At 39.4% G+C, this 144179-nt stretch overlaps 4 protein-coding genes, 1 long non-coding RNA gene and 1 other non-coding gene across 11 annotated transcripts; 4 read left to right on the forward strand and 2 right to left on the reverse strand.

Moving 5' to 3' along the window:
* Positions 1 to 4330: 4330 nt before the first annotated feature.
* Positions 4331 to 37372, reverse strand: Lpxn (leupaxin). 5 transcript variants are annotated; one of them, XM_052712427.1, is made up of 11 exons: positions 37250 to 37336; positions 36076 to 36176; positions 29597 to 29754; positions 27912 to 28004; positions 23564 to 23610; positions 15950 to 16049; positions 13026 to 13193; positions 11945 to 12118; positions 11746 to 11827; positions 5403 to 5551; positions 4331 to 5062 (listed from the first exon to the last, which is right to left on the reverse strand). In XM_052712427.1, the coding sequence occupies exons 4-11, from the start codon at positions 27969 to 27971 to the stop codon at positions 4793 to 4795; spliced, it is 1050 nt and encodes a 349-aa protein (XP_052568387.1). In that variant the 5' UTR covers positions 27972 to 28004; positions 29597 to 29754; positions 36076 to 36176; positions 37250 to 37336; the 3' UTR covers positions 4331 to 4792. The 5 variants fall into 5 exon arrangements, with proteins under 5 accessions (XP_052568387.1, XP_052568386.1, XP_052568388.1 ...); XM_052712426.1 differs by lacking the exon at positions 36076 to 36176 and having other exon boundaries at positions 37250 to 37372; XM_052712428.1 differs by lacking the exons at positions 36076 to 36176; positions 37250 to 37336 and adding an exon at positions 37128 to 37242.
* LOC128095845 (small nucleolar RNA SNORA40) lies at positions 31554 to 31676 on the forward strand. Its single transcript, XR_008213443.1, has one exon. It is a non-coding gene; the product is annotated as a small nucleolar RNA SNORA40 (small nucleolar RNA).
* A 919-nt stretch (positions 37373 to 38291) lies between the features above and the next one.
* Positions 38292 to 74414, forward strand: Zfp91 (ZFP91 zinc finger protein, atypical E3 ubiquitin ligase). 2 transcript variants are annotated; one of them, XM_052761005.1, is made up of 11 exons: positions 38292 to 38743; positions 43342 to 43370; positions 57884 to 58090; positions 58339 to 58375; positions 58928 to 59029; positions 59944 to 60078; positions 60895 to 60945; positions 61325 to 61403; positions 62566 to 62680; positions 70826 to 70925; positions 71418 to 74414. In XM_052761005.1, the coding sequence occupies exons 1-11, from the start codon at positions 38388 to 38390 to the stop codon at positions 71926 to 71928; spliced, it is 1722 nt and encodes a 573-aa protein (XP_052616965.1). In that variant the 5' UTR covers positions 38292 to 38387; the 3' UTR covers positions 71929 to 74414. The 2 variants fall into 2 exon arrangements, with proteins under 2 accessions (XP_052616965.1, XP_052616964.1); XM_052761004.1 differs by having other exon boundaries at positions 38295 to 38743; positions 58925 to 59029.
* Positions 43377 to 49149, forward strand: LOC128124570 (uncharacterized). Its single transcript, XR_008222902.1, has 2 exons — positions 43377 to 45553; positions 48805 to 49149. It is a non-coding gene; the product is annotated as an uncharacterized LOC128124570 (long non-coding RNA).
* Positions 74415 to 74536: 122 nt separating the features above from the next.
* Cntf (ciliary neurotrophic factor) lies at positions 74537 to 80112 on the forward strand. The gene is made up of 2 exons (XM_052761007.1): positions 74537 to 76858; positions 77969 to 80112. Exons 1-2 carry the CDS (start codon positions 76745 to 76747, stop codon positions 78455 to 78457), a joined length of 603 nt encoding a protein of 200 aa, XP_052616967.1. The 5' UTR covers positions 74537 to 76744; the 3' UTR covers positions 78458 to 80112.
* Positions 80113 to 127924: 47812 nt separating this feature from the next.
* LOC128095490 (glycine N-acyltransferase-like protein Keg1) lies at positions 127925 to 138576 on the reverse strand. The gene is made up of 5 exons (XM_052714490.1): positions 138499 to 138576; positions 137410 to 137517; positions 132996 to 133122; positions 131520 to 131691; positions 127925 to 128327 (listed from the first exon to the last, which is right to left on the reverse strand). Exons 1-5 carry the CDS (start codon positions 138574 to 138576, stop codon positions 127925 to 127927), a joined length of 888 nt encoding a protein of 295 aa, XP_052570450.1.
* Positions 138577 to 144179: the final 5603 nt, after the last annotated feature.

A 144179-nucleotide genomic window follows, 5' to 3' on the forward strand; every position in this document is an offset into this window, starting at 1 on the left:
CAAAATTGGAAGAAATCAATAAATCCCTTTTTAAAAAAAAGCAAAGAAAACCAAGAAAAAGCAATTAAACAGGTAAAGGAAACAGTTCAAGATCTGAAAATTGAAATAAAAACAATGAAAAAGACACAAACTGAGGGAATGCTGGAAATAGAAAGTCTGAGTAAACGAACAAGAACTACAGATACAAGCATAACTAACAGAATACACGAGATGGGAGAGAGAATCTCTGGCATGGAGGATACAACAGAGAAAATAGTTTCATCAGTTAAAGAAAACACTAAAGCCAAATAAGTCATAATACAAAATGTCCAGGAAATCTGGGACACCATGAAAAGACCAAATCTAAGAATAATAGGGATAGAAGTAGAAGAATACCAACTCAAAGGCACAGAAAATATACAAACAAAATCATAGAAGAAAACTTTCCCAACTTAAAGAAGGAAATGCCTATGAAGATACAAGAAGCTTACAGAACACCAAAAAGACTAGACACCCCCAAAAAGTCCCCTTGCCACAAAATAATCAAACCACTAAACATACAGGATAAAGAAAGAATATTAAGAGCAGCAAAGGAAAAGGGCCAAGTAACTTATAAAGGCAGACCCATCAGAATAACACCCGATTCCTCAATGGAGACTGTGAAAGCCAGAAGGTCCTGGACAGATGTAATACAGACACAAAGAGACCATGGATGCCAGCCCAGACTACTATACCCAGGAAAACTTTCAATCACCATAGACAGAGTGAACAAGATATTCCAAGACAAAAACAGATTTAAACAATACCTATCCACAAATCCAGTCCTACAGAAAGCACTAGAAGAAAAAAAAATCCAACCTAAAGAAGTTAGATGCACCCACGAAAACATAGGCAATAGATAACCCCACAGCAGCAAATCCCAAAGAACAGAAATACACACACACTACCATCAAAAGATAACAGGAATTAACAATTACTGGTCATTAATATCCCTTAATATCAATGGACTCAATTCGCCTATAAAAAGACAAGCTAACAGAATGGATATGAAAACAGGATCCATCCTTCTGATGGATACAAGAAACACACCTCAATTTCAAAGACAGACACTACCTTGGAGTAAAAGGCTGGGAAAAGACTTTCCAATCAAATGGACTTAAGAAACAAGCTGGTGTAGCTATCCTAATATCTAACAAAATAGACTTCAAATTAAAATCAATCAAAAGAGATCCAGAAAGACATTACATATTCATCAAGGAAAAAATCTACCAAGATGAAGTCTCTATTCTGAACATTTATGCCCCAAACACAAGGGCACTAACATATGTAAAAGAAACATTACTAAAGCTTAAATCACACATTAAACCCCACAAACTAGTAGTAGGAGACTTCAACAGGGTGCTAGAGAAGTTCCCAGGAATCCACAAGGATGACCCCAGCAATAGTAGAGAGGGTACCTGAACTGGCTTACCCCAGTAATCAGATCAGTGAATACCCTAACTGTCATCATAGAGCCTTCAGCCAGGAACTAATGGAAAAAGATGCAGAGATCCATAGCCAAGCACCAGGCTGAGCTCCAGGAGTCCAGTCTGAGAGAGATGAGGGATTCTATGAGCAAGGGGCATCAAGATCATGATGGGAAAACCTACAGAGACAACCAAACTAGTGAGAACTCATAAACCTTAGACCAACAACTGTGAAGCCTCCATGGGACTAGACTAGGCCCTCTGTATAAGCAAGACAGTTGTGTATTTTGATTTGCTTAAGGGGCCCCTGGCAGTAGCATCAGGATCCATCCCTGCTGCATGAGCTGGCTTTCTGGAGCCCACTACCTATAGTGGGACACCTTGCCCAGCCTTGATGCAGGGGGAGGGGCTTGGACCTACCTCAACTGAATGTACCAGGCTCTGCCTACTCCCCATAGGAGGCCTTACTTTGTGTGAGGAGGGAACGGGGGGGGGGGGTTGTGGGGGGGAAGGCTGGGGGTGGGAGGAGGGAAGAGAGTGGGATCTGTGGTTGGTATGTAAAATGAATAAAAAATTTCTTAATTAAAAAAATAAGTGTACATCAGCACACCTGGCTTTTTATATGGTTTCTGGGGATGGAAATCAGGTCCTTGTGCTTGAAGCAGCAAGCAATGGACTGTCTTCCCAGCTTATGATGCTTCTTAATTCTGTGTTCATAAAAGCAATCAGTACCTCTGCTCTGTATGTTTCATGACACCATAATGCCTGGCTTCCCTCTGCTTTTGAACTCTGAAGTTTCAGATATGTTCCGTTAAGGAACAAGCAACACCTACTTACTTGCTTTGGAAATTCTATGAAAGTAAGAAGATCTTTAAAATGTTCACTTTGAGCATATGAGTTTGAGGTTAACCAATTAACACCCACGTTTTTTAAGTGTTCCCATAACCTTCATAGAACCTGTGTGGTTTTAGAACTCTTAATCCATCTGGCCTCTATTCTGTGAATGATTCCAGCTTATCTCATGTCAAACTGCACAATCCATTCCCCCAGCAATATATTCATATTCACTAATAGGAACGTGACTTATGATAATCTAATTAGGATGACTCACGGAGTTTTGTTTATAAGAGCTAGAAAATAAAAAGTACTTTCCCTCCCCCATATAAGTAATAAACACAGGAACACACATCTGACAGTCAACACATACCATGAGAGGATCACATGACCAAACTTGTAAGGAAAAGCAACTGTGTCTATCAAAGCATCATCCTGGAGAACTCAATATCTCACAATAGTGGGTCAGGTGGGAACTCTTCCTCAACAGCAGAGCTCTGAATCTATGATAAATTTATTTCTGTACACATATAGCCAGGGATGGAAATGCCCTGCCTGGGAGTTAGGGTTTTATGTTTTGTACACTCAGGAGTTAGTTAGAACCAAAAAAAGGAGTTAGGTAATCAGTTTAAATAATGTACTTCTGGTATGGGAGGGATGCTTCTTAAGGAGAATATTTACCCAAGGGTTGTTTTCCTGTTAAAAGGTTGGGTCTCAAGGCAGCATCTCTTCTGGAGCAAACATATAACCACATCTACTATGAGAGGAGAATGTTGTCATTCTTAATTGAATGCTTTTGAGTTCTGACATTTCTCTGATATCTTTAAATATTTGGATTGTAAAGGATCTCAAAACAGCCAGTTCTTCAAACAAAAACAAAAGCACTCAGCACCTGAACATTTTTCCTTTTGCACTAAAACCTCAAGTTTACTTTGTCAACCTGCCAAAGTGACTGTGAACACTGCCTTATTCACACCTGCCATGATGTCATCAGTGGAGACAGTGGAAAAGACAGTAAGAAGCTGAAAGTGCATTGCTCATCTGCTATGTTCAGCCAGCCAAACAGGACAGAAGGCCAGATGGATCCATATCTCTGTGGCCTCTGACATATACTCCTAATTTCATAGAATTAACTGTCACTACTGCTTTTTAACTCTCAAAGCTCTCTTTTTATCCATCCTAGCAAAGGAAACATGTAACAAATCTCGGCAAGAATCACTTAGTTCATTTTAATTCTCTAGGAAGTACTATTTTCATACCAACTTTAAAATAACACATTTAGTCCTAATTTTTTTGGGGGGGTGGGGAACTTCCAGAGAAAAGGATTTTGCCTGTAATCTCAGAATCCAGGATTCTAAAAACACTTATGCTTTTTGCTATAATAAAAATAATAATTACTATTTTTGAGATTGTGGTAAGAAAATAAAGCACACCATCCCCAGAGTGCCTCACTTACAGAAGCACGGCTCCATGTGCAGCCTACTTTAGAAACAAACCAATAGGATCTAAGAAAGTCAGATTCTTCAATAACTTGTAAAGTTTTCTATAAATTAGCCTAAAGTATTTTGAAAGAACAATTGCTAATTGTTTGTGGCTTGGCTTTCCTGTCCAAACTAAAGGACCATCGCTTAATCTTTTGTAACATCTTTCCTCGGAGAAGCTATGTACAGACATTTGTCATTTGTCTCCATGAGGCAGTTTTGAGTTTGAAGGAGACACATTCTTCATTTTTCACTTTTGAAATGCATTTGTAAGGTATTTAATGGACAATCAGATCTTTTTAGATAAAGTGAAAACAAATTCTAAAAGCCTTGTTACCTTGTAATGATTCAAAGATTTACGTCTGAAAAATAAAATGGCTAAAGGCCCAAACTGAAGAGATGTGTTATAAACAATAGGTCTCCTCTTTTAGTTTCTTCCGATTAAAAAGGGGTATATCTGCTGTATGTAAGGAAAGAAGAGAAGGGATACAAATTTAGGCACAAATAGTATCTGGTATTCTATAATACGGGAAGCAAAAAGTTTATCTATCACATGAATGTAACAGTGAGTCACCAAAACCACAAGCTGCTTTATTCATCACAGATGTCAGTTAAAATATACTTCCTCTTAAACTAGCAAAATGCATTGAGGAAAGGCACTAAGGGCTTAAGAGTAGTGTCATGACTCCTAAGAGAAAGGAAGAGTCAGACTCTGGGGCCCACAGCTAAAGATCTAAATGGGGCATCAGCAGAGGTAAAATGTGAGAAATAGAAAACCAGTGGTGGAATGAATTGTGCACATGAGAAATATGCCTTCAGAGGGTCCTGGTAGCATGATCTAAATCTAAATGCAAATACATAATTAAAAAATAAGAAGTAGCTTCAAAAATAAGTTTGTAAGTCTAGTAACATCGAGAAATTCCCTTATTTGTTCATTGCTTGTACTCTATTAGCCCCACCGAGTGAAGGTCAGGGAAAGAAAGTGTGCTCTTCCCTGCCCTTTTCTCAGAAGTAGATGTGGATCAAAGGGGACTACAGTGAAAAGAGCTTATTGAAGCAGAGTTGACAGTAGGTCTTGTTGTTCTGCTCTCTGAAGATGCCTTTCGACAGCTGTGTCAGACAGAAAGCACACACAAAGTGCTCAGGATGAAACTTGTGCCCCATGGCACTGATGCAGCGGCCAGTGATGGGCTGCCCACAGCCATGGCAGAGGGTCCCTCGGCGGTGATGGTAATGGAGTTCACAAAACGGACGGCCATCCAGTTCAAAGAAGGAGCCAGAAGAAAAACTGCAGAAGCAGTCCTAAGGATGGAGTGAAGACAGACAAAAGAAATGCAGGTCAAGAAATAATGCCACCAAGTAAACTTTTCATCTTCAAAACTCCTGCCAGTTACCTGCCAGTTGTAAGACTTATCTCAGGTCCTTGACAAACAAAGGCTATATTTACACATTTGCAAAACAGACCAGCAAACACCCACAATGGGTGCTGTGTGCTACTCTTCTTTTAAAAAAAAAAAAAGTAATAAAACTAACATGGATTCCTCATCTTGGGCTAGAAACTATCTCACTAAGTAGCAACTAGTCCTCTCAGAGAAGAATACTCTAATTTTCCCTAAAATCGAAGGTAATTGAGCATACAAACCCCACACACAAAGCACTCTGGGTGCCACACAGTGTTCATGGCTGAAAAGTAGTTTTCCAACACAGGGCGGTTGCAGCCACCACACTTAGGTGAGAACATGGCTAGGAAATCTTTCCGGCAATATGGCTTCTTGTCCTTCTCATGAAAGCCTGAAAAGATAAAATCAAAGATTCATAGTTGTAGTCTTTGAGTCCTTTAAAGCTACATTAGAAGCAGACCATGAGTTCATTATTGTAAACTGCCCCCCAACTTTAGTATCCCCATGCTCAAAAAGGAGATAATGCAGGTGTCTTTCAGCATTGAATCTGGATCACAGTCTAAGTATTAAGGGCTATTTCTCCTTAACACCTTGATACAAAGTGTTCCCTTGATCTGAAGTTCTGCTCCTGACATTGATACAACTGTGAGTCAGCTCAAATGGTCATCTTCTCAGAGGCATCAAGCCAGTCCTTCTTTGTCAATTTACCTGTCTTCATTGTCCTTATAGCACTTACTTCATCTTAAGTCTGATAGCACTTAAGTCATCTTATAGTCTACCTTCCCTCACTGAACATTAGCTCTGAAAGAAACTAGATACCATTGGTCTTGCTACCATTATCCCCCCAATATTTAAAATATTTTAAAATAAAATAACATTAAATAGTAATAATCTTTGATAAGTTATCCATAGCAAACAGTCAGGAGAAGAGATAAAATTCACATTCCACCCCTAACTTAAATGCATCCTAAATTTGACCTCTCCATGGGAACTGGTAGATCAACTAAGTGCGAATCTCCTAATCAAAACTGTGTAAACACGAAAACCCACCCTGTGCCTCAACAGCCTGGTGATATGCAACAAAATGTACTTAGTGGATTGTTCAAGCTGCCTGTTCAAGAAACATTCTAGAAATCACAGTAGCCAGATCACAAAACTGTAATAGGATGTCAGGGCTATGACCCAAATCACACAACTGCTCTTCTTGCCTTTAGTTCTTGCCACTGTTGGATATAGCTTGCTTCACTCAATTACGCCTTCTCTTAAAAAATGGGTTAGTTTGCAAAATTATAAAGCCTATGGGTCTGAGAATCCAAAGTATGCCTGCCCTGTGTTTTTCCTCTCAACCCCACAGACTCAAAAAGCTTGCTTTACTTTTCTCTCTTTTTCTTTTCTGACCCATTCAAAAGATGTCTAGTGTCTGTTTAAGAGAAAGTGAATGTCAAACCCCTACTACTTAAGGAAAAAAAAAACCCACCTATGGGCATCTGTCTTGCTTTTGTGTAAAACAGTATTCTTTTTAATTTCAGCATGCTTCACTCACCTGAGAATTTGTTAAAATGTAGATTGCTAGGTCCTCCCTGCCCGCCTCCTCCACCCCCACACCAGGGTTTTCATTCACTGTTTCTAGAATGGTACTGAAGATTTTGCATTTTTAACATGCCCCCAAGTGATGTAAGTTGGTATTTCTTAAGAAAGCTGCAAGACACACCACCTAACCTAGGTATGAACCCCATTTAGGAATCTGCAGAGCAGTTGGTCTCCAGAGTGAGACAGTAGGGGAGTAACAGCCTCCATTTCAACTTGGGTGAGTCTCGGGAGGGGAATCAAAGCAATCTACCAAACTTGCTATAATGTTCCCATACTTAGTAACCCAATAAATTGGGAAAGTTTCAGCATTACTGTCCCAAAGGCTCTCTCCGGGGCCAATTACCTCAAGAGAATGAATGAGAGACACTGACAATTAAAAGTTACCACAGAGAGAGGAAGAGTGTTCTCACTCCAGTGTGACTCTTAGCCACAGGGGAAATTAAAGAGGACCTGCATGGCTAGGATAATGAACACTTAAAAAGAAAGATGGGTAACACTGAGGACATAGTCCCCTAGGAGAAATGGTAAGGACCAATGCATTTAGAAACTTGAGCCTTAAAGAGGGATTCTCTGAATTGAAGAAGAATGCAGATGAATTTAATTTCCCAGGAGGTTTCATGGCTTAGCTGTTATTGTTGAAACTCTGTATGTGTATGTAGCCTGGAATAAAAGTCAGTATGCTATCTAATTAATGGACTGACCATATGGCAGGAGACCCATTTACAAAAAAGCCAGGAAAAAGAATGGAACTACAACCCAAAAGGAGCTTCTAACTAATAAATGGCTTCATTGCCATGTGCCTCTATTAATACATGTTTTCAGTGTGATTTCATGCTTATTTCAAATCGTAATAAACCAATGAACCCTGTAAGGTTAGGAGGAGCCCAACAATGAAACTAGATGTTTTCCAGCCATCCTAAGGGTTGGGCATTTTTCTTTTGTACATAACTATGGCTGTTCTTCAAATATGCCCTTACCTGTTTCCAGGCAATTTCTACATCATAATTCTCAACGGACAGTGCTGTCCACCCTCTCCTTATAGGTCATCAATGATAAACCAAAGTACAATTCCACGAAAGTTCAACTTAGGGGATCATTGAGTTCACTGGGTTTATAGAGTGTGGGTAACCCCGAAGCAGCCACACCACCAGAAAGTCTCCCTGAGCATGGACAACAACTTCCTTATAGCTGCATAGATAGAGGTTTCTCTTCCACTAACCTTACACACACTGTATGTTCTAGCACCTCTCGAGAACATAAGACCATGGACCACTAGAGCAGAATCACATTCAGCTGGCCAGGAAATGAACTTCCTTAGCCCCTTTTTCTATGAAGGAGTACCTACAGTCAACAAGCCCAATTAGGGTCTCCTGCAAGTAGCCACCCCTGCTCAGATGAAGGGTATGATTGTTATGCTTGGGAGGAAAGCATTCTGCAACAGACAGTATTCATTTAATGACTATTTATTAATTTATTCTAATTAATTCTCATACTTCTATTGCTACTGATAAAGGCAAATATGAAACACTTTAGTGTGATTTAGACTTACTCAATAAAAAGTGTTGCTTAACTAAAGTGCAATGTAGACATGAAAGACCCAATGATTTATTAAGTGCATTGAACAAGCTCCAATGCACAGGCAAATCACTACAAAGAACTTTGTTAGTACATTATGTCAATGCTATTGTATCTGTGTCTATTGCCCAGTAAAGTACAAATTAGTACTGAGAAAGTAAGATCTAGCAACAGGAGAATTGAGTCTCGGTCAAAAAGCAGTTAGAATATGTTAGCAAAGGTGTGGTGTGGAACTTACAGAAATGAGACCAAATGAGTTCAAATTCCATCCCTTCAACCTTCTAGTTCTACTTTAGGGCAGATGTCTCAGTCAATAAGGTGCTTGCCTTGTAAACACAAGACAAGGAATTGAGTTACATCCCCAGAAAGAACCCACCAAATAGGCTAGCAAGCAAGCAAGCAAACAAACAAACAAGTAAACCAGGCATAGTGACACACATTTGTAATCCAGAACTGGGGAGACAGACAGTTGGTATCTTGGGGCTCACTAGACAGACAGCCAATTGTACTTGGCAAGCTTCAGGCCCTCTCTCTCTCTCTCTCTCTCTCTCTCTCTCTCTCTCTCTCTCTCTCTCTCTCTCTCTCTCTTTCACATACACACATACAAATTATGGCAGCTGAGGAATAAAACCTAAGGTTTCCCTCCAGCATCCATATGCATGTGTGCACCTGGGAGGTGATGTAGGAAGTCATCATCACCTACATAGTAAACCTGAAGCTAGCTGGAGCAACAAGACACTCTGCTGATCCAAAAACAAAATGAACAATAAAAAGCGGGTGAGATGCCAGGACAATTCAGAAAAATAAATCCTTGCAAACTATTAAAATGGGTCACATAGAAAAGAGAAAACAGGGATGATAGATAGTTCTGTGTGTAAAGGAACTTGCGGCCACACCTGAAGACCTATGTTCAATCACTGGGACCCACATGGCAGAAGGGGAGAACTGACTTGCACTTGATGTCTTCTGACCGCCACATGTATGTGGTGATATTGTGTCCCCAATATATTGTGCACCCTAATAAACTTATCTGGGGTCAGAGGACAGAACAGCCACTAGAGAGACGTAGAGGCCAGAAAATGGTGGCACACACACCTTTAATCCTATCACTTGGGAGGAAGAGATCTATCCCGATCTCTGTGAGTTCAAGGCCATACTGGAAATAGCCAGGCATGGTGATACATGTCTTTAATCCCAGGAAGTGATGGCAGAAAGCAGAAAGGTATAAGGTGTGAGGACCAGGAACTAGAGGCTTTTAGTAGCAGGTCAGCTGAGATCCATTTGGATGAGGACTCAGAGGCTTCCAGTTTGAGGAAACAAGATCAGCTGAGGAGTTGGAGAGGTGAGGTTGGCTGTGGTTTGTTCTGTCTCTGATCTTTCAGAATTCCACCCCAATACCTGGCTCCTGAGTTTTTTATTTAATAAGACCTTTTAAGATTCTTGTTACACATGTACATCATGGTAGTCTCACATTTACAGACAAAATAAAAATGCAATAAAAATTTGGGTAGTATAAAACATGAAAATAGAATCTCAATGAAAACCTCTCAGTTATAGAAGCTGAATGCAGTTTTAAGAATTATGAGTGCACGGGTGGTGGTGGCACACGCCTTTAATCCCAGCACTCGGGAGGCAGAGCCAGGTGGATCTTTGTGAGTTCGAGGCCAGCCTGGTCTACAGAGCGAGATCCAGGAAAGGCACCAAAACTACAGAGAAACCCTGTCTCAAAAAACCAAAAAAAAAAAAAAAAAAAAAAGAATTATGAGTGCAAACAGTTCCCACTATATATTAATATAATTCCTATAGAATTCTATATTGAGGCAACTCAAGGGCAGAATAAAAACATGTAAGAAATTATCTAAATTATAGAAGAATCACAAAGAAAAGGAGAAAAGGGAAGGAGATGCCACTATGCAGTATCAGTAAGGGTTTTTGATGGTTGTTTTTGTTTGTTTGTTCTGTTTCATTTTTATAATGTAAATTACAGGAGTGGCCTCTAACTTGACAGAACTAAGGCTGAAAGGGATAGCCACTTTCACTGTTGGAGTCTTTAGCATGAGATCTCCCAGCAACTGAATGCAAAGTACCCCTCAACTTTAGACAGGACTGGCTCAAAGTTTGAAAAGCCACTGGAAGATCTGATGCCCCACCCTCTCACAAAACACAGGGACTATTTGAAAGTATTTAGTAGAGTGGGTGCTCTAGCATACCTAAGAAATAAATCAAGTTCCCCACTGGGAGCGAGGCGGGGGAAGGTGAATTAAGAAAAACTGGCAAGTTAACAGCTTCTCTGTCATCAAAGCTTTCCCACCTGGTTAAGCTCAGTGGGCCTCAACAATCAAACAAACAAACAAAAATATCATCAACAACAAAAAGTCATCAGTGTGGAAAGGGTACTACACGTCAGGAGGAGGGAGGAGGTAAAATGAGGTAGATAGGACATTAAAGAAAATTATAGCAATCAGGATGCACATTAAACATGTACGAAGTTATCAAAACACAATCAAAGGAAGAAGAAATGGGGTCCAGGAAGCAGAGGATCTGAAGAGAAAGGTAGTAACAGCAGACTCTAACTTAGGGAGAAGAACCAGAATGACTGCTACTTAGCAGGAAGAAAGCATTTCAGGTTGGAGCAGGAGGGTTGGCCTCTCTTGCCAGATCACCAATAAAATAAAATGGAGCAGACTTCTTACCAGATGCAGCTAACTGTTCTGATAAGAATTTCATGGCTCTATCAGGTAAATTAGTGGCAATTATAGTGAAAACTAAGCTAGAGGAAAGCAACTCAAATTTTAATTCCAAGGGAAAAAAAAAAAACGGTTCATACCTTTAAGTAATAGGGACACACTGTGTGTGTTTGGGGGGAGGGGGTAATTGTGCGTTTGCATGTTTGTGTGAGTACAAGCAGAGAGCATATGCCATGATTCATGTATAGAAGTCATGAGCAACTCTGATGGCAGTCCTTTCTTTCCATGTTGGAGACAGTCTCTTTTGTTTGCACTGTGTACATTAGGCTAGCTGGCCTGCGAGCTTCTAAGATTCTCCTGTCTCCACCTCACATCTCTGGTGGGAACACTACTGTCACAGACTTGCACTACCAGGCCTAGCTTTTAAGCAGATTCTAGGGATTCACTCAGGTCTTTTTAATTTCGTGCAGCAAGGGCTTCACCTACCAACCATCTCCTGAGGGCACAATCTGTTTTTAAATGATGAATTTTTACTTCTTTAATTCAAAAAAAAATCAGTTTAAACTAAAAGTGGTAATGTTAGGGAAAGGTGGAGAGATGACTTCCAGGCATGAAATTGGCTTGTAAGTGGCAGTGCTGAGAAGAGAAACTCAGCAGACAGCAGTCCTCAAGGAACAGTGCTGCAGGCCTTCCCATCTCTCACCCTGGGGTTAGCTGTAGCCTCTCCTCTTACCTTCTGCACCAAACACCTCTCCACAGTGAGAGCAGAAGAAGTGCTCTGGGTGCCACGTCTGGTTCATTGCTGTCAGCACTTTCTGCAAATGGACACATGCAGAGGTATTAGAAGGCTACAGAGTTGTAAAACATGTCCAGTGTTCCTAATGAGTGATCAGACACTACATGGAAGCTGGCAGGGGTAGGGAGTTACTCACATCCATGATGGGAGAAGCACAGTAGGCACAGCGTGGAGAAAACAGATGGTGGTAGTCCTTGGAACAGTAGGCCAAGCCACTCCGCTCAAAGAAGGGACTGGAGCCAATCTCCTCCTTGCAGTGAGTGCAGACAAAGTGCTCTGGGTGCCAGGATTGCCCCATAGCATGGATCACCTGCGGATATCACAGAGCCTGACATGGCAGTGCAGCACTCTGTATGCTGCATTCCATGTAGACAACACCTCCTGAGTTAGACACAACCTCGGCCCAGATCTAGGTTACACTAAGGTCATCTGTGACCATTTCTTAAAGGATAGTAAAAGGGATGTGCCATATTGACTAATAAAGAAGCCAAGCAGATTTTACTCCTCAGCTCTGAGCACCTTGCTTCTCAACCTTTCAGAGTCAAATTGGAAAGCCCTGTACTATGTGGATTTGGTGATAATGATTCAGAGCAAGTCTCAGTATCTCTTTTTAAGGTTACATTTAGCTGACATTGTAGTGAATAAATTTAAGTCCAGAAATGTCTGAAGAGAGCGAGCAGTGAGAGAGGTCATCTCAGTAATGGCAGTGAATAAAAATGATTAGGAATTCAAACTCAGAAGCTAGACCATCCTGGACTCAAATGTTCCCTTTGCTTCTTTCTTACTAGACCTAGGTCTTGCCAGCCAATGTCTCTGAGCTCTTGACTTCCTTGTTTTTGCAAAAGACATGAAAATAAAACCTCCTTAAAAAGTTAATTAAGCTGGGCAGTGGTGGAACATGCCTTTAATCCCAGCACTGGGGAGACAGAGCCAGGCGGATCTCTGTGAGTTTGAGGCCAGCCTGGTCTACAGAGTGAAATCCAGGACAGGCACCAAAACTACACAGAAAAACCCTATCTCGGGAAGAAAAAAAAAAAAGTTGATTCAACTATTAAATGCAGAAATACTTACAGAGCACTAAGCTCAGGGTCCAGAATAATATAAGCAGTTGGTGGTTTTTAACAATTACTAAAATATCTTAGAATACAAAGAAAAAGAGCTATTCTTGGATACCCACAGACACAGACCGATTGGACCAACATCCTGGATCACCCCACCTTCCCAGCAATTGGCTTCTGGCAGGAAGCACAGTGGCCCTTAGGAACGGTGGCAATCCCAAGATCTTGCAGTTCCTGTTCCAAACCCCCAAGCATTGAGTCCAATGATGCCTTGTGGTCCTGCTTGTCTGGTAAGTGTTTCTTGCTGGCATCTGCTGTCACTGAAACCTTGGACAAAAAAAGAACCATAAATAGGAATCAGCCTGTGTGCACCTTTATTCTTTTTGACATTTGCCATACAACTTATCCCTTTACCTCTGATGGCTGATCTTGTTGTCTTCCCCTAACCTTCCTTCAAGGAACTGGAGACACCAATAAAAACACTTTTATTTCCACTTCATTTTAAAATCTTTGAGCAAAATGAAATCTGATCATTTGTCATTTATTAGTAAACCTTCTGTTTGCCAAAAAAGAAAAAAATCAAGTGGATGAAGATTATACTCTTTGTAGCTCTTACAGTGAGCCTAGGTGAAAATTAGTCATCTCTCCTTTCCATTCATTTATTAATTGCCAAGCACCTAATTTGTCACAGTCAGTATTCCAGGAACTTGTTATGAGGCAGAATATAAGCATACCAAGTTTCTAGCCTCTTAGAATTTTCATTCTGTGACTGGCAGGTAATCAACATACGCTGCATGTCAGATAAGGAAAAGTTGTACGTTATATAAGAGATAGTTGTGATGGAGGATGGTATGGTGAATATGAACTGATTTAGGAGAAAGTGCCTCTGAGGAAGTGATACTTGAGTATATGTACATAAAGACCCAGATATACTGATATTAGTGAGATGATCATTCCTAAGAGAAAGAAGGCCCAAGGGATGAAACCATTTGGCACACTGGAAAAAAAGTTACAAGATCAGCAGGGTCAGAACAAAAGTACCAAGACTGGACATACAGAAGTGTGGGGAGAAAAGCAAAAGGTCACCTAGGTCCTTTATGGCAAAAGTTGGATTTGTATCCTAAAGTGATAAGTGAGACTGAAGGGAGGCAAATCTGAGAATGATGGAGCAGATGTACAATACTTTGTAATGATTTGTGTAATGTTTAAAGCCAGTGTTAGGAGAAAAGGTAGTGTGGTTGCATTTATTCAAAGACAGATCCAAAGTTATTATAAATTACTCAAGTCAGTTTTACACACACACACACACACACACACAAAGCCTACTTTTTTTTCCTTCATCATTTCATGTCCTTTTCTTCATGGGCAGTTGCTACCATCTACCTACATAATGTTTATCTCATCATACAGATATAGTGGCTCTCCACTGCCTACCCCTTAATTTTTTTATCACCAAATGAATATTCACAGTTTCACATCCACTATCCTCACTTTGTCTTCCCAATCTCATTTTCTATTTCACAATTAAAAAGCCTTCTTGTTGAAGCAGGCTGGCTCCCAACGTTCTCCTGAATGGTTCTGCTAATATTTGCCTTCAGGCCTCTGGTTATCCAGTCTTCACTGCCTATAATAACCTCACACTATTTTACTATTCATTATGCTCATTTCCCTTCAAAAAATTGATCCTCAAACAGATTTCTTTCCTCCCCTCTATATAATGGAAGTTAGTATTCGAGAGGTATCTATCCAAAGGATTAACATCCAGAGGTACCAAAGTTGTTATTAATTTTATATTTGAAAAATAACTAAGTAAAAAAATAACAATATATTCTCTACATCTACATCTCTTTGCTTGCATATTCCAAAACACTTCTGGACATATATGTCAAATGCAGTATATTCTGATGACCTGCAGGGGGCAAAATGGGACAGTCCAAGACAAACGACATGGAAATGATTTACTATAAACATATTTGTACTTTTGATTTTGTGCAATGTATATGTATTGTTTAGTTTTAAAACACACACTTTAAGTTAAAATTTAAATATTCCAAGACATACTTTAACAAGAAAACACAACATAAATTTCCTAATATGACTGTTTTTCTAGCATCATCAAGTATGCAGCACAAGTTAATTCACTCAACTTTAGTGTTGATGTTAGCTCTTTATAGAGTGTTAGTGATCAGAGAACCTTGTCTGCGACATTTCTTCATCTGTCCCTCCAACAACTACGTGTTTACTTACTCACTGTGTGATAGGTACTATGTGGGATATTGGGAATCTCATGCTGATATGGCCCCTGCCCTCCTCTATCATACAAATTTTAACAGTCTGCCTTAAACATTCATGCTGATTTCATGATTATGCATCTTAACTTCCAACCAGATTTTAAAAGGTTGAATTCTCTGTATAAGAAATTCTAAGTCTATGTCCTTGATAAATGCTTAAGACTCCTGATCTGGATTTTGCTCTCTGCCAGGAACCAAGAGTTTGCTATTTTCACTCTACAAAAAAAAAAAAAAAAAAAAAAAGCAAAATTTATCATGGTTTCAGAACTCATCCTTCCTACTTTGGCCTCCCTTGCTCTGTGTCTCAGCTTGCCTACTGGCCTCTTTATCCTGCTCAGGTATGTGTTTTTAATAGACCTTCTACATCGTCATGCCTTTAGTGCAGTCTTTACCATCAAGGCTGTCTCCAACTCTTATCATTATGTGTCCATACCTCTCCTACTCTTCAGTGTCCATCCTAAATCCCATCACAACTTCTCTGATAAAATCTGCTTAACCTGTCGAAATCCGTGGGGTTTGCTCCACTCATTTTGGAAAATCACCATCCTTTTATTCTAAAAACATTGCAGAGTTTTATCACTGGCTGTCCCAAGAACACCCAATCTCCTCCAGATCAAGGCCTATACCATGTTATCTTTCATGTCCAAATGAGTTTCTCCACTGAATTAAATGTAATCTAGGAAAATGAATACTACCTTAGAATTCCCAAGCAGGGATGAAGAACTGACTACTATCATGCTAACTTGGTGCCTCTCTGGAACCCAGAGACTTTATCATCCATACTGCACCCACCTTGGCCTGCATTTCACTCAGGTGGGCCATGAGCTCATCCAGCTGAGCAGCTGCTGAGGTTTTAGGAGGTGGTACTGATTCCTTTGGCTCTTGGACCTCACTGTAGACAGAAGGAAAAAAAGTTATACTAACACATGAAAACTCAAATAAATATTAAGTCACACATAAAGTATTAGAGGATACAGTTTTACCTATTCACCTATTTGATATGAATCTAAAAACCAGAGACAGGGAGTAATTTAAAAACAGCTGCTATTCTAAATAAATAAATAAATAAATAAATAAATAACCTATTTGTTCCCGAGTATATGAAGAAAAGTGCTGGACATGTCTCAATTACTAGAGTCCAAGCAACATTAGAACAGAGCTTTAAAGCCATTGCTTGCATTTTAATAGAAATTTTTTAAATTATTTTTAAAGTCATACACAATAAAAAGTTTCAAAGGTAACCAAGGGACCTGAGTAAGCATTCCTCTAAAAATGACTAACAGCCATCAGGTATACAAAAAGGTGCTCACCCTCATTAATTACCAGAAAAATGCAAACCAATATTACGAAGAAATACCACTTTATACCCATCATAGCATGAGGCAAGGTCTGGCAAAAGTGTAGAGAAATGAAAGCATTGTAAACTGCCAGTGCTCTGCAGGTCGGTGTAGTCACCATGAGAAACACTGTGAAGACTTCTAAAAAAAAATGAAAAGTAGAACTACTATATGACCCACCAGTCCCTCTTCTGTGAAGGAAATGAAACCAACACACTGTAAAGAAGTCTGTGATCCTATGTTCCTTATAGTGTCATTTACATAGCTAAGATATGAAAATAATCAAAGCGTCTGTGGATTGATGAATGAATGAATTGGGAAGTTAAACTGTGATAGATGGCATTGACACTGGAATATAATTCAATCTTAGAGAAGAAAGAGATCTTGATATTTGATTCAACATAGATAAGCCTAAAAAGCATTGTACAAAATGAAATAAAGTAAAAAGTAAAATATTGCATCATTGTACTTACATGTAGAATGTAAAAAGATTAAATATATAGAAATATAAAACAATGGTTCCTAGGAGTGAGAAAGTAGACAAGAAATGAAAACAGGCCAGAGGACCCTATATGTCTAGAGATCTAATGTACAAGTTGGGGTTTATAGGTAACAAAAATGTGCATATTTGAGATTACTACTAAATTTAAAAATTTGTTCATTTGCTTCATTACATCAGCTTAAGCACATTAATAATAACCTCAGAGTCACCAATAACTCATCAGTGTTGCATTAAGAGCGAAAATCAATAAAACACGTCTCACTGGTGTCATTTGACCAAGAGTAAGCCTACATTTGAATTCTCTACTTTGCTCTCCTTGTGTCTTCCATCATTTCTAATGAAGTGCTTTTGCTGTGTATTTCTTGAATGGGACAGAAAGTGTTGCATGAGTAAAGAATGAGAGATACTTTACAAAATCTCTAACAGAGTTTTATAAGGGATAAAGACACTAATTCAAACTGACACCAACTGACCCAAATAATAAACAAACCAATGCTATCAAGCAATATCCATGCTTCATTCAACGTTTATGGTGGATATTCGTTTTATAAGGCTGTTATTGGCCTTTGTTCTGTTTTCAGCAAATGATTATCATAACACACACACTACTCAAGTCAGGAGTACATAATTTAAGATTACAGTTATGAATTGGCATGGTTATCAAAGTTGATTACATGGGAAATTCAAGGTAGGTAAGTTTGGTTGTTACATTGTTCTCTTAAAAGTATGTTAAACAAACAGGCTGAGTATACAGCAGGATAGCAGTCTTAAGTCTTAAGTGACCTTAAGGTGTACTATTAACTCTGGCTGTAAAGTCCAGGAAAAGTTCCGATCTCTTAGAATATAACAGATATTTTTATCATAATGGCATTGCCACACTTGACTAAAGTAAACATTCACTATTTATATGTATCCTATATATTATGTTGCAAACATTGAATATGTACAATAAATCAAAGAGAAGACCTACATAAATGGAGATGTATACTATGTGTCACTTTCCCACATCAAATTCAATAAAATTTCATAAAAATCCCAGAAGAATTATTTGAGCTATCAATAAGATTACATTAAAATGTATGTGCTAGAACACCCATGAAAAAACTTGTAAGGTTTAAAAGGCTGGACATGGTGACACACATCTCTAATCCTTGCAACTGTGAGGCACAGGCAGGCAGATCTGTGTGAGTTCCAATCCAGCCAAAGATACATAGACACTATCTCAAAAATAACAACAACAAAAAAAAAAACAAATTTCAGAACAAACAGTTTGTCCCAATAAAGGTAACATTTCATAAAATAAAAGTAATTGGGAGCAAGCAGTTATCACGCAACACTGCAAATGACAATAATTAAATGTGTGCAACGGTAACAGAACGAACTGATCAAAGGAGTAGACTATAAAACACAGAAGCAGGCCCCTGCACCTGTAAAGTTCCAGTACGTTGCATGAGGCATTTCAAAGAATCAGCAATATATTTAATGAGTCAATGAATCAAAATCTGTGTAGAACAAAATAAACTTATAGCCCTCAACACATCAAACATGAACAAGTGAGTGGAACTGAATATAAAAAAAAATTTTAAACATTAAAATACTAGAAGGAAATGGATGATTTTAAAACTTAGAGCCTATAAGGCATTTTAACCAAGGGAATAAAATTAAAATGATGGCAACTAGAGAGATAGCTCAGAGGTCAAGGGCACACACTATTCTTGCAGAGGACCTGAGTTTGCTTCCCAGAACTCACATGGCAGCTTACAACTCCCTTAACTCCAGTTTCAAGGGCTCAAACACCCTCTTCCGATCTCCATGTACATCAGGAATATAAATGCTACAAATACATAACTGCATCAAAATATCCATATACATAAACAATTAATTTAAAAATAAAGAAAAGGTTTCTTTAAAATCCTCTGGAATAAAACAAAAAAGGAAATATATTAATAAAGTCTATTTTGCAAAAGTATTATAGTTAAATCATATACAAAATGTTTGTAAAACTTCTATAAATTAAAAAAGCAAACCAGTGAAACATGAGCTTAAAATCAGGTTTAAGAATGATAAACATACATGTTTATTATTATAGACATGAACGGAAGTTCCAAAAGGTAATTGTGACTTCAACTAAATCTGCAAGGCTGGTTAATTGACTTGAACTTCAATGACTGTAGAGAAGTTGGAATGTTGCAGGTCCAGAGCCTAATTGAAATTTGTTTAGGGCTATATTTAGGCCCATAAATAGTCATTTCTTGCTCATATAATATCCTGTGACTAACAGATAAAATCTTGTGGAATGCTTTAACTTAACAAAATCTTAGTTTCCACCAATCATTAAGAGTAAGAATACCATCAGATTAGTACTGAGGCCTATAACAGAGGTTTCAACCCACCTCCGTAATGTTTCTGCTAATGTGTTTGAGCATTTCTTGATTAATGACTTTCCTGGTTTTGGTACTATGAAAACTTGATCTAAGTTTTACCGTGTTGTAACATGAACAAATGTGTGCTCACAGGCCATGGTCACTTATATTTGGCTTCAGAGTAAACTATCTCAGATCGCCTTTGAAGTGAGAGTTATGTTTCACATTGACATACAAAAATATGCTTGATCCCATCAATCTTTAAGCAAACAATTTAAGGGAGAAATGAATTTTTACCTATTAATCACAACTTTAAAAACTTGGCAATATGCATTGTTAATCAAGATTATACACATTTATTTATACACACACACACACACACACACACACACACACACACACACGCCATAGGTAATTTACAGATTCCTAAAACCCTCTTCAAGACAGAATCTATCAACATTTCAAATGTAAGTACCCTTTAGTTCAGCAACTTCACTTTTAAATCTACATCCTACAGAAAAACTGAACACAAACATGAAAATATAAACTAGGACTATTTGGGGAGAGGAAATGAAATAGCCAGAGAGGAGACAGGAACACTTGAAAGGGCAATGAGAGAGGAACAAATCAGAACAAAGTATAATGCCAGGTATGATAATGCCATAAGAACACCCACTAACTTTGTATGCTGGGACGGTTCCCCATTTGAATTGGGTCCCCACTTGGTGATGCTGTTGGAAGAGACTTTGGGAGGTTCAGCCTAGCTGAAGAAAGCACAACACTAGGAGAAGGCTTTGAGAGTTTATAGCCCTGCTCTCCCGTTTGCTCTCTCTGCTTTGTGTTTGTGGTGGAGTTGTGACCTCCTCGCTTCCTCCTCTTGCCACCATGCTTGTTGCTAACTGTCATGCCTCACTGCCATGATAGACCTTCATCCCTTCCAGAACCGTAAGCCCAAATGAATTCTTTCTTCCACAAGTTGCCTTGTATTTTATCACAGCAGCAGAAAGGAACAAATACATATGCTAACTTAAAATTAATTCAAAGACAAAAAGAAAAATTAGGGATATACATGTACATATATACATACATAGCAGGAGAGAGGTATAACAAAGGAAGTTCAATACAATACAGGGTTCGTGAGCAAATAAAAAGTAAACTAAATAGTGTTTTAGCCAAATAAATTATGGTTCATCCATTTTACAGAACATCATGTAATTGCTAAAAAATGTACATATAGACTTAGATAAATTGAGAAGTAATTCTACCATATGTTGTTAAATTTAAGAAGCAAGGCCTAGAACAATATGAAAAATCCCCCTCCACAGCTTCCAGGGTTCAAGCTCTAGTCTTGTGCTTGCACAGCAGGCACTTTACCAGCTAAGGTATCTCCCCAGCTCCAAATGTAGTTTTTTATATGGGCCTCCTTATTCATAGAGCCTCCTCACCTTACAGATGGAGAAAATTTGTTCATGTTCAAAAACATGCCCATACTCTTTTCAACTAGAATCAATGCATAGCATATAAATAGAAGGGACCATTGTCAAGAGTCTCTAACATCAGCTGACTCAGCAAAATACTAATCTACACAGGAAATGCAAACTTGAAGAGCTGAGAGTCACAATTAGAAGCCCATTATAGGAAATATTCTTGAAAAGAGAGAAACTTTACATTAGAGACATCTGATCTGTCCCTGGCCTTTTAAACATAGGAAAAATGTTTTGCTATGTCATGAGCTACAAGCTGCTTTGTGATTTGAAGATTTTAATAATACAGATCACAACACAAACATATTTGAAAGAATGTACAGAATGTACACTTCCCAACAAAGGAGCTTCATTGTGCTGAGTTTTCCTTTGTTTAATTGTTATATTTTGTGAACTGTTCCTCCCTACTATTAGAACTGCTACTTTTGCTCATGAAATAGATGTACTTAGAAACTACTGCCATATTGCTATTGATGCACAGTGGTTAGAAATATCCCAGTGCTGCAGTCAGAGTTGCTACAAAGCACACTTTCAAGGATTACTGGGAGCAATGTGCAGCTCATTTATGTAAACAAGAGTATATGATGGAAACCAATGTGGGAATCTAGTTTCTGAGTTTAGCATTCTGTGTTGGCATGCTACTGTTCATGCCACCTTGGAAATTTATAAAAGTCCCACATAGTTATGGATGGGTTTTATATCATCCTCCCACACACATATGCACTGTAGGTATGACTTGGTAATGGATAGTATATCAGTCAAAGTATTCCAGTCCAGAAAATATAAGCAGGTTTGAGTAAACAAATGGAATTAATGTAGAAAATCAATTATACAGATGGGGAGAGAGCTAATAAGCAAAACAGAAGACATATGGGGATTACCAAAAACCTACAGCAGCAGCAAGTCTTCACCACCCCTAAGCTAAAAGGACAAAATGCATGACATCATCCTCATCAGAGCCCAGGGTCTCTGTTCAGTGCACTAGCTTACAGAGATGCAGCTGCTGATAGAAACATTGCAAAGTCAAGGGCCAGGACCAGGGCAAGTGCCCTGCACTTTCCTACTCTGCAACTGCTAGTATCTCCAGCACTTCTTATTGGTCAGAGCCCATGACAGCCAACTGTCCTGGAGCCTGAAAAATCCAACCACCAGGGTTAGATCCCTAAAGCATGAAAAGTTAGGAGTTGGGGCTCAAGAGGGTTCCCAAGATAGCCTGCTTTTTGGATATGAGATTTATTAAAGGAAGTATTAATGCCATAGATAGACAGACAGAAGGCAGCGTGGTGGGGGCTCTGAGGGAAGTTCAGGTCCAAATGGCAGAGTGAGAGTCCCTTATACACTTCAGGGAAAGGGGGAGATTCTATACCACCTAACTGATGACAGTCCATGATTTATGCTTGCAGTCAGGCTATCTCTGATATCTGGCTGGTGTGTGTATGTGCTGAGGGGTGGTCTGTTAATGTGGACCTATATATATATATATAGAATCAGCTATAAGCCTGGGGAGAGTAAGAATCTAGAAAAACAAGTAAATGAAAGACCTTTACAAAAATGGCCTGGCCCTAACTAACAGAGCACAGGACAAAGAAAGGAAAGGAAGCCAGAGACCCAATGCTGTAGGGGGGGAGCTGTCCATAAGATAGTGTCGCGATCAAATAATTGATCACAATGCCAGACATACCAGAAAATGGCTGGTGCTTGGACTGGTTTTCATACTACAATTTGAGTATTCACATGTATTTCTATTGACATCTTAAGAAAACACACATTTGCTGAGGGCCTCTTGAATACAGGCACTGTTTTCTTTTTGTTTGTTTTTTTAACTACAACAGGAGGGTGAAGACAATGAAGAAGTATTCACCCACCACTTCCTGGAGCTGGAATAAATAGGTAATGTGTATTAATAAACTAGCTTCACTCCCACCTCAGTAGAAAGTGACCTCACCTGGGAAGTTTTTAAATGACTTCATGTACCGCAAGTCCTTTCCCTGTTTTAGCCTCCCATGTGTGCTCTATGTACCGTGATTCTGAGACCAGATAGAGCAGTGGAGCACTCCATGCCAAGCACGAATCCTTAAAAAAGAGCCTAATTTTTTTTTTTTTTTTTTTTTACTGAAAGCTATGATTAAAGAGAAAGACATGAAAGAGGTGGCCTTTCTGTTTCTTGTCTGTTTTAGACTACTGGTTCTGCTTTGACCAGGAGAAATGATTTAGCAAGTGAATCTATTCCATGTGTAACTTTTACTAAAGGGATATTCTTCCACCACATAAACTCCGAGCAGACCTAGAAAGTACAAGTATGCACTCATTCGTCTGTGATGGACCCTTGTTGTCTTCTTGTAGCCCTGATCCTGGCATTGACACTGCTGGACCCTTGCTTAAGTTTATTCAGGTGTGTTTTCTCTTCTGAGCACTGTTGCATGATACCTGGAACTGAAATGCCAAAACATCTGTGCTAACTCTGGAACTTTTTGTCCTTTTCAGGTGGTAAGGAAAATACATAAACCCACTGCCCCAAGCCTGGACAGCTGTCTGGAGGAAAGATACCTTGGGAGGTTGCCAAGTCAGCATAGAAGGGTTCTGCCTGTGTTCAAAGGCTCTGGGAAGAGATATGGAGGAAGTCCAATAATAATTTTTACAAACCAAATTACTGCAATTATTAACAACAATTACCTAATAACTTTTAATTTTGAAATTATTTATCAGAAACCAAAGCATACCTGTAGACATTGGGCTCCTGGATATTGGTCGTATACACGAGCTGCACCTAAGACATAAGTGACAGAAAAGAGCAAAGAATGACATCTGTATCGGAACACTGGTGCTTATCAACATAGAGAGTGAGAGAAGTTTGTAGCTTCCAAAGGGGATAACTAGAATAGCATGATGGTGCACACTTGTAATCCAAGCTACTTGGGAGGCTGAGGAAAAAGAAGCATGAGTATCAGATTAGTCTGGGCACAACGTTAAGAACTTGTCTCAAAGCAAATAATAATAACAATAACAATAATAATAATAAATATAACAATAATAAGCAACAAAAGCAATAAGTAGTGTATTGCTTAAATGTTTCCAAAGGCAGAGTTACCTTCCATCATGCAGAAAAAAAAAAAATTCTAAACATAGAAGTTGGTACCTGAACAAGTACTACCCTCCTTGCCTTAAAAACAAAGATATAAAGATATATATCATCCTCAGATAGGAAGCATAAAACAATATGGTGGCTCAGGGGAAGGCCCTTTAAGCACAATGGTGCCTAGGGAAGGCTAGAACACAAACTTGCCTTATGAAAAGTAATAATGTGTCAACCAAAGATGTGGCTGGACAGCAATTCATCTATTTATTCACTGAACAGATACTTACTGAGTAACCAATACATTCCTGGGCTTAGGATGTTATATCCAAACCGCAAAATAAAGCAACAACACTAAAGCCAAATATTCTGGTGAATGAAGATGTAGCCTCAGTTGGAGGAGTGTTTGCCTAGCATCCATGAGGCTCTGGGTTCTAATCCTAGCACTGTATAAACCTGGCATGGTGGTGTAATCCTGTTACGCCAACAGTTGGGAGCTGGAGGCAGGATCAAGAATTCAAACTTATCCTTCCCTACACAGTGAGCTCAAAGTCAGTCCAGCTTACTTGAGACCCAGCTTAAGAAAAAAAAAAACTGAGTACTTCAGAGCTTATATTTTATTAGCAAGAAGTAGATATAAAAGTTAATCAAGGAGTAGAAATTAAGAAATGTGGCAATAGAAACAGTTATAAATGCATTGATGGGGAAAAACTCACTTGAGTAGATGACACTTGAGCAATGACTTACATGAAGTAAGGAAAGCAATCAGGTATCAGGGTAATGTTGATCATGTGCAAGGAATGAATGGGAATGACTGTTGAGCAACAAGGAGGCCTATGTGGCCTGTGCAGGGAAGCAGGCAGAGGGGCTAGATCTGCAAGTAGTAAACATACATTTATTCAGCTCAAATGGAGATGCTTACAAGGGAAAGAGGGGTCTTTAGAAATAATACATTTAAATTTTTAGAGGGGGGACAGAGAAGAGAGAAAGACACACACAGAGAGAGAGAGAGAGAGAGAGAGAGAGAGAGAGAGAGAGAGAGAGAGAGAGAGGGAGAGAAAGAGAGAGAGAGAGAGAGAGAGAGAGAGAGAGAGAGAGTAATCTAGTCCAGAACTCAAGCTCCTGCCTCATCTTCATCAGTATTGATATTACAAATATATGTATCACAGTTCCCTAATAAAGTACATATTCCAGCCAAACAACTTCATTGTATTGTATTGGTAGACCTATAAAATAATTCTAATGAAGGTAAGGATGTGGTGGTTCATGCCTTCATGCCTTTAACCACAGCACTTGAAAAACTGAGGCAAGATGGCAAGCTTGTGGACAGCCTGAGTTACATGGTAACTGTCTCAAAATAATCACAATAGAAATAACAATAATTTTGCTCAAAACCTCTTTTTCTTATTTTTTTTTTTGAGACAGAGCCTCATGTAGGCCAGGCCAGCATCAGACTTTCTATGTAGTTGAAGCTAGCCTTGAAGTTCTCGTTCTCCTCGATGTGCCAGGATAACAAATGCAAGCCACCATACCTGAAGAAATTTATTTTCTACACAGATTTCTCCAGAATAATTAAAAACAACACATAGCTATACACATGATGGGAAACTTCTTTAGTGTTCTTTTTATTACTTACACATTTAAAACAGCATAAGAAAACAACTCTCAACATATAGTCACATACTTTAATTGGTAATGTGGTTATTATTTGCTCTAACATTTTGATTTAGGAATTTTCCTTTGAAATGCTGACTTTTTTAAATATATAGTGCTGTCATTTTTTGAATTTGTAATGTTCTCCAAAGCTACATTTTGTGGTTATTAGATTTGAGATTGCTGTTATCTTTAACTTGGGCTTTTCTCTAGGGCATAGTGCTTTTAGTAGAGATGTGATCTTAATGCTGATGAACCTGAACGTTCAGGATACATTCTGCTCTGTGGAACATATTCTCAATTCTTTTTCTCTACTAAAACGTATAAATACATTCAGGAAAATATCTTCTTTTAATTAATTTTCTTAGTGCACAAAATAATGGACTTCATTGGGGATTTTCATACACGTATATTAATGCACTGTGCTTGTATTTACCTCCCACCACCTCCTTGTGTCCCCTTCACTCATGGTTAATTCCACTCCACAAGTCTCTCTTTTGTCTTTATATCATACATAGAATACATCAAAGATATATATGACATAAAATGCAGTATTTGTTTTCTTTCCTTCCCACTACCTCTCTTTATTCTTACCCACTCCCAGGCTTTCTCTCTTCTCCTTTGTCCAAGACAATATTCCCATGTGTCTTCTCTTAGCCACCTCCATTCACAGCATCTTTCTCCATTAATATTCTAATAAGCCCAAATTTTGAAGATGTCTCTATTTGTTATTCTTTTTGACATATTTTTGTAAGGGATGAGTAAGAGCAAACTCATTGACTTCTATAATTTTATTACATTTTGGTTTATAAATTTATCCAATAAAATAAAGTCAAAAATCCATCAAAGTCAAGAAATTTTAGAAGCACGTTTTAAATTAAGCAATTAAGCTACATGAGCTCTCATCTCTTGTTTTTTTCTGGGAAAAAAATTGGAGCTGCTTCCTTTTGTTAAACTCAATTGTATATGATTGCAGATTGTTAAGAAGCACTTTTTCATTCAATATTGATTGAATAATTTGATTACAGCTCTCTAGCTGATTTTGCACACAGTGCAATCTAAGCTTTATGAAATGAGGATAGGACATTTCCAAAACCCAGAGAACAAGAGCCAACACATAAAGAAAATTAACATGCCATGCTTAGATGTTGCTTTGTTTTTCATGTCACTCCTAGAAAAAAAATGACTAGCATGACATTTGCCAGTCTTGAAAATTTTAGTTTCTTTTTTTTTGTTTTTGTTTTTGTTTGTTTGTTTGTTTTTTCGAGACAGGGTTTCTCTGTGTAGCTTTGCGCCTTTCCTGGAACTCACTTGGTAGCCCAGGCTGGCCTCGAACTCACAGAGATCTGCCTGGCTCTGCCTCCCGAGTGCTGGGATTAAAGGCGTGCGCCACCACCGCCCGGCGAAAATTTTAGTTTTGATGGGCAGAATGTTGCTGTTTGTTTTGATGAAGTCAAGAATTCTGTGTACTTCACAATCAACTCCAAATTCATTTCTGCTCTGTTAGATTTAAGTTGGTAAGAACATATTATTACCATGATGCTATCTGTGTTCCACTAACAGTCTGTTTTCTTATTCTTACCAGAAGATTTTGCTATCTTCAATACTTTTTCAACTCACTGTACTGACTAATGTTGTTTGTTTTCTCTTTAACAGGAAAATTAACTTCCAGGAGTTTTATTTTGATGCTATATATTGGATGAAAAATAAAGAGGTTGGAATACTCTAATTTTCTGACACCTCTGATGACAGTGATTTAAGACTGACATTATTTGATGGTTTTCAAAGCTACTCCTTCCACTTTACTTATATGCAGATGAAAATGTGAAATTGAAAATCAGCAAAAAAAATGTTTACAAGGGTGGTTTGCTAGAAGTGGAAATGTGTATTTCACAGTGATCTGCAAATATATTTCCTACAGCTATGTATGAACTGTCATCTTCAGGAACATGCTTCTTAGATTAGTATTAAATCTAAAGTACATGCTAATTCTTCACCTCTTTGATGTCTCCTGATTCTTAAAGGGACAGTAATATCTCTCCTCATTCCCTCTGGTGACTGGAAAACATTAAAAGATGTTTTGTGCAAATTACCAGTCCTCATAACTGCCTTGAAAAAATCAAACCTGAAGATTTTGTTTCTGTTTTGCTTTAAGCCAACTGACAAAAGATTAATATTAAGATTTCTTTAGTGCTAACAAAATAAAACAATTAGAAATTTACAAATACAAATACAAAATGCTTTAATAACATTCATAATATAGTATTTGTGATGACAAGAATACTAAATTCTATTTCCTGAACATCATTTATGTCATTAATCATGATTTCCTTATTACTTACTGATCCCAGATGTTCCATGTATGCATCACATGGACCATAGCAGGGTGTGACTGGCAGCATACCAAGTGGCCAGCAGATTTCTTCTGCTCCCACCTAAGACCAGAGGAGTTAGCTCACATTTCCACTCTTAGACTTCTTAGTCATCTCCCTCAATACTGTCATGAAAGGGTGATATTACTGGGATTTTGTCTGAACAAGATCAGGAAGAGTCATTATTAGTCACCTTTTGGAGTTACTCATAATCATATTAATATATTAATTCAAATACTAATAATAAAACTTCAAAAACAAATTGAAAATATTACATGAAAGGAAATCAATGAGATGTCAGGAAAATAAGCAAAAGCTCAGGTCTCTTGCAGGTAAGCAAGGATGTGGTCATCCACAAAGCTCAGTGCAACATTGTGGCTTCTACTGCAGATGAGATGGGAAACACCACCAGAGTGAGGGTAGAAGAATGTCATGGTCTGTCTTATGTCAAGGCTCTATGAGGCTGCTATGTAATAAATAAAGTACAGATATCTATGCAGGAGAACATTAGGATGCTATGGCTGTAGTTTAAGAATTTCAACAACTACTCTCTAGTAGAGAGTCAGATAAGCAATCTGAGAAGTTAGAAACTACCTATTCCTGCATTCAAATTCAAAGTCTGGAATACTAATTCCTTATGAGTACCCAAGAATGAATCAGAACATCACAGTTCACAAATACCAGATATGAAGAACATCCACCCAGTGTCTCTTGTACTAACTGCATCCTCATTAAGCAAGCATTAATTATAATAAAGGTTTATGCATACTGATCCAAAAGAAGAAAATACACATGTCAGCAAATATATACTTGATAGCTTTAACACTTAACCATAAATTAACACATCAGATTTCTGGGCTTTAAAATAGTCACCTCTGGTGGATTTAGTTTCTTCATGGTGGCTGCTAAGAGCTTTACAATCTCTAGCTAGATGAAAACAATTTCTGAATTTATTCAGCAGTAAGACCAATGAAGTAACAGCTGTACAGTCACCCCCAAAAGACTTGTCTAAACTACCAGGTGATCCCTGATTTTAGTGGGTATGACTCTAGTCACACTGTAACATGCCACCTCTGGTAGTCTGGGAGCAACATAACAGTAGCCAGCATGGATGAGGTATAGGCGGGACAAGGAGGAGAATAAAGCTGGGAAGTGAAAGGCTGAGTGGGAGAGACACTGCCAGCCGCCATGATGAGAAACAGTATGTGAAGATGCCGGTAAGCCACGAGCCATGTGGCAAGGTATAGAAATGGATTAATTTAAGCTGTAAGAACAGTTAGCAAGAAGCCTGCCATGGCCATACAGTTTGTAACCAATATAAGTCTCTGTGTTTACTTGGTCGGGTCTGAGTGGCTGTGGGACTGGCAAGTGAAAGAGATTTGTCCTGACTGTAGGCCAGGCAGGAAAACTCTAGCTACAATGAGGCAATAGCCTTCACTAGAAGAAAATCATTTCAAAGGCATACTCTACAGTAATTTTCTCAATTTTCTCCTCTTTCCAAAAGCAACTATTTTTAAATTAATATTGAAATGATACTTTTTTCTGTTCTCAATATATGCTTCTCCTTTAATATAATTTTATATGGGATACAATTAATTTTCAGAAGTGCAGTCAAATATTGATTGTCTACAATACTACAATAGATGAAATGTTACCTTCAAGGGACTTGTGTGACTCTGAGATGACAAGGTCTTTGGAGTTTGGGGAAGTAGGCTCCCCTGTTTGGATTGCTGATCGAGGTGACAAGAAATTGGGTTTGAATATTCATCACTGTCCTGGAGGGTGGAGCGTTCCAATTCCTCCAATAAGGCATCTACATCACAGGAAACAAAGGGGGAATAATGTAGAATTTGTGAGTCTCCAGAATTATTTTCTTCTTAAATATTCTCTTCTTGTTTGGGATGACAACAATTTGCAAATACCTCCCTCCCTCAACACCTCACTTCAGGAGTGTGACATGTCCTAGGAGATGTCTGAGGAAATTACATTATGGTCCATTTGATATTTCCTATGTTTGCATTCAATTTCATATGCTCTCTACAATTTAGTGTTTTACAATTTGGCTTCTAGGTATTGGTTTTTAACCAGATCATACACACAAACACACAAAAAAAAAATTATTTATTTCATATTAGAAAAAAAATAAGGTTTTTCAAAATATACCAAGAGGCAAACATTCTTTTTTTATTCTCTCATACTATATATCTCAACCACAGTGGGGAGGCAAAACATTAATCTTGATTTTTTTTTTAGTCTAAGATCTCAAGGATTAGCCCAAGAATATAACAACAACAACAACAAAACTTATGTATTAGTGGTTTTTTGTTGGTAGTGTTTGTTTGGATGTGGAAAGGAAAAAGGTTGGTTTAAAAAAAAAGAAAGAAAGAAAGAAAGAAACTAAAATATTGCCCAATCAAGTAAGAGGTAGCAATCCAAATAATCGTGACTTCTTTTGCAGTTTTCTTGGGAAAACTCCAATAGGCTTCACAAGCATTTTGCTAGTACTTTCCTGTTGTAATGTCATTAATCACAATGATTAATGAAAATTAGCCCATGCCCATCACAGTGTATGAAGATGTTATCCTAGCACTTTGAGGTAGAGGACATTACTGTCCTCGTTTCATACACAGGAGAGAGAGAGTGTAGCTCTCACAGGCTCTTGAGCACAGAATCTGAACTCCAAGGAGAGCTCTCTGAGCCCCACCTCCAATGTAAGCATTGCAAACTTGTAAGTTAGAGTTGCCATCATGACCAGATTGTCTGAGTCATCTGAAGCACAGCATGTTCTCTGAAGGTCTTTCTTCATCTACGTGATGAAGCAATTGGATTGAACAATTATTTTTCAAATTGCAAGTCAAGATACTTTAGTGTCTTTTTTTGAACTTCAGTGGATTTTTTAAATATGTTAGTTTTTATAAGCTTACAAAGCATTATTAGATTGTGTGATTTCTAAGGACCTGCCTACCTCTGAAATTCTCAAATAAAGAAAATGAACTTAACATGCTATTAAAAAACAAACATGTATTTCATATTTGAGAGAATGAGGGTTTTGATCTGTCTAGTCTTTAAGAGAGATTGCCATAGAGCAACTTGGCCTGATTTACCAACCAGACCAGGAGGGCCTAAAACTCATGATCTTCCTGCTTCCACTTCCGGAGTGCTGGGATTACATGGGTGTGCCAGCAGCAGCAGCTCAAAAACTGTCTTACCCCCGCTGTCTTCCCTCTTCACAATGCTGAACTCAGGAACTTACATATACTACATAAAAGTATGTTAATGTGCCACCAAACCACATCCCCAGATTAAGGATGTGTATTTCTCAATATTATAAGGAAGATCTATCTAATCGTTTTGTTTTCACAAAAGAAATCTTCTGTAGAACTTTCTCAATCATCCATATCACAAAATTTTGACCTTCATACACCATTTCAGAAATAACCAAACTGGACTAATCTCTTTAGGCCAGACTGTCCTTCAATAAATAAACTGACAAGAAAAAAAAAGACAGAAGGGGCACATATATAATTAAAAGAGTCCTAAGAGACATATAGCTAATTTCAATTTAGATCAGAATTATAATTTTAAAAAAATGAAGCAATCAAGAATACTGAGAGTATTTGTGTGAGACTTTGCTGAACTTGTGATCAAAAACTTAAAGGCAAGTACAAAAAAAATCCTCTTTGGCAATTCTGAATTCAGTGTTCAGCATGAGTTTTATTTGCATAAGAAGACAGTTGATAACAAAAATTAAATTTTTAAATTTTTAAAAAGAATATTTAATGCTGTATAGTCAATAATATTAAATATAGTATTTTAGGAATTTGAAAATATTGACATTAAAGTGACTTCAGTTAATTTTAGGTATGATAATGTTATTTCATTATTAGCTATTGTGTGTGTGACACTGTTAATATGGTTGTTTTTGTAAATTACACATATTTGTGTAATAGATTAAGGCTGAAATATTTATAGATAAATTTCATATCTGAAATTTTTTGAAAACAATATGAAATAAGATTGTCAAGAGCTGATGATTGTTGACACTGATCAAAAGGCTTAGATTTTGTTAAAATGTTTTCTCTACTTCTGTGTATTTTTTTAACTCTCTACAATGAAATGGGTTTTCTTTGGAGTAAAGAAAACAGAACAATAAAGCAAAAGTTTTATCTCAGAATTTTATTGGCCAGACTCAACTCTGAATTTCAGAATTCCAACATTTTATTCTACATCTATTAAATAGAGTCATTCTCTTTTCTATTTTCTAAGCTTTGATCCAATCAGAAGTCAGAGGCCTTCCTGGATCACTAGAATCCGTTTATATTAAAGATTATGAGATAGGAGTATCATTCAGCAAAGGTATGCAGTAATCCTCAGAAGCATCAGCTCACCAAATCTATTAAACTCTGCTTTCTGCTCCTGAGTTAACAGGACTTTCACTTCCTGTTTCCAATGAGTGCACATTTCACCAGTACCCTGTGGCTACTCTTTTTGCTTCATGCAGATTCTATAATTTAAATTAGATGACTACTTTTGGTGTGACAAATATAAGATTACTGGGGTGAGTGAAACTTGACTGAAGACTGCAGTTCTTCCTAGTCCTTGATCTGTGGAAACTGAGTATCAACCTTCACCCCCAAGTCAAGTTGCTTGTGGGTCTCTACAGGTTATAATGATCTCATGCCTAAATTGCAAAGATTTAGGTGAAACCTTCTAGGTGAATGCATGCTACTAACATCCAAAGCAGCACAGCAGAGAGGGAGGATGTGCCCACCTGAGCCAACCTGTCCTTGATACAATTTCTACAGAAGTAGAAAGAAAACTCCACCCCAAGTTGGCTCATTGCTGTTTAAGGCAAGGTCTTACTCTAACCCAAGCAAACCTGCAACTAGCACAGCCCAGGCTGGCCTCAAACTCTGGGCAGTTGTCCAACCTAGCCTCCCTAGTGCTGGGATGACAGTAGTTAAACTATTGTTCCTGGCAGATACTCCCTGCCTTTTGTTTCATTTTGTTTTTTGAGACAGTGTCTCACTACATAGCCCTAGCAGGCCCAGAACGTACTATGTAGACCGTCTGGCTCAAATTCACAGAGATCTAACTGCTTCTGCCTCCATGTCTGTCTTTTTTGAGATAGACTCTTATAGGCTTTTATGTAGTCTAGGTTGGCCTCAAATTTTCTAATAGCCCAAAATAACCTTAAGTTTCGGAACCTCCTGTTTCCACCTCTAGAGTACTGGGATTTCAGACAGGCAACACCACCCTCCATGCAATGGTGACAATTTGAAGAGACTGTGAAATGCAAGCATCAGCAGTCCACTGCCCTGAAGTTCCCTGGATAATCTACACCATTAGCTTTCAAAGGTGCATACTTTGTACATCTCTGAGCAAGATTTCCCTGACAAGTATCCTACTCAGAAAATAGAAAAGCATACATTTTTTAAAAAACATTATTACTCCATTAGCCACCAGAACAAACATACTTCTAACATAGGAGAACAACTTGTAACATTGTCATTTAATTGCTCTTAGTGTCAGAAGCTCCTGAGAGTGAACAAGAAGTTTTGCTTTTCTTTATTTAAAGAAAAAAAAAACGTACTACCTATTTCATAGGGCTGCTGCAAACATTAAACTGATTAACACATTTTAAGGTTTCCCTGTATTAGTTGTCTTTTAACTTTTTGAACTAAATTTGAATAAAAGTTTAATATCCATAAAATAAAGCAAAATAAGATCCTCTCAGAAAAAAAAAATGGGTAAAACTCCATGGAGAAAAGGAAATTCCCTCAATACCCACACAGGATATGCATGCATCAAATTCTCAAAGAATAAATAACTAATATTATATAGAAAAATAATCTGAGCCGGGCGGTGGTGGCGCACGCCTTTAATCCCAGCACTCGGGAGGCAGAGCCAGGCGGATCTCTGTGAGTTCGAGGCCAGCCTGGGCTACCAAGTGAGTCCCAGGAAAGGCGCAAAGCTGCACAGAGAAACCCTGTCTCGAAAAACCAAAAAAAAAAAAAATAAATAATAATAATAATAATAATAATAATAATAATAATCTGTATTCTACACCAAAGTTCAACACACAGCTTTTACCACAGTCTCCAAATACATTTTCTTGCCAAAATAATTCAGCATTTATTAAACACCCCCTTTCTCCATAATTCATTTTGCTCCCCTTCTTTCTTCCTGTTTCTTCAGCCCTCAAAACACAACCCCAAGAATTCTTTTTAAAGACAATGTACAAGCTATGCATTTTGTTATTGCTGGCAGTTTTTGCATAGCTACAAACACACAGACAATGTGGAATTAATCCAGCTTGAAAACAGGGTGAAAGTTAGCAACTTGATGTTAAAGATGCTATACGTAAACAAACAAATAAGTAAAAGCTGCCAAGGTGTGTGTGAAATGAGTCCCAAGGAGGCAGACTTCACAGCTCCCGAGCTTTGAAATCTGTGGTTTCTCTGGGCAGAGTGGCTGGTGACATGTCTACTGTTGCTCTCCTGACCTCAGCGTGGAAGGAAGGACTGGATTTCTGGCCAAGGAATCTGCTCCTTCAAGATTTCTCTAAAGATAAACAAGAACCACTAGAGCGATGCTACCTCTGTAGTTTATTAGTATCCTACCGGCCTCTGCAACCTCTACAGACCCTTTACTCTGCACTGTGATTTCATTGTCTCCCCACACTCTCCCTATTTTCCTTTTTTTCCTTTTCCCTTTCCTGTCTTCCTTCCTTGCCTTCATTTTATTTCCTCTCCTTTTTCCAACCTTGGGTTTTTTTTTTTCTTCCAAAATCATATTACCACAATCACCTAGCTGTGGAGCCACCCTATGATCTCCAGTAGCTGCCAAGGGGGAAAGCACATTCAATTACATTTTCTTCTAAAAGTGCTTCTCTGGGTGTCTGTTCCGTGATTAGCTCTCAACTATCTGCCTACTGTGCCTCTGCAAACAGACCCTATAGTTCCCCCAACAATCATAGTTCCTCCTGCCTCACTCTTGTTTGAACTGAGGACAAAAGCGAAAACAGAATCTCTCAGCACTATCCTCAGTTTGGCTAGAAGACACCTCATCACACATGGGGATGGATGGTAACCAAGTCCACACTTCCTCAGAGCGTCTACAAAAGCCCCTCACTCACCCAGCTCTTCCATGGTCTTACACCCACGATGCTCTAGTCCTGAAGATTGTGAAGAACTGTTTTGGCATGTGGTGAAGAAGGGGACCACAACGGAACTGAATGAGACAGTGCAAAGCAGCCTCTATGACCTTTTTCAGTTCCTGTATTTGCTTAGCACTTCCTCACTTTTGATTTGTTGAATTTTTTATTTTCTTTTCTAGTAGCTCAGTTTTGTTTTAAATAGTGCTGACAGAGAATGGCAGACGTGCAAGATCGAGATTTTGATGCTACATTGGGCAGGGTGGTTATAAAGACTGAACGTTGATTTTCTCCAAAATTTAAACACCCACCACATACAAGGGTTTAATTTTTCCAAGTTTAAGTATCCCGCTGCCCACTTCTGGCTTCCTTTTTTTTTCCACTGTAAAATTAGAGGACCATGGAAGCATAGGCTCCTTCCTTAAAATTTTTGATTAAACAGCACTAATTTCATTTCACTATCTCTATTTTCTTACTCAGCAGTCATGCTGACCCGATTTCCCTGACAAACTGTAATTTAAAAAAAAAAGTTTTTAAAATTACATTTGTGTGTGTGTGTGTGTGTGTGTGTGTGTGTGTGTGTGGACACTCGTGAGTTGTGGGAGTCAAGTCTCTCCTTCTACCACCTGGGGCCCATAGATGATGCTCATCAGACTTGTCAGCAAAGTGCCTTTATCTGCTGAGCAATCTACCGACCCAGATTATAAATTCTTTAAAGTTGAATAGAAGTAGGTTCACTTTTGAATTCTCTAGTACTGGTTTATACAGTTATCCAAAATGCAAACATCTACAGGCTAAGGAAGAGTCAATCCAGCAAATTTAAGATACTAGGTACTAAAATCTGAATTACTCACAATCCCGACTCAGTTCACATTGCCTTGTAACAATTTCTTCAAACAATAAGCAAGGTCAATTTTTTATCTTATCACTGAGCCTTAGTTCATCTCAAAAGGAAGAAAGCATTTATAACAGACCCACCTTGAGAAGTCAGTATGTTAGAACTGTAATTATGGCCCTGTGAAGTGGGTTTTGTCCCGGTGTTTACCAGTAGAGAAACAGGCCCAAGGAATAGTAACTGGCTAAAAGAACAGAATAAAGAGATAGCCTTACTAACTTACTATATAATCCAGTTTTACTTCAGTATGTTATCTTTTTCCTATAGTACAGTGATTGTTTCTTAAAAGGAATAAGTCATTCATTTTACTAAGATCTCTTTTTAAGGGGCTCGCTTTTGTATTACTTTAAGCAGCCATTGGATGTCAGTGCTGTTCCAAACGTGCTCATTGTAAATACAACTTGAAAATTCGTTCCTAGGGACACTGTCGGTTTTTACAACTGAAAACACTAGTCCTTTGAAAGAACCAAAGATTCAATACAGATTAAAAATCATTTGCCTTATCTGTGGGGCAAGTGAGCCAAATGCTGGAAAGAAAAATAAATTTCACTGCATGTTTACAGTAAAATTCAGAATTAGATCCCCAAACCTTGTATCTCCATCCTCTTGTGTAGACCTTAACTGGAGATGTTTCCATCTTCAAGGGATAAAGAATCTCCTTGCAAGTTGTTCCCTGATTACAATGTATAAAAAGGAAACTAAGGACTGCAAACAATGTATAATAGGGAAAGAAAGAAAGAAATACCTACAATGTACAAGAGGGAAAGGAACACAAGAGGCCGCAGAATCACCAGCTGTGGCTTAAACAAATGGAAACCCCCCACCCCCCTTTACCCATCAGGAAACTACTTAGTTGCATACGCTTAGTCAAAAGCTGCTATTCTGACTGTGCTTCCTGTGCTGCAGAAACATCTACAGACCGCAAAGGCATGCAGCACTGGGGCGGAGAGCATGAGCGACCGCTAGCTTCCCCACATAAATCACTGGGAGTCACGCTAACCCTCTCTCCAGCTCCAGCTCAAGGACCACAACCAAAGCCAGCTCAATGCCCAATTCCTACCAGGAAACAACTTTACAATTCGTCCCTACGTAGTTTATTAAAATTGAAATGGCAGAAGCATAACGAGTCCCTGACCTCCAGGGCCTCACGGGTGAGGGGGTCAACACAAGATGGAGGAATGACAGCAGGTCGCAGAGGAGACGTCAAGTGACCAAACCAAACTAGGGACTGTGACGAGGGCACTTCGGAGAACTTACACAAACGCCAAGCTTAACAGTAAAAAGAAGCAGTTTAGTCTCAGGCACCAGTAATTGGCTCAGTATCTGTGCCAGTTGTACGCAGGCGTCGCGACCTAACCCGGAAGCAGTGCCTCTCTGGGCCGTAAACTCGGAATGTGGATAGAAAACTACATTTCCCGTGGTGAATCAATCAAAAACTCCCAGACTTCTCTCGGCCTCTAGTTTCCCATCTTTTCCCAGGAAGCACAGACTAAGTAAGACTTCGTTTCCCAGAATGCCGTGGGCTAAATTAGCCCTGCGCATGCGCCTCAAGACTATCCCGCGCTATTCCCTTAACCCCGCCTCTATCCTATCGCCGCCATTTTTTCGGAGACTTTCATCCGGCAACGGACGGGGCCTTTTTTTTTCTTAAAGGAGAAGCGGCAACTCAAATAATTTACCCCTTCTCCCCTCAAGAGCTGGCGGCGCTGGGGACAGAAAGGCCAGAGCAGGAAGGTGGGGGTCCGGGTGGAGGCGGGATAACGTCCAGGCTCCTTGTTAGGCTAGTAAGAGCCCTTGAGGGAACAGTGGCGCCTCAGGGAGGCAGGTGCGCGCGCAGCCGGCTGGGGGGGGGGGAGATGCGCGCGAAGCTGGTAAAGGTGCGTTTTGTCCTCTCCACCGCCCTCGCCAGCCCTGCCCCTCCCACCGCCCCTAGCTTGAGCTGAACTCCTGAGGGGGGAAAAAAAGGTCACTTTGGGATTGTCGCGAGACGCAGCCGTTTAACGGTGAGAACGGGTGCGCGGGGAAGGAAACCTCGCGCTCTCCCTCGGAGCCGTTTCCTGATTGGCTGAAAGAAGGGGTGGGGGAGGGCACCGAATACGCTACTGCGTGTGAGCCCGCGAGGGGCGGGGCAGGGAGGCCGATCCTCCTTCCCGATTGGTCCACTGCTAGTCTGTGCGGGTGCGCGCGTGCGCGCCGCCGGCGGTCGCGGGCTTGAGTGGCAGGGGGCGGGGGGGGGGCGCCCTCGGAGCGGGCGGAGGGGCGGGGGGGGGGGAGAGCGGTGCTCCGGAGTGAGGGAGCCGGACTCTCCGGGAGCCTAGGGGGCGGGGGGAGCTGCGCCGCGGGCGCCGCCGCCTCCGCCGCCTGGGACGCAGGGGTGGGGGACGGACGAGCCCCGATGCCGGGGGAGACGGAGGAGCCGCGATCCCCGGAGCAGCAGGACCAGGAAGGGGGCCAGGCAGCGGCGGCCGACGCGGCTTCGGACGAGCCCCGGCCCGGCGCGGCGGCGGCGGCGGCGGCAGCGGCGGCTGCGCCTGCAGGCACCGCGAGCAGCCGCGTGCTGAGGGGAGGTCGGGACCGCGGCCGGGCCGCTGCGGCCGCCGCCGCCGCCGCTGTGTCCCGCCGGAGGAAGGCCGAGTATCCCCGCCGGCGGAGGAGCAGCCCCAGCCACAGGCCTCCCGACGCCCCCGGGCAGCAGCTCGCGGCCGCGAAGCCCCCGTCTCCTGCTCAGGGCAAGAAGAGTCCGCGACTCCAGTGAGTACCACAGTCTTTGAGGCTTTGGGGAAGACCCCCCTCTGATCCGCACTACCTTCCCGGCTCCCGTAGCACCCGCTCCACGTGACACCCCGCTCGCTCTGCCCCCTGCCGGTTCGGCACGCCAGATGTCACGCCGCTAGCGGCCGGGCTCCTGCTGCTCCGCAGCCTGTGGCCGCCAGCCCACGCCCGAAGTCACCCTGTGCAGGCTGCATACCCTCTGCTTCCCGCCTGCTCAGTCCTCTGGCTTCTGCGCCCCCTTTGTCAGCCTATCGCATCCAGTTTTACATCACATTCCCGTGAGGAAATCAGCAGCGCGGTACTAGCCTTGAAGAATGTTTTTGCCCGACCCTATTAAGTAGCTTGCGAGCCACTTAAAAGTAGCCTTTCTCGCCCTCCTAAATCGTCAGGTTCATTTTTACCGTCAGGATGAAAACGTGGCTGTGGCAATTTGTTTTATATAACCAAACTAGATGTGTAGTTCTTTTACCAAGCAGTATATGTACTTTTTCTTCATGCGTATATTTTGACGTAGATACTTCATTCTTAAAATTAGATTGATCTGAATTGCTACTTTGAACTAATAGAGGCCCTTAACAGATAGCCAGGAGCGTAAATATTTTAAATTGCTTATTAAAGTAATACCTCAGAATAATTAAGTACATGAGCTTAGAAAGTTACACGTTTTAATCAAATTAGCTTATTCATTGTTGAGAATTTTATGTCATTTGATTTACAAGTGGGAAAGGGGGCAGAGAAAATCGAAGGGCAGGGATTTCAGTTTCAGATAACCTGCAACTTTCCAGTAGCAGTACAAAGACTTTCTTACCTTAGACCTAGGACATTTTTTTTTTCCCCCGAAGACAGGGTTTCTCTGTGTACCTTTGCGCCTTTCCTGGATCTCGCTCTGTAGACCAGGCTGGCCTCGAACTGACAAAGATCCGCCTGCCTCTGCCTCCCGAGTGCTGGGATTAAAGGCGTGCGCCACCACCGCCCGGCTGACCTAGGACATTTTTAAAGCTTAAAAACAAGCTTGTTTCAAAATTAGTGATTACAAATTCTTAAGCTGAATTGAGAGTTGTCACTGCTGTATGTACATGCTTCAGAAATCTTAAACTCATAAATATTTAACTCACAAACTTGAAAATATGTATATCATTAATCTTAATTGAGCATAAATTCCGTAGGCAAATTCTTTAACCTATGTGTACCTCGGTTTCTTCATCTGTGCACAGTTGGGGGCGGGGCTTACCTCTTTGACTTGAGTTTGTGCGTATTAAATACGTTGTGGAACCATTTCAGACTGTCTCACACAGTAAAATACTAAATTCAACTTGCTATTTTGAGTAGTGGTGGCATAGCAGCGACAGGAATACTTTGTAGTGATCTTTTTGTGTCAATTTTTTTAAGTTGCATGGTTTTGTATTACCTTACATAAACAAGTATTTTAAAATTTCTTACCTGCCACTTGAGAGTTAAGTACATCTGAATTAAGTAAAATTATATATAGAATAATAGTATTTTACTTTTCCCCACATGATAGGAAGTACTACTGATGGACATTTTGAATCCCACAATATAATTGTGGAAACAGTTGATCTTGGATGAATATGATTGCTTGCTTGCCTGTTTTTTGATCACAATATTTGTTATGGAGGGGAAGAAGCAATCTTAATGTTCCTTCTCATCTAGTACTATAAATAGTTACAGTGATCTTTACCTTCTTTGGCCTTCAGACTTATCCCTTGGTCATATATTTAAGATCAAATTTTATCATTCTTAAAATGAATTTTCATTTTTATTGCACATTTTACTTATTCAGTGGCCTACAAACCAGAGGAATCTTGAAAAGTTACCTGAAAAGTAACTGGGACTAGTACTGTTAATCCTTGAGACAATAGAATGTTAACTTAGGCCTGGCCTTGTATTTAAGGACCGTGCTGAGAAAGGGAATGTTGATTAGCACTCATTAAACTTGTGTACAAGGTTTACAGATGTGACAAGTTTTTAAACTCACTTTTCTATATGATCCTTTAAGACATGCAGTTTTGAGTGTCAGTGTCCTGAACTCTGACCTTGATTATTCTCTTCCAAATAAAATGACATTTAAAAAGGAGATGAGAAACTTAATTTCTATACTAATTATTTGTTCTTTTCAGATCTTTCCCTCTCTAGTTACTTTTTCATCCATTTTCCCTATCCCTGCTTTTTTACCTACAAAATCCTACGCAATTAGCTATTAACCTATATTTGTTTCTCTCAATTAAAGAAATAGCAGTATGTACAAAGTTGTTTAAAATATTGAAAACATAGATTTGGATCAACTGAAACCTGTGTTACTAAATTATATAGTGGAAAAAGCTTCAATTTGATATTCAGGCTGAAAAATTTGATGTCTCAGCTTTTACTGCTCTCTGGCTAAGTGACCTTGAGCAAGTCACCATCTTCTTGAGAGCTATTTCCTCTGTTGTGGATATTTTGAGTTTGTGACAGGAGCTTTACAGCTGAATAACAGGTTATACTTTCGTAAGCGTGACTGTATAACAACTTAATTCACATTGAAGTTTTTGAGAATTAAAATAATACAAAATATGAATACAAGAAAGTAAATTTCAGTGACTGTATTCAGGAGGAAGGCATAAAGTTAAATGCTAAGACTCATTATACACAACCTAAATAGCTTGTAGTTAGGAATTTAGATTCAATTTGTACAAATTTGTGTTCATGTTATTCAAGAAGTAAGCTCATTGTTTTCTGTATTTTAAGATTCTCATTTCAAATGTGGGTGTACTTCAAGAAGCATGTGGTATAATTTGAAAGTTAAGGATATAATTTTTTTCTTTGGCTTATTGTTTCTTAGGTGTTTTGCTTTGTTTTTCTTTTTTGGTGTGTTTGGTTGCTTTTAGGGTTTTCTGGTTATTTCTTTCTTTCTTTGAAGACAGGGTCTCACTATGTAGCCTTTACCTGAAACTTTGTATGTATGTACACCATACTGTGTCTCCAACTGACAGATATGTCTGTTGTCTTCTGCCTCCCAAGTGCTTTGATTAAAGGCGTGCACCACCCTGCCTGGCTTTTCTGCTTTTAATAAAGTATCCATGTGCAAACAGTGAAATCAAATTCAGACAAGGGTAGGAGGCAAAATACGTTTATTCTATAGTATAAAATTGGATATCTGTATATTCCAGATTTTAAAACTCTTTAACAAATAAGTCTTGAAACTTAAAATATAGCTCTTGCATAACCTTCTTAAACTAAGCCTTGAATGTTTTTGGAAGTCATCTTTAGGTTAAGATGAGTGACACATGAAGAAGAGTGTTGTTTTACTCTCTAGTATATGGAGTTCAGAGTTCTTTGTGGAGTTTTTTTGTCAAAAGTAAAATAGTAATAAACCTGCATTTTTGCTGTGTTCGCTTGAAGGGTTGTGGATAGTAAGAAGGATGGGTGAGGTGAATATTCTGAATAGACAAACACAAGCTTTTTGTTTCTAGAAAGCTTCAGTTCCACAGCATTGGAATCTTGAGTGTTAGGATCCTAGGGGCAATAAGGATGGTGGTAGAAGCAGCATTGAACTATTTCAAAAACATCTCAGACAGCCAATAGGTATGTTTTTAGTGCTCCATTTACTAAAGTAAAGGTGGTTCACAATTGTTAATTGTGAAGGTTGTGGCAGAGCTAGTAGTACTAAGCTTTTAAAAATTAGGCACAGTGACAGCTGTTCTTTCACAAAACATCTTTTAATTACATTGAGTTTATTTGCAATCTTTATGCTGCTAGATACTATGTGGTACCTTTATAATAAATAGGAAGCCAATTTACTTCTGAGTTTGGAGAAGGGATATGAAATTCACAATACTGTCTTTCCAGTTACATTTGCTATCCCAAATTAAAATCATAGGGATCACTTTGTAATTTAAGTCAGTAGGCTTATAACTATTTGACCCTTTTACTTGCATTTAATTTATAAAGTATAAGTAGTATTTATCTGAGTTGTGCATATATTGCCTTTCTAGAAATTTTTATTGGATTTAGTGATCAATTTTAGGGACTCTTAAAGTTCATTAAATTTTGTTAATAAGGTTGTTCGATAAATACAAAGTAGAGGAAGAAATGTAACAAAACATCCATATTTATCAGTGAGATGAGTTACTGACATCTTTTACCATCCTTGCTACACCTGCTTCCCTACCTCCTTTTTTAGACAGAGGTGTTTTAGAGCACATCTTAGATGTTGTCATTTCAGTCTTATTTACTGTATGTATATAAAATAAAGGACATTCATTTTCTTGCATAACCATTTTTAATAAAATTAGCAACATTTTCTTTGGGGTTTTTTGTGATTAAAAGCTACTGTTTCTGTGCTGTTGACTATGGTAGCCACTCTTTACATTAATCAATATTTTAAAAACTTGTTTACAGTTGCTATAGTATATTATAGGTAGGGTATTTCTACCACTGCTGAAAATTAGATTTTGCTTTGAACATCTTGTAGATGCTTTCTGTATTATTGTAGAGATGAATCTAAAATAAATACTTTTGTGTTTTAAGGAAATGCACAAAAAGTACTCATTTAACATCTGACTCTTAATTTCTTTTAGGTGCATAGAAAAAATAGCAGCTGATAAAGGTAAGGTTCCTTCTTCCTCTTCACATATAGGAAGCTCTGTCTTGTAGTCTAATAGAAAAGGCACTACACTTCAGCCTGATTATTCAGTGCTTTCCATTCAAAGGTGACTTTTTGCAGTAGGCCTACTGGAAGAGTTAGAATCTATTTCGATGACACAGAAAGCAGATTTGAAAAATACAGTGTCTTTGAATTTAGAAACTCAATAATGGGTTATAATATAAAAGCCACTCCAATTTTTAAAGCTAGCCATTTTTTAAGAAGTAACAAAAATTATGTGTAACAGTAGTAAAGTGTAGGCAAATCTTGATAGCTGGTGGACTCATAGTTTGAAGAATGTGAAAAGTTTGCTAAGATTTTACCTTGGTGAATAAGTCATTTCTATTTACAGTTTATCAAATAAAATAACATGTTGATGTTGAGTGTAGTTTTCTGCTTATCTGGATTATAAAAGGAAGCTTGTGTTCACTTTTAAATATGAGACTTCATTCTGGCTTTGCAAATTGAGTTATTTAAAATACCTCCATCATGTTAGGCCAATTTTATTCTCCTTTTTCTAGTCCTTAGTTGTGATCTTTGAAATTAAATTCTAAACTGGGCCAAATAACACTCCTTAATTGTATTTCATTTCTTGTTTGTACTCTTGGTCTCATCTAACATGGACAGTTTTCAATTCCTGGAGTTAACTTAATTGTAGAATTAACTAGTAAGCTTTTAAGGTTCAATTATGCATTGCTATTTTATCTTTAATTTTGGTGGAGACACAACCCCAATGTGTTGCCCAAGATAACTCAGAATCTTCCTGCTTTAGCTTACTAGTAGCATGCGCGCGCATTGTGTGTGTGTGTGTGTGTGTGTGTGTGTGTGTGTGATGTATGTTCCTGTAAATATATATAAATGACATTTTATATATCTGTAACTTCTTTGGTGAAAAGTTTTCTGTTCTTTATAAAGTACGCTTTGCAGATGTTTAAGTCACATTTAAAAATTGGATTTTTATGCAATTTGAAAGAATGGCAGTGTGATTAGTAACTTGAATTGGTGATTTCTTTGTCCTCGAATTTCTTTTTCTAATTCTTGGACTGTAAAGCTAATATCTCAAATACAGGAAGAAGACATGATTGTTTTTGTCTAGCAAGGTTCTTGTTGGAAAGTGTTATATCTGCCAGATGTGGAAGGTCTGTGTTCCTTATTCAGAAATCACTTTGGAGCTCTTACTATATGGGGAAGTATTGATAGGTAATGAGTACTAGAGGACTTATTAAAATAAATTTTTAAAGGCAATTGCTTTCATCAGAGCAGAAAATAGATTTTTCTTGAGGAAAATTTTTGAACTACTCTGGAAATGATTTTTGCTTGAGTATTTTAATCTGGAAGTACTAGCATGATGGGTAGCTGTGCAGCTGGGGAAAGATGAAAACTTGATTCTGGATCTGAATATTTTCAAACTCCCATCTCCTTCATGTCTTCATTAGTCTAACGTTAGTGCAGTTTGAAAGAGGAAACTCTTGTCTTCAGCTCACCTGCTGGCTTCATTAATCATAAACTCTCAGCTTATCCCTAGCTGTTTATTTGTTGATTCTGTTTATAACTTTGCTTCTGTTACACTTTCTTTTTTTTTTTCTATAACACTTTCTAAGCCTTGTTTTCTTCATTGTGTTATCTTTTGGTTTCAAGTAGTAACAGTAACCTTGCTAGACAAAAATAGTATGTCTTGAATATAGTACTTCTAACTGGTATTTGCAATATTAGCTTTCTGTTCTAAGAATCAGAAAGACAACTTGACAAAAGTTCATTCCCCCAAATTTGGTGAATTAGAGTGCAACAATTTATTTTTTCTTGGTTGAACTGTTTTTTGTTTTTAGTTTTTTGAGGAACCTCCTTACCATTTTTTCAGATTAGCTTGCTAATTTATATCCATCAATAGTGTGGTGTTCTTTTTCTAGTTATCACTAACACTTAACAATTCCTTTTGATACTAGTTATACGTTTGAGTTGATAATTTCATTATGAGTTTATCAGTATTTATAACTGTGGGGTTTTTATTGTTTAGTGTTTATAGATGGGCATATGGCTCATACTTGTAAATCCCAGCCCTCAGATGGCTTAGAAGGATTGCAACAAATTCCAGGCCAGCCTGAGCTCCAAAGTAAAGCCTTCTCTCCAGCAAACAAGAACAACAAAAAGTAAATGTATATTACATAACTTAATATCCTTTAGCAAAAAAGAAACTGTCATTTACAGATGGAAGTAGAGAACATTACATGAAATTAGCCAGATAGAGAAACAAATGATGCTGTATTACTTTAATGTTATGTGAGTTGTAAATTGTTATACAAGTAGCAGAGTGGTTACTAAAGGCTAAGAGGTTGGGGGAAGGAGGTCTGTTGATGATAGGGCACAAGTTTTGCTTAGACTCCAGGAGTACATTTCAGTGCTTTATTGTATTGCACTTTAGCACAGTAAGTAATAATGTAATAGACATTTCAAGATTGTTAAAGTCATTTTTAGTGCTCATACAAAAATGGTAAATTACTTAACTGGCAATTATGTTAATTAGCTTAATTGAAGCTTTATAATATAAACACCAAACATTTTGTGCATGCTCTGACTGTAACTTCCAGATTTCTCCAGCTTAGCTGGCGATCACCAAAGGCTGGAACAAAAGAGCAGCAACCAAGGATCCACCTGCATGTGTTTCTTGCAGAGTGCATTTGCTTTTTCCTATGTCTTACTACATAAAAGCACACTTTGGGGGAGTTTTTAGTACTCACAGACCCTGGAGAGTAGTGGCATAGGCACAGGCCCCACACAAGGGTAGCATAGTAAGGAAGATAGGAGAGACAACAACAACAGGAGCTGTTCAGGGCTGGGGGCAGGGGTGACCTGGAAGTTCATGGGGACTGCAGGCCTTCAGAGACATCTCTGGAGGTTTTATTCATGGCTACACTCTTAAGGCATTTTGGATGTGGTATTAAAAATTGGAAATTGGCTAGGCAGTAAAGGTGCACTCCTTTAATCCCAGCACTTGTGAGTCAGAGACAGGTGGATCTCCAAGTTTGAGGCCAGTTTTGTCTACGTAATGAGTTCCAGGACAGCCAGGGTCACAGAGAAACCCTGTCTCTTAAAAACAAACACAGAAAAATCAAGATTGATGGTTAAATGAGCCTTGCCTGGTTATTATAATGCTAAGTATACAGTTGAAGTATGTGCTGAGACAAGGCTAAATTAGAATCATTTACTGTACCACTAAATATAATTACTTGTCAGTTAAAAATGAATTTTGAGAAGCTGAGCATCAGCCAACAAGAAATTGAGTTAGTTGTTGGTTTTTTGTTTTGTTTTCTTTTGTTTTAATCTAAATTCTAGGCTGGAAATTTGGGGTTTCTGATACAGTCTTGAGATTGAATTTTGAATTTTTTCCGAAAACGTAAGTCTTAAAGTCTTTCAACTGATCTAGATCAGTGTTCAGGCCAACAGCTAGATACTACAGCACAAGCATATTAATACTAAGAATTAACTAACCATGAAACTTCTGTTCTTAGCTGGATGTTTTGGTAAAGGTCTGTAATCTCAGGACTTGGGAAGCTGTGACAGGACATTTATGAGTTTGAAGTCAGCAAGTGTCTCAATCCCCAAAGTATGCACACACACAAATGAAAAAAAAAGCCTCATTATTGGATTGACTTTTAAAATACCTATGCCTTTTTAAGCTCTCAGTTGTTTCCCTCTTTTAATTTTGCCTTGTGATCCCCCTGTACATGATGCAGGACTGGCGTCTTTATTTTTTTTTTTATTTTTTTTTTTTTTGGTTTTTCGAGACAGGGTTTCTCTGTGTAGCTTTGCGCCTTTCCTGGTACTCGCTTTGGAGACCAGGCTGGCCTCGAACTCACAGAGATCCGCCTGGCTCTGCCTCCCGAGTGCTGGGATTAAAGGCCTGCGCCACCACCGCCCGGCTAGGACTGGCGTCTTTATATAGACTTGCCTGTCTCTAGAATTGTGTGAATAGAGGTTTTTGTTTTGTTGGGGAGGGGGGTTATTTTGTTGTTGTTTGGGGTTTTTTTTTGTAAATTGTTTAGTTTTCTTCTTAATTTTCCTCAAATTTCTGGTTCTGACAATGTAGGACTAACAAACTGTTTATCTTAAATTCTCAAAGGTCACATAACACCTGTTTGTGTAGAGATTTGTTCTTTTTGCATGCCAAGCGGCCGGTCTTTTCTGTATAAGATAATATCTGGCTTTCCTCTAGTTTAGTGGTTCTCAACCTTCCTAATGTTTCAACCCTTTAATACAGTTCCACATGTGGTGACTCCCAACGATAAAATTATTTTCATTGTTACTTCGTAACTGTGATTTTTGCTACTATTATGAAGGAGACTCACAGGTTGAGAACCGCTGCTCTAGTTGAATTCATTTTGATACCCAGTTCCAGTACTGCCTACCTGGGGATAGCATCCCATCTCACAGGTTGTGCCCACAGATTTGTTCACCACTTCCAATGCCAGTCTCAGGTCCCTGGGTTTTTTTCCTAGTCCTTCCCACCAACACTAAAATATTTCTACATTCTCTTCATTGGGCCAACTAATTTGCTAGAGTTACTCGTGGAACTTGGAGAAACAATTAGGATATAAAGGAAATTACAAAGGATATAGATGCATAGGACAAGCCTGTCTTGATGGACCACACTCCAGGAACCTGTGTTCCCTCAAGCAGTTTTTGGAGTGGGTGGGGTTTCTGGAAGCTTCACTGAGTAGTATGATTGATTTAATCGCTGGCTGTTAGTGGGTAACTAACTTAAGTCCTGACTCCCTGCAGGTGAGGCAGAAAAGTGCCAAATGTTCATTGTGCATTAATCTTAGTAATGTTTGACGTCCTAAAGCTACCCAGAAACTACTAGGCAACAGTCTGTTCATTAGCGTACAAAGACACTTACTATATATATACTCTCAAAGATTTCTTGAGTTGTATGCAAAAGACAGGGTTCTCACATTGCTGTTCCTTTTATTTTTTAGTAAAGTATGGAAATGCAGAATAGAAGTATGTGATGAATTGGTCTTTATTTTCTTTCATTAATGTGAGACAAGAAGCTTTTAAAAGTAGGAGTTTGATGCCGACCTAGTGGCATATAGTAATCCTAGCAGACAAGGGAATCTTAGTTTGAAGCCAGCATGCACTGCATAGTTTTAGGCTGTCTTAATATAAAAATGAATAGTATGGATATGGCTTTTCCATTGATCAGTTCATTGTCTTTAAAGAGAAATTCTTGTGTATCTTGCTAACTGGGGTTGGAGGGTGATCTTTTGTTTTATTTCTTCTAAATAGTAAAAACACGTGGTAGCATGGGATCTCTGTGAACAAAACATTTTTGGGGATAGAATCTCTTCGTTTTTGCTGAGGCAGACCTAAAAGTAAAACTAAATTCTCTCTTTTCTTTCAGGCTCCCAGGTGCTAGGGATATAGGCATGTGCTTACCCAGACCAATGTCAAACTACTTTGGAAAACTTACTCTTTGTATTCTTCCCCTACACCCTCACTTTGAAAAATGACATTGTAATTCCAATTATTGAACCTTTCTGGAATGGTTTAAATGCATACTGTGTTTCTTATTTGCCTCACTGCTTCATTTGACCTTCAGAGTCTCTTATCACTGTCTGGAGTCAGTCTCATAAAACGTTGAAATGTGGTTGCACTGGCTCTTTGTGTGTTCTTTTGACTTTATGATTAAGTCAATTTTATCCCTTCACAGTCAGTTTAGTGGTTTTAAAAGCAAGCTGAAACAAAATATATGTGTATTCTGTTGAACAAGAAGTCTCCTGAGCACTCTAAAACCTTGATTAATTCTGATACCTTTTTAATTCCATCTAACCTCTTGGAATTTGAAGAGTATATCAATGAGCTAGATATGATTTTAGAGCTTATTTCTCCTAACCTTTCATTTAAAAATGAAGGCACTGAGACATAAGGAAATTTAAAATTGGTTTATTGAATTAGATGAGAAACCACACTAAATTTAGTGTCTTAAAAATAATGTGTTATTTTTCTGAAATGGGTGAGTAATTGTTATTCTTTGGGACTCATTGGGCATTTGTGAAATCAGATAACTTCAGAAAGGGCCATCTGGCATGTATGGCAGCTGTTGCCTAGTTATAGGTTCTCTTGCATATGGCTACTTTCTTTTAGATGACTAGACATTATTACCTGGCAACCTTTAGGTAGCTTTTAAAGGGAAAGTACAACCATAAAAGTGATAATGTCTCTCTCAGTTATGTCACGTTTGCAGTATAATACATCACTAAACTTGTATACCATCATAGGCACCTTCATAGAATTTTTACATCTCCAGTGTTAATGCCCTTTCTTTCACAAGCTGTTCTTTATAGCCTATTTCGTTGCTAGTCACCTGATTCTGTTATTTTTTTTAATAATTACCCTTATTGAGAATTTCATAAAATACATAAGGAAATAAGATCATATCTGTTCCCTATTTTCCTTTCTATCCCCCTACACTGTCCCCAAACCTAGGTCACTTTCATCTTTTTTGAGCCAAGGTCTTCCTGTGTAGCCTAGGCTGACCTCAAATTTGTGGAATCATTTTGCCTTACCCTCCTAAGTGTTAGAATTACAAGAGTTGCCATCAAGCCCTGCTTCTGTGTAAACACTGATCTGAAGCCATGTGTGGTAGCACATTTGTAATCCAGCATTTGAGAGACAGAAGCAGGAAGATCAGGAGTTCAGATCCACCATAGCTATGTAGAGAGTTCAAGCCAGCTGGACTACATGGTACCCTGTTTCAAAAGAAAAAAAGAAAAAGAGATCTTTCAGCTTTCACCCCAATATCTGGCTCCAGATTTTTTTTAATAAGACCATTTAGCAGTTCGTGTTACACTGTCATCTAGCTATTACTTATTTATCCTTTGGAGTGCAGGGATATCTATTAAACATTGAGCTAATTGTCAGGTAAAGAGGCCATTAAGTTAATGAACACAAATTAAGAGCTACATTTAAAGAGAAAGCAAAACCAGTCTTTTGGTGCTTTTTTAAGAAACGGAACTAATGTACCTAATGTACTATGAAAGTCAAAGGCACTATGATAATTGGGTTATTTTGTCCTACACTTTTAATATCACATAAAATGTGTATGTTTATTAAGTTTATACTTTGTTTCTGTACTGAATAGTAGTAAACAGATAACTAGAAGATCTAATTTAAGTGTTAACATATATACACAAATAGAGTCTAGTTAACTCAAAATAAGAGAACCATCAAGCTGAGAATGCAGCTCAGATGGTAGCTTGTCTTGCATACTAGAAGCCTTTCCAGAGTTCAGTTCCCAGCTCCCTATATTAATGGTGTTGCTCACCTAAATCTCAGCACTCAGGATCACATACGGTCATCTTCAACTACAAATACTCAATTTGAGACTGGCCTGTCTTTACCTACAGAAAACAAACAGAAAAAAAAGGAAAAGAATAAGTGAACCTGAACAACATTGTGGGTCATGTAATTTCTTGTGGTTTGAAAATCCATCACCTTTTCTCCTGGTTTGTGTTCACAAAAAAGAATTCTTCCCATTTTGTTTCAAAACAAATATCATGTACATCTTTCTTATGGGTCTTTTTAAGTCACTGTATTTTATAGATTGGATCTTGGCCCTTGTCTAGTTGTAAATTATCAAATCCGAAGGAAGTTTACATTGACCCCTCATGTTCATTCCTCTTTTCTGTGGTTAGGTACCTATAGTGGGAAGGATGTAGACTTTGGACTTTTCTGTACTCTTCAATTGTGAGCTCCATAACTTAATGTATGAGTGAGCATGAGGAAGTTTGTTACTTGCTTTCCTCTCCTTGGTCTGTAAAGATGAAAAATAATTATTTGGTAGGGTTTATGAACTCTATTTAGAGAAATGGGAAAAAATAATTGCTGGCACTAGGTGGGTATTTGAGGTTTGCTAATTCTCCATAAGACACAATTAAGATCTAAAAAGACTTTTACACCAGTTTCTAACTCAACTTAACACATCCTATTTCAGCAAAGAACCAGATATTAGCTGTATTTAGCTTTGCTAAGCCTGAGATAAATGAGTAACCTGAAAGTCAGAGGACTAAATATTGGGATGCCCCATCTAATATATTTCACCATGGCCAAATGGCTGCAATTCCTGGAATTCTATTTAGCTTTGTCTTGCTGCTTAGGAGAATTAGAAAAAAACATTCCTGTTGCTAGTGTCAATATCTTGGCTCAGTTCATAAAACTAACCACTCTTGTCCAAATGTCTTCTTTAACCTTAGCTATTCTGGCTCCCACCTACCCCAACCCCCCATCCACCTATAGCCTTGTTGGAGTAGGTGTGACTTTGTTGAAGGAAGTGTGTCACTGGTGGTGGGCTTTGGGGTTTCAGAAGCCAGGCCCAGTGACACTCTTCCTACTGCCTGCTGATCCTCATGTAGAACTCTCAGCTACCTCTCCAGCACCATGTCTGTCTACATGCCTCCATGGTTCCCACCATAACAATAATGGACTAAATAAGCCTCAGAATGTAAGCAAGCCCAATCAAATTCTTTCTTTTAAAAGAGTTGCCTTGGTTGTGGCATCTCTTCTCAGCAATTGAACACTAAGACAATATATTTACAGTATTGTACAACCATGGACTCCTGTCTAAACTCCAGATGTTTCCATTACCACCAAAGAGGTACACTATACTATTTAAGAGTAATATTCCTCCTCTCCCCAATCCTGACTCCATCCCCTACCTCAAATAGTAATTTCTACTATCTGTCTCTAGATTGTCCTTTTCTGAATATTTCACATAAATGGAGTCATATAATGTGTGACTTTTGTGTCTGGTGTTTATTGCATAGCACACTTTTTTAAGGATCATGTTTTCCTGCTTCTCACACTATCTTGAAGGCTCAGGGGATAAGGCCTGGCTAATATAATTAGGTTACTGGAAGCAAGCCTCAAAAAGTTAAACTTGTCCCTGGTTCTAGCTGCAATTTATGTTTCTTCAATCCGTGCTATGATGTCAGAATCTGCTGCATCTTCCTGCCATAATGAGCTGAAATTGAGCAAAGGTAAATTTTCCTCCCTTATGTTGGCCCTTTTTTTGATAGGTAGACACAAAAGTAACTCATAGTTTAGATACACAACCTTATGTTGATTAGGTTATTTATACATTTGGGCCATTATGAATTGTGATAATATACAATTTCTATGTAAGCATTTGTTTGATTAAATCCCTGTTTTCACATTTTGACATGTGACTTGTCTTTACTAGGATAAAGAAAATAATTTACAAATAGGAAAGATTTATTTTGGCTCCTTGTTTCAAAGATTTGCATCCATTATCATTTGGCCTATGTTTCTGGGCCTGTAGTGAGTCATAATTATTTTTCCCCTTTTATTAAAAATAGATTTTTTTTTCTCATACAATATATCCTGAATACAGTTTCCTTTCCCTCTGCTCCTCACTGTTACTCCCTACCCCCTCTCCTATCTGTATCCATTCCCTTTCGGACTCTCGTTAGAACAGAACAGGCTTCTAAGAGATAACAAACCAAATTCAATAAAATAAAACAAAAACCATCTTGTTGAAGTTGTACAAGGCAAACCAACAGAAAGAAAAGAGCCCATGAGAAGTCACTAGAATCAGAGACCCACTCATTCACACATTCGGGAGTCCCATAAAAATACTAAACTGAAAGCTTTAATAATATATATGCAGGGGACCTGGTGCATTTCCATGTCCAGCCTGTGCTTGCTGCTTCAGTCACTGAGTTCATATGACCTTTGTTTGGTTGATTTAAAGGGGCCTTATTCTGGTATCTTCCATCCACTCTGGCTCTTAAACTCTTTCTGCCTCTTCTTCTATGGGGTTCCCTAAGCTCTGAGGGAAGGGATTTGATGGAGATATCCCATTTAGAGCTGTGTTCTAAGATCTGTCTCTCTGTGTAATGTCTGGCTGTGGGTCTCTGTATTTGTTCCCATATGCTGTAGAAGGAGACTGCTCTGATGATGACTGAGTAAGGCACTGATCAGTGAGTGTAGCAGAATATCATTAGGAGTTATTGTTACCTTTCTTTTTTTTTAGACCAATAGTGTTTGGTCTTACCCCTTGGGCTATCTAGTCTCTGGTTCTTGGTCACCCAAGCAGTATTGGGTATGGGTTCTCTCTCACAGAGTGGACCTTAAGTCCAAACAGACATTGGTTGATAATTCTCACAGATTTGTGCCACCATTGCCCTAGTGTAATTTTCCAGGCAGGCCACCATTGTAGATCAAAGGTTTTATGTCTAGGTTGGTGTTTACATTTCTCTTTTGGTAGCCTGCAGAGTACTTTCCCATACCACATACACTAGAACATAGGGATGAAGGTTCTATGTAGGTACCAGCTCATCCTCTCCATGTTCAATGAGTTATGTGGAAGTTGTCATCAATAATGGGGCCTTGCTATCAATTTAAGAAGAGCAAACCATTGTCAACAGACTGGGTTGTTTGGGGATTTCCATGGGACCCCTTTCATCCACAATGCAATTGGATGTAATCTCGTCCCAGTAGTAGAAGCTTCATTTGGTGATAAGAAATAGCTAGTTGGGATTCTGTTTCCCTTATTATTTAGATACTTCATTAGGATTGCCATCATATATTTTAGGAAGTTTCCACTGCTCTAGGTTTCCATACCACCTCTCAGATGCCCCTCAAATCTAGCTGTCTCTGTGAATTCCTTTCCTCAATCCATCTGCACCTCCTCCCCACCTGACCCCCCCACTCCCACCGCCAATCCATCCATAAATCTATTTCCTTCTCCCAGGGAGATCCATGTGTTTCCCCCTAGACCTAACTTCTCTGGATCTATGGATTGTAGCTTGGTTATCATTTATTTAATGGGTAATATCCACATATAAATGAATACATACAACATTTATCTTTCTGAATCTGTGTTACCTCAGGATGATTTTTCTAGTTCCATCCATTTGCCTGCAAATTTCATGATGTCATACTTTTTAACACTGAGTAATATGTGTAAATGTACATTTTCTTTATCCATTCTTGAGGAATATCTAAGTTGTTTCAGGGTTCTGGCTATTATGAATAGAGCAGCAATGAACATAGTTGAGCAAGTGTCCTATGGTAGGATGCAGTGTCCATTGGGTATATGCCGAAGAGGGGTATAGCTGGATCTTAAGGTAGATTGATTCTCAGTTTTCTGAGAAATCACCATATTGATTTCCATAGTGACTGTACAAGTTTACACTTCCACCAGCAATATATGAGTGTTCCTCTTACTCTACATCCTTGCCATATGAGCTGTCACTTGCATTATTGATCTTAACCATTTTCATGGTGTAAAATGTAACCTCAAAGTAGTTTTGATTTACCTTTCCCTGATGACTAAGGATGTTGAACATTTCTTTGTTCCTCAGCCATTTGAGTTTCCTCTATGAAGAATTCTGTGTGTAGATCAGTAACCAATTTTTTTATTAGATCATTTGGTTTTTTTAGATCAAGTTTCTTGAGTTCTTTATATATTTTGGGTATTAGTCCTCTATCAGATGTGGAGTTGGTAAAAAATCTTTTCCCATTGTATAGGCTGCCACTTTATTACAGTGAAGGAAAAATGCTTTATAGCAGCCAGGAGGAAGGCCCACTTCCTAACAGTCTACTAAGGCAGGAATTCATCTGTGGATTAATTCACTGAAGTTAGAGCTGTCATGATTCTATTGCTTGTCAAGGCTCAGCATTGAAGCTGTTGAAACTAAAAGACTTAGTTTTGAGTACCTGAGTCTTGGGGGAGGAGGACCATTATATCCAAATCATAACATGAACTAGGAACTGTTAGATCATATGTAATTTGGTGTTGACATTTTGAGAATCTTCTGTTTTCCTGCCCAGTCTTACATATCTTTGCATTGTACAAGGGTTCCAGTTTCTCTCCAACACTGTTCTTTTTTATAACCATCCTAGTCAGTATTAAATTATGGTCTCATCAGGCTTTTGATTTGCTTTTCACTAATGACTGATTTTGAGTGTCTTTGCATGTGATTTTGGTTTTTGTTTTTTGGGGTTTTTTTTTTTAGCTTGTTTATCTTTAATGAAATGTTTGTTCATATCTTTTGCTTACGTTTCTAGTTATATGCCTTTTTTAAATTGAAAGATGCATTTTATGTATTTAAAGTATTGTAGCAGACATAATTTGCAAATATTTTCTCCCATTCTGTAATTTTTTTTTTCTGAGGTGTCATTTTTCTATTAGGCTATTATTAAATAGACTTTGCTCCTGTTTAACTTTTGCTATATTTTATAATTATGCAGTCAGATGTTGCCTCAAATTTTACATTATTTTTAGAAAGGTTTTTACATTGTAAAATTATTAAAAGGTTATCTACTGTCCATGTGGGTTAGCTTCTAAATATAAAAACTACCTTTATTTACTAGCTGTACATATTCTGGATACTTAAGCTAGTGCTAAAGTCTTCAATGCTGTGTAAAAGAGGATAACCCATCTCATTCACCCTAAAAATGTGAGAAAATATAAGATAATATAAAATGGTTTGTGCACCTGTATACAGTGTCTTTACAGAGCCTGAAATAGAATAATACTGAAATTAAACTTTACCATGAGGTTATTGTACAGATGAATTTAAATTCGTGGTGTGATTCTAAGTAAAATTTAGCATCAAAAAAAGGCATTCCTGTTAGGAAAATCCTTTTAAGTAATTCTTTGCAACATTACATTACTGAAATATCCAGAACTATCGTTCTTTTTGTGTCCCCGAGTTCTGGTTCTCTTTCTGAGACTACTTTCTTAATTTAACTTAGAGCTAATGGTGAGAATTCCATGAATTAATTGCTTGGGTCTATTTTACATGCATTTTTAGTAAATAAAGTACTGTTTGGCAATGAAAAGTATTTTACATAGAGTAGCAACATTAGGATAAGTGCTGCTTTAGTATTTGGGTGTGTGTGTGTGTGTGTGTGTGTGTGTGTGTGTGTGTGTGTGTACACATAGATGCATACCACTACATTTAATTAGGGTTGCTTGCATGAGCATTGGTACAAGGGCAACTTGTAGAGTGGCCATGTCCCAGGGCAGTATTACTGCCCCTACCCCAGCAAGCATTAACTGCCTCCTTAGAGACAAGTGAGACCTTATGTTGAAAATCCCAGTCTTAGGCAGATAACAACAGCCACTGTGCTTTTTTTTATGAGTGCAGTAGCCATGTCAGATTCAGGACATAGCATTTTACAACACAGTCTCCCATATTCTGATTCTTATATTCTTCCCTCCCTTCCCTAAGCCTTGAAGTGGATAATATAGATGTCCTGGACAGTGGCTGAGCCCTCAGCAATCACTTATTCTGAGCACTTTAACCAGTTAAGCGTCTCTGTATTAACCTACTGCTCACTGCAAAAAGAAACTTGTCTAATCAAGGCTGAGAAAGCACTAATCACTAGATGTAAACATAAACGAAAGCAATGTGACATGTCTGGTTAGGAAAACAACTAATAGGTTTCCCTACCGACAACATATCCCACCTCCCAACCAGCTGTGGGACTTTGACCAGGTTGTCCCTAATAAGCATGGATTCCCTCTGATGGAATGAGCCTCAAATCCAGTTCAGAAAGCAATTGATCACCCCAAAACAGTTATGCCACTATTATACAAATGGGTATATCATGTCTGGCAGTATTGTAGATCAGTATTGTAGAATGCTGATTCTACATTCTACAATAGAATGTAGGGTCCACAACTGAATGAGACTTGATGACTTTCTCAGTAGTGTGCATAGCACCTTTCAGACCTATAAAGTTGAGTCAGCAGAAGGCAAAGCATCCAATTCAGTTCCACCTTGATTTTTGTCTTGTAACCAAAGTATGTGGTGTCTTCAGCAGAGGGTTCTGACCATTCAGTTCTAGTGGGCAGTTGCCTTTGGGTTGGTTTGTTTGTTTGTTTGTTTATAATCCCAATGGCCTTAAGTCATGATCCTTCTACTATCTGAGCCTAAGTGGTAGATTGTAGGAATACTACCTATACCACTCTTGTGTGATGAAACACCATGACCATGGCAACTCTCATAAAGGAAAGCATTTACTTGGAGCTTGGTTACAGGTTCAGAGGTTTAGTCCATTGTTGTCATCGCAGGAAAGGTGGTGGCATGCAGACAGACATGGTCTTAGAGAAGTGCCTGAGAGCTCTACATCCAGATCCACAGGCAGAGAGAGATACTGGGCCTGGCTTGAGCATTTGAAACCCCAAAGCCAACCCACCAGTGACATACTTCTCCTACAAGGCCACACCAACCCCAACAAGGACACACTAATAGTACCACTCCATGATAATGAAGCATTCAAATATATGAGCCTATGTGGGTCATTCCAATTCAAACGACCACAAGGCTCAAATAAAGACCCATGTTATTTTAGTGTCTTCTTGTTTTGTTTTTTATTAATAAACCTGTGGGGGGGGGAGTATTTTGCTGGTTAACTGAAAACTTGAAAAGAATTATGTTTTCATCTAGATCCCAAGGAAGAGAAAGAAGATGATTCTGTCCTCCCTCAGGAAGTTTCCATTTCTGCAACTAGATCTAGCCGGGGCTGGCGCAGTAGTAGCAGGACATCTATCTCTCGCCTTCGAGACACTGAGAATACTCGCAGCTCTAGGTCCAAGACTGGTTCGTTGCAACTTGTCTGCAAGTCAGAACCAATTACAGATCAGCTTGATTATGGTACGGTGCAAATACAGTATTATTACTCCAATGCCTAATTGGTTCTTTAATCTTAAATGTAATGCTGAGCATTTACCTAAATGTCTTAAATTTCTGGGGACAAGTGATAATGTAGGTAGGATTTGTTTTAGATACATTGTAGATAGTCTCCATTTACAGAACTGCTTCAGTGATTTCACTTAATCTTTGGCTATGAAAAGAAAATGTCTTGTATGTGTTTCTCAATAAATTTTGGTTTTATTTTCTAGACGTTCCAGAAGAACACCAGTCTCCCGGTGGCGTTAGGTACAAAGTTTATTCCATACTTAAATCTTTGAATATTCAGTTGCATTAAATGATTGAGACTTTTATTTGATAGAATTTTGAGCTGTTAAATTAACTTCATTTTTAATATATCACACTTAATATTCCACATTTAATTTTAAATGGACTATAAAACACAAAACTTGATTTCCTAGTTCCAAAAACATGTATTGAGTATATTCTCTGGGTGAAATTATTCTGTCAGCAATGTCTTTCATGGTAATTTAATATTGATTAAATCTTTTTGTCTTTTTTATCAGACATAGAATTACAAACTCAGTTGTCTAAGTCTTCGTGCCATTGGACAATTATTTCTTGTTTTTACTTAAAAATGTTATAGTATATCTTATTTGTGGAGTCTAAGTTCTAAGTCTAAGTTCTTTTAAAAAAAAGGAGCTTAGAATGTAGTCCAATCAGATCATAAGGATAAAAATTTTAGGTAATGTGATTGGCTGTGTCTTAAGTATTCTAATTCAGTCCTATCAGATAATCCTTGGAGCCAGAATTTATCATTTGTTTGCTTATTTTTAGTAGTGATGAGGAAGAGGAGGAGGAAGAAGAGATGTTAGTCAGTGAAGAAGAAATACCATTCAAAGATGATCCAAGAGATGAGACCTACAAGCCTCACCTTGAAAGGCATGTTTGAAATTTTACTGTGTATGCTAGTGAAAAATAAGTAGGAATACACAGTTGAATATGTTTGTTTTATTTTTGTTGCAAGATTAAATAAACATAAAAATAATTTTAAATGAGTGATTGCTTTGCAACTATAACAACTTACTCCCACATAACCCTTTCTTTGGTCTATTGAACTTTAATATTAACTGTACTATTTAATAGATGTGTGCATGTTTTAATAAGGTTTTTTGGAATGTTTAGAATTGTTTTGCTCATTATCTTATTTCTCTTTGCAACTATAGTAAGATTTGATTTTTATGTTTTTGACCTGCCTGAATTTGGATTACTATTGCTATGAAGACCAGTGATGACCAAAAGCAGGTTGGGGAGGAAAGGGTTTATTTGACTTATACTCTTCCACACCTGTTGACCATTACTGAAGGTAGTCAGGGCAGGAACTCAAGCAGAGTGAAAACCCAGAGATAGGTGCTGAGGCAGAGGCCGTGGAGGGACACTGCTTCCTTCCTACCTTACTCCTCATGGCTTCCTCAGCCTACCCTCTTACAGAATCCAGTACCACCAGCCCAGGGTTGGTCACATCCACAGTGGACTTGGTTTTCCCCCTTAAGGAGACATTTTCCCAGTTGAGGGTCCCTACTTTGAGATGACTCCAGCTTGTGTCAGGTTGACATAAAATTAGCCAGTATAAAGCAGTATTCACCCATGGACATTTTATATTTTTAGATATATATATATATCCTTGCTGTGGGGTCGAGGTGTGCACAATTGATAAGTTGTAGTTTGTAAGCTGAGAATCACAGCTTCAGAATAATGAGATAATGATAAATACTAAACTTTAACCTGGTATCATACACTACCTTTAATGAAGTCTTTGTTAGAATTTTTGTATTGAAATGTTTTTCTGTTTGCAGGGAAACCCCAAAGCCACGGAGAAAATCAGGGAAGGTGAAAGAAGAGAAAGAAAAGAAAGAAATTAAAGTGGAAGTAGAAGTAGAGGTGAAAGAAGAAGAGAATGAAATTAGGGAAGATGAGGAGCCTCCTAGGAAGTGAGTAGGCAGTTTCTACAAAAAGTGGAAACCTTCCTTTTAAAACTACTAGTAGACAGACTTCAAGGTACATGAGAGTGTGTGTGCACGTGCATGTACACACACATTCGAGCATAGAGCCACATACATTTAATCCCAGCACCTGGGAGGCCAACCTAATAGCTAATTACAGCCCACCCAGGGCTACATAATGAGACCCTCTCAAATAAAATACCTAAGTACACAAAAGGTGTGTGTAAACTGCTCATGTTAAGCAACTTGAGTTTCTTTGGGGCAACTTCTCAGAAGTTTGAAAGTTTGTTTTGGTGTTGGTTTTGTTTCATTGCAAAGTAATATATAAAAGACAGTCTATGGGGAGACAGAGGGAATAGAGAAAGCGAGGGGAAAAACAAAATCTCAAAAACTAATAGGTTAAATGATGCAGAAGCCTTAATTCTGTAAAAACTTTCCATATGGTGTACACTTTGTGCAGAAATAAGATTAAGTGTTATATTATCTTCTTGATTGTCTTTTTTGATTAATTGCATTTAGATGGTGAACTCTTTACTATAACTAGCCTTCAAGTAATAACATTGAAATTTAGTCAGATATTCCATAGTAATGCCTAGTTTACTCCAAGATAAAGAATAATTTATGAGTGGAATTACCTCAGAGTAAATCTGGCTTGATGGCCAGATGCCTTTGTTTTTTTTGTGTTGTTGGTTATGCTCTGTGTCTGCCACCTGTTCTTTGGCCCCTGGATTGTGCTTCAGCCGTCCTTATCTCCATAAGCTTCCATCTAGAATATTTAGTAAACTGCTCTTTCTTAAATTATAGGAGAGGGAGAAGGAGAAAAGATGACAAAAGTCCACGGTTACCCAAGAGGAGGTGAGGCATTTCTGCTCCTTTTTTATACTTTAAGTCTTCGATAAGTGTTTGAGTACTTTAGCTTTCATAAGCAGAGGAGGTGTGGCTTACTGAAAATTTCACAAATGTGGTTTCCTTAGTGGCCATGATGCACAGATGGTGTGTTTTCATTTTCGTTGAAGGATGCTGAGTCGTCTGAAATCCTCAGTACTTTATAGCTTGCTAGCTTATTCATGCTATTTTAAACTCTCAAGCATTTGGCAGTTTGATTACTTGAGTACAAATTTTCTGAAACCTATGTATTACTGTAGATATTTTAATTTATATGAGACCTCTATTATCACATTATATATAGAATACCAGTTCTCTTGCTAACTTTTTTCTAACATTTTGGTAATAGAAAAAAACCTCCAATCCAATATGTCCGTTGTGAGATGGAAGGATGTGGGACTGTTCTTGCTCACCCTCGCTATTTGCAGGTCAGTGAAGTTGTTACACAAGACAGTCTTTGATACAGTGTCCCTTACTTATCTCCTAAGATGTCAATTTGTGTGGCATTTATAAACACTGATACAAAATGTGAAGAAAAATATTCCTAAATATAAAATTGCATAAATCGTCTTTACTCCACTTGTACTTCTTTAGCAGAATACCTGGACTAGTAATTTAAAGAACAAATGTATTGGCTTTTGGTTCTGACTCCCTTAGAAGTCTTAAGAATGTGGTACCAGCATCTGGAAAGTGGTCTTCTTACTTCATCACAGAGTAGTGTAAGGCTGAAGGACAAGAAGGAAGCATGAGGAGAAAACGGGGATCTGAGTTCACTTTGTTAACAACTTTAATCCATTTGTGAGGACAGAATATATCTCAGCGTTTATTACATTGAAGATTTAAATTTTCAGCACAGGAACCCTGGGGGATACACTTACACCTTAGCACATTCTATTAAAGAAATACTAATGAAGAACTGAAAAACCTGAGCCCAAGTACAGGACTTCTTGGATTTTTACAGTGTTACATTATGTTCCGAAATGGTTTGAAGAAGTCTTCTATAACAGATTATTGAAACAATACACAAAGACACAGAATAGTAGATTTTAACTTTAATATATATTAGGACAAAATGAATATAGCATTCAAACTAGTGACTTCTTTGAGATAGTACAAAATGATTTTTTTTTTAATTTTTGGTCTTTTTAAGTTTTCCCTTAAGTGAATAGATATTTAATTGGCTGGGTTTTGGGGTATGTACAAGTCTGGCAGGAAACAGGGAATTGAAATAGTGAAATGCTACTTGGGAAATTCCTGTTAGTCTTTAGCAGCAAATATGAGAAACTAATAACTTACTTTTGGAGTATAGTTTTGTTACAGTAATAGCTACTGGGTTTTGGTTTTGGTGTGTGCCATTTGGTATACCCATTATTGTGTTTTTATTTTGCAAATGAAAACTAGAACTTGAAATGTTTAAGTACATCTAAGATCACATTGCTAGTGAGTGACAAGTGCAGATCCAGGTCTGTTTCATACCTTGTGTTCTTTACCATTTTACTCTGCTAGTTTTCCTTTAGAACCTTTTTGATTTAGCAAAAAGAAAAAAGAAATGTTGAGATTTTCCTTTTCACTTTCCTTTTGCTATTTTAGCACCACATTAAATACCAGCATTTGCTGAAAAAAAAATATGTATGTCCCCATCCCTCCTGTGGACGACTCTTCAGGCTCCAGAAACAACTTCTGCGACATGCCAAACATCATACAGGTACATTTCTAAGTAAATGGTTTATCATGTAGCCAAGTGAACTGCAGTTTGGGCATATAGTCTGGTAATGTAGCAAGATTTTTCTAATACAAGTCTTCTTAAAAGGTCCTAGCAGAGAAGCGTGGGAGAAAGTTAGGAAAATAAACGTTAATAAAATATAAACATATAAAAATTTAAATATGCCATTTTTTAGTTGAGCTTGGGCTCACACACCTATAATCCCCAGCACTGGGAAAACTAAAGCCGGAGTTTGAGTTGTAGGCCAGACTGGATTGCATAGACAGAACCTGTTTTAAGAGCTGGAGATAGAGGAGATATAAGATCTCATTAAGAAGCCATGGCTGTACTAGAACTCACTGTGGAGACCAGGCTGGCCTCAAACTTCAACCCATCCTACTATAGTTTCCCATGTATTGGGATTGACGTTCATTGGTTTCTAGTCTTAAAATAACCTTGATGTTGGGATAAAGTGCTTGCCCTGCAATCATGAGGACCAGAGATCAGATACTCTAGGACCCATATAAAAGCCAAGTAGATGGCTTCCTATAATCCTAGCACTTGGGAAATAGCATCTCTAGGGCAATCTGGCTAACTAGCAGGAATCAGTGCTCTCTGGGTTCTGTGAGCAATCCTGCCTCAAAGAATAAAGTGGAGAGCAATCCCAAAAGATAACTGACTGTAACTTCAGTTATACGAAACCAGAAGTTTAAAAGAATTAAAAAATTTGCCAGTGATTACCTAATTAAACAAACAGAATCTTTCAACTCTGCTTCAGGTAGATACTTATCAACAAAGATAGAAACTTGGTAGTAGCTATTAGGAATAAAAGTAGAATGAACATTAATGAGAAATCCTAAACAGTAGGGGTTTGCTTTCCTGTATGTTTTTCTATTAAATAGCTAGAGATGATTGTATGTGTAGAGATCATAAAAGGTAGTTACTGAATTTGTTTGCTAGTTCCTATAGAAACAACTCAAAAACAGGAGCTGACTAATGTGTATTATGGAATAGGCTCAAATTCTGTTCATTTAGAGCCACTGACAATCTGAATGAAATTCTGCTTTAAACATAGAGTTGCCTATTAATAGTATATAGTAGTAAATGGATGCATCTCACACTTGATAATTGCATGTGTTCCGTCCTCAGTCTTGGACCGTAAGAATAAAAATTCCCCCTTGAAAAAATATGTCTCTCCCCTAGCTGATAATGATGTATATACTCTCACTTAGGCCAATTACTTTTCACATTTCCTTAAGTATAAATTACAGGTACCAATATGACAGACTGATTGTAATAAAGATGAAATGAGATAACATGTGTTTCTATTTATTATATAGAACTTGCAACATAGTAGACATTTGCAAAATACCAGGATATGAACTTTTGGACATTAATTTCCCCAAAGTCTACAGTCATTTCTTCATACTATATTAGTTGAGGGGTCAGTGCAGAGGAGGACTGCTGTTTTGCTCCCTGAATACATGCTATAATTTTTTTTTTGTTCTCTCTCTGTACCGTTTTTGTCCCACTGAAAGTCTTCCTGACAGCCAGCTTAGACTATTTTAGCTAAGTACCCCAAATCCACTGTGAGAAACTTTTAAAATGCATTCTGGTTCAAATATTTATATTTGGTTAATATAATTTCAGAATGTTATCTTTCCCTTTGGAAATTAGTATATGCAGGCCCCATTTGTGAATGTAACTTATCAAGTGGGTACCCCGTACTTGCTGTGCTCCATGGAAACTAGAATGTTCTAAGCTGATTGTCAGGAAGACGAAGTGGGACATATGAGTGATGCTGTTGTTTCTGTGTTAGAATTGTATTTTCAGACCTTGTATAGTGTGCAACACAGAATAGCCAGCATTGGCAGCATTTGGGTTTTTTTGCTAGCCCTCTCTCATATGTGATGAATCAGCATATTCATTAGTATCTCTAAGGTGATAGCTGTGTATGTTCAAATTTGAGGAAAAACATAGCTCACTCCTCAGCCTCCTGAGTGAGCCACTTATCATCTGACTGGTACACATGTTAAAGCTGTTTGGGAAGGAGTATTGGATTAAAGTAGATATTGTTGACAACTTAACTTACACATGATTTACTGTGATTGCATCAAGTAGTTTTAAATGGGATAGAAAATGTAGTGGTTATTAAAAACAAATTATTCAACGTATCTTTGTCCTTTGGCTCCCTAACCAAAGTAGTAGAAGCATAGTACAGTGATCCTTTATGTTATTGATTCCACATTATGCTAGATTCGTTTAAGTTCTATGAAACCTGAGGTGAGGAAGGGAATTACAATGAAATGAGGAAATACTTTAGTGCAGAAGATGCAGGGTGACAAATAAGATAAAGAAATACAAGTGGCATTTGCATTTATTTGAAATATTATCTGGGTATTATTAGCATTTAAGTATTACCTGGCCTGTCCCTTGAGGACCTGGCCAGTAAGCAGGCAGTACTTTGGCCTACTCAGGGTCCTAAAAGTGTCATCTATATAGGTCCCCTTTAAGAGCAACCCCCCACCTTCCCACGAGGCCTTCTGTCTTCCCTCTTTCCTGTCTCTTCTTCTCTTTCTCTCTTCTTCCTCTTCTCTCCTCAGCTCTTGTGTCTCCTGTCCCGTCCTCGTCCCGCCCCCCCCCATAAACTTTCCATGTGAGTGCTGTTGCAGGGTGTGAATGACTTTCCGCCGTGCCCCTTGACTCAACCCACTAAGGCTGCCTGCTACCTGTCTATTTTAAAATACAAAAGATATCATTTAACCTGAAACAACATGTTTACTGTTTTAGATATGGATCAACTTGTTCCAATAGAAAGCTATAATGTTTGTTATTTGGTTTTTTTTTTTTTTTTTTTTTTTTTTTTTTTGGTTTTTCGAGACAGGGTTTCTCTGTGTAGCTTTGCGCCTTTCCTGGGACTCACTTGGTAGCCCAGGCTGGCCTCGAACTCACAGAGATCCGCCTGCCTCTGCCTCCCGAGTGCTGGGATTAAAGGCGTGCGCCACCACCGCCCGGCTGTTATTTGGGTTTTTTAAAATGTTAGATTGTTTGTTTTTATGTGAACATCTTCCACATTATGAAAAAATATTTTAAAGAATAAAACTCGTGGAAAATGCACTTAATGTCTATCTTAGTTACTGTTCTGTTGCTGTGAGGAGATACCATTTTCAGTGCAACTCTTTTAATAAAAGAAAAATGCTTTTATTAAAGAAAACATTTAATTGGGAGCTTGCTTACAAAGTCAGAGTGTTAGTCCACTGTCATGGCTGGGAGCATGGCAGCAGGCAGGCATGGCATTGGGGAAGTAGCATCCGGTCCACAAGTTGCAGGCTAAGAAAGAGACTGTAATACAATTCAGTTCTACATATCAGCCATGGATTTCCTTCTTCTCCCCCCTCCCACCCCCCTCACCTTCCCCCCAACCCGCCCCCCATTCCCATCTCCTCCAGGGCAAAGCCTTCCCTGCAGGCTGAGATCAACCTGGTAGAAAAAAAAAATTATAAATTATGCAAGAGTTAGTTTGATGGCTTTGAAATAATGAGGTTTTCAAAACTATGTATTTGGTTTGAGGAGATTTTATAGAAGGGTATTAGTTCAATATATTATTAAAAGCAAAATAAAATCATCTAAAAAAAGAAAAAAAGAAAAAGAAAGAAAGAAAGAGACTGTGCCTAGCTTGGGCTTTTGAAACTTCAAAGCTCACCCCCAGTGAGTCCTCTCCAGCAAGGCCACACCTTCTAATCCTTCCTAAATAGTTCACCAACAGGAAACCAGATAGTCAGATATGTGAGCCTATAGGGCCCATTCTCTTTCAAACCACAAAATCATAACCAATTTATTCAGTATCTGGAATGTTGGTACAAGGATTGAGGTTCTGGTTTCCTTCAAATATGTAAGCCTATGGGAGCCATTCTCATTTAAACCACCACAAAATCCTAACCATTTTATTCAGTATCTGGAATGTTGGTACAACTAGGATTGAGGTTCTGGTTCCCTTATTTATACTAGATTTTTGGTTTGGGTGGGTTTTATTTTGGTTTGTTGAGACAAGATTAACTATATAGCCCTAGCTGACCTAGAAATCACTATGTAGACCAGGCTGCTCTTACACGGAGATCTAGCTGACTCTGCCTCCTAAATGCTGGGCCTGGCCTGGTTATTCCAGTTAATATACTGACATCTGAAGGCTTGGAGCTAGGAACCACAAGTGATAGAGAACTTTTGTCTCTCTGCATCTGGGTTACCCAACTCAATATACTTTTCTAGTTCCATCCATTTACTTGGAAATTTCATGATTTCATTTTCCTCCACAGCTGAATAAAACATTGTGTAGGTAGGTAGGTAGGTAGGTAGGTAGGGAGAGAGAGAGAGAGAGAGAGAGAGAGAGAGATTACACTTTCATTATTCATTCATCAGTTGAAAGACATTTCATTTGTTTCCATTTTCTAGCTTCTGTAGAGCAGCAGTGAACATGACTCAGCAAGTAACCCTGTAGATACAGTGGGATTTCAAGTTCTTTAGGCATTGTCAGAGTGCAATAGCTGTGCCATTTGGTAGATTTATTTTTAGCTTTTTGAGGATTCTCCACACTGATTTCCAAAGTGTGTGCATCAGTTTGCAATTCCAACAGTGGATGAGGGTTCCTTCCTCCATTCAGCATTTGTTGTCAGTGGCAGGGATATTCATTTGTATTTCTCTAATTGCTGAGGATGATGAACACTTTTCATGATGTATCTTAGCTACTTTTATTTCTTCTTTTGTAACTCTGTTCTGATCCACAGCCCATTTTCGAAATGAATTGTTTTCTTGATTCTTTTTTTGTGTTCTTTATATAGTCTACATGTTAATCTTCTGTCAAATGTATAAGAGGCATAGATTCTTGCCCTCTCTATAGGATTCCTCTTCATTCAATTGTTTTCTTAGCTGTACAGAAGCTTCGATTTTATGAGAACCAACCCTATGGAAGTTTGAATGAAAATGGCCCCATAGGCTCAGGGACTAGCACTATTGGGAAGTGTAGCATTATTGGAGTAGACATCATGTTGTTGGAGGAAGTATGTTACTGAGGGAGGGCTTTGAGGTCTCAGAAGCTCAAGCCAGGCAGTGTGGATTGTTCTCTTCCTGCTGCCAGATGTAGACCTTTCAGCACCACCTTTGCCTGCATGCCACCATGCTTCTTGCCATAATAATAAATGGACTAAATCTCTGAACTGTAAACCAGCCTCAATTAAATGTTTTCCTTTGTAAGAGTTGCTGTGGTCATGGTGTCATGTTTTATTCACAACAATAAAACCCTAAGAGGACCACACTTGTCAGTTGGTGTTAATTCCTCAACAAATAGAATCCTATCTAGAAAGTCTTTCCTAAACCTATATCTTAAGTTTTCTTCTAGCAATTTCAGTGTTTCATGATTCATACTGAGGTCTTTGGTCCATTTGCAGTTAATTTTTGTGCAAGATGGTAAATATGGACCTGATTTCAGTAGACATCTCATTTTCTCAGCACCATTTCATGAATATGATGTCTTGTCTCTAGTTTTGTGTTTGGAATCCTTTTATTATTAAATTTTATAGTCAAATATAATTTAATAGTTATATAATTAAAAATTATTGCTGTAAAAAACATCTCAACCCAAAGCAAGTTGGGGAGGAAGGGGTTTGTTTTCCTTATATTTCAACATCACAATCCATCAAAAGAAGTCAGGGCAGGAACCTGGAGGCAGGAACTAAAGATACCATAAAAGAACATTGCTTACTGGCTAACCCTAGGACTACCTGCCCAGGGGTGGCACCACCCACAGTGAACTAGGCCCAGCAATCATCAATCATAGCCTGAAGTACCACAGGCCAATCTACTGGGGCTATTTTCTCAGTTGAAATTCCTCTTTCAAAAGAAACTCTAGCTTGTGTTAAGTTTACATAATGCTAGACAGCAGAGCATCTTCAAATATCAGATGGCTGTAGTTATATGTACATATATTTGGATCTTCTCTTTTGTTCCATTGATCTACGTGTTTATTTTTGTGCCAGTGTAATATATCTTGAAATATAGAATGGTTATTCTTCTAGCATTGTTCTTTTTTGCTCAGGATTGCTTTAGCTGTCTAGGGTCTTTAGGGGTTCCATATGAATGTTAGGATTTTTATTCTTTTCTGTGAAGAATGTTGTGAACCTTTTCATTGGTATTGCATTGTGTCTATAAATGTCTTTCGGTAAAAGTCATTTTTCACAATATTAATTCCAATCCATACTCATGGGAGGTCTTTCCATTTTCTAGTGCATTCCTCTCTCTCTATTCAGGATTTCCTTTTCATTGTAGAGGTCTTTTACCTCCATATTTAAGTTTATTCCTAGATATTTTAATTACTTTAAGGCTGTTGTCAATGAGACTGTGTCCCATGATCTCATTCTTTGTTGTATATAGAAAGGCTGCTGTAAGTTGATTTTTTTTTTAATCCTACAACTTGACAGAAGTTGTTTATAGTTTGTAGAAGTTTTATGGTAGAATTTTGGGGATCTTTGTTATACATAATATGGTAACATCTGCAGATCAGGAGTGTTTGACCCTTTTTCCTACTTGTACATTTTTAATTTCCTTACCTTATCGTTTCAAGCAATATTGGAAGGAGTGAGGATAGTGGACTGTCTTGTTCTTGATAATTATTTATTTGTTTTGATGGGGGAATTTAGATTGACCTAGCAGACACATTTCTAGGTGTGTCTATTCAGGGGTTCCTAGAAAAGTTTAGTGATGCTCTGGATATGGGCATCAGCACTAAACTGCCAGCTAGATTCCTATACTGCATAAAAAGGAAGAAAGTAGAAAATGAGCTAAGGACTTGCATTCTCCTTCTGTTTCCTGATAGTCACCATGGACCAAGTTTTCTCTCAAGTGGATTGCAATCAGCTGATCTGTAACAATGATATAAAGCATTTCACCAGTTACTTGTCTGTTATTTGGTCATAAAAACAAGAAATGTTGTAACTTAGACCTGTGAGATGTTCATCCTAAGCTGGGACCGCTAAAAAAATATTTTTATTAATTCTTAGAGAATTTCATAACAACATATCTTGATTATATTCAACCCCTACCCCTCCCCTGAACTCCTGCCAGACCCACGCACCCCCAGTGTCCTCTGGTTTTTGACTATCTCACAGTAGCTGTCTTGACCCTCTACCTCCTAAAATCTCTTTCTGATACTTCCTGATTTTAATGGGATTGTTTATTGACTTCTTTTTCTCTATTTAAGACAGTGGTTCTCAACCTTGCTAATGCTGCGACCGTTAATGCAGTTCCTCATGTTGGGGTGACCCCCAACCATAAAAAAAAATATTCTCATTGCTACTTCATAACTGTAATTTTGCTACTGTTATGAATCATAATATAAATATCTGATATGCAGGATATCTGGTATGCGACCCCTGTGAAAAAGTCATTCAACCCCCAAAAGGATGCGACCCACAGATTGGGAACTGCTGGTTTTATGAGATTATTGGCTGTTTTTTATATATATATAACCTTTATTTTAAGGTTTGTTCTTTCCAGTCTGATTCTTCAGGATTTTTATCCATAAAAGCATTTGGGAGTTTGTCAAAGACTTTCATGTTTGAATTGAGGTGGTCTTGTGACGATTTTTTACTTTAAGCCCATTTATATGATTTGTTTACTTACATATATTGATTGACTCATCCCTGCATCTCTGGGATAAAACCAACTTGATCATTTAGTTTGCAAGTATTTTATTGATAGTTTTTGTATCTTTGTATATCTGGAATATTGGCTTGTAGTTTTCTTTTTTGTGTGTGTCTGTACGTAGCTTGGGTATTAAAATAATACTGGCTTCTTGAATTACATTTTTAAGCTGATTTTTATTCTACTGACTGACTTCATGGATAGAAAATAAAATCAAAACAATATTTTTGTTGTTAAATTTAGCTTGCTCAAAGTATTTACTCATTGCAGAGGGTGTTGTGTGCTGTAGACTAACTGCCAGAAGACTTGCTCACCTGCAAACTGCAGAAAATGCAATAATGATAATGTGGTTAATGGAATAATAATAATAGTAATAATAATAATAATAATAATAATAATAATAATGGAATAATAATAATAATGTGGTTACATTAACCACATTATTTTTCATCTTAGATCAGAGGGATTATATCTGTGAATATTGTGCTCGGGCCTTCAAGAGTTCCCACAATCTGGCAGTACACCGGATGATTCACACGGGCGAGAAGCCATTACAGTGAGTATTTACTTGCTAGTCAACATCTGGGTAGGAGTGCATTTACCTCTCTTGGAGGTTTCTTGTCCCTTGTAAACATTTCAGTTGTCACTATTTACTTTTACTAAATTAAAGACTAGATATTCATTGGGGAGTTATTGTTGACTTTTACTTTGTTTTGCTGTTCTTTATAAATATATTTTTATTAGTTTGAGAATTTATTCTGCCTTAACTACTTCGAAGCCACCCTGCCCAACCCCCTTTCTGAAATAAGTCATGGAACACAGTTTGTGCTGCCTATATACTTGAATAGGACTTTTTTTGTTCGTTTGTTTGCTGTTGCTTTGCAAACAAATTTTTTTTAGTTAGATTTCCATCTAACGGTTTCCTAATCCTTCATAAGAAGTATGTGCTATGAATTATTGTGTGTTTATGTAATTTTTTTAGTTCTCACCTGGTACTTGATTTAATAGTTCTCTGCTTGATCATTCATTTCCTTTGGCTTTCCTTTAGATGTGAGATTTGTGGATTTACTTGTCGACAAAAGGCATCCCTTAATTGGCACATGAAGAAACATGATGCAGACTCCTTCTACCAATTTTCTTGCAATATCTGTGGCAAAAAATTTGAGAAGAAGGACAGCGTAGTGGCACACAAAGCAAAAAGCCACCCTGAGGTGCTGATTGCAGAAGCTCTGGCAGCCAATGCAGGCGCCCTCATCACCAGCACAGATATTTTGGGCACTAACCCAGAGCCCCTGACACAACCTGCAGATGCTCAGGGGCTTCCTCTTCTTCCTGAGCCCTTGGGAAACTCAACATCTGGAGAGTGCCTACTGCTAGAAGCTGAAGGGATGTCTAAGTCATACTGCAGTGGGACAGAACGGGTGAGCCTTATGGCTGATGGAAAGATCTTTGTGGGCAGCGGCAGCAGTGGGGGCACTGAAGGGCTGGTCATGAACTCGGATATTCTCGGTGCTACCACAGAGGTTCTGATTGAAGATTCAGACTCTCCTGGACCTTAGTGCAAAGGAAGACTTTGGGCACTGGGACAGTGCAGACTTTGTATTTAAAAGATAAAAAGGACAAAAAAAAAAAAATTTAAAGCATTTAAAATCTAGTAAAATAACTGAAGGGCCTGCTCTTTGCATTGTGGATCACAGCACACAGACACACACACATACACAAACACAGAGTCTCTATCCCCCCTTCTCCTTCCCTCTCCCTCTACCCCTTCCCCTGAACTCCCCTCACTCATCCTTAAAACATTGATGTTGCCTTTACCAGAAAGGTCATTGAAAAAGCAGCAGCATACTTGGTTCCAGCCAACAGCTGACTTCCTGCTCATTGGCAGATCTCCTTTTCCCAACCTATAACTGATGTGCTCTGGATCAGCTTTTAACTCATAATAATATATTACTGTCATTTAAATCTTTTCTCCTCTACTGCTGCCCTATGGCTCTGGCTTCTCCCCACTGCAACAACCAACACTTATCAAATATTATATAATTCTATTTTCTGAAGGCTGGCAGCTTGACTTGGCACTTTAGGGCCCCTTAGCAGGATGCTGTTAAAACAGCACATATCTCTCACCCCTCTTCCATTATTTACTGGGTTTGGGGAAGGAAGGATACATGGGGACCACCTCCCTCCCCTTCAGTGGATCCCAGCACCTCAGTCCCCCCTCCCAAACCTCCATATGGCTCTTAATGGTGCTCACTTGCTTGGAAGCAGGCTCCCAAGAGAGAGGGGACTGCCCTGTGTACATACAGTCTTCTGTAAGGCTGTAAGACAGGGCTCTATGTCAGTGAGAAAAGTCCCAGGCTAATGGCAGAAATTTGCACTTTGAACATGTGTGTTTTTGTGTTGTGGAACCTGAGATTCCTTATTTATTAATGGAAAGTCTGATTTTGGGGGGGGAGGGTCTTTGTTGCTATGTTTTGTGGGGCTGGGAGAGTAGATTATTCTGACATGGGATCCTTCCTACAAGAGGTACTTTGAAGGCAAGGCTTAGAGTTAAAGAAGCACAGCCAGCCTCTAAAATCATAGTTTTCCAGTGGCCTTTAAAGAAAGCTGGTCCTCAGCACTAACAGAATCACTACAGTAGCCTAGTGCTTTTTTGGAAGCCTTAGGGAAGGTTGATAGGTTTGTGGTAACTAGTGTGCTCTTTTGAGATACAAGGATTTGAGGGGATGAGGAATGTTGTTCAAGGTCTGAATCACACTTAAAAGATTTTTTTCTTCTGTGAATTTATTTTCTCTTTTTGTCCTTACTGTTTCTTTGCATTTATCTCCCTGCTGACCTAACTGGCTCCTTGTTTTGATTTCGGTTTTGGTTTTGTCATTGGTCATTCCAGCTCTCCCTTAGTGGGAGACTAGACCGTGTCATTCATGAAGGAACAAAATTAAGAGTCCTAGAGTTTTGGTTAAGAGAAAACTGTTGTGTCTTGTTTCCCCTATAGAAAAGACAAAATTTGAATAGACATAAACAAAGGTGGAAATCTGTGTGATAATGTCTTTGGCTTTCCCCGAATTATCTATTTTCCTTGGAGTAGGAATTTTAATGCATTGTGGATTATTAATATCATTGGGAGACGCAGATCGTGTTTTTACATGCTTATACCTCTCAGAAGACTAAAACCCTAATTCAGCTTCCCTTTTTTTGAGAATTAGAAGTGCAGTTCCTCCCTGTGTGCTCCAAAATCTGCCATTGAAGACCTGGCCGGTTGTCAGAAATACATGATGACTGTTGGGAAAATTAAGAGTCTGACTGAGAACAAAATAAGGAACAGCTTGTTTTTCACAAACACTAAAACTATGGAGTTTATCAAATTTTCTCTGTTTAATTTTTTCTCAAAAAAATGTCATCTCTGAAAGACACTTACTGTACACCCACCAATGTCACTGGTTGGGATGCCAGGGAGGAGGGAGGAAGACACCTACAGGAACAATCTTAAACACATTATTGTTTTCTCTAGTGTTGCAGGATTTGCCATCCCTTCCATGAAAGGGAAGAGAAGGCGTGAAGACAGGCTGTCCTACCCCACAGAGTTTGACTTTGGTACATTGGTTTGAAATGTATATTGACTTTGGTACATTGGTACACAGATTTGAAAATACTGTAAGAGTAATTATAAATGGAACTGCAACAAAGTTGCTCTACTTGATACTGTTTCTCTAGCTAATATATGTATCCTACACTTACCCTTTGTTTTTCACATTTAGACTGTCTCCATAAATTTCATTTAGAGTGATTACTCATCCATCAGATATAGCCACCCACAGAAAAGCAGACTGCATTGTAAACATCTCTTCTTTCTGGGATGGGGAGAAATGTTCTTTTCTGTACCTCACTCCCCTCCCCAGGAAAGCAACTAGTTATAATAATTAGAAACTTCCTGTCCTCTCATTTGGGGGAGGGGATGTAAAGGGGGCTGGGTCATCTTCATAGCTACCATTTGCTGACAATAAATTATTGTAGCAGTTTGCAATAAATTTTAAGATATTTTTCATGAACTTTTTTTTCTTTTGAGAACAAGTGCTAGCATAGTAAAAATCTATATGAGCAAACTAAGCACCATTCCCATTTTATTTCTTCCCATGCCACTTGTTGAATTGTCCTTTAAGGAGTCCTTTTAATCTTAAAAAATGATAGATATTTCATACTCATATCTTACTACCTTTTAAATAACTAGTCATACCTTCATTTTCAATTGGCAAGTCTAAATTTTATGGATATAGTTGTGATAATTACTCGGTATTTCTGGGAGTTATGCATACTCCTTGCTTGGGTTTCTGGTGTATTTTACATAATTAGACCCTAATACATTTTACAGGATTTAGTCAGACACTGACTGGGAGTCCTGGGGATGAGCATGCACAACATCATTATAGAGCACTTGGACCTCCCTTACACCTGTTTGGAGGAAGAATGTGAACCCAACCACCAACCTAAGTGAGGTTTTACAGCCTCACTGCAGACCAGTTTAGCTCCTGTCCTTCTAATTTTCCATATACTCAAGAAAATCAGAACATTGTAATGGGGCAGTTATATTTCCTAAAATCTTTTTTGCCTGTTGAAATGTGCAGGACCCTTTTCCTGTGATGAGAGATAGGTGGTTACTTGATTTAGGTTTAAAAGTTATGTAAAAAAAAAAATTATAATAAAAGGGATACTTTGCTTTTAAAATCTTGTTTTCTCTTAATCTAGGTAACCATATTCAAAATAAGTATGTAAAGAAGAAAAATAAAAGTTGTCTTCCTGGAAGCAACTGGTCTTCCTTGGTTGTACTGAGTTAGTCATCCGAGAGTAAAACAGTTGATGCTGCTAAATGAAGAAAACAGATTCCCCCAGGGTAGGCTTTTGTATGCTGCTATTTGCTCTTTGTTGAGAGTTGGGTAGCGGTTCTAATGCTGAGATGCCTTGTAGTTCCGTGTTTGGCAGCCTCCAAATGGTGTTTCAGTTGCTTACTTGGGGACATTAGGATACTGTGAAATACAGTTTACTCTGATAATGACAGAACCTTGGTTGCATTTAACATCAGTGCTTCTTGACAAAGCTGTTAATACCTATGTCAAGTTCTAATTTAAAGAGAAAACATAGTCTAACCTTGGTAAAAGTTCAATGACAGTCATTCCTCATTTATTATATGCCTATGTCAACTTGCTCCTCAGATGGCAAATGTTTGAACTTCTTGGCAACGTGTGATATGAAATAGGGACACTCATTGACCCATTTAAGGATGAAACTTTTAAACTTTAGCCAATTAGCATCACCCACTGAGTGCAGTACGATAGAATGGCAGATCTGTAAGCACCTTTTAACTCTTTTGTCCTCATTTCAAAGCCTTGTTCATTCATTCAAAGCCTTGTTTAGCATGGAGTATGACTGGGACTGGGAAGAAAAGGAAGCGTGTTGTCACTTGAGTAAAACTGCCTCAGAAATATTACCAAGTTAGGGTTGGGTGTTTCCTTTGGGAGCAAACAGGCCTAAACAGTGCCTTCCACATCCTGTAGCTACTAGGAAGGCACCATGATTGAGATTAGAGATGCTCCTTTAGCTAATTTTTAAACAAGTTTAAATTAACCTTATGAAGTATGGGAATGGAAAGATGCTACAAAGGACCTGTATCACACAGTCTTTGTCTCTTGCACAAAACAGGAGCTACACAAAGAAATGGTAAAGGGAGAGGGGAGGCAGGATAAACCCAAAGACCAGTGGAGAAACACGAATCTAGTTTATTGGATTAACTTCTTTGATAGTTTCTTATATATCAAATGAGAAAATATTATTTACACCCAAAGAGAACTAATATATAGCCCAGAATAACCCTAGGAATCAAATGAAGTTTAAATGCTGTAAGACAGTATTTAATAAATGGCACCTAACTCAATAATACACTTTACCATATTAAAAAAAATAGAATGTAGAAAGCAGAATAAAGTCAACAGATTATATGTATAAATAACAGACTATGTTAGGCAGGGGTGGGTGTCATGAGGATTAGTGTGATAGTGACCTTGTTGCTAAGTACAAAAGCAAAACAATGACATAAAAACAAGTGCTAAGTACTGAGTGGAGGAGAGAGATGGAGGCAGACGCTTCGGAAAAAAAAAAAAAAAAAAAGACTGATTAAAAAGGGCCCTTTGATTCCACAGGCACAAAAATCCACAGCCAGGAATTTGCTGCCACCTCTGAGTCAGGCAGGGGGTGGGGATGGGGGTGCACAATCCCATTAGAGAATGCCCAGTGGATTTAGTCTGTGGGAGTCACATTTCTTATTTGGCCCAGTGAAGACAGAGGCAAACCAGCTCACTTGTTTCCTGGGACAGTTGATTTAGGATGGCTTTTGCAGAGCAGTCACCTCTGACCCTTCACCGCCGGGACCTCTGTAGCCGTTCTATCTGGCTAGCAAGGAAGATTCGTTCAGACCTGACTGCTCTTATGGAATCTTATGTAAGTTGTCTATTTTGCTGTTGTCTGTTTTCAACTCAACTCTTAACCATCAGTGTTTAAACCCATAACCAATTATGAAAACTAGTCTTAATTGTCATTCATATATTAAACACCTATAATTTGGCATGGCCTCTCCCTTGAGAAAACTCATAACCTTACTGTCTTCTCCTAGGCTGCTTAAGAGACAGGTCTTTTCCTTGAGTGAGAAGATACATTAGTTGATTGTCTTTTTTCTGACTCCTACCAGGATAGACAGTAGACTTTCTAAGTTTTGGTTCTTCATAGAATTTTTGAGCTTTGGAAATAAAAGGGTTGTAGCTCTAGGAAGAACCTTAATGGAATTTTGGAGAAATTTATAGTTTCCCTCTGTACAGTATAAGCTATCTACATTTTAGTTTTCCACATCAGAAGTATACATGTAACTAAATAGATTTGTCAAAAATATTCCCTGGAATATTCGCTAGAGTCTTGTAGAAATGTTAAATTAACCATCTGGGTTAATTAATTTAGTTGCAAAGAACAGCAACTATATATCTTCAGATTCTATTTGGGGGAAAAATGGGGCGCACTGTACTTCCATACTTGGAAGCTGGGGCTATGCCTTAATAGACTGGTTTAGTGTTGACTAGGGTTAATCACTTTTTATAGCAAGTTAACGGATGAGTGATAAAGGTACTATAGCTAGATACTCGACAGTGGGTAGAATGCTCAGGTTAAGTAGAGTTCTGGGTTTTCTCATTAAGGGCCTCCAACTAAAGGACTGCTGTGATACTATTCCAGGCCTCAGATAAAGTTACAAATTTATGTTCTCTAAGAATTGATAACTTTTGAAAAGCCTTGCCATTTATTAGACTCTAATGGTTACTCTTTTAAACCCAGTTCCTACTATGTTTTAAAGGATTGATCTCAACATGAGAGTAAACATGGGGGAATAGGGAAATTCAGATAGTCCTTCAAGATCGTGGCTCCCCAAATGAAGGATTTCTATTCTAGACATTTTCTCTACAACTTGGGTCTTTGACTGTAGAAGTGAAGGAGATTTTATTTGCGATTGAAGAAAGGAATTGAGATGATATCGAACATACCATGTTTTGCTATATCCTCGGCCAGGTGAAGCATCAGGGCCTGAATAAAAATATCAGCCTGGACTCTGTGGATGGTGTGCCAGTGGCAAGCACTGATCGATGGAGTGAGATGACTGAGGCAGAGCGACTCCAAGAGAACCTCCAGGCTTACCGTACCTTCCATGGGATGTTAGCCAAGCTTTTAGAAGACCAGAGGGTGCATTTCACCCCAACTGAAGGTGACTTCCATCAGGCAATACATACTCTTCTGCTCCAAGTTTCTGCCTTTGCCTACCAGCTAGAGGAGTTAATGGTGCTTCTGGAACAGAAGATCCCTGAAAATGAGGTTGATAGGATGCCTGTCACTGTTGGAAATGGTGGCCTTTTTGAGAAGAAGCTATGGGGCCTGAAGGTCCTTCAAGAGCTTTCACAGTGGACCGTGAGGTCAATCCATGACCTCCGTGTCATTTCCTCTCATCAGATGGGAATCTCAGCACATGAGAGCCATTATGGGCCCAAGGACAAGCAAATGTAGCAGTTAGCCCTTCCCTCTCCTTTCTTGTTCTGGTGAGATATAGGTAGTTCCCTAAGGCCTCGTTTTCTCAGAATCAATTTTTGAAAACCTTAAACTACAGGCATTTTCATCAAGTAGGGTTGGCTCACATATGAACAGATGGATATACAGGGATATTCTGGGTGTATACATATGTGTGCACATGCTTTTTTTGTATTGGTGATACAGTAGAGTAGAAACAAGGGCACTATCCTCATACCTTCGTGCTTTGACGTTCCTTGATACTAAGTGGCCTTTCTAGGCATTTAACAGCCTTACAGGCAGAAGAGAAATTGTTACTAGTTCTAGTTGACTTCTGAAAAGACTAAATAAAGAAATAGGAAGTCCTAGACTATCCCTGTTTAAATTACCATAATAAAAATAACATTGCTGTGCTGAGGCAATGAGTGTTGCATGGCTTTATGTATATTCTAGATAACTTTACATCTTTGTCTCAGAGGGTTAGAAGATGTGTCATGCAATCTGTCCCTAGCACTGAAAAGCAGCACTTGCTACACATCCTCAGAAGTCAGCAAAAGACAGCCATCCTCAAGTATTTGTTGCCCACACCTGGCAAAGAACAGCAACTATACATCTACAGATTCTATTTGGGGGAAAAATGGGGCCCACTGTACTTCCATACTTGGAAGCTGAGGCTATGCATTAATAGACTGGTTTAGTGTTGACTAGTGTACTTGATGATTGGGTTAATCACTTTTTATAGCAAGTTAACAGATGAGTGATATAGGTACTATAACTAGATATTCGACAGTGAGTGGAATACTCAGGTTAAAGAGTCACAGAGCTCCATCACCTTACATTCTCTAGGCTTAGTCATGAGGGGAGGATGAGGTCTGGTTGGTCCCCACTGAGAATGCCAGAGATTCTTAAACAACACAGTAACGCTCCACTTTTAATGTTCTTGTGAGAGCCACACAGCATGGAAGACTAGGAAACACATCCCTGGGGAAGGTCATTTTCGCTGAGGCCTATGCATTACTGGTGCATTGTGAATCTAACAATTTGTTCGTACCATTTGTTTTTTACTTTAGTTAAACCTGAGAGATCATGAGTTGGGGGCCACATCTAATCATGACATCTTGCTTCATAAATGAACCATGAGTCAGAGAGGGCTACTTCCATAAGTTGCATGAGGTGGGGATATGTGATTCATCTTGTATCCTCTCTAAGGGGTTCTATGCAGGCTAGAACTCTGATCAAGTATGTGACAGGACTCAGCCAAGCACTGTAGTAGCTCAGAGGAAGTGAGACCCTGCTTTCTACTGTGTTTGTGAAAATACAGTTGTGTGTGTATAAAATAAAGAGACCAAAACTAGGGTGGGATTATAAAGAATTGAAAGAGATCAATTAAAGCCACAAATAAATGTGTTTCTGGGTTGGTGTAGTACAATATAGAATAGACTCCAATAGAAAAAAACAAGTTGGCTCAAGGAAACAAGTTAGACACGGTAAACATCTGGACCCAGCACCATAAAAGGCCTATTTTGTTATATTCCATTTGTGATTTTGGTATAGATAATTTCTCATTTTGTTTAGAAAGGCTTATTTTATTTGTGCTTTTTAAATTGTTATGTTTGTCAGCAGCATTTTCCATTTAATAAAGTATGTTAACAAGGTTCATGTTTGAAAAAAAGTGGGTCTAAAATTTCATTAGGGGGAATAACAAGATTACGAACAATACGTCATGAGTGACCCCTCTCCTAGGGTTTTTGTGTCTCACAGGTGTGACAGATACTGCAGGATTTTCAGAACTCAGTGAGTCTGGCTTAAGCTGCATTCAGTTGCATATGAAGGAATATGTATATAGGTTCCAAGTGGAAGGCAGCCCAGAGAAAGTACAAATATTAAATGAGAAGAAATAGAAAGATGTCTCAGTCCTGTAGCTCAAAGAAATGGTGAGTTTCTTGAGTGCCCTGTTCTATTGTGTCATCAGATTCATCTTCAAAAAACTTGGTGGTGTATGGCAGCATCCCAGCATTCAGGAAGTTGATGGATTGGGAGTTAGAGGGTGGCTTGGACTGCATAATAAGAATGTGTACGTACATATACCCCAAGAAGAAAAACAAGAAACTTAAAGTATGCCTCACAGCAGTATGTAGAAACCTTTCAGGAAAAAAAAGAGCAGGGAGTGAGTGGGGAGATGTCTCAGTGGGTAAGAGTGTTTGTCCTGCAAGCATGAGGACCAGAGTGTGAATACCCAAAAACATGTGAAAGCTGAGCATGATTGTGTGTGCCTGTAACACCAGCATTGGAGAACAGAGGCAGAGTGGATCCTGGGAGTTCACTGGCCTTACCAAAACAGTAAGTGTCCTATGACACCGTTTCAAGACAATAATGCAATAATAGATGAAGACACTTGGCATCCCTCTTTGACCTGAGCATGCATGCAGACTCACATGTGCCACACATGCACATACACAAATTAATTTTTAAAGGGGGTGGGTGGAGCTGGGCATGGTGGTGTACACCTTTAATCCCAGCACTCAGGAAGCAGAGGCAGGAAGACTCAATTCAAAGCCAGCCTGGTCCAGCTTTAGTACTACATAGACTGTCGCAAGAGAAGGAAAGAATAAAAGGGTAAATGGGTACTTAGCTATATAACACAAATATAAACCCGTGTGAGAGATGGCATATGTAGAAAATGCATGGTGTTTACCAGAAAGGCATAAAATTGAATGAAAGGCTGACAATGTGCCAATGCTCTAGGTGTATCTTAATAATGCAGATAATTGTACTGTGGACACCAAAGATCTTAATGGGCCTGGGAAAGGGGTTGCTTTCAGCATGGGACATGAAACCTAGTGCCTCACATAATAAGCAAGCACTCTACACTGAGCTCCAGTCCCAGCATATTTGGAAGGGTATAGTTTTTAAGGATTCACAAGGTCAATGAGATTTTTCCTTAGATTTTATTCCCTTATTTCATATTCCTGTCTATGGATAGAATTGCTAGAAAATCATAGTAAGATATATAAGTTCAGTTCCTCCCCTTTAACCTTTACATTGTTTTAAAAAGAGAGAGAGATTCTACCCCACACCCTCCAAAAAGTTCTCTGAGGCTGAAGATTCTGTTTCCCTGAATTGCATGAATGAGGCCTGACAAAATCTCCTTAAGGTGATGATATGAAAGACTTAAATTTAGCACAAACTTGAGGCCAAGCATGGAAAAGAGTCAGTTTTAAGATGCTGGAAATTGAGAGAAGTAATTGTTTTAGTAAAACATGCAGAGTATAAAGTCATAGCCCTGATATTGCTGTTATTTCTGACTGCTGTGGATGAAAGCCCAATGACACTGTTGTGACCTCTGGCCAGAAGGGAAAAAGTCTGAAAAGTAATTTCAAATGACTTATCATGCGTCCTTGGGTCCTCACTGAATACCAAAGCATCAGCTCATTTATTGCTTTTATTAAGGGTTAGCAACATAGAAGTAGGCTTCCACCAAAATGAGGAATAGTGGGGGTTGAGTTGAGGTTTCAGTTGATCCTGGTTGTGGTATAATGTGGTTTGGGAACAGGGAAATCTTTAAAAGAGATGGTTTGGCGTCAGCTTCAAGCTTCATGGTCGAAAATGAACCCTCTAAATGCTGGTGCATTCAAAAGTAAAAGGCAGTAGAACAATCTCACCACAAAAGCTTTTACAGAACTCTATCACTGATAAGAAAAAAAATGAAATGTTTGGTGTTTAAGATAAAAACATCCATGTGCTTGAGATTCTTAACAAAAGAATGTTTCTTGGATCGATCTATTTTGGGCACAGAAAATAAAAGATGCTAGAATGGCTAACAATAGAGTTCTCTTCTCAGCAAGACCACAAGTTACTTCTTTTATTTCTGTGTCTTTGGATGAACAAGGGGAATTTCAAGTGATTTCAACACTGGATGAAATGTAATCCTCTCAGCCAGGGCCAGGCTCGATCAAGCATGCTGGGTAAATCTCCATGATGCCAGGCCACTGGGCAAAAATCCCAGGGTCAGGCAGACTGGAAAAGGCTGAGTGCCCCTACACCAGCAGGCCAAATGCTCCTGCAACTCTCTGAATATGTAGTTCAATCACCTAGGCTGTAAATGATGAAGATTTGGTTTAATTTGAAGTATTTTATTCCTAGCCAAGCCTTTGGCTGAAAAAGATCTCTGAAGAGTCCATTTCTGGTTATTTTAGAGGTAGAAATTAAGTTGTGACAAACCACATAGGTGAAAATAAAATTGCTGAGTGTGTATTTCTGTCTGCATGATGATGTAGTAGGAAAGAACAATGCATTTACTTAGCATATAAGACAACTTGACACTGTTTCATGCTATTTAATCCTTTGAGATATTATCGTCTTTCACAGATGAGGGAAATGACAATGGGCATTAATTTGTTCAAGTTTATTCCTCTAGCATATGACAGGACTGAAGATTTAATTCTGGTCTCAAAGCTTTCTTCTATTCTCATATCGTGAGAGACCTGGTGACCAAGATCATCCGATTCTGAAATCCACCTTCACCTCTATAGTTCACTTTCCTTGGACAAAACCAGTATCAACTTGTCCCAAAGGGTAACAAAACCAATTTAAGTTCCCAACCTGGGACAAGTCACTTTCTCTGAGCTCCTCACTTATGAAATGGAAATGATGACAAATACCTGACCTCACAGGTTGTTACACAGTTCAGACAAATTATCTGTATGTACTTGTAAATGGCATGTGAACTTCAAGTGTATTTAATAACTCAAGCAGCTTAGATTCAAGTTACACTTTGGACTGAGGAGTGTACTCTAAATATTCCAGAGATTGTCATTTTCTCCCCAGGATGTACCTGGTGGGGTCATAACCTAGTTTTTACCTTGTTGACCTTAGGCTACAAAATACCAACCCAACTTCACTCCCAGCCCCCAGGAATCCTATGTCGCTGGAGAGTTTGAGGCACAGGCTGTTCACTGTACACAGAAGATGGCTTTCTCTGTAGTATAGTCAGACAGGCCCTGGAGACACCTGGCAAGCCCTAGACAGGAGAGCCAAGGCACCACCCAAGATGTGTTAAAGCATGCATTTAGACTCATCCTTCTTATACCCACACCCTCCTCTTAATACAGGAAGGAACTCAAACTTCATTTAGTCCTGTCCTTTATTAGGCACCTAGTGTGAGAGAATCAAAGACATTCCAAAATCTGTCCCAATATCCCAGCTCCAAAGAGAAAGAATGAGAACTGCCATATAAGTCTGCACCACACACACACACAAACACACACCACTGCACCCTCTGGCCTCTCCATTAGACCAGCTTTCAGAAGGCATCAGCTGTCTCTTTCATCCTCATTATCTTAACACTCAGCCTCTTCAGCTCCTGTACCTCTAATAACCCTTTGAAGCTCTAGGACTTAGCTCCTTTGAAACTCAATGGTTCCAAGTATTGGAACCCTTCATAGCTTTAGCAACTCATAACCCTACATTTTACTCCCCAACCACAAGCTCTGTTGTAATCTAATATCCTATATCCTATCCCTCTATGACATGGTGAGAGATGTAAAATACATTCTAAAATCCTTCCCAAGACTGAAGGCACCCAGAGAAGACTTTAAATAATATTCCAAGAAACATGTTTTCAGGTCAGATGTTGATCATGTCATAAAGCTAGGGTAAGAGTTAAGAAATTTCTCTTGCTTAACAGCTACCAACCCAGTTCTTATGCCCAACTCAAGATAGCAAGAGATTGAGGGTTATACAAATAACTTGAAAGGTCATGAGAATAATGCCAATATTTTCAAGCTACCGTAAAGCTTTTAAAGTTCAACTTTTGGAAGTTGCCTGCCAAAGTTCAACCAATTTTAACAGCAATGCGTTTTGACAGAACTATTTTGGGTCTCTGCTGACACAGAAGTGAATGATAAAGATAAGTGTATGTGGTATTTACTCTGTGCCAGGTGTTGTTCTAATTGCTTTCCAGACATTTTCTCCTATATTCCTCTTTAGAAGTCTGTAAGATACATAGAAAGATCTTTGCTTTACAAAGGAAACAGTGAAGGCATAAAGCATAGCTGATCATTGATTGTACTTGAAACACCCATCGTCCCTTGGAAATGACAGCAGAATACAACTGTGCTGTGGGATGGTCTGTATGTCAAATGTGTTGCTCTGATTGGTCAATAAATAAAACACTGATTGGCCTGTGGCCAGGCAGGAAGTATAGGCAGGACTAACAGAGGAGAATTGAGAGAACAGGAAGGCGGAGGGAGACACTGCCAGCCACCGCCATGACAAGCAGCATGTGAAGATGCTGGTAAGCCGTGAGCCACATGGCAAGGTATAGATTTATAGAGATGGATTAATTTAAGATGTAAGAACTAGATAGCTAGAAGCCTGAGCCATTAGGCCAAACAATTTAAATAATATAAGATTCTGTGTGTTTATTTTATGAATGGGCTGTCAGACTGCTGGTGCTTGGTGGGACTGGAGAGAAAACTCTCCAGCTACACAGCTGTCAGGATTTGGTGTGCTTAGCAGTTCATGTGGATAACCCAGAGTGGTGAAAGCACAGAAAACACACTTTAAAATTGGGCAACCTGACAGTTGGGCATTGAAGGACGATGAGGATTTTGCCCTTAAGAGAATAATAATAATAAAAGAGAGAGGCAGGCAAGAGCACTGTAGTTAGATTCAGTGGCATTTGTCAGGGCTTGGCTACTGGGAGGCTTGTGGCATGTCTGAGACCATTCAGTGTGGCTAAATTGCAAGGCTTTCTGAGGGTTTCAAAGAGAATGAGGGAAATGATGACATCTTGAAAAAAGAATCCATGAAAGTTTTAAAGATGAGGAGTGCTAGCATCAACTCTTTGTTCCAGAATGTATCTGAGACAGCTGTGTCTGCACTAGAGCTGAACACAGCTGGAGGCAGAAGAATTCACTGACAATACAGTGTTGCTCAAAGTAAGCCTTGGGAATACTGATGCTACCAGGACATAGAGACAAATACAACATAGCTCTTTACTTCTGAAGTTTGCGTTCTGGTGAGTGAAGACAAGTAATACACAATAGTATAGCTTAGATATTGGTAAGAAATGTGTAGAAAAAGTGAAAGTTCCTGAAAGTAGTAGCCACAAAGACAAAGAAGTCCTTGAGGGACAGTACTCTAGGGCTTCATTCCTTCTACACCTGAGTCAGGATCTACACATGAACTTTTCTGGTCAATGCAGATCTACAGGGAAATAAAATGGAATTATAACTGGGAGACTGCATTTTCTATAGTATTTTGTTGGTAAAACCTCAGCAACAAACAACAGGTTATGTAAAATAGCCAGGATCTGTTTTCTGGCCATAGTAAATGGTTTGTATCTAACATTCTTCACCATTTTAAAGAAGGCTTTGCTATTTTACTCTACCTTAATTTTCAGGTTACATTTCCCTGAGATCTGAATCAACCATTAGTAAATCTGAGTAAAGACACTATTATGTACAAATCCCCAAGGCAGGACAGAGTTTCTTATTTTCAAGGAAATGAAAAATTGATGGGGCTGAAGCCAACTGAGCAGAAGAGAAATGAAAAGAACAAAATCTTTCAGCCAGAGGCCAGGAGGAACACAATCCTGCTAAGCAGCTGTGTTGAGGGAAGATGATCCAAGAGGAACTGTGAGTATTTCAGGAAGAGCATATTAAAACCTCTTTTGGCATTTTAGGCTGTGATTGGCTGATAGCAGGACAGAGCTTTGCTCTAATTGGACACTATCAGGAAGTGGGGCAGCTCTCTGTCTGTTGTTACAATCAAACAAAGACAGATTTAAGTACCTTCAAGGTTGGGCTTCACCCACAACCCATCATCACAGACAAAGAGAGCATTGGCACTAGACAGAGGTAGAATGAGTGTCAATATTGTTTTACAAGAGGTGGTGAAGAACTGGGTACGTTGATGCATGCATATAATCCCCAAACTTCAGAGGCTAAAGCAGGAGGATCATGAGTTTGAGGCCAGGTGTTGATGACCATCTTCACTCACCCTGATGACCAAGCACAAAGATTTCCAGAGCTGTCACAGCCTTAAACAAGAACTAAGCCCATTTTTGTGTGCTTCCATCCAACTGTGAAAATCCCAATCAAGCTGGTGGAAGCCCTTGTGCTGAGTACTAAGTCAACCCCAAAGACAACAAGATATCAGGGCAACAGATGAATCTGTACAACTGCCCAAAAGAAGAAAGTCTTTAAAATGGTTGGTTGAGCTTGCACAGTGGTTTTTGAGATGTGATCAAAGAAGACAATATTAAAGAAACAACAAGCCAAAGATAGGGCTCAGGCTACACACACACACACACACACACACACACACACACACACACACACACGCAATTTTATAAGGTGTTACTTTGTAGATGGTACCATGAACTTATTTGTGTCTGTGTGTTGACAAAATTATGAAATGGGCTGTTTTTTTCTATTATGTGGTCTCAGGGTAACTCGGTCTGAGGCTATAATTCTATAAGGTTGTTTATATTGTCTCTGCTCACTGAGCTATGCACTTCAGCTCAACTTGTAATAATCCCAGAGTACTCTGGGGACTGCAAGCTCAATTCTAGCAATCAGCAGTTATATTCATTTCTCTCACTAGTGACAAGGTTATGTATGGAAAGGAAACTGATGAGCACAAGCAAATACACAAATAATTCTAAAGTCAGTGTGTGATTAATCCTATTTTTTACTATTTTTCCTAGATAGCAAAGAGCAAAAATTCCTATCTAAAATGATGTCTAGATACCTAATGGTGGAATCACCATTGCTTTCTGATAGCACAGAATCCAGAACAAAACTATACTTTAATGAATCCTTCCCCAAATTAACTAACCCAAGTCTGAATCATACAACAAATATCTTTAACATTTCCCTCTGGAGGTATCTCAAGCCCCCCTGAGTTCAGCTGCCTCCCTATTTGCAACAAGCCAATAAATCTTACTTTTAATCCATGCATTTTCCAAGTAATGTTTACAAATAATCATTGGAAAGTTTTAAGTCAGAACATAATGGAATTTATATTATATTGTTAAAATGAGCTTCAAGTTGCTGTGGGCAGGTGGGTTTATGAGAGCAAACTCATGAAAAAGTGAAAACTGAGTGCCTAAATCAGAACAGTGTGACTGACCACAGGCATGGAGAAAAAAAATAATTCTGGAAAATGGGACAAGATTTTCCAAGGAGAGTTGGAGAGAAGGATGGAGAGTTTGAAAATGAGGTAGAAACCAAGCAGCAGCCACTCCCAAATAGGATGAGAGGGAATAAATCGAGCAGAAAACAAGAATGAGGACTAGGTATTGGATAGTGTCTAGGTTTGTGCATGAGCTGAGTTGAATGTGCAAAGTAGCAGAATGGGAAAAGAGTGAAGAATGAGACTAGAGGAGAAGGTGGGGCTTAGCCCTCAAGAGCCTTAAACATATTGCTGAGGAATTCCAATTTTGTTTTATAGACATAGATCCAATAGTCTAAGACAGGAAGAAAGGAAAGCAAGAATAGGAGGAAACCACCAGGGGTCAAGTCCATTCTCCGACTTAGCCCTAAAGAGGACTGCAAATCCAAGGGCAGAGCCTTTGGTGGTGAGAAACCCCTCACTTTTCATTTCTCATCTTGGAAAAATCTGCATTTTCTAAGGAGGAGTCCATCACATACCATTCTCTCTGTGTCCCCTTCATCTTTCTCATTATGTCTGTATTAGTCAAATTTATATATGAAAGAATACCTGAGATGGTTGATTTATTGTTGGGGTCCACAGAGGTTTCCTAGTGAGATCTGAGCTTGTTTTACACAGCAGGACTGCATAAGGGGATGGATTGACCACATGTGTGATTACCAGGTGTTTGGAAGGGTCTCTACTTGACTGTGCTAGGGGGAGGTCTTTTGCTCCACCCCTTGGCATCTCTGTAAATAGCCCTTTAGAAGAGATAGAAGGGTCTGGTGGGTTTTGACCCAGGCTCTCCCGAGGCTATCCTGTGTTTCTGTCTATCTCTTTCCCCTCTATATTTCTATCTATATATTTCCCACTTCTCCCTACTCAGGAGTACACTGGAGGGAAAGTGGGGCCAGGCTCCCCACAATTTATAAAGAGAAAAATGTTCTGCTTCAATCACATAGACTTTGGTTCATGATTGTTTGGCCCCATTGCTTTCAGTCTGTGGTGGAGAATCAAGACAAGGACATGGCAGGTCTTGGAGGCATACACATATATAATCCTGTCATTAACATGAGGACTGTGAGTTCCAGGCCAGACTGAGAGGTATAGTAAGAACTTGTCTGAAAAGAAGAAAGAGGAAGAGGAGGAAAAGTGGGGGACAGGAGACAGGAGGAAGGAAGGTGGGTAGGTGATGGGACTAGACCTTAGGAAACTCACCAGTTCATGGCCACATGCCAGAAGGCAGAAAAAGAGAAAATAAACAAGGTTCTACTCTCCTCTCTAAAGGCAGACCCCCAATAACCTAAAGCCCTTCTATCAGATCCTACCTTCTAAGAATTCCACCACCACCCAGTAGTTCCAGACAGTACCAAGCATTCAACACATGGGCCTTTGGAGATGGTTAAGATCAAAACTGCAGCAGTGACTAACTTGTGTTCATGCTTCTAGACCCAGATGATGTCACCTCTTTGTGAAATGATCCCTGATCAGTATCTATCTATCTCCCAGTCCTCTCTCCCTTTGTTCTGGCCATTTTTACACATCAGCTACTATCATGACTGCTTCTACTCCTGACTACTGACACTATCACAGCTGCTGACATTAATGACCTTGAGCCCCGACACTGGACTTGGTGCTTTATACTTAGCAGCACATGTAACCCTCATCACAACCCCTTCCTTATTTATATTTGTTATTCTCATTTCCACTTTACAGAGGAAACAACCAAAGCTCAGAAAGTTTGACTGGCTCGAAGCTCCAGAACCAGTGATTGGTTCCCCTTTGCCCATAGTTTGTCTTTTCACCATCCAGTTGCTCATTGTCAGCTATAGTCTGAACATATTAATATTTATCTTGAGTTATTCAAGAGACAACACATTAATATAATTTTCATTATAGAACATTGTTATGGTTGTTCCATTTTATCCGTAGCGATGGTGCCTAGTTTCTTACTGCACCTAATTTACAAATTAAAACTCATGGATATGTATGTATGTAGAAGAAACTATGTAATATATACACAATATATATACATGTGCATATATGCACATGCAGATTGATGATAGATAGCTGATAGGTAAGATAGATAAGGATAAATTGATAAATAGATAGATAGATAGATAGACAGACAGACAGACAGACAGACAGATCGACTAACCATCTGTGGTTGCAGATCTCCCTGGGAAGCCTATTCCCTACAGACCAGCTATGACTGCTGTAATACGTAACTATAGTACTTCTCAAAACATCGCATATTAGTTGTTTATATGCATGCTCTTTTCCTCCAGTGTGGGCTTTTGAAAGGCATGTCTGTGTCTTCCCTAGTATAAGCAAACAATTCACCAAGCGCTATCTAAATGAGAGAGCAAAGTCAGGTACAGGGCGTGACAAAGGCAGTGTATAATGGAAAACGTGGTTTCATACCAGTGCTTACCGATCTTTTCCACAGAGATAATGACTTCTGCAAAGCACCAATGGAGTAAATTGGAGGATCTGGATTCTAGGGGGAAGCTGCTCTAGGCTAGAGGGAACTGGACCATGGTGCATGCAGTATGCCTACTTTACAACTGGTTACTATCATGATAAAGGGATTAATTAGTACATCTTGGACATGTGCTCTATATCAAGGGTTAGCAAACAACATTTTTAAAGGTAGAGTTAAATATTTTAGGCCTATGAGCTATAAGACTTCTGTTGCAACCATCCAACTCTCTCATTGCCACACAAAAGCAGTTATAAATAATAAACAAATGCAGATGCTATTTCCAGTAAAACCTTACTACAAAAACAGGCCCCTTCCCTTTGAGCCACTGGCTGGCCAATGTTTTATATGGATATTGTGCTTCACAGACTTGGTATCCTCTCCTCTTCACCATTTTTAATTTTGATAAAGTCTAATTTATTAATTTGTTTTCCACAGGTTCTTTTGATATCGTACGTTGTGGGGGCCCACAGAGACTCCATAGTGAGGCCTTATTCCATCTTGACACAGGCTCAGAGAGTCCGAGTTTGTTTTGCCCTGCAAGGCTGCATAAAAAGAGGTTTTGACCAAAGGCGTGGTTACCAGGTGTCTTACACTTCAAGGATGCTTTGCCGTAAGGCATGGTTATCAGGTGTTTTGAAAATTAAGGAAGGGTCTACACTTGTTTGCACTTTGTACCTTGATCTTGAAAGAGGGAGGTCTTTTGCCTCTCCCCGCGCTGGTGTACAAAAATTCCATTGAGAATAAACTTAAGGCGACTGTGGTATTGACCCAGAGCCCTCCCGATGCTACTCTGTGGGTCTGTCTTTTTCTTTTACATCTGTTACATTAGGTGTTATCCTTTATCTCTCTATTTTTCCATATCTATTATTTCTTAATTCTCACTCCTCCCTTCTAGGACTGTTCAACAGGTTGGAGCTGGTCCCTGACAATACCTAAAAACCTTTCCCTGTCCCAAGCTCACAAAGATTTTTTTTTTAAATATAATCTTTGCTTCCATGCTTTATATCTTTGGCACATAATAAAAGGTGATCTTTAGGAGGAAGAATTAATACAAGAAAAGGAGAGAGGGAAGGAGGAAGAAAAGGAGAAGGAGAAATAGATGGAGGATTTAGTACAAATAAAATCTCCCCTTCCCTTCTTTCTTATTCTTTCTGCACTCAACTCCTCAAGCCAAGTTCCCAAAGGCTCTTTGCATCTGAACCTGATCTTTGAACTTCCAAACTTGTTGATTGAGTTTACTTGTAATTTGGGAACTCCTAACCTTTCAGTGCTATAGCATGACTTTTTCCAACATATATGCCATGTATGTTAACTTTACCTTAAACTGCTTTTAAAATCTTACTTCATTGGCCTGGGGGTTAAAAGCACTGGCTGTTCTTGAAGAGGACCCAGTTCTGTTCCCAGAACCCATGGCAGCCAACAGCCACCTTCAACTCCAGCTTCAGGGGTTTCAACACCATTTTTCTGACCTCCAGAGGCACCAGGCCTGCAGTGGTACACATACACACATGCTGGCAAAACACTCATACACATAAAATAAATAAATCTAAAATAAAAAAAAAATGATTCTGTCAGTATCCAATAGCATCTCCCAGGGGACCAAGTCTTCAATGAATGGACCTTGAAAGGACATTGTAGATTCAACCTAGGCACCTACTTTATACGTGGAATTAGTTCTCAGAGAAGTGAGGTTCCACATTGCATTGATTGTACAACCATAGCATCTGTGAGTTCTGTATTTGTAACTTTGGAAGCCAGGCATCCCAGGATTTCTCCATCCTGTGGTGCCCACTGAGGACCAGGAATTACAGAAGAGTAAGGCAAAAGGCTTCCCTTTTGCAGCTGCCTCTCAGGTCCTGCTATGACTTATACTACAGAAGGGAAGTCTACCACCTGTGACTTGAAATATGCCCAGCCTCAGGGTATTGACTCAGCTGGAAGCAGGCTCCTTGTCAATGAGCAGTTAGTTCCCTCCCAGGTTGCTCTCCAGTGGAAAGAATAGCAAGGACACCCCTTATCAGAAGCATGCAAGAATGAAACCTGGACAGATTCCAGGCTTTTGATTCTATCAGGAAAGGATGCATACAGCTCAGGGGCCCTCTGAACTCAGCCCTGTAATAAGAACAAATGTTCACATTTATCAAGCACCTAGTGTTTTAGCTCCTTGACCCTTGCCACATGCTGCAGGTAGCTGCATCCTGCTACTAAAGCCTGCAAATGTAAGGCTCAAAAATGAACTACCACTGTGTACAACCAGGAACAATTTTATTTCTGGACTTGGAAAGCTGAGTTCCTCTTCTCTCTGTTGGGCCAGTCTGTGACACATGGAACCTGGGATGTCACCCTTATTCAAGGTGGATTTCCCCATGGGCTGTTAGCATACAGTAGAGAAAGAACCCCTCTTCTGAACTAAGTCAGGTACAGGACAGTGCCAACAAATGTGGTGGCAACTGTGTCATGCTCTAGTACCTTGGTACATTGGCAGTGTACATTATCTCAAGCAGGCTCAATACATCCAAGATTTTTTCTATTTTATTGTATACCATAAACCCCAGCTTCATAAAAACAGAGCTCAAATCCAAGATTTTCTCTCGTAGTATTCTTTCTGAAGCCTTATAGGGACTTTTATTTTTCCTGAGATAAACCACTCTCAAATGAGTCTCATGGGCTAGATGCTCTGTAATACCATCATACCTCCCACTGTCTGTCTTTTACATCTAGAGAGGCCAAGTAGAGTGCCAAGGTCACGGTACATAGCAGTGCTGGCATTTGCAACCACGTTCATTTGAAGCCAAAGCACAGTTTCCACTCTGATCTGTACTTGACATTTCTTCCTGCTGCCTAGGGCACTTGCATTTTAAACAAGGTTCATGGAAAGGGCATGCATTAGTTACCTTTTCTGTCACTATGACAAAATACTTCAGGAAAAAAAAATTAAGGAAGGAAAGATGGGGTTATTCTGGCTCACAGTTTTAGGGTAGAGTCCATCATGGTAGGAAAGTCATGACAGCCCTAGAGTAAAGGGGATGGTCTCACTGTATCTGTAGCCATCAAACAGAGAGAGATGAGTGCTGGGTGCTCAGCTTGCACTCTCTTTTTTATTTAGTCTGGGACCCCCAGCCCATGGACTGATACCCCTAACATGTAGAATCCGTTTCCCGACCTCAATTAATTCAGTCTAGAAATTCCCTCACAGATATGCCCAAAAGTTTGTCTCCTAAGTGATCCTAGATTCTGTAAAGTTGATAACCAGCATTAGCCATCTCAGGAAATATTTGATAGTGCTGGTAAAACAGAGTTGCAGCAGGGTGCTTGGAGCAGGATGCTTGGAGCAGGAATCTTTCTCAACCAGTGTGTTTAGGAAGAGGCTCACTGTCCTGTTACTGCGGTTGCCCTTTACCTCTAAAGGTGTGAACTGGAATCCGGGCTTTGTCATTGCATCAAGTGAATTTTCCCGCTCTCCTGGATGTCTTCCCTATCCTACTTCTCATCCATTGCAGGCTAAGAACAATGCAGTCCTCTTCAGGCTTCAGCTATAGGGTGTAAACTGTCGTCACAGTGTGTGGTGCAGATGCTAATATCTCAGAGAGGTGAGCCGAGAGACTTGGCCAAGACCTGGGTTTGATCTCAGGTTGTCTGAGTCCCGAGTCTAACACTCCTCTACTCCAGTGGTCCCTTTCAAACTCTAGCTTCACTAGAAGTATGAATGACTTCTGCCAAGGTGACTTGGGATTGGTTGTTTGTTGCAGAGAAGCTGTTATCTGGGAAAATGACAAAGCTGTTTTCCCTCTTGGAGTTCCTTTCTATGCCAAGAACAAGGAATCATTGCTGCTTTGCCACTTCTAGTCCATTGAGCCAGGCACAAGCCCCTCAGGTCATTATGAGTGCATGCAAACATGTTTTGCTATTAGCACTCTCCCTGGACCTAGGTCAGGTTTGTGGGCATTCTCAACCATGACTCTGAAAGAAAATAAGTATACTTTGAGCTAAATAGCAGTTTTGCATTTGCTGGTTTGGATTGGAAACTAATAGGAGGGCAAAGAAAATTGTGAAGATGTTTTCTTACCAGCTAGGCAGTAAGTGCTGGGACTAAGAGATTAGGAGGGGTCAATTGGTGCCCAGAGCACACATCCCCCAATTGTTCTGATCAGGGTTAGAAATGTTCAAGCTGCAGAGCCTTCAGCATTGAATGCTGAGACCCTGGGTGACCTTGGGTTAGAAGTATGACTTCCTTTTAAAAAGGCTCAAACAGGATGTTTTAGCTGTTAACTTTAGAAAATGGTGACAAATGCTTGTTATGGAAATTAAAAGAGAAAGGGGGTTATATAAGGTGAAAAAGACCTGCTGAACCTAGCTGTGCTTCTCAGAGAAAACCTGAAGTCAGTACATAATCCACAAATGCAGGAATGCAGCCAGACTCACATGCATATGCTGTTTGGCAAAACATTGAACTAGGACATATACTTTTTACCCACAGAGAAACTGACTCCCAGAGAAAGGAAGGGATATGGACAGGTCATACAAGGATACAGCACAGCACGGCTGGGCTGTCCCTGAACTGTACTGTACTTCTAGTTTAGTGCACCTTATACATTTCTTTCCTCCAAGACCCCTCTGGCTATGCACACTCTTACTAAGATCCACGAGGAACACAAATGCAGGGGACTAGTATTGCAGATGAGCACGAGAAGTAGTGAAAATATTTAACCCCATGCAATTTGCAAGTCCAACCTGCTATGGGATGGTCTGTATGTCAAGTGTGTTGCTGATTGGTCAATAAATAAATCACTGATTGGCCAGTGGCTAGGCAGGAAGTATAGGCGGAACGAGGAGGAGAATAAAGCTGGGAAGTGGAAGGCTGAGTCAGACACACTGTCAGCCGCCATAATGACAAACAGCATGTGAAGATGCCGGTAAGTCACGAGTCATGTAGCAAGGTATAGATTTATAGAAATGGATTAATTTAAGCTGTAAGAACAGTTAGCAAGAAGCCTACCACGGCCATACAGTTTGTAACCAATATAAGTCTCTGTGTTTACTTGGTTGGGTCTGAGCGGCTGTGGGACTGGCGGGTGAGAGAGATTTGTCCTGACTGTGGGCCAGGCAGGAAAACTCTAGCTACACCAACCAACCAGGACTAACAAAGGCTGCAAATGACCTTCCTCGGGTTAGTTACTAGATCTGTATTTACCCTGCTTGTGGAGGCTCATTTCATATTCGACATATCTCTAAAGGAGAACCAGTATAAGAATAAGAATGATGTGTCATGGTTTTCAACAATGCTCTCCTAGTTAGCATTAAAGGCCGATTTGACACAGCCTGGAATTATCTGGGGGAAAAAAATCTCAAATTGGTAGTGATCTTCATGAAATTGGCCTGCAGGCATGTGAGTAAGGGATTGTGTTGATGGTTAATTGTTATCAGAGGGCCCAGACCACTGTAGGCAGTATCATTCCCTAGGCATGTGGTCCTGGGTGTACAAGGAAGCTTGCAGAGCATGAGACACACAGAGAGAGCCAACAAGCAAAATTTCGACATGGTTACTGCTTCAAGTTTCTGCTCTGATTTCCCTCAGTGGATGGACTGTAGCTTGGAAACAGAAGCCAAAATAAATCCTTTCCTCCCCTAAGTTACTTTTGTTTAGAGTGTTTATTATAGCAGCAGAAAGGAAAGTAGAATAAATCCTATTAACTGACTATATGTTTTAAAAATTGAGTGTTTGGAAAAGGGGAAGAGAAGACATTAAAAAGGAAGTAGTTGAAAGGGAGAGTTTGGAAGAGTTCTATAGAATTGGGGATTTGTTTATATAGCTCTGAGCTTGGTGGTTTTGAGACCCTGTAAAAGTGATTTAACCTCCTTGCTCCCTCTTTTTTCTTCCAGACACCTGTACATGTAAGGAAGAGAAAGATATCAAAGAATAATTTAACCAGAATTATATCAGTTAAGGGTATTTGAGGGACTTTTAGTCTGGCAAGCTAACAGTTCAATGTCCCTGGACCCTAAATCTAAGTTGGAGTTCTGAGGTCTTTCTTACCCTCAATTCTATATGAAAGGGGCTTTGAGTTAGCTTCTCCATAACCCCTCTTCCTTCTGGGTTCACCCCCACCTACAGCATATCATATATAGGAAAACACTGCTTAAGCCAAAGAAGACATTGGAAAAAAATGTGGTTTCAGAAAACCCAGCAAAGAGTGCACGAAGAAATGATCTGTATCTGAGGTGATAGATAAATTACCCAGATATGACCTGCACACATTGTATACATGAAAGGAAATATCACACAGTACTATGGGCATTGAGTATATATAATTGTTAGATGTTAATTAAAAAATATGACATTTTTTGAAAAAAATTATCAAGTCACTCCTCCTCCTTCTAATCCTATTTCCTGCAGTCTCCTGACATTTCTTGTGAAAATTCTCCTTAAAGATGAGCACTTGTGAAGGCCAATGAGATAACTCAATTGGTAAAGTGCTTCACACACACACACACACACACACACACACACACACACACACACACACACACAAAAGGCTGCCTATGGTGGCATGCACTTATAATCCCAGCCTCAGGAAGGCAGAGACCTGAGGATCCATGGGGCTTTCCTGATAGCCAGCTGAGCCTACTTGTTGAGCTCAAAGTCAGTGATAGATTCTGTATCAAAAAACGAGATAAGATAACTCCCAAGGCATGACAATTAAGGTTGTCCTTGAAGAACTGTTGATGTGTACATGGAACTCACAGAAACATGTGCACCCATAGAAACACATATTCACACACACCAAGATTAATCATGGGTCTAACTCACTTGATTACATACACACACGCATAGATGCATACACAGATTGCTCATGGATCTACTATCAATCCCATCAGGAAAGAATAAGACCACAATTTTTGAGCCAAATTTGAATCAAGCTTTATTAAACACTGGCCAAGTCCATACCAGGGATTCCTAGAGTATGGTGGCGAATTACATTAGTCAGGGGCTTATAAAAGTAAAACCCACAAGGCCACATACTTCCCTTTGTCCAATCAGCGGTAAGCATACACCCTGACATACTTCTTGCCTATGTACCTTCTGCCTCTGTTTGATCAAGCACATCCTGTGCAGTTAGGGCAACCAAGCTTGTTTACAGAAGTGAAAATATTTGGCATGTTATCTTACAAGAACAACAGCCCTCAGCATTCCAGGAAGTTGTGCAAGTGAGGCTTTCAGGTTAGAGGCATTTTGTTTTACAGATCCCTTAGGCATAGTAATTTAAATTTAAAACATATCATTAGCTCTCACAGTACCTCATCTGATTATGGATACATATATTCTCCATGGTTTAGCTTTAAGAAGACCATAAACCATCAAAGTGAAAGAGCTGGGAGAGAAAGAGTCAATGGAGAACCCTGACCAGCATGTCTGAATTAGTCTGTGCCCTGCAAAATCACATTTCACAGATGTGGAGCAAGGGAGACACTTCTCCACTAATGATGGGAGTGCAAACTTGTACAGCCACTTTGGAAATCAATAGGCAATTTATCAGAAAATTGGCAATCAATTTACCTCAAGAACCAGTGATACTACTATTGAGTATATATCCAAAGGATGCTCAATCATAACACAAGGATACTTGCTCAGCTATGGTCATAGCAGTTTTATTCATAATAGCCAGAACCCATAAACAACCTAGATGCCCCTCAACTGAAGAATGGATAAAGGAAGTGTGGTACATTTACACAATGGAGTATTATTACTCAGCTGTCAAAAACAATGACATCAGGAAATTCAAAGGCAAATGGATAGAACTAGAAAAAATCATCCTGAGTGAGATAACCCAGACCCATAAAGACAAACATTCGCTTGTAAGTGGATATTATAAGGTAAAGTAAAGGATAACTATGCTACGGTCCACAGACTGTAGCTTAGTAACAAGGAGTAGGAGGTTTACTCAACAAGTAACAGAGACTTAGTAACAAGAAGAGCCCAAGGGGGGAGATGGATGCATGGATCTCCTGGGGAAGGGGAAATAGAAGAGATCTAGTAGATGGACTGGGGACAGATGGAGATGGGAACACAAGGTATCAGGTTTGGGGGGTAGAAGGCAGGGGACAGTACTGGAAGAGAAGACTGGAAAGCGGGGGGGGGGGGGGGGCATTTCAGGATCAAGTAGAAACCTGGTGCAAGGGAGACCTCAAGGATGACCCCAGCTAAGACTCTCAGAAATGGGGGTTACGTAGCCTGAAGTGGCCATCTGGGCCAACTGGCAATCTTGCTGAAGAGAGGGAGGAAGGATTGTAGGAGCCAGGGAGTCAAGGACATCACAAGAAGACCCATAGAATCATCTAACCTGGGCTCATAGGATCTCACAGAGTTTGGGCCAACAACCAGGGAACCTGCATAGGACCAACCTAGACTCTCTACATATATGTGACAGTAGTGTAGCTTGGTCTACTTGTGGGGTCCCTAGCAGTGGAGCAGTGGCTGTCCCTAAAGCTCTGACTGGCTTTTAGGAACCTATTCCTCATACTGGGTTGCCTTGCCCAGCCTTAATACAAGGGGACAGTATCAACTAGATGTGCCATGCTTTATTGATGCCTATGGGAGGCCTGCCCCTTTCTGAACAGAAACAGAGGAGGAGTGGATTTGGGGGTGGGGTGGAGGAGAGGTAGGGGGAGGGAATAGGCGGAGAGGGGGGAGGGAAACTTTGATCAGGCTGTAAAATAAATGAATAAATTTAATTTAAAAATACATAAATGTGTAAAAAAATTAAAAAAAACTTATTTCATATCAACATTATATTTTCCCTGGAGGATTATTGTAACCTCACAATCAGTGTCCCAACCTCCTGAAAAACAGTTGGAATCTTGGCTACCCCAGAACAAAAGCCTGCCTTGGGTCCTTGCTGATGGCATTGATTACAAATTAAGCCTGTTCATAACAGTTTCTCAAGCTTTCCTGAACTAAACTTTCAAAAACTGAGTTGTGACATCCAAAATGACCACACCCAAAACATCTCAGGCCTCAGAAGTCTCTCTTCATGTCACACTCACATGTCATTAATGGTCCATTGTCTTCAGCAGCCTGTTAATTCCTAAGGCAAAGGTAATCTTGAATTTAAAACTTTATTGAGGTATTATAGATATTTTTCAGAAAAGGAATGGTCTGTAACTACTGCTACCAAGGCTTGTGGAAAATTAGGACTGAGTCCACTGGATCCAAGAGCTGGAAGCACTTGGGGAAGTAAGGTGCAAATTGTTTACACTGAATCTACATCGGCTGTTAGTCAGAAATCAGGGACAGGACAAGGCAGGCCTGGAAAAGCATCAGGCCAGGCCAGTTCCCAAGCAGACTTGTTACTTCTGAGTTAGTTGATGTTTGTTCCTTCTGAGGTACTTGGTGCTTTCATCTAAAAAAATTTTTGTAACTGGATGGTACCAGAGGGTTGACTCTGGAGTCTGAGTCAAGGTTTCAATGCACATTCGGGAATGTGGAGCAGACTTGTTCAACTTCCCTTATCTTTCTCTCTCTCTCTGCCCTTGCCCTCTGGCCTTTGTAATTAAATTGGCACATCTACACCTTTCATTTTATCAAGCATAACTTCACTATTGCAAGAGACTCTCACCTAGACCAATGTCTTGATAGTCATCATAGGAAGTTCCCAAAATATCCATCAGGTCTTCAGTGGAAAGCCCCAAGAGACAGTTTTTGCCCTAAGAGTATGTAAATATGCTTATCTTGTTTTACCCTCCAGCCTTAGACTGTGGTATTCTATTGCACAATCACAACAGGGCCTTCCCCTTCTCTCTTGACAGAATTGCCTTAAATAAAGTTTCCAATTCCCGATAATTTCTCATCCTGAGTGCTGAGACATTATCAAATCCCTGTTGCCATCTTCAACATTTATATTCATGGTATTTGGGAAAATGGTATCTGGCAGCCCCTAGTCACTGTCTGTATGTTAGCTTTGAGAGATACTGGATGAAGATAAGCCGAGTTGCTGGGCCTAATGGTCAAGGTTCTAGGTGATCTGAACATGCCCTCACTTTCAGATCAGTTGCTCTCTTAATTTCTTTTACAAACCTGACACTTGACACTATCCCAACCTATTAACTTTTATCAGCTTTGTGCTTTTATCCATGCTTTATGCTCTATTCTCTTTAAAATGTTATTTAGCCATTCGTTGAGAATGTCATGCATATATACAATGTATTTTAATCATATCCATCCCACACTTCTCCTTCTAATTTTCCCCAGATCTCCCATGACCCCTCAAATTCTATCCTCTCTCTCTCTCCCCCTCCTCGACACAGAGTCCAGTTATGGGCATGGTAGTGAAATGCACTGGGGCATGAGCAACCTTCAAGGATACTGATTCTACTTCCCCCAGCAGCCATCAACTGCTAATAGCTCTTAGCTAGGGGTGGGCCTTGTGATTCCCCTCCCCAATCTACACTGGAATGTTGATTGACTTGATTTTGTGCTGATCTTATGCAGGCATCCATCACTGTTGTAAGTTCATGAGTACAATGGCTCTGTTGTATCTAGATGGCACAATTTTGCAATATTCCTCTCTGACCTTCAACTCTTATAATCCTTCTGCCCCCTGTTCCATGATGTTCCCTGAGCCTTGGAGATAGAGGGTGATATAGATATCTAATTTGGAGTTATTATGCTCTGTTCTTCCTTCAACAGCTAGACATCTTTCTAATTTTCAAATTATTTTTAATTATCTATATATGTACATATGTGCCAGTGTCCACAGAGGCCACAGGCATTGGATCCCCTAGAATTGGAGTTACAGGTGATTGTGAGCTGCCTGATATGGATCTTGGGAATCTAACTCTTCTGGACAACCAGTATGTGCTCTTAACCACTGACCAGTTTGTACAGACCCTCCCTGGTCTCCAAAACAGTAACCCCTTAGTCATCCTTCCCATATGAATGTCCCTTTGAATCCTTGTCCCTCAGCAAACATGCTTTGGTTCTATGATTTGCTTTAACTAATTCAATATGGTAGACCCGAAGCCATCTCTACACCTAAAACAATCTGGAAGCTTCCACTTCTGGGAACCTGAGCCATCAAGCTATCTGTGAAGAGGAAGAGATCATAGACTATTTACTAAAGGAGTTTCAACTCTGCCCATACCCAGCCCACTTCAGCCCTCATGCTTTTTTCACACAGGTATTCAACATGTAAGAGCCATTTTGATACCTGGACCCAGCTGAGCTCCTGGCTAACATACCATAGCTCAGAAAAGTGCTGTCCAGGTTAATTGAATTAGATCACAGAACTATCAAATTTTGCTTCCTTATCTGTTTTTGTGTTATGAGGATTGTACCCAGGGCCTTGCACATGTGCCCAGGGTCTTACACATGCTGAATATATGCCTTACATTTGGTTATATGCCTAGACCCCAGACCACCAAATGTTGTCATGGTCTACTGTGCAATAATACCTTTCCACACCACAGCTGGGAGCAGGAATAACTTAGTCCATTTCCTGCTTAAGTCTCCATGAAGGGAAACCTTCTATCATTTCCTGGCCTCCTGGTAAACTCTCCATGAACTCAATGTATTTTATGACCAATAGACTTGTGCTAGTCTGAATGAGATGTCCTCCATAGTCTGAGCATTTGAATACTTGGTCCCCAGCTGGTATCTGTTTTGGAAGGCTTGGTAGGTATAGCCTTGCTGGAGGAGGTATGTCACTGAGGGTGGGTTTTAAGAGGATAAAGTCTTGTGCTGTTTTGAGTTTGCTCTTTCTGCTTCCTCGTTATGATTTGCGATGTGTGCCCTCAGCTCTCATCTTCTAGCTCCAGTAGCCATGGCCTGCCTGCTGCCATCCCTGCCATGATGGTGATGGACTCTTATTCTGCATGGAACTATAAGCCCCAAATAAAACTCTTCCCTCTATAAGCTTCCCTGGTCATGGTGTTTTATCACAGCAATAGAAAAGTAACTAATACAAGGAGGGCTCTCAGAAATCCTGCTTTGTTACGGATCAGAATTAGTGATGCAACATTTCTGTCAGTGAAATGGGTTGCGTACAGAGCTATGGTTACTATCTAGATTTGTGTGGCTACTCAGGTTGTCGTTTGCCTAGTAGAGATGGAGGTGATAATTAAGAAAGTACACAGAGGCTGGAGAGATGGCTCAGTGGCTAACAGTGCTTCCTTTTCTTCCAAAAGACCTGGCTTTAGTTCACTTACATCAGGCAGTTTACAACTGCATGTAACTTTAGCTCCAGGCAAGCTTTTAATATAAAAGAGCGTACAGCAGTACAGCAGTGTCCACATGAGTAAAAATTAAAGGGTAGCCATTCAATCTTCTTGGCTTACAGCATTTTTTTGTTTTTTGTTTGTTTGTTTTTGTTTTTGTTTTGTTTTTTTGAGACAGGGTTTCTCTGTGTAGTTTTTGGTGCCTGTCCTGGATTTCACTCTTATAGACCAGGCTGGCCTCAAACTCACAGAAATCTACCTACCTCTGCCTCCCGAGTGCTGGGATTAAAGGCATGTGCCACCAACGCCCAGCTGGCACATTTTTTTAAACTAGGTTATTATCCATGACCATATTTACTGCCAGTTTTAGAAAGCAATGGGGCCCCAAGCAGAAAAGATTCCTCTGGTGGTGAACAGTTTGTTTTATTGTGGAGGCCTGTACCACCCTGTAGCATGAATCTTAAAGAGTCTTATTAATAAAAACAAACCTGGAGCAGGTATTGGGGTGAATGCTGGAAGATCAGAGAAGTAGAGCAAGCCACAGCCACCTCACCTTGCCAATTCCTTAGCTGATCCTGATTCCTCAGACTGGAAGCCTCTGAGTCCTCATCCAGAATGAATCTCACCTAAACTGTTTCTTGAAAGCCTGAATGCTTAACCAGCCAAATGCTTCTAGTTTCTGGTCTTCACGATTTATATACCTTTCTGCTATCTGCCATCACTCCCTGGGATTAAAGGCTCACTTCTTGGGATTAAAGACGTGTGTCACCATGCCTGGCTGTTTCCACTGTGGCCTTGAACTCACAGAGATCCAGAGGGATTTCTGCCTCTGGAATGCTAGGATTAAAGGTGTGAGTGCCACCATTTTCTAGCCTCTGTATCTAGTGGCTGTTCTGTTCTTTGAACCCAGATAAGTTTATTAGGGTGTGCAATATTTTGGGGAACACAATACCACCACCCCACCCCACTGTTGGCTTCATCTACCAGCAGAGGGCAGTGCCAACAAAAGTTATCAGCCTAAGACACTCCTTTCTCATGGAAAGAATTTTTGTTTGGTTGGTTGAGTAGATTTGTGTGTGTTTGTGTGTGTGTGTGTGTGTGTGTGTGTGTGTGTGTGTGTGTGTGTGTGTGTGTCTGTGTCTGTGTCTGTGTCTGTGTTTCTGTGTGTCTCTGTGTGTAGAGGACTGCCCACTGAGGCCAGAAGAGGGCATTAGAGCCCCTGAAGCTGGAGTAACAAGCAGTTGTGAATCCCTGATGTGGGTGTTGGGAACCTAACTTGAGTCCACTGGAAGAACAGCAAGTTCTCTTTCTGCCGAGCCATCTCTCCAGCCCCCTCTCCAGATAGTTTAAAAAGAAGAGAGACATCACTTTGTCAGCTGTTTTATAATCTAAATGAATTAGTTTTACGTAGAGACTGATGGTCAGAGCACTTTCTCTCACCACCTTCTACCCTTTGTAACTCAAATGAGGACATTCCACACTTTGAATTTTATCAAACATAACTTTACTATTCCAAGAGACTCTTGCCAAGGCCTGTGTAAGTAAGCGATGGCATCCCTGTGTCCCTTCAGTTCCTTCTGGCACCTGCTGCATGTACATATTTAATTTACAGCCTAGTGTTTTATACTTTGGGCTAATTAAAGAATGGGGAAGGATCAGAGAAACTTCATTCACTGAGTAAAATCCCCAGGAAGGGCAATTTGGCTGCCTGTGAAAGATCTTTGACCATTCATGTTCTTCCTTCATTTGAGTGTTCCTTTGTCTGGGAATCATTCAACTAGAAAAAAAACCTCTCAAGTTAGGTATGGTACACTGTACATACCTCCCCACAAGAGAGAGGCCGATGTGAAGATTGCTGTCAATGCACAGCCTCCAGCCACTCCCCAGGCAGCCTCTGTAGGACTTCAAGAAACCTCTTTTGGAGAGCCTTTTATGAAAACTCAAAGGATAAACTGTTTGTAGTGCCTCATGACTGTAATCCCAGCACTTGGGAGGCTGAGACCTGTAGATGTCCAATGGACAAGGAGCATCAGAACACAGGAACAGGCAAACAAAGCATTCTTGAAATAAATTCAGACCGCAGGACGCTAGGAATGGAGAATAGGCACAGCATGTCCACCACGGGTGGTATCTATTTGAAAATCTTGAGGTATAGAAAACTCTGTCTTCAGTTGATTAGCTTGAACTGTTTGGGAGGCCCCCAAGCAGTGGGACCGGGACCTGTCCTTAGTGCATGAGCTGGCTGTTTGGAACCTGGGGCCTATGCAGGGACACTTTGCTCAGCCTGGGTGAAGGGAGGAGGGGACTGGACCTGCTTTGACTGAATCTACCAGGCTGAGCTGAATCCCCAGGGGAGTCCTTACCCTGGAGGAGATGGGAATGGGGGGTGAGCTGGGGGGAGGGCAGGAGGGGGACGAGAGGAGGGAGGACAGGGGAATCCGTAGCTGATATGTAAAATTAAATTAAATTCTAAAATAAAAAATAAAAATAAATAAACAAATAAAAAGCTATTTTAACACACCCTCAAAATTTAAAAAAAAAAAAAAGAAAAATATCTTCAGAGGAAAACTAACCATGGTAAGAAGAAATCAGTCTCCATGATGACCTAGTGTCCTGGTAAAATTGTGGTGGTTTGAATGAGAAATCATCATCTCACATGTTTGCATACTTGATTGCCCATTTTTTGTGCTTTTGGGGAAGGCTAAGGGATTTTTAGAAGGTGGAACTTTGCTACAGGATGTATGTCACTAGAGTCAGCTTTGTGGATACAGTCTGGCTCAACTTCCTGTTTTCTCTTCGCTTCAAGTTTGCAGATAAAATGTGATCATCCAGTTTCCTGCTTCAACCATTTGCTTCCACGCCATCCCTGCCACAACAGCCACTAACCTTCTGGAATAATAAGCCAAAATAATCCCTACCTTCCTTCAGTTACTTTTGGTCAAGATGTTTTTTCACACCGCAGAAAAGTAATACAGAGCCCTAGTGAAAACATTGACCTCTTTATTTTCATCTGACAGGGTTTCAGGTAGTTGAAGAATATCTGATCACCATGTAAGTATCATAATAAATTTTCCAATAACAATTACTATTTAACCAGTCCCTATTACATGTGAAATATTGCCACATATTTATGGTAGAGTGCAAATTAATCTTTATAATCATGAGATCACAAAGGCTCTATTTTTCTCATTTTAGAGTTGGCAGCATTGAGACAGAGAAAAATAAGAAACTTGCTAGAAATCATTGGAATTTGGGTACTATGAAGACTTGGACGCTGGGTGGTGGTGGCACAGGCCTTTAATCCCAGCACTCGGGAAGCAGAGGCAGGTGGTTCTCTGCGAGTTTGAGGCCAGCCTGGGCTATAGAGTGAGTTCCAGGAAAGGCGCAAAGCTACACAGAGAAACCCTGTCTCGAAAAACTAAAAAAAAAAAAAAGACTTGGGCACTTTTCAACTCTGTAGCTAGAGTTTTCCTGCCTGGCCCACAGTCAGGACAAATCTCTCTCACCTGCCAGTCCCACAGCCACTCAGACCCAACCAAGTAAACACAGAGACTTATACTGGTTACAAACTGTATGGTCGTGGCAGGCTTCTTGCTAACTGTTCTTACAGCTTAAATTAATCCATTTCTGTAAATCTATACCTTGCCACATGGCTTGTGGCTTACCGGCATCTTCACATGCTGTTTCTCATCATGGCGGCTGGCAGTGTCTCTCTGACTCAGCCTTCCACTTCCCAGCTTTATTCTCCTCCTTGTCCCGCCTACACTTCCTGCCTAGCCAATGGCCAATCAGTGTTTTATTTATTGACTAATCAGCAACACATTTGCCATACAGACCATCCCACAGCATGAGTTTGAGGCCAGCCTGGGCTACAGAGTGAGTTCCAGGAAAGGCGCAAATCTACACAGAGAAACCCTGTCTCGAAAAACTAAAAAAAAAGACTTGGGCACTTTTCAACTCTGTACTCTTTTCACTATGCCGTACACCATAGGTGCAGTGTGGCTAAATTGAATAAAAGTGGGGCATGGTGGAGAGCTACAGATAAGAGGAAGGAACACATACTAAGATGCCAAGTTGTGGAGAGTATGTGAGGTTTAAAAAAAAGCAATCTGTGAGAGCTAGAGAGATAGCTCTGCTGGTAAAGCGCTTGCCTTATGAGCATGAGGATTGAGTTCTATCTCCAGAACTCATGTGAAAATGCCAGGCATGATGATAAGCATTTTGAGTCCCAGTCCAGGAGAAGCAGAGATAGGCTGATTCCCGGGTGCTGTGGCCAGCAGGTCTAGCCTACTTGGAGAGTTTTGTCAACCACTGTAGAGATCAGTAACACATAGAAATAAAAAATAATCAATAATCAGGAGAATAATTACACAATGTGAGGCAAGTTTGAAACTAGAAACTGAAGAAAATACTGAAGAATAAATTAAGTAAATGATATTTAAGGTAAATTATATATCTCCAAAGTGTAGTAGGTAGCCATTCCAGCTTTGATCTGGAAGTTCCAACCCCCATTGATGCTTCGGTAACTGTCACACCTACAAGGTGAGGCCGAGAGAGGACCCTGAAGACCCGAGATCAGGATGGGCTGGCTCGCTCGGTTCCTGGACCCTGGATGTTGGAGGTTGACAGAGCAGAGTTCTCCAAAGAACACTGCCAGACTGCGCTACACCTTTCCCAGACCCTGTAACCTATCCCTTCACTTTCAAGTTACCCCACAAAATAAACCTCCCTTTTAACTACGTGGAGTGGCCTTAATAATTTCACCAATACCAAAGTCAGGAGAAAAGAATTTTTCATGAGCCGGGTGGTGGTAGCGCACGCCTTTAATCCCAGCACTTGGGAGGCAGAGCCAGGCGGACCTCTGTGAGTTTGAGGCCAGTCTGGGCTACCAAGTGAGTTCCAGGAAAAAGTGCAAAGCTACACAGAGAAACCCTGTCCCGAAAAACCAAAAAAAAAAAAAAAGAATTTTTCATGAGAAAAATTATAATATTGTTGAAAAATATTCAAAACTTAGAAAGTAAGAGTATTTATTTGTGACAATAATTGTAATTAGGCAAAGAAAAAGAGTTTAATTGGTTGCGTATAAGATACTAAGCACTCACTGGGCTGATCTCTGGGAGCCCTGCTGAAGAGAGGGAAGAGGGATTGGGGGGGTGTCAAGGTCGCGACAGGGTAACCCACAAAAACAGCTGACCTGAGCTATGAGAGCTCATGGACTCTGGACCAACAGCTAGGGAGCCTGCATTGGACTGACTTAGGCCCTCTGCATGTGTGTGACAGCTTTGTAGCTTAGTCTGTTTGTGGTTTTCCTAGCAGTGAGATCAGGACCTGTCCCTGGCTCTTGGTCTGGCTTTTGGGAACCTATTCCCCATGCCGTGTTGCCTTGCCCAGCCTTGATGCAGGGGAGGAGCTTGGTCCTGCCTCAACTTGATGTGCCATGCTTGGTTGACTCCCATGGGAGGCCTGCCTCTTTCTGAACGGAGATGAAGGAGGAGTGGATGGGAGGGCAGATGGGAGGTGGGGGAGAGAACAGGAGGAAAGGAGGGAACTGTGGTAGGTATGTAAAATAAATGAAAAAAAAAACACTTTAAACTGTGAGAATAAGAGCAATAATGCCCACTAAATGGACAATTCAACTGAAGCACCACCACCAAAAGATGAAGCTGTTTCTTCATACTCAGCCAGTGAATGACAGAGATGCGATTTTGAACTTCAAGGCACAATTCCAAAGCCCACATTGAAAGCAGATAAAGGGCTGAACAAAATTAAAAGAAGTATTATGTCAGGAATCCCCAGTAACAATCTCAGGTCTGACAGTTCCCTGTGAGAATTCACAGAGCTCAGAACAGATGTCTTATCCATTGTGATTACAGAGCAAGGACACAGGGTAGTAAAATCAACAAAAGGAAAAAAGTGCACAGGCAAGAGCCACTTCTGTTCCCCCAGGGATGGCACACAGTCAGCGCTTCATCCTTCTCCCATAAGTCTGTGACAACACGTAGGAACTATAGTTGGACAGAGAATCTCCCGTGAAACTAGGTATCTAGAGTTTTTATTGGAGTCACTCACAGAGGCTTAGGAGGAACATATGACTGACATAAGTTCCTCAGTTTCAGCCCCACCCTACAGATCAAAATAGTCTAGTATGCCTCAAGGTCTTAGGTGATAGAAACCATTGCTCAACCGTAAATCATATTGTTAGCGTAAACTACCTGGGGTGGATCAACTTCTCAGGTAAATAAAGACATTCTTCTTAGTCAGGATATTCCAAAAATTCAGTGGGACTCGGCAGAGCCCTGAGAACCCTCTTGCTTCACTCTTTGCACTGGTTGTATTTTCTTTCCCCAAAAGTACCGAGGATTAGAGCCCCAAAGAGCCATAGCCTGCCCTGGTAGTATCTACAGATCAAGTCTTACACCTCATGTATTGAGATTGCCCGAGTAACCATAGAATGAAAACCTGTGGTCACTCCGAAAGAGATGGGTCAACTGGAGGGAGTGTTTTAACAGTTAGAAGGAAACAGACTAAGGAAAGAGTTGAGACCTAGCTCCTTAATTGGGCAAAACTTCACAGTACTATAGTCCAGTCAATAGGTGCCAATGATAGTCAGCAGATGAGAATATCACAGTGCTGAATCATACCTGGGTAAAGGATATACCTGAGTAATTGCTCTATCCTTGACCTTATGCTTAATCAGTTTATTCATGAGGCATTCAACTCTGGCTAGCATTTTGTTATCACACAGAACAAGAGACAAGAAAAGAACGTGGCTTACCTGATCAGGTTTTAAAATCTGACATTGAATTTTTAAAACAAACCAAAATCTATGTCCAAAATATGTGAATAAAATGTCTATAAAGACTTTGGGAACATCAAGATTCGGTGGCCAAAGAGCTCAAACTTTAAATAGAACAATGGGTGCTGTGGTGGTTTGAATGAGAATGTCCTCCATGGGCTCATATACTTGAACATTTCGTCTCCAGTTAGTAGACAAGTTTGGGAAGGATTAGAAGGGGTGGGCTTTTTGTAGTAGATATGACATTGGAGAAGGTGTGTCACTGGGGCTGGACTTCGGGGTTTAAAAGCCCACAACAGGCCCAGTCTCTCCCTGCCCACTATCTGCAGATCAGGATGTGAGCTCTCAACCACATTCCTGCCTGCCTACCACCATGGACTAAACCTCTAAATTAAATTAAATACTTTCTATTATTAAATTAAAAATTAAATTAAATACTTTCTTTTATTAGAGTTTCCTTGGACATGGCATCTCTTCACAGCAATAGAACAGTAACTAGAACAGATGCTTTGAAAAAAGACTAACTAAAAAAAGAATCAGTATATTGAGGTGAAGCAACACAATGACCAAGGCAATTTATAAAAGGAAGCATTTAATTGGGAGTTTGCTTATAGTTTCAGAGGGTATAAGTCCATGAGCATTGTGACAGTTTGAATGTAATTGGCCCCCGTAAGCTCATATGGAGTGGCACTATTAGGAGGTGTGACCTCCTTGGAGGAAGTGTGTCACTGTGGAGGCAGGCTTTGAGGTCTCCTATGTTCAAGCTACACTTAGTTCAGATCACTTCCTGTTGCCTATGGGTCAAGATGTAGGACACTTGGCTCCTTCTCCAGCACCATGTCTGCCTGCACGCCATCATGTCATACCATGATGATAATGCACTAAAAGCTCTGAAAATGTAAGCCATCCCATTTTAATGTTTTCCTTTATAAGAGTTTCTGTGGTCATGGTGTCTCTAGAAACACCTAAGACTAACATCATGGTAGGAAGCATGGTGACAGACAGGCAGGCCTGGTACTGGAGCAGTATCTGAGAGCTCATATCTTATCCACAAGCAAGAAGTGAGAGAGAGAGAGAGAGAGAGAGAGAGAGAGAGAGAGACAGAGAGACAGAGAGACAGAGAGACAGAGAGACAGAGAGAGACAGAGACAGAGAAAATGGGCCTAGTGTGGACTTTTGAAACCTCAAAGCCCACACTCAGTGACACACCTCCTACAACAAGGCCACACCTCCTAATCCTTCCTAAACAATCTACTGACTGGGAATCAAACATTCAACTATATGAGTCCATAAGTGCCATTCTCATTCAAACTATCACATACCAATCCCCGACTCCCATAGGCCTGTAGCTAGCTATATCATAATGCAAAATGCATTTAATCGAAATACGTGCTCCAGAAAAAAAAGTGTTTGTGAATAAATAGTTTTAAAATTTTAGTAAAAAGATGAATATTAAAATCAATGGAATACAGATTTAAGTCTAATAAAGTATTTCAAGTATGGTAATTAGGTAGAATGAATGACAAAAACAGAACTAATCCTGCCTCAGCAGGTGAAATGTAAAAATCAAATTACAATAATAATCCAAAATTTTGTGCTTCAATTTCAGGGAAGAGATGGACATATGGTTGCATGAATTACATTGGGTTTCTGAGTTTATGTGCAAGACTGACACTAGATGCTTGTTCAGTTCTTACTTTGATAGTAAAAAAAACACAAGCTTAAATACATTTTTTAAATTTAGCAGGTAATGTGCTCCAGCACAACTAAGCTTCTGTCTATGGGAACTGCCCCCAAGATAGACAGAACCTGGACTGCAAAGAGTACAACTTATTGGGTTGAGGGCTTTACAGATAGAAGTATGGTTTTGGGTAGGTGCAAGACTGAATGGTTCTCTGTGATTAAATCTGAAGTAAATTCAGGGAGAGATGAAAGTGATCTCCTCCAACCTGGGATATACCTGGTTTATGAAAGCTAATATGAAAGAGTCAGGCACATGCTTGGTGCCAGTATCTGGTCATGGAGCTCCACATATTACTCAGCAATGCTGTCTGCCTTTACTATGCTCACTATGTAGGGAAAATAGGTCATGCTACTTGAGGTACTCATTGCATTTACAACTCAGCATGGCTGCAGTCATGCCAAGCTGAGTCCCTACAGAGTACCAATTACAAAATGGAGCCTGTAACTTTCAATTGCTTTGAAAATAATTCTATTTCATTGCTCTCCCACCCCGTCCCTCCCCCAGCTCAAATATCCCATTCCCTTAAGTTCTCATCCCCTATCGCCTACCCTCTATTGCTCCCCTCTCGCTCCCAGTTTACTAAGGAGATCTCATCTATTTCCCTTTCCCAGGGCTATCCATGTGTCCCTCTTAGGGTCCTCCTCGTTAGCTAGCTTATCTGGAGATATGGGTTGTAATCTGGTTATTCTTTGCTTTAAATCTAGTACTCACTTATGAGTGGGTACATACCATGTTTGTCTTTCTGAGTCTGGGTTGCCTCACTCAGAATGATATTTTCTAGTTCCATCCATTTACCTGCAAATTTCATGATATCTTGATAGAGGGAGATATCATGTGGATAGGGGGAAATTTGGTGCCAGGGAAGTTCCCAGGAATCCACAAGGATGACCCCAGCTTAGACTACTAGCAATAGTGGAGAGAGAACCTGAGCTGGCCTACTCCAGTAATCAGATTGGTGAATACCCTATCATCATAGAGCCTTCATCCAGTAACTGATGGAAGCAGATGCAGAGATTCACAGCCAAGTACCAGGCCAAGCTCCAGAAGTCCAGACGAAGAAAGGAAAGAGGGATTCTATGAGCAAGGGGCATCAAGATCATGATGGGGAAATCTACAGAGACAACCAAACCAAACTAGTAGGAACTCATGAACTTTAGATCAACAGCTGTGGAGTTTCCATAGGACTGGGATAGGCCCTCTGCATAAGTGAGACAGCTGTGTAGCTTGGTCTGTTTAAGGGGCCCCTGGCAGTGGGATCAGGATCTATCCCTGGTGCATGACCTGGCTTTTTGGAGCCCATTACCTATGGTGGGACACCTCGCAGAGCCTTGATGCAGGGGGAGGGGCTTGGACCTGCTTCTACTGAATGTACCTGGCTTTGCTGACTCCCCATGGGGGCCTTACCCTCAGAGGAGGGGATGGGGGGTAGGATGGGGGAAGGCTGGGGGTGGGAGCAGGAGGAGGGATGAGAGGGAGATCTGTGGTTGGGATGTAAAATGAATAAAAAATTTCTTAATAAAAAATAAAAAGAATTTAGGGAAAGAGCACACTTGGCCTTTTCTCATTTGCTGGATAGCCAAGAATTTTTAAAATTATTTTATTCTATTTATGTGGACATACACGTGCTTGTATCTGTGTGAGTGTATACACTCATGTGTGTGTGGGTGCTTGTGGGAGCCAATAAGAGATGTCAGATCCCTCGGAGCTAGAGTTACAGGTGTTTGTGAGCCACCTGATGTGGGTGCTGGATCCAGACTCCAGTCTTCATGGCTTAGCAGAAAGTGTTCTTAACCACCAACCCATCCCTCTAGCCCATGGTGTTTTGTGTCATGCTATTGATTTTTGTTTTGTTTGTTTCCTGAGACTTTGTTGACATAATTAAAAGCTGGTCACTGAACTCCTCTTCCCTAAAGGTGTAGCTATTAAGAGACTGTATTCAGTTAACTCTTTGGTAATCTGGCAAGGCCTCTGGACTCCTTTTCAGGATAAGTGATGGGCTACTAACTAAATAAAACATATGGACTATGGAATAAGCAAAATGATATTGAAATACAGTTATCTAAGTTGAAAATAGTGACTAACTCATTAGCTAACAAAAAAATCTAATGGCAAAGTTTAGTAGTGGGTTCAAATGTTTGTTAAATGATTATGTTCTTACATTAAATAAGTAAGAGCAGATGATTTTTCAGTTTATCCTCAGCAAAAGAAATCAGACATGAAATCATCTTGTCACCATTCAGGGCACAGCCAACAGGAATGAAAATTTACTGTAATTTTATGTATACATTTGTAATGGAAGGAAATGCTAATGTGTTGCTAATGTGTGGCTGGGAGTTGATGAAAATATCTCTCTCTCTCTCTCTCTCTCTCTCTCTCTCTCTCTCTCTCTCTCTCCCCCCCTGAGTTTAAGTGAACCTCTGGGAAATCTACTGACCCACAGCAGAGCTTCTTCCTTCCAAAACATGGCTTCTAATACCACCCCTTAGAAGACACAGAAATGTACATTCCTTCCAATAATGGATAGGGCATTCATCAATTCATCACCTTTTTCTTCTAAGTACTAACAAGGTCAACCCTGTTTGGTTTCCAAGATCAAAGGGGATCAGATGCATTCAGGATGGTATGGCTATGGTGCCTATTCTCTTCTCAATAGCAGATATTATCAGATGGATTGATACAAATCTAAAAAAAAATGGATGAGTCTTGTTATTTGAATGAGAATGGCCCTCAGAGGCTAATATATTTGAATGCTTGGTCCTCAGTTGGATAAACTACTTAGAAATGATTAGGAGGTGTGATCTTGTTGGGGTGGTGTGTCACTGGGGCAGGATTTAAGGTTTCAAAAGTCCAAGTCACTCCCAGTTAGTAGCTCTCAGCTACTGCTCTAGCACCATGCCCGCTTGCCTGATTCCATGCTTCCCATCATGATGCTCATGAACTCACCCTCTAAAACTCTAAGCCCTGGATAAACTGTTTCTTCTGTAAGTTGCCTTGGTCATGGTGCTTTGTCATGGCAATAGAAAAGTAACTAAGACAGTGGGGAAAAGCTGTTACAGCTTTATTTTTTCTTTTAATAATTAAGTTAGACAATTTTCATTCTGATTCCTTTATGTTTAATCTTTGTGTATGTATAATTTTACTTTACTTATTATTTGATAATTCCACATATGTATATAATGTATTTTGATCATATCCACTAACTGCTTTCTCTAGAACCTATCTCAACATGTCTCTTCCAAACTTTTTGTCTTCTGTGTGATTCTGTGCGCACGTGTGTGTGTGTGTGTGTGTGTGTGTGTGTGTGTGTGTGTGTGTGTGTCCCACTGAGTCCAATTAGTGCTGCCCCCAGATGCATGTGGGTGTGCAGCCATCCTCTGGGGCATGGACAGCCTACCAGTGACCACCCTCCAAAAATAACTCCCTTTCCTTCCCCAAGCAGTCATCAATTGACAATGACTCCTCAGCTAGGATGGGACTTCATGAACCCCTGCCATGTTAATGCTGGGGTTTCAACTGCTTAACCTTGGGCAGGTCTTTTACTGGTAATCACAGCTGTTTGGAGTTGATGTGTGCAGCCGCCACAGCACATCCAGAAGAAAGCATAGGTAGCTCTCCTCATCCTCTAGTTCTTACATCCTCTCTGTTTCTAAACATTTTAGTTAAATAAAATCTTTGTTACAATATGCACGGTATAAGAATTTTTCTGTGGATTAGGTAATAACTGAATATTAGATGTGCAAAATTATAGAAGTGGAAAGGAAAATGAAATAGAGCTAAAAGAACCCTTTTATTACTTTATTTTGATTCATTCATTTCTTAGTGTACCCAGTAATTCTCTCCATTCAGTTCTTACTGAGAATTAGAAAATTTGGTAGGTATAAGTGGGGAGCAGTGATGCTGAATTACAACTTTAGTCATTTCTAGTTAAAATTTCTGCTTGTTACTCTCTACTCTTACAGTGATTCATGCCAGGTGGCGGTGGCGCATGCCTTTAATCTCAGCACTCAGGAGGCAGAGTCAGGCGGATCTCTGTGAGTTTGAGGCCAGCCTGGGAAACAGAGTGAGTTCCAGAAAAGGTGCAAAGCTACACAGAGAAACCTTGTCTTGAAAAAAAAAAAAAAACCCCAGTGATTCATGATCAAAAGTCTCATTTGCATCCCCTGTGTGCAGTTCTCACTAGTGATCCCTGAAACACAAGGAAGACCCCTTGAAGGAAGGAAAGATGGATTTATTTCCTGCAGATTCCACTTTAAGACCTTTTCTTTGGGGAGGTAGTCCCCTCTTGCAGGCCATTTTTCCTCATTTTCAAGTGATGGAGCCGCCAATGTCTTGAGGTTATAGTTTCCCAAAGGTTGAGTTATAATAGAAGATCAGCAATACTTATTAGTTACTGTACTATAGACTAAAGTCCCTTGGCGTTTATCCCAAGAAGCAGCCACTCCTGCTGTAGGACTTAGCTACTGCTGCTGCCCTCTGCTGGCTTAGCAGAGCCTGCAAAAATCAGCCCATCCGTTTGGACTATCTTCCATCCTTTTTGCAATTTGGTCAACTAAAAATTCTCACTTTCTGTTAAACTTAGGAAAATAGCCACTCTCTTCTCTACAACTTCATATTATTTAGTTTATTCATTTAAAAACTATGTTAGACAAGCATGGTGGCCCAGGCCTTTAATCCCAGCACTTGAAAGGCAGAGGCAGGTGGATCTCTCAGAACTCAAGGTCGACATAGTAAGACCCTGCCTCAAAACAAACAAACAAACAAAGAAAGCAACTTTATTTTAACCTAAAAAATGTGACTGAAAGTGCTTTTGAATTTTGGAAGTTTCAAAACTCTTTTAAGAATGAAATTCTGCCATCCTCCTGTGACCTCAGAGGCTTCCTGAGACACAGAATCCACCAGCTGTGATTGAACCAAGAGGTGAGTGACTCTTCCCCCACCCAGAGAGTCCTGCCTCTAGAACATAGGCCCTGGGGCACAATCTGTGTCTGGAAATCCCCACCCATTGCAGCCCCAGTTGCCAGCAAGCAGGGAAGACTCCTGAGGACAGGCTTCCCTACCGAAACCTCACATTGGACCCTGTAATCTACAAGATCCATGCCCTACCCCAAATCCTCACATTCCCCTGCGACTTCAGAGGCTTCCTGAGACACAGAATCTGCCAGCTCTGATTACACCCAGAGGTGAGTGACTTTTCTCCCACCCAGAGAGTCCTGCCTCTAGAACATAGGCCCTGAGGCATAACACATGGCCGGGAACCACCACCCATCACTGCCCTAGGTGCTGGCCAGCAGGGAAGATTCCTGCAGGCAGGCTTCCCCACCAAAACCGCCCATTGGACCCTGCAATCTATAAGACCCACACCCTACCCAAAATTCTCACATACCCCTGAGACCTCAGAGGCTTCTGGACACACAGAATTTGCCAGCTCTGATTGGACCAAGAGCTACAATTGGACCCAGAGTGGCCCCCTGAGACACAGCCACAGCAAGCACAGATCAGACCAAGTGCAGCTCACTCAGACACAGGCACCTCTTGCACCTATTGGTAGGAAGAGATGAGTATGTGCCAGTGCAAAAATACATACAACAATATAAAGAGCAATATGGCACCACCAGAAACCAGCGGTTCTACAACAGCAAGACCTGAACATCACAACATAGAAGAAGCAGAGGAAAGTGACTTAAAAATAACTTGACAAAGATGATAGAGACCTTTACAGAGGAAATGAAAAATTCCCTTAAAGAAATTGAGGGAAAAAACAAACAAAAAATTGGAAGAAATCAATAAATCCCTTAAAGAAAACCAAGAAAAGCAATTAAACAGGTAAAGGAAACAGTTCAAGACCTGAAAATTAAAATTAAAATAGAAGCAATGAAGAAGACAAAAACCGAGGGAATGCTGGAAATAGAAAATATGAGTAAATGAACAGGAACTACAGATGCAAGCATAACCAACAGAATACAAGAGATGCAAGAGAGAATCTCTGGTGTGGAGTATACAATAGAGGAAATTGATTCATCAGTCAAAGAAAACACTCAAACCAAAAAAGTCATAACACAAAATGTCCAGGAAATCAGTGACACCAAGAAAAGGCCAAACCTAAGAATAATAGGGATAGAAGAAGGAGAAGAATACTACTCAAAGGCACAGGAAATATGTTCAACAAAATCACAGAAGAAAGCTTTCCCCACTTAAAAAAAGAAATACTTATGAAGATACAAGAAGCTTATAGAACACTGAATAGACTAGATCCCTCCAAAAAAGTCCCCTCGCAATATAATAATTAAACCACTAAACATACAGAATAAAGAACGTTTATTAAGAGCAGCAAAGGAAAAAGGCCAAGTGACTTAAAAGGCAGACCCATCAGAATAACGCCCGACTTCTCAATGGAGACTTTGAAAGCCAGAAGGTCCTGGACAGATGTAATGCAGACACTAAGAGACCATAGATGCCAGTCCAGACAACTACATCCAGCAAAACTTTCAATCACTATACACAGAGTGAACAAGACATTCCAAGCCAAAACCATATTTAAACAATAACTATCCACAAATGCATCCCTATAGAAAGCACTAGAAGGAAAAATCCAACCTAAATTGAAGACCCTGACATTAATCCACACACTTATGAACACCTGACTTTTGACAAAGAAGCCAAAACTGTACAATGGAAAAAAGAAAGCATCTTCAACAAATGGTGCTGGAATAACTGGATGTCAACATATAAAAGATTTCAAATAGATTAATATCTACCATCATGCACAAAACTCAAGTCCAAATGGATCAAAAACTCAACATAAATTCAGTTACACTGAACCTGATAGAAGAGAAAGTAGGAAATTCTTGAATGCATTGGCACTGGAGACCACTTCCTAAATATAACACCAGTAGCACAGACACTGAGAGCACCAATTAATAAATGGGACCTCCTGAAACTAAGAAGCTTCTGTAAGGCAAAGGACATGGTCAATAAGACAAAACAACAGCCTACAGAATGGGAAAAGATCTTCACCAATCCCACATCTAACAGAGGGATGATCTCCAAAAATATATAGAGAATTCAAGAAACTAGACATCAAAATACTAAACGACCCAATTAAAAAATGGACTACAGAGCTAAACAGAGAACTCTGAACAGAAGAATCTCAAATGGATGAAAGGCATTTAAGGAACTGCTCAACATCCTTAGCCATCAGGGAAATGCAAATCAAAACGACTCTGAGATATCATCTTACACCTGTCAGAATGGCTAAGATCAAAAACACTGATAACAGCTTATGTTGGAGAGGATGTGGAGCAAGAAGAACACTCTTTCACTGTTGAATGCAAACCTGTGCAGCCACTTTGGAAATCAATATGGTGGTTTCTTAGAAAATTGGGAATCAATCTTCCTCAAGACCCAGCTATATCACTCTTTAGCATATACCCAAGGAATGCTCAATCATACCACAAAGACACATGCTCAACTATGTTCATAGCAGCATTATTCATAATAGCCAGAACCTGGAAACAACCTAGATGTTCCTCAACTAAAGAATGGATAAAAAAAAATGTGGTACGTACACATAATGGAGTACTACTCAGCAGAGAAAAACAATGACATCATGAGGTTTGCAAGCAAATGGATGGAACTAGAAAATATCATCCTGAGTGAGGTAATCTAGACCCAGAAGGACAAACACGGTATGTACTCACTCATAAGTGGATACTAGATGTAAAGCAAAGAATAACCAGACTACAACCCATACCTCCAGAGAAGCTAGCTAAGAAGTAGGACCCTAAGAGGGATGCATGGATCATGCTGGGAAGGGGAAATATAGGAGAGTATACTGGGGATGGGGGGCAATGGAGGGTGGGGGTATGGGGGATAAGAACATGAGGGAGCAGGATGGTTGAGCTGGAGCAGGGACAGAGGGGGAGAACAGCGAGGGAGATACCATGATGGAGGGGGAACCCACAAGGATGACCTCAGCTTAAACAACTAGCAATAGTGGAGAGGGTGCCTGAACTGGCTTACCCCAGTAATCAGATCAGTGAGTACCCTAACTGTCATCATGGAACCTTCATCCAATAACTGATGGAAGCAGATGCAGAGATCCACAGCCAAGCACCAAGCCAAGCTCCAGGAGTCCAGTCGAAGAAAGAGAAGAGGGATTCTGTGAGCAAGGGGCACCAAAATCATGACTGGGGAAACCTACAGAGACAATCAAATCAAACTAGTGGGAACTCATGAACTTTAGACCAACAGCTGTGGAGTCTCCAAGGGACTGGACTAGGCCCTCTGCATAAGGGAGACAGTTGTTTAGTTTGACCGGCTTAAGAGGCCCCTGGCAGTAGGATTGGGATCTATCCCTGGTGCATGAGTTGGCTTTTTGGAGCTCACTACCTGTAGGGGGATACCTTGCAGAGCCTTGATGCAGAGGGAGGGGCTTGGACCTGCTTATACTGAATGTACCAGGCTCTGTGGACTCCCTATGGGAGACCTTGCCTTGTTGGAGGAGGCAATGGAGGATGAGGTTGAGGAGAAAGGTGGGAGGGGCAGAAGAATGGAGGAGAGGGAGATCTGTGATTGGTAGGTAAAATGAATAAAAATTTCTTAATAAAAATGATATTCTAATAAGTCTCTGAATTGCATATCCCCCTAAGTCAGTCATAAAAGATTTCTCAGTTTTTAATTTATTTTTTGGGTGCTGGAGTTGGCACTCAAGACCCCATGCAAGCTAAGCAAGTGACCCAAATCCCCACTCCAAGTTTCTCAGTTTTGAAAATGCACATCTGTATAGGAACTTATAATACACTTTGCAAAATTTTTTCTATTTTACTAGCCAGATTGAACTGTGTTACCTACATTGTAAAGAGAAGACTGGACATGTCTGTTATTCAACTCACAGATTAGCTACTTCTGAAAGCTAAATTCTTAGATTCCAACAGGGAGAAAGACAATTCTTCAGTGTCTCCTCTGCTCCCCTATTGACAAAACAGTGAGTGCTCTTGACTTCAACTGATTTGTTGTGAAAATATATTCTATAATTCCACTCACATTGTACTACAGGCCTACGGAAGAAAGAAAGAAAACAATACTCCCAAGATGAGCAACTGTAACAAAAGAGTACCAAACTTTGGATCTCCCAAAACTGACTCAAAGGCTTAGTGCATGTGTGATCTTGGAGGGCACCCTCCCAAACTGCTCTCCAGTTTCCATCATGTAGAATAATGTTCCCTTTGCCTGCTACCACACAGGTATTTTTAAGGATTAAATATTTTGAAAATTTTAGCAGTGTGAGTCTTTCTGCCAGAAAGCATCTTTATTCATTTCTCATTTTGTCTTCCCACTCTACCCCTCAGGGTTCCAGGACATAAATTTAAAATAAATAAAATATCGTATAGATGAAGAATAGATTGGTGGATGGATGGATGGAGAGATAACATATAAATATATAGCTGAAAATATCACACACTCCTACTGTCTTTGCTTCTGTCTTTAAAATTACTTCCTGTTGTCTGGAGGAAATGGCCTCTTTAGGAAACCCTAAAAAAAATGGGATAATTGTCAAGTCCTGGGGAAACTAGTAGTATCATTTGTTGTCCAGTCTCTGTGTAATGGGAAAGTGCAGCATTTATCTCAAGTCCTGACTACAGTAGTCTGTGAGGCTGGACCATCTCAGTTATCCACCTTGAAACTGTCCTGAGCAGTTTGTAGTCCAAAGCCAATCTTTGGGTGCTGTTTGTCAGCTTGGTGGCATTACCACAAACGAGTTGGAATCGTTGTTGTGGGGTCCTGTCCTCCTTTTGGAGACTTCAAAGGTCACTGTTAGGAATGGTCATAGTTACTGCAGAAAACGTAAACATTTTAAATATTATATGCAGCAAATCTTAAAGAGGTTAAATGGCTACAATTTGTTATGTACATCCAGAGTACAAAAACTTATTCCTTGTTACCTAATAGAGCCTAATAGAGACTCAAACCTGAAATCATATACAGGATGCTAGAAGAAGCCTTTTTATCTAGAATCAGTTAGTACTCTATATGAATATTAATATCATGACAAAAAGTTTAAATAAATGTATATATATAAATCTTATAAATTTTGAAATAATATAAATTTTATACGTTTTAAAGAGTCAAAATAAAACAAAAGATTTATGAGATTAGTGGCAATAGAATAGTCCTTTAATTTTGGTTTGTCTTCTGTCCCATATCAGGTGGCTCTTTTGACACAAGACAGAGATTTTGGTTTTGCCTTTAATAAGCGTAATTGAGTTTAGAGAAGGAGAGAGCCATACTTCAACTCCAAAGCCAACTTTAATTTTTAATTGAACTGGGACTACAAAAAGACCATTTGCACTAATATGTTAGTAGAGAATAGCAGAAACAAATATTTGGGAAGATTTATGAAATTTCATCCTGTTGGAAATGTGATATACCAATAGGCCAATTTACTCTTTTTCTTGGGACATTTTCTCTGGATGATTCATCCTTCTTCTTCCAATGTCTCATTTGTCCAGCAGTCTTCAGAATTGTTAGTTGGATGCTTTCATTCTCCTGGAAAGACAAAAACAAAACCCTGCCCCAACCCTAACATTGGTGAGTTTTCCTTTTGGCAAGTTATATCTGATCAAATGAAAATCATTTGTTAGTCTTATAAGTTAGTTTATATTGAATGGTCATGTTGTTTGATGAGCAATCACCTCTTCTAATCAAGAGGTGATCTGTTTGAATCTAATCTTTATCAACTTTGATGATATCCACAGTTTTTCTTCTCCTGTGGAAACAAAAGCAAAACCTCTTCCCCAGTGTAACACATATCCTGGTTTCCATTCTGAGGTCAACACATACTTAAAGTATACAGGTTGGTTTAATTCAGCAGTTTTTTCTATTATCCAATGTGTCTCTGCAGCTGGCATTGCTTTCTCATTAGCATTTAAAAAATATAAGTTAATAAAGCATTGTGCAATTTATCTCTGGGTGTCCTAATTACCCCTTTCTGTTTATTAATTGTATCTTTTAGAGTTCAATTCAATCTTTCTATAAGTGCTTTTTCTGTATGATTATGTGTTCTACCTGTAACATGCTTTATGTTGTAATATGCAAAAAACTGTCTTATTTTACTAGAGACATATGCTGGAGCATTTTCAGTTTTAATTTGTATAGGTATTCTCACGATGGCCATAACTTTTAATAAATATATAGCTACAGAATCAGCCTTTTCAGAACTCAAAGCAGTGTAATGTCTGGAATGTTCTGGAAAATATAATAATACCATGAGAATAGTATATAATTCTGACTTTTGAGCAGAATCATAAGGGCTTTGAGCCACTTTACTTCAATTTCCTGACTTAAAACCTGCCTTTCTTGATTGTTTGCATCAGTATAGAACGTAGGGGCTCCAGAAATTGGTGTTCCCTGTACAATGTGATGAAGGATCCAATTAGTTCTCTTTACAAACTGAAGTCTCTTGCTTTGGGGATATTTGTTGTTTATCTCACCCCCCCCCCCAAAAAAAATACTGCAATCTCTTGAAAATCTCTTCATTTTCTGTCCATAATGAGGAAATTTCAGCATTAGGTACCACAATTTCTGCTGGGTCTATTCCTGCTAAGTGACAAAGTCTTAATTTTCCTTTCAGAATCAACTCAGAAATATTTTTACATAGGTCTTTAATATTTTACTGTTTGTATAGTAAAAGTATCAATTCTAAGATATCATATTCTCTCTACATTAGAATTCCAGTAGAAGGTAAAATAACCAGAATACAATCAAGCTGTGAATCCAAATGATCCACATGTGCATCCTGTAATATCCTTCCTACCAAATCCAATTCTCTCTCAGCCTCAACTGATAATTTTCTTGGACTATTTAATTCCTTATCACCTTGAATCGTTTGAAATAAATTACTTAGTTCTTGTGTTGTCAATCCAATTGCAGGCTGTAGCCAGTTACTATCTCCCAGCAATTTTTGAAAATCATTAAGAATTTTTAATTGATCTTTCCTGATTTGTACTTTCTGTGGTTGAATTTTTTGTAAACCTATCTTATATCCTAGGCAATTAATAGAATCTCCTCTTTGTATTTTTTTCAGGAGCAATTTTTAAATTCCAACAAGGCAAAATTTTCTTTACTTCTTCAAACATTTTCTATATGGTATCTGCATTTGAATTAGCTAGTAAGATATCATCCATATAATGGTAAATTATAGATTGAGAAAACTGATTAGGAATTATTTCCAGTGGCTGTTGTACAAAATATTGACACAAGGCAAGGCTGTTTAACATTCCTTGTGGAAGGACTTTCCATTGATATCTTTTGATAAGCTTGCAATTATTATAATTATGCACTGTGAAGGCAAATTTTTCTCTATCCTGCTCTTGCAAAGGTATAGTAAAAAAGCAATATTTTAAATCAATCACTGTAATAAACCACCCTTTAGGTAATAGAGAAGGAAAGCGAATTCCAGACTGTAAAAAGCTCATTGGCTGAATCACCTTCTTAATAGCTCTTAGATCTGTTACTATTCTTCATTTTCCAGATTTCTTTTTAGTAAGAAACACAGGAAAATTACAAAGACTGGTCGATTCTTCTTCAATATGTTGAGCATTTAGCTGCTCCTGTACCAACTCTTCTAAGGTCTGCAATTTTTCTGATGTCAAAGGCCATTGTTCCACCCAGACAGGTTTGTCAGTTAATCATTTTAAAAGTAGGGCTGTTGGTACCTTTGAAAGATCAGCAGCTGTTGTCCCCTGTTTATGTACAACCTGAATGGCTGGTGACTATTCTTTATAATAGCTTTTAATATTTTTCCCAGAAACATACAGTAGTTTATGGTTTGTTTCCGAGATTAGAGGAATGTTAATCTAATATTCCATTGCTGTAACAAATCACAGCCCCATAAATTCATTGCTATGTTAGCCACATAAGACTTTAATCATCCTCTCTTGTCCTTGAGGCTCTATATATTCAATCCATCTTGCCCTTTGTTTTACTTGATATAAAGTTCCAATCCCTAAAAGCTGAACATTTACCTCCTGAAGAGGCCAATTGGATGCCAAGATCTTGGTGCACTTATTATTACATCTGCCCCTGTGTCTACCAAATCCTCAATTACGATGCCATTTATTTGTATTTTTAACTTTGGTCTTTGAGCACTTATAGAAATTTGCCAAAATATTTGCTTTAGGTTTTTCCTGAAATTTTTGTTTTATCTTCAAATGCTGTTCTGTCATCCAGAGCAGTGTGGTTTTCTATAACAAGCATTATGTCTTTTAATTGTTCTGTGGAGGAGATTCCCCAATTCAAGGAATGACCAAACCAAACTTGATACAGTGGCCTGAAAGAGGCCCTGTATGGCATTTCCTGATGCCAAACAGTTATCTTGCCTGTTCCATATTGATCTGCATTTATTAGTCCAATGTCAGCCTTTGCCATACTGTCTGCATATTCCAGAAGCCTAGGGCCTTCTGTTTTGATTCTCCCTAGGGAAAAAAAAAACATTTTTCCTGAGAACACCTTGCATGCAATTCCTTTTCAGTTCACCTGGTTTACCACAATTAAAAGATCTAACCTTTTGATTTTTCTTAAAATTTTTAGCAGTCACTTCTCCTATCCAAGTATCATCATAATCATGAGATCCAATATCAGCTCTACTTCTAATCCATTCATCTATTGGTGCTAATCTTGCCTTAAAGGCCTGATCACCCTTTGCATTCTGAATTAGCATGTTCAAAAGCCAAAGATTCAATTAATATTTGTCTAACTTCTGGATATGATTTCATTCTATTTACAGCTGAAGTCAATCTTTGCAAAAAAAATAAATAAATAAATCAGTCAAGGCTTCTTTTGGGCCTTGTACAATTTTAGGAAATGGTTCAGTTCTCTTTCCTGATTCTTTAATCTTGTCCCAAGTATTTAAAGCTGCTGTACAGCACAGGGAGAAGGTGTGATCATCAAATATAACCTGTTTTCCCACATCAGCATAATGGCCTTCACCAAGGATTTGATCTTGGGAAATCTTACAACCTCTAACCCTACCTTGTTGTCCTATGACATCTTCATCTCTCTACCAGATAGTCCACTGTAACTGAGGTCCAGATCCCAATACTGCTGTAACTAAATCTTTCTAATCTTGTGGAATAATTCTGTTCTGAATGGCCTATGAATTTAACATTTGCTTCATAAAAGGTGAATGTATACCATATGAAACTATTGCTCCCTTACATCTCTTAAAATCTAACATTTATTTCTATAGGTTCCTAGTTAACTTCTGAATAGCCTTGGGGATGCCTATCATCAGGTGGCCATTCTCTTAAATGATAACTAGATAAATTAAGGTTGGTTTTGTAATAACCTTGGGCCTCTCCCCTTCAGTTTCATAATGCCATGGTGTGGTCTAAACTCCTCTGTCTCTGTGTGAATATTTTTCTTAGTTCCACTAGTCTGTCTTTTTAAGGACTTTATCTTATCAGTCAATTTTTCATATTTGGCATTGTTATCAACCAAAACTTTTAGGGATAAAACAAGAATTATTAAAATGATAATTGACATTATGACTCCCAGCTAAATTGATTATCCATTTATTTAATTGTTCCATTTTCAAACCATCCATTGTGTAACTATAGAGACCTAACTCCATGCATCATGTATCCCATTGTTAAAGTGAGAAAAAACTTTCTCTCTCCTTTTCTTTTTTTTTAAACTAATTTACCCATTAAGAATTCTCAGGTGTCTCATCACATCTGCTGACAATGACAGTGAAGTGTGAGGCTGGCTGAAGCTGCATAGCACACCTGGGCAGAGAACACAGGTGGTGCCCAGCCTGGCTGAGGACAGCTGCAGCTGTTCACACATAGTATGTGGTGGTTGCAGCAATAGAAGCCAGAGAAGGTGTCAAAGAGGCCGACCTAGTGTGGCAGCAGCCTGAGGAGGGGGTCCAGGAGAAGCCCACAGCCCATGGGGAAAAGGAGCCAAGGAGCCAGCTGTTTGAAAGGCAGATACAGGTGCTGTGGAATGTTCTGTATGGCAAATGTGTTGCTAATTAGTCAATAAATAAAACACTGATTGGCCGTTGGCTAGGCAGGAAGTGTAGGCGGGGCAAGGAGGAGAATAAAGCTGGGAAGTGGAAGGCTGAGTCAGAGAGACACTGCCAGCTGCCACGATGAGAAACAGCATGTGAAGATACCGGTAAGCCACGAGCCACGTGGCAAGGTATAGATTAATAGAAATGGGTTAATTTAAGCTGTAAGAACAGTTAGTAAGAAGCCTGCCACGGCCATACAGTTTGTAAGCAAAATAAGCCTCTGTGTTTACTTGGTTGGGTTTGAAAGGCTGTGGGACTGGCAGTTGAGAGAGATTTGTCCTGACTGTGGGCCAGGCAGGAAAACTCTAGCTACATACAGGGGAACATGGGGAAGCAGCACTTGTAATGGGCAGAAAGTGAGAGCACAGAGCTGCCTGAAGGCAGAGCTGGCTAGTAGTGGGATGTTCACTTGAGTGGCATTTGGAGCCCAGGTACCCATGGTCTTTGGAGATTGTTGTAGAGAAGCTACAACAGGAAAATCCCAGACTCATTCATAGGGCTTGAGGCAAGATAGGAAACTAGCATCTGTGACCTGTGGTGGTGGCTGCCAATAGCAGCTGCAACTTTTCTGTGCCCCAAAATTTGGACAAAAGATGAAGAATTAATCTAATTATTCTTTATCAATAAAAGTTTGGGAGTCAGATACCTGGGTAAGAACCTGAAGAATCAGAGAAGCAGAGAAGCCACCAGAATATGCTCCATTCCTTCCTCCAAAAGGGCCACAATCCCTCTCTGCCCCACCTTACTACTTCCTGTTCTAACTGTCTTCAGTCCTCCAAAACCTCTGTGGTTAATTTTGGTAGGCTAGTGGCTAGCTCTGCCCTCTGACTCCAAGCAAGCTTTATTTATCAGAACATGATCAAAATAACACACAACAGTTTTCTTCTCTCCCTACAGTGCTTTGCCTTCTAGCATTTGTTTCCATAAATAGAGAATAGATTTATTAAAAATAAACATTAGAATGAAGTAACAAAGCTCAGCCTTTACAACAATGCTAATTTCTCTTTCTTGGTGTAAGAACTAATTGTGAAAAGTCATTGAAAAATACACAAAACTAGTATTTTTTTAAATTACATTTATTTATTTGTGAGTGTACATGTCACAGAATACCTGTGGAGGTCAGAGGACAATGTGATGGAATTGATTCTCTTCTTTCACAACATGGGTCCTAGGAATTAAACTCAGGTTACCAGGCTTAGCTGCAAGCACCTCTACTTGCTGATCCCTAGTTTCTTTTCTAATAATTTTACAATTGAACCACATGTGTTGTGCATGTGTATGTGCATGTGTAGTAGTTTGTACATATTAACAACACAACATCTAGGAAGTGACCTGGGAGAGAATGATTTTGAATAGACCTTTTTAGGTGACAAGCTATTTCTCCAGCCAATAAAAGAAAAACTACAGAAAGCCAGAGGAGGTATGCATGTGAGTAGTGGGATAGGTCACAAAATAAACCTATTGGCTAATGAGCATGGATCAAAAGCCAACAAAGCAAAATAGAAAATAATACAATTCAGCTAAATGTGTTAGAGCAGTGTTCTCAACCTGTGGATTGCAACACCTTTGGGGGTTGAACAATCCTTTCACAAGGGTCACCTTAGACCATCAGAAAACTTAGATATATACATTATGATTTGTAACAGTAGCAAAATTACAGTTATGAGGTAGCAACAAAAATAATTTTATAGTTGGGAGTCATCAACATGAAGAACTGTATTAAAGGGTCATAGCATTTTAAGAACCACTGTGTTAGAGGGATCCTGAGAATGTGGGGCCTGTAACAGAGTTAGAGCAGGAGAAAGTGACTTTCTGCATGATGAGGAAATGGAGTTAAGTGCATGAGAAATACGAGGGCAGAGAAATAGTATGTGCAGTTCATGATGTACCTCTGCTTTCTAGAAACACACACCCACCTAATGACAATTTATTACTTCTCTTTGTTCACTCAGCCATTTCTCCATCTACAAGCACAGTCCCTTCATCACTCTTTTCCAGCTTTATAGAGGCACATAATTCCACTGGTTCCAGGTACAGGGCATGGTGACATAAGCCATCCTGGCAGCCATTCTCTGAATGGTGAAGTTAGCTTTATCTACATGTGCATACATGGGGAAGCCGAGGTTTCCTAGAGTCTGAATCTGGAGGGAAGCAATATGGTAAATGAGACCCTGGCGCCGGTACTGAGGTAAGGTGCCTCCCATTCTCATTTCTCCAGTGTGGTCCATCAAGGCCCAAGACACGGGGATCCCCTCAGGCCCCATAATACAGAAGCTGGGAAAGGTGTGGATACAGCGCTCAATGAACTTCTGGCTTTTCTCATTGCCACCAAAATGCCAGATGTTATTTACCAGTGCAGCATGTGTAACATCCAGTGAAGCGAATTTGAACAACTCTTGGTTACTATTGAGAACAAGAGAAAAGAGCAGTCCTTAATCACATAGGCTATGAATAATTTTATTTTTTCCCCCTAAATTGCCCCAAGAGGCAAAAAGTAGACTATCTTAGATTGTGTGTTCTGTAGCTAGACTGCCTGAGTTCCTATCAGTACTGTGTACATGAGTCTGCTGATTAATTACTCTTCATCTTTTGCATTTCCTCATCTTCTAAGCAGGGCTCATAAGTAACTTGTACTGTAGACTAGCCAGTCAGTGTGATGGGGGCTCAGATTCAGTGCCTAACAGGTAGTAAAAGTGCTCCAGGCAACATTTCCAATTTTTATTTGCCTGTAACCATTATCTTTCCAGTTAGAGGGTTCAAATATGATCTTTCAAGTTAGAAAGTTGAAATATGATCAGTCTTGTTTTATGTAAAAGGAAAGAGTTTTGCAGACAAGCAAGCTTACTAAACCACATGTAGCAAACAGAAAAGCCAAAGTGCAGAATCACAGAATTTGGTATCCTGTAGTCCTTAGGCATTGTGATGCACAAAAGATAAAGTCAAGTGCAAAGATGGGCAGAAATGTGGAATGATGGCCCTTGTCATTGAGTCCTGATGTCTGAAGACACCTGCAATGGTGTGAGGAAGCTTCAGGAGTCATTTTGGAATGAGTTCTGGAGGTGGAGCTAGACACGCTATTTCCACTCCAGTTACAGGTTCTGTCACCCACGTGCTGAGCAAGCTATTCCACCATCAGATTCCACTTTCTGTCAAGAGATTAGACTAACCTCTAGCTCATAGCAGGACAACACTTCCCAGTAGCTTCTAGATGGGAGTGTTCTGCAGGTTGCCATGTAGTATACAAAGAGAACAGAGTTCTTCTAGGTAGAAAATTTCACAAAGACTTGTGGGGTTGAGCATACTCAAATCACATACTGCCAGCTTTTGGTTCTACTCAGCATTAAGTTCAACATAAATGGGGACAATGTGAAATGTGTTCAAAATATTTTTATCAGAACCCAGTTGTTCTATGCAGAGAATTCACTGAACACGTATTTGTTTAAAACCCACTATGTGCCAGCTACTGATGATCCCAGCTCTTGCAGGGTTTTCATTATTGTCAGAGGATGAATTAAACATTAAATCTGTAGAATAAATTAACTAGTTTCAAATACTCAGGTGGTGGGTGATGTCATTCTGTATGCTGTGAAAATGTGTTGCTCTGATTGGTTAATAAATAAAGCTGTTTGGCTAATGGTGAGACAGAATAAGGTTAGGCAGGACATTCTAACTGGAGAGAGAAGAAGGAAGAAAAGAGAGAAGGGAGACACTGCTAGCCACCGTCAGAAGAAGCAAGATGTAAAGTACCAATAAGCCACAAGCCATGTGGCAAAGTATAGATTTATAGAAATGAGTTAATTTAAGATGTAAGAGTTAGCTAGCAAAAAGCCTGCCATGGCCATAGTTTAAAAATAATATAAGCCTCTGTGTGTTTATTTGGGTCTGGGTGGTTGCAGGACCAGGTGGGACACAGGAATTTTATAAGTGCCTGTGAGATCTTGGTGCTGGGCAAGCACAGGAAAACTTCCAACTACACTCAGGAGGGCTATGAGCAAAATAAATCTAAATCCTGTGCAGTGGTGACTTTTATTGAGGTGTTTTACACAAGACTCTGATAAAGTAACCTGTGAGCAGATCTGGATAACAAAGTAAGTCATTCATATAAAGATTGACCTGCATAGGAGAGAGAAAATTTAGATAGATAGGAGATAATCTTAGAGGTCTGAGCTCATGAAGGTCAAGAAGAAATGGTAAGAAAGCTATGGTGTAGCATTATTGTACACTAACTTCTGCATTTAGATTTAACACTAGAACCAATATGAAATCATTCACATAAATGCTTCATGTCACAACCAATATTAGATTGTTAACTGACTTTCCGACAGAGAGAAGGAGAGAGCAAGAGAGTGAGTGAGTGAGCAAAGGAGAGAGATAGAGAACATGAATGAGGTTTCCTTTGCTTTAATTCATACCAAAATAATTAACTTGAAGTAACCCAATGTGAAACAACCTGTCAAATTCTAATGTATATCTTCCTTTCCTATTTTACACAGGAAATAACATTGAAGTGACAAAATTTTGTTTGTGTTATGTTAGCTTTTCTCAGTCTATAAAATCCACCTCTTCCTCTTTAGACTTCCACCATCAGAACACTTTGCTTTAAAGAATGACTCAGCTTCTGATTTTGGACTCATGTCTAAAAAACAGTTCATGTTTTTAAAATGAACTTGTAATGTTTTTGACAAAGGTTAGAAGTTTTGAAGGGAAGAAACAAGATTAAATGTAAGGCCCGAGAGGCAGATGAAAATTTCTTAGAGGGCTGAGAAGTTCAGAAATATTTGAAAGGATGTCAGGAAGCATTGAAATCTTGTAAGCAGGAGAGAGATTTAGTTCTTATTTAAATTTTATTGTGATTAGTCAGCTACTCTGCAGAATATTGGTTGGATAGTTACCAGGGCCAAAGCTAGCAGAGGTAGTGAGGGCCTGGCAGGTTAAACAGTAACCCACATTCAACTTGCATAGGCAATTACAGTTTTTAATTGCATAGATACATATGGATGTTACATGCTCCTGTGTGAAAATCAGAAGACAGCTTTGGGGAGTTGGTTCTCTTCTTCATCACGTAGGTCCCAGAGATTGAATTCAGATAATCAGACTTGTCAGCAAGCACCTTTAGCTGCTGAACCATCTTGACAGCCCTTTTATGCAGATAATCTTGCTTAAAAAAGGATCTTTTAATATACAAGTTTAAGACTTTAATATAAGCTCATCCCAATTATTTTGTGGGTCCCAAGTCTATTGATAAGTGTCCTCATAACAAACAAAAGAGAAAAAGACATAGAGGATAAAGAAGGTCATGTGGAAGTGTTTTTAGGGAGTAGAGAAATGCATCCCAAAGCTAAGGTACTCCTGGAATGGCACTGGGTGCTGGAAGAGATCAGAAGAAATTCTACCCTGTAGATTCCAATGCAATACAGCACTTCTCAAATTTTGATTTTTACCTTCTAGATTCCAAAACAATGATGGATCACCTGTGCATTGATTTTAGCCCTGTATTTTAAGGTGACCTCTTAATGATCACTTTGGAAGTCTAACACAGGATGTACGTCATTAGTGAGAGGCTGAATGTTGCAGAACAGCTTCTTAAACACTTACATGGGCTTGGGCTTGTCACTGCTGTGTACTAAGTTCTTGGGATCCACCAAAGAAGGAGCCAATTTCTTTGCTGTTTCAAGTATCATATAGAGAAAGCACTGTGTGTGCTTTACATTGCCCAAATTAATGGCTCCAAGTCTTTCTATAACTTTGTCCAGGCTTGCCTGTGAACCTTGATGGGGGAAATGAGGAAGCAAACAACATACCATTATTCATCTTAACATTTAGGAAAGGCTGTTCAGTGGAATCAAGGGAATATGAACATAGGATCATCAAGTATTATGATAAATCTGGACAGGAATCATATGATAAAGATTATATCCCTCCCATGTAGCTTTTAAATTTAAGTTTTGGATGGAATCACAAACCCTGGCTACTTAAGAGTACATTTATAGTTACCAAAGAAGATGAATTAGAAGCAGGACAACTGAAGTTGAATTCATAATTTCTATGTATTCAAACCATTAAATTATTACTATAAGGTTCTCAATGCCTTTCTATTGCACTAATATGACTCCCTTCATCATGAATTGGCTTTTGTTCACTCATATACCTTGCTTAGGTTCATGGGAAGAATGTGATTTAGTAAACATGATTCAGAGGGCACTGAGGTTGACTTTCACTTTCTGTTCCTGATCCTGTGACATTTACATGTCACCCAATTTACTTCCATCCCTGTAGTTAAGAGTTAGCACAATGTTATTATGAAACACCAGACTTGGGATTGTGATGAACATATTCCTATTAGCCCACAGATAATGCTCCAGGTGACTTAGCCCTTATGTGTGAATCTAGGTGAGACCAGTAGAGCTGCCTAGCTGAGCCTGATGCAAATTTCCTACCCATACAATTGTAAGCTAAAATAATTGTTGTTTTGAATTGATATTGAGAAGGTTTGAAATTCTATAAAACTAGATAGGATATTCCTAAGAAGTTTCCAATAAATGCCTCATTTAGTCTTTAAGGACTCTATTTTGGAATAGTATTATAATCCTTTTTTTTTTTCTCACAGAAACTCTTGTCTCCATAACAGAAGTGATTTAGCCTTTACCACACAGTTAATAACTGGTTTAGTCAGGTTTCAATCTTAGATCATGCAACTCCAAAAGGCATAGTCTTGTTTACTAAAACTTTCCTTTGAAAATGTGACAATGTAATAAAGCAGAGATGGAATGGTAGGATAATTGCTCCCTTATTTATGTTCTTTAATAAGATATGGGCATACTAAAGAATAAATCCTAAGATGGTAAGAAATTACATTAAAATTAAATTTCCTTTGCAAACTTTACACTCTGAAGCTCTTAGGAGTTCCCTTTGGTAGGGTTAGACACTGAGCAAAGAAACAGCAGCATGCTAAGTGTCTGTGGCTTGCAAAAATGTGTGTGGGATGTAAGGTGCTTGTTCGAAAGGAACAATGACTTCCACCCTGTGTACACAGGAAGTAACAACAGCCCACAGATACCCTGGTTGTCTTACTTTGAATCTGTAAATGTTGTTTCCAATTAATGACTTCTGATGAGCCAAGGAACGTCTGACAGTTGTTGGGATCCTTGGAGTAGATTAAGTAAGTATTGGTGTAGTGGTCAAGGTCATCTGTCATGTCCTGTTTCAGAAAAGAATAATAAACCAAAATGTTTGTGGGTGGTGTGGTGTTTGGTTATATTGGTATTCAGTTACATTGTGAGATTTTAGAATATTAAAAGTAATGGTTCCTGTGGATTTATGTTGTAATTATTTACAATGAGAAATCAAGAGAAAAAGCCTTGACTCAATTCAAAGCAAAAACAGCCTGAAAAATATTACCCCAACTCAAGGGAAACTAGAGTGTTATAAAATTCATTTGGAAGAGTCAAAATAACAAATTAAAAGCAAAATATTCAGCTAAAAGAATACTCCTTGCTCTGGGATATGAATGTTCTGATATTAAAGTCTATACTGAAAACAGAATCAGAATATGCATCTACAAATTGGGAACCAATGATAAAGGTAATGAGATAGTCCTTCAAAAATAGCTTATTATTATTTAGTAAATTACAACCCCATAAAGCAAATAAATGAATATATATGTATAAGATATATGTATGTATATATATATATATCAAGCTTACAAATCCATAATGGGACTACTTAAATATCAAGGGACATATCACAGAAATATTACTTCCACTAATGTGTAATTTGAATGCTTTTATTCCTCTAATTTTAATGAGATATTAAGTAAAATATTGTATACTATATAATGATACTGAAGCTAAAACTATTGATTTTCTTGCTCTGCCTTATAAAATATTTAAGTCATCTTCAACATTCATGTTGGTAAAAGTTTTCAACTTGGAATTGAGAATAATCTCTGATTTGTTCCCTGTAGCATTAACCATCTGTAGTCATTCCTTTTTTCTACCTCCTTTTTTTTTTTTTTTAAGAAAATTTCCCCCTTGCTCCACATCCTCTCCAACATAAGCTGTCTGCAGTACTTTTGATCTTGGCCATTCTGACAGGTGTAAGATGGTATCTCAGAGTCCTTTTGATTTGCATTTCCCTGATGGCTAAGGATGTTGAGCAATTCCTTAAATGTCTTTCAGTCATTTGAGATTCTTCTGTTGAGAATTCTCTGTTTAGCTCTGTAGCCCATTTTTTAATTGGACTGTTATATATTTTGATGTCTAGTTTCTTGAGTTCTTTAAATATTCTGGAGATCAGCCCTCTGGCAGATGTGGGGTTGATGAAGATCTTTTCCCATTCTGTAGGCTGTTGTTTTGTCTTATTGACCGTGTCCTTTACCCTACAAAAGCTTCTCAGTTTCAAGAGGTCCAATTTATTAATTGTTTCTCTCAGTGTCTGTGTTACTGGTGTTATATTTACGAAGTGATCTCCAGTGCCAATGTGTTCAAGACTACTTCCTACTTTCTCTTCTATCAGGTTCAGTGTAACTGGATTTATGTTGAGGTCTTTGATCCACTTGGACTTAAGTTTTGTGCATGGTGACAGATACGGATCTATTTGCAATCTTCTACATGTTGACATCCAGATATGCGAGCACCATTTGTTGAAGATGCTTTCTTTTTTCCATTGTACAGTTTTGACCTCTTTGTCAAAAATTAGGTGTTCATACGTGTGCAGATTAATGTCAGGGTCTTCAATTTGATTCCATTTGTCCACATGTCAGTTTTTATGCCAATACCAAGCTGTTTTTACTACTGTAGCTCTATAGTGGAGCTTGAAGTCAGGGATCATGATGCCTCCAGAGGTTGCTTTATTGTACAAGATTCTTACAAGGGGAACACTCCTCCACTGTTGGTGGGAATGCAAACTTATACAGCCACTTTGGAAATCAGTATGGCAGTTTCTCAGAAAATTGGCAATTAATCTTCCTCAAGACCCAGCTATACCACTCTTGGGCATATACCCAAGGAACGCTGATTCATACCACAAAGATACATGCTCAACTATGTTCATAGCAGCATTATTTGTAATATCCAGAACCTGGAAACAACCTAGATGCCCTTCAACTGAAGAATGGATAAAGAAAATGTGGTACATATACACAATGGAGTACTACTCAGCAGAGAAAAACAATGACATCATGAGGTTTGCAGGCAAATGGATGGAACTAGAAAATATCATCCTGAGTGAGGTAGCCCAGACTCAGAAGGACAAACATGGTATGTACTCACTCATAAGTGGATACTAGATGTAAAGCAAAGGATAACCCTACTGCAACCCACAGATCCAGGGAGGCCAGCTAGTAAGGAGGACCCTGGGAAGGGCACATAGATCACCCAGCAATGGAGAAATGGATGATGTCTACATGAGCAAACTGGGAGTGAAGGGGGTAATGGAGGGCAAGAGGCAGGGGATGAGAGCTTAGAGGAGTGAGAGGTTTGAGCTGGAATGGGAATAGAGTGGGAGAGCAAGGAAAGAGATACCGTGATAAATGAAGGCATCATGGGAATAGGGAGAAGCAGAGTGCTAGGGAGGTTCCCAGGAATCCACAAGGATGACACCACCTTAGACTATTAGCAATAGTCGAGAAGGTGCCTGAGCTGACCTACTCTGGTGATTGGATAGCTGAGTATCCTAACTGTCATCATAGAACCCTCATCCACTGACTGATGGAAGCAGATGCAGAGATCCAAGGCCGGGTCCCAGGCAGAGCTCCAGGGGTCCAATTGATGAGAGAGAGGAGGGATTTCATGAGCAAGGGATATCGAGGCCATGACTGGAAAAAGTAGAGAGACAAATAGCCAAAATAGTGGAAACGCATAAACTGTGGACCAATAGCTGAGGAGCCGCCATGGTACTGGACTAGGCCGGCTGGATAAGCAAGACAGTTGTTTAGCTTGAACTGTTTAGGGGGCCCCCAGGCAGTGGGATCAGGACCTGTCCTTGGTGCATGAGCCGGCTTTTTGGAGCCTAGTGCCTATGGTGGGACACTTTGCACAGCCTTGGTACAGGGAGGAGGGGCATGGACCTGCCTCAATTGAATGTACCAGGCTCTGCTGACTCCCCATGGGAGACATTGCCTTGGAGTAGATGGGAATGGGGGGTCAGTTGTGGGGAAGGCTCAAGGGCAGGAGGAGGGAGGACAGGGGAATCTGTGGTTAGCATGTAAAATAAATAGAAAATCTCTTTTTAAAAAAAGAAATTTTTCCACTCATTCTACATATCAACCACAGATCCCACTCCCATCCCTCCTCCCACTTCCCCTCCCCCCTCAATCTATCCTCCATCACTTCCTCCAAAAGGGTAAGGGCTCCCATGTGGAGTCAGCCAAGCCTGATGTAAAGCTCAGAATGAACAGATTAACCCAAAGCTTCAGAGAAACTAGGTAACCAGGAGGACCCTAAGAGGGATACATGGATTACCCTGGGAAGGGGAAAGAGATGAGATCTCCATGAGTAAACTGGGCGGGGTGGGGGGATGGGGGGTGTGGGTGGGGGCTTTCGAGGGGAGGGGATGGGGAATGAGAACTTTCTACCTTCTTTTATTGCCCTTGTTGTAGACAACTGATATAAATGCAGAGCAGCATCTCAGTGGGAAGCTGATATTACAATGGAAAGTTGTGATAGAGTGAGAATGAGCTGGATTATTTCAAGTCCAGTGATTTTTAAAGACAAGAAACTTGTTTTACCTTAGGATAATAGTTGTCAACGGAACTAAGAACTAACTTGTTACAGTATACAAACCTAGCTTAGGAAATATCCTTTTCTTTAAAGACTTACTTATTTTTATTTTATGGGTATGAATGTTTTGCTTGCATGTATGTATGTTTATCATATGTGTGCAATACCTGTAAAGATCAAAAGATGATGTCAGATTCCATATAACGTGGGTGCCTAAAACCAAAGCCTGGTCCTCTGCAACAGTAGCAAGTGCTCTTAACCACTGAGCCATCTCTCCAGCCCTTAGGAAGTGTTTTAATGTTTATAATAAAAGATCAAACTATTCTTTGTGTCTCAACATGATCTTAAGTTGATATGACTTTCCATCGGTTGCCTCTAAATCCTACAAACAAGATGTAAGAAATAATGAAGTAATAAAGTATGCTTGCAGTTCAAATTAGTCAGTGCTGACGGAGGAACTTTGTCACCAAGCAAAACAAAAACATGGATGAAGATAAAAGTGTACCATCTGTACCTTTAGTTAACATTCTCCTTGGGTTATTACTATATCTTTGTGTGTTTCCCTCCTTGTACACTTTATAACACCCTGTAATTTTTGTGGATTTTCGTGTATTATCCTTCAAGCAGAGTATTAGTTGACATTATTACAATTCATTTCTATTTCTTAGGATGGGAGTAGGATGTAGAATCTACCATACAGTCAGACACATGTTAGGAATGCAACAAATGTGGAGATACAGGCATATTTATTCTATATTGCAATTTACCTGCTCCTGGGGTCGAATAACAACAGTATTAAAATCAGGCCACTTGTCCACCAGAGCCTTGACCTTGAATGGGTTTCCCTGATTCATGTGGAAGACAGTCCCATAAACCTAAATATTTCAACACAGTAGAATTGTCATCACATTACAAAGAAATAGGAAACTGCAACGTATTTGACTGGAACAAGGATCATTCCTATGACATTATGATTTTTTGTTGGAAAGATGTAATAAATGAATCTTTCAAATGGTCCCTAGTGTCTAGTTACTTATTCTAACAATGATATCTTTTAAACATTAATGAAATAAAATGCAAATAATGATGTGATTTATGAATAAACTCATGAACTCCCCTGTTGTGCCAGGTCAATCTATAAAAATTTGATTTCCATGCCATTTGTATATTTTATGACATACAATTTTACCTCACCTGTTCTGAGAACATGTTATAGATCAAATCCAAGTTCACAGAAAATTCTATACTGAGCTATGTGATACATAAAAAGAGAACTGGAAATTCTTGTACATTAAATCTTATTTCATTGAGATAATATATTCTACAAAAGACATCTGATGATACACATTTTAATTTATTTTATATTTTTAAAAAAATTTCCCCTGCTAGAGTCACATCAGGAATACAACTAAAGCAAAATGTAAATAAGATCAGAATCCTTATTATTTAATGTCCAACATGATTTTAACTAAATAGTGATTGTTATTTAAGAATCAGGAAAATTCTTTTTTTCTCTACTGGCAGTTAAACCTAGGACCTCGCACGGGATAGGCAAACACTATTACTGACCTATATCTCCACCTTTCTTTCAAGTTTTTATTTTGTGAAAGAGTCTCACAAAACTTGTGAAGTATCATTTGGAAGTAAACAGTGATGTGTTTTATTTGTGGAGAAGAGCACTTTGCTTTTTTTTTAATTGGGCAAGTGACATTATTGAGACTTCTTTCTATTCTGGTAGCAAAAGCATAGCTGAGAAAAATGCCATGGTGTCAGTGCTCAGTGGGTCTTGACCTCTTTCCCTCCTCTGTCATAGCTGGGTGTGGTCCTCAGTTACTCTGAGAATGTTCTACTCTCACCTTTAAGGACTCAGGGAGATACTTCCTCAGGGAGTTCTCCAGAGACTGAAGCATCTGAGAACCCTGTAAGTAGAACATCTCTTCCAATACCTAAGATGAAAAAGAGAAATGACAATAGCAAGTCATGTGTGAGAAGATACTTTCATAGTGTGTCCAGACTGCCTCTAAAGATCAGGAGTTACAGCCCATTATCATCAGGAATTTATTTCTCACAGGTCTGGGAAGTCCAAGATCAAGACATTGGTATGTTTCTTGTCCCGTGGAACTCTGCTCACAGCTAGAGGGTGTATCTAGCAGATAGAAAGCAGAGTTCCACCCTCTAGCTGTGTCTTCTTGGGATGAAGGGAGTAGGCTTGCTCTCTGGAGCTTAACCTCTGAAGGCATCGATAACATCTGAAAAGGTGACACAATCACCTATAGATGAAATTCTAAACAGTCTTAGTAAATAAGAAACACAGAGCCAAATACAGGGGTAATAGCCAAAGAGATCAGAGAATTAGCAAAGAGCCACTGACTACCCTTTAGCTTACCACCAAGCCATAGTTTCCAACATGAGAGAGAGCTTCTCCCTGTCTGACTTGTGTTTTTATTGCCTTTCTGTTCTGCCTTTTTATTGGCTCTAAGCCCAGCCACATGACTTTCTCATCACTGCCTGTCTATACAGACCTCCATGTCATTATGGTTGGTACTGGGATTAAAGACTCATGTCACCACGCTTGGCTGTGTCCTTGACCACACAGAGACTCTGCTTGCCACGTGATCGGGATTAGGGGTGTGGGCCACCACCTCCTGACTTCTGTTCCTGGCTCACTATGACCTCTGATCTCCAGGCAAACTTTATTTATTAACATACAAATAAAATCACATTTCAGCACAATTAAAATATCGCCACAATCACCTCCCAAGGGCTCCCAGCTCCTACTACTTACTACCCATCATATTGGTAAGACCTTCCAACATAGGACCCTAGGAAAGACACAAACGTTCAGACCATAGCAATACTAAGCCAGTGGGATCTGGATCTAAACTAAGCTTTTCCTCTTATCTCCTTTTTAGGTCATATGATTCTGTGGTCAAATCCAGCCACTTAGCTGCAGAAGGAATTTATCAGCTGTAGGAGTTCCCTGGTAGAATTTTTGGGGTCGTTTATGTATACTATCATATCATCTGTGAATATTGACACTTTGATTTCTTCCTTTCAAATTTGTATCCCCTTGATCTCCTTCAGTTGTCTATTGCTCTAGCTAGAACTTCAAATACTATATTGAATACATATGGAGAGAGTGGACAGCCTTGTCTTGTTCCTGATTTTAGTGGACTTGCTTTGAGTTTCTCTCCATTTAATTTGATATTGCCTATAAACTTGCTGTACATTGCCTTTATTATGCTGAGGTATGTTTCTTGTATTCCTGCTCTCTCCAAGACTTTTATCATGAAGGGGTGTTGGATTTTTTTTTTTGGTGGGGAGCATCTAATGAGATGATCATGTGGGGTTTTTTTTTGCTGTCATTTTGTTTATATGGTGGATTACATTGATTGATTTTCATATGTAGAACTGTCCATGCATCTCTGGGATGAAGCCTATTTAGACACAGTGGATGATCTTTTTGATGTGTTCTTAGATTTGGTTTGTATTTTAAAATGTATTTTTGCATCTATGTTCATAAAGGAAATTAGCCTCTAATTCTCTTTCTTTGTTGAATCTTTGTGTGGTTTGGATATTAGGGCGGCTGTGGCCTCATAAAATGCATTTGGCAATGTTCCTTCTGTTTCTATTGTGTGAAATAATTTGAGGAGTACTAGCATTAGCTCTTCTTTGAAAGTGTGGTAGAATTCTGTGCTAAAAACCATCTGACTCTGGGCTTTTTTTTTTTGGTTGGGAGACTATTAATGACTGCTTCTATTTCCTTAGGGGTTATAGGTCTATTTAAATTGTTTATCTGATCTTGATTTGATTTAATTTTGTGTTATTTATCAAGAAAATTATGCATTTCTTTTAGATTTTTCAGTTTTGTTGAGTACATTATGACCTAATGATTCTTTGACTTTCCTTGGTGTCTGTTGTTATATCCTCCATTTCATTTCTGATTTCATTAATTTGGATTTTTCTCTCTGTGTCTTTTAGTGAGTTTGGATAAGGGTCTGTCTTATTGATGTTCTCAAAGATCAAACTCTTAGTTTCATTGATTCTCTGTATTATTCCCTTTGGTTCTATTTTATTGATTTCAGCCCTCAGTTTGATTATTTTCTGCTATCTAATCCTCTTGGGTTTGCTTGCTTCTTTTTTGTTCTAGAGGTTTCAGGTATGCTGTAAAGTTGCTAGATCTCTCCTATTTTTTTTTAAATGTAGGCACTTAATGCTACGAACTTTTCCTCTTAGCACAATTTTCGTTATGTCCCACAAGTTTGGGTTTGTCGTGTATTCATTTTCATTGAATTCTAGAAGATCTTTAATTTGTGTCTTGACACAGTTTTCATTTAGTAGAGAGTTGTTCAATTTCCATAAGTTTGTAGACTTTCTGTTTTTGTTATTGATGAAATCCATCTTTAATTCACGATGGTCTGATAGGATGTAGGGGTTATTTCAATTTTCTTGTATCTGTTGAGACTTGCTTTTGTGACAGAGTATGTGGTCAGTTTTGGAGAAGGTTCTATGAGGTGCTGAGGAGGTATATTCTTTCGAGTTTGTGTGAAATGTTCTATAGATATCTGGTCCATTTGGTTTATAATGTCTGTTAGCTCCAGTATTTTTCTGCTTAGTTCTTGACCGGATGACCTAACCTTTGGTGAGAGTGGATTATTAAAATCTTCCACTCTCACTGTGTGAGTTTCAATGTGTGATTTAAGCTTTAGTAATGTTTCTTTTATAAACATGGGTGTCCTTGCATTTGGGGCATAGATGTTAAGAACTGAAACGTCATCTTGGTGGATTTTTCCTTTGATGAATGTGATGTGTCCTTCCCTACCTCTTTTGATTAATTTTGGTTTGTAGTCTATTCTTATTAGATATTATAATGGCTATACCAGCTTGTTTCTTAGGTTCTTTTGCCTGAAAACCCTTTTTCTAACACTTTGCCATGAGGTAATATCTATCTTTGATGTTGAGGTATGTTTCTTGTATGCAGAAGAATGATGGATCCTGTTTTTGCATTCATTCTCTTCATCTGTGTCTTTTTATTGGGAAATTGAGTCGATTGATATCGAGAGATATCAATGACCAATGATTTTTTTCCTGTTCTTTTTATTGTTGTTGTTGTTGTTGGTAGTGGTGGCAGTGTGTGTGTGTGTGTGTGTGTGTGTGTGTGTGTGTGTGTGTGTGTGTGTGTTTCCCTTATTTTGTTTTTGCTGGTGTGAGATTATTAATTTCCCACATTTTCATGGTTGGGATTTTCCTTCCAGTACATTTTGTAGGTCTGGATTTGTGGATAGATATTGTTTAAATTTGGCTTTATCATGGGATACCTTATTTTCTCCATCTGTGATGGTTGAATGTTTTGCTGGGTATAGAGTCTGCAGGACATTTGTCCAGATCCTTCTGGCTTTTAGAGTCTATGTAGCGAAAGGGGGCTAGCTAAAGAAACCCACCCTGACCCTGGAACCCAGAACCAGTAAAAGAAATACATCTTGTATCTGGGACCCAAGCCAGAGAAAGAAATACTTTATCCCTAAACCCAGAACCAAAGAAACATACCTGACTTTGAAACCAGTGCCAAAGAAACACACTTTGTCCCTAGAATCAGAGCCAGTGAAAGAAATATGTCCTGATCTTAAAATTAGAGCCAAAAAGCTGGTTTTGGGTGATTATAGTTCTAGGAGCTGATTTGTGAATTTGTCTTTGCTGGATGGATGTTCTGTTCCTTAGTTTCTGTTCTCTGGCTCATCTTCTGGCAGGTGTGACCAGTGGTTGAGCAGGGAATCTCTGTACACATTTTGGCCTGGGACATGGTAATGAGGAGGGAAAAGGGGGACTGGGGTGAGGGTGTGTAGACACTGAGAGAGTGGGGGGCCCAGTGGATGTCTCCACACTCATTCAGCACTAACTGGACTCAAGAGTTTATCAACAATAATTTTAAAAGTGGACATGAAGTCAGGAGATAGGTGTATTTGTCCCCAGGGAATTGGAAAAAGGTAGTAGAAAATGGCTAAGCTCAAAATATGCTGTATTTATGTATCAAAATTTCAAAGAATAAATGGAAATATTATTTAAAAACAGGTATCTCCTAGAGATAAAAGATAGATTTCTCACTATGTAAAATCTCCTAAATAACAATAGCTATTAATTACAGTAATGGGACAAGGAAGAGGTACCCTTAAAAATGTTTAGGACTGCCAGGCAGTGGTGGCATACACCTTTTAATTCCAGCACTTGGGAGGCAGAGGCAGGCAGATCTCTGTTTTGAGGCCAGCCTGGTCTACAGAGCAAGTTCCAAGACAGCCAGGTCTTCACAAAGAAACCCTGATTCAAAGAAAAAAAAAAGCTAAGGTATTAGCTCTAGAGAAATGATTCTCAACAGTTAAGAGCACTTGTTGAACACAGGATGTGGGTTCAGTTCAATGCACCCACATGGTAACTCTCAGCCCTCTGTAACTCCAGTTCCAGGGATGCTCATTTTCTTCTTCATTTTTACTAAAATTTGTTTTTCAAGAAACATATTTTGATCATGTTTCCCCTTCCCCAACTCCTTCTCTCTCTCTCTTTCTCTCTCAAAACAAGAAATAAAAATGAAAATAAATAAAAAACAAGCAAATGACCAATAAGAAAAAAAGGCCCAAAGACTGCAAAAGGAAACAGAAGATCCACAAAAATACCAGGGAGATTGTTTTGTGTGGTTCACATACCCAGTGTCACTTCCTTGCAGAAAACAGATTTTACTTTTGAAAGAGGCTGTCATTTTCCAATAGCTAGGTCTTTGATTGGAGGTGGGACTCTGTGCTCACTGTACTTCCCTGTCTCTGTGGTGAGACCCCCACCTGACCTAAACCTATGCAAGTTTTGGTATGCTGCCACAGTCTCCGTGAGTTTGTGTATGCATTAGTCCTCGTGTCTGAAGGACACCATTGCCTTGGAGTCCTCAATCCCTCTGGCTCTTATCATCTTTTTGCCTTCCGTTCCACATAGATCCCTGAATTTTGAAGGGAGGGGTTTGATGAAGATGCCCCATTTATGACTAAGAGCTCCAAAAATCTCTCATTCTCAGCACATGGTCTAGTTTTGGGTCTCTGTGCTAATTCCCGTATACTACAAGAAGAACTTTCTATGATGTGAGTTGAGGAATGTACTGATCTATGGGTATAACAGTATGTCATTAGGAGTCATTTTATTGCAATGTTCCTTTAGCAGAATAATACAATTGTGTTTTCCCCTAAGTTTATGATGATATATCTAGTCTTGGGTTCTTGGCCACTCTAACAATATCAGGTATGGGTTACATTTCACAGAGAGGGACTTAAACCTAATTTTTTTTTTAAAAAAAAAGTGGTTGGTTACTCCCATAATACTTGTGCCATTATTGTACCAGTGTATCTTGCAGGTAGGTCACTGTTTTAGATCACAGGGTTTGTAACTGGGTGATATTGATAATTACCTTTCTCTTCCAGTAATGTACAAAGTATCTTCCAGTATCACGGACACTATTCAGTAAGGGTGAAAATTCACCAGCTCAGCTTCTTTGTGCTCAATG

Source organism: Peromyscus californicus, unplaced genomic scaffold, assembly GCF_007827085.1.
Source record: "Peromyscus californicus insignis strain IS unplaced genomic scaffold, ASM782708v3 Scaffold_4__1_contigs__length_199733344, whole genome shotgun sequence".
Lineage (NCBI taxonomy): Eukaryota > Metazoa > Chordata > Mammalia > Rodentia > Cricetidae > Peromyscus > Peromyscus californicus.

What these genes read in the sequence shown, in the direction of transcription:
- Lpxn (XM_052712423.1), bottom strand. An exon ending in AGAAGCCAATTGCTGGGAAG is followed by an intron (nt 12,119 to 13,025) that starts GTGGGGTGATCC and finishes TGATATCCGCAG; the next exon opens with GTGATCCATGCTATGGGGCA. An exon ending in AGAGGTGTTTGGTGCAGAAG is followed by an intron (nt 5,552 to 11,745) that starts GTAAGAGGAGAG and finishes TTATCTTTTCAG; the next exon opens with GCTTTCATGAGAAGGACAAG.
- Zfp91 (XM_052761004.1), top strand. Translation starts at nt 38,388, where the DNA reads ATGCCGGGGGAGACGGAGGAGCCGCGATCCCCGGAGCAGCAGGACCAG. An exon ending in ACATGCCAAACATCATACAG is followed by an intron (nt 62,681 to 70,825) that starts GTACATTTCTAA and finishes TTTTCATCTTAG; the next exon opens with ATCAGAGGGATTATATCTGT. An exon ending in ACGGGCGAGAAGCCATTACA is followed by an intron (nt 70,926 to 71,417) that starts GTGAGTATTTAC and finishes GCTTTCCTTTAG; the next exon opens with ATGTGAGATTTGTGGATTTA.
- Cntf (XM_052761007.1), top strand. Translation starts at nt 76,745, where the DNA reads ATGGCTTTTGCAGAGCAGTCACCTCTGACCCTTCACCGCCGGGACCTC. An exon ending in CTGCTCTTATGGAATCTTAT is followed by an intron (nt 76,859 to 77,968) that starts GTAAGTTGTCTA and finishes ATCCTCGGCCAG; the next exon opens with GTGAAGCATCAGGGCCTGAA.
- LOC128095490 (XM_052714490.1), bottom strand. Translation starts at nt 138,576, where the DNA reads ATGTTCTACTTACAGGGTTCTCAGATGCTTCAGTCTCTGGAGAACTCC. An exon ending in ATCTCCCTGAGTCCTTAAAG is followed by an intron (nt 137,518 to 138,498) that starts GTGAGAGTAGAA and finishes TGAAATATTTAG; the next exon opens with GTTTATGGGACTGTCTTCCA. An exon ending in TTATTCGACCCCAGGAGCAG is followed by an intron (nt 133,123 to 137,409) that starts GTAAATTGCAAT and finishes TTTCTGAAACAG; the next exon opens with GACATGACAGATGACCTTGA.